Source organism: Embiotoca jacksoni, unplaced genomic scaffold (assembly GCF_022577435.1).
Source record: "Embiotoca jacksoni isolate LCO1_2020_lvr unplaced genomic scaffold, fEmbJac1.0.p SCAF_12, whole genome shotgun sequence".
Lineage (NCBI taxonomy): Eukaryota > Metazoa > Chordata > Actinopteri > Embiotocidae > Embiotoca > Embiotoca jacksoni.
Window position 1 is genome coordinate 13,556,763 of NW_027185252.1, and position 122,570 is coordinate 13,679,332.

General features: G+C 41.0%; 5 protein-coding genes across 7 annotated transcripts; 3 read left to right on the top strand and 2 right to left on the bottom strand.

The window, feature by feature from the left end:
• The first annotated feature begins 3,880 nt into the window (after positions 1-3,880).
• pde10a (phosphodiesterase 10A) lies at positions 3,881-39,821 on the top strand. 2 transcript variants are annotated; one of them, XM_069144960.1, is made up of 22 exons: positions 3,881-4,328; positions 14,421-14,552; positions 24,654-24,682; positions 25,901-26,024; positions 27,035-27,084; positions 27,187-27,327; positions 27,569-27,724; positions 28,811-28,861; positions 29,418-29,476; positions 29,774-29,825; positions 30,455-30,597; positions 30,788-30,880; positions 31,160-31,346; positions 32,313-32,455; positions 32,806-32,889; positions 32,976-33,126; positions 33,239-33,394; positions 33,931-34,103; positions 34,252-34,363; positions 34,595-34,675; positions 35,539-35,627; positions 37,451-39,821. In XM_069144960.1, exons 1-22 carry the CDS (start codon positions 4,265-4,267, stop codon positions 37,548-37,550), a joined length of 2,370 nt encoding a protein of 789 aa, XP_069001061.1. In that variant the 5' UTR covers positions 3,881-4,264; the 3' UTR covers positions 37,551-39,821. The 2 variants fall into 2 exon arrangements, with proteins under 2 accessions (XP_069001061.1, XP_069001062.1); XM_069144961.1 differs by having other exon boundaries at positions 3,882-4,328; positions 25,904-26,024.
• A 2,439-nt stretch (positions 39,822-42,260) lies between these two features.
• Positions 42,261-46,377, top strand: LOC138195057 (uncharacterized protein C6orf118-like). Its single transcript, XM_069144117.1, has 10 exons — positions 42,261-42,324; positions 42,687-43,315; positions 43,498-43,620; positions 44,408-44,467; positions 44,921-45,045; positions 45,142-45,212; positions 45,482-45,681; positions 45,866-45,919; positions 46,034-46,095; positions 46,191-46,377. Exons 2-10 carry the CDS (start codon positions 42,689-42,691, stop codon positions 46,237-46,239), a joined length of 1,371 nt encoding a protein of 456 aa, XP_069000218.1. The 5' UTR covers positions 42,261-42,324; positions 42,687-42,688; the 3' UTR covers positions 46,240-46,377.
• A 1,624-nt stretch (positions 46,378-48,001) lies between these two features.
• pla2g12b (phospholipase A2, group XIIB) lies at positions 48,002-50,196 on the top strand. Its single transcript, XM_069144963.1, has 4 exons — positions 48,002-48,978; positions 49,483-49,559; positions 49,717-49,882; positions 50,007-50,196. Exons 1-4 carry the CDS (start codon positions 48,351-48,353, stop codon positions 50,123-50,125), a joined length of 990 nt encoding a protein of 329 aa, XP_069001064.1. The 5' UTR covers positions 48,002-48,350; the 3' UTR covers positions 50,126-50,196.
• An 82-nt stretch (positions 50,197-50,278) lies between these two features.
• On the bottom strand, positions 50,279-61,102 carry oit3 (oncoprotein induced transcript 3). The gene is made up of 9 exons (XM_069144962.1): positions 61,034-61,102; positions 58,245-58,619; positions 58,022-58,132; positions 56,872-56,994; positions 56,650-56,772; positions 55,237-55,397; positions 54,643-55,055; positions 51,708-51,807; positions 50,279-51,567 (listed from the first exon to the last, which is right to left on the bottom strand). Exons 1-9 carry the CDS (start codon positions 61,089-61,091, stop codon positions 51,415-51,417), a joined length of 1,617 nt encoding a protein of 538 aa, XP_069001063.1. The 5' UTR covers positions 61,092-61,102; the 3' UTR covers positions 50,279-51,414.
• Positions 61,103-63,137: 2,035 nt separating this feature from the next.
• On the bottom strand, positions 63,138-118,672 carry mcu (mitochondrial calcium uniporter). Of its 2 annotated transcripts, XR_011178018.1 has the most exons (10): positions 118,072-118,672; positions 93,858-93,971; positions 72,146-72,209; positions 69,939-70,109; positions 69,459-69,563; positions 69,194-69,354; positions 68,322-68,525; positions 67,481-67,597; positions 66,338-67,312; positions 63,140-65,266 (listed from the first exon to the last, which is right to left on the bottom strand). XR_011178018.1 is itself a non-coding variant. In XM_069144964.1 (9 exons), the coding sequence occupies exons 1-9, from the start codon at positions 118,186-118,188 to the stop codon at positions 67,232-67,234; spliced, it is 1,134 nt and encodes a 377-aa protein (XP_069001065.1). In that variant the 5' UTR covers positions 118,189-118,672; the 3' UTR covers positions 63,138-67,231. The 2 variants fall into 2 exon arrangements, 1 of the variants encoding a protein (XP_069001065.1); XM_069144964.1 differs by having other exon boundaries at positions 63,138-67,312.
• Positions 118,673-122,570: the final 3,898 nt, after the last annotated feature.

The window sequence follows — 122,570 nt, forward strand, 5'->3', positions numbered from 1 at the left end:
ACACAGCACCACAACACAGATTTGAGGTACTTAAGTTATTGTATGTCCAATCGCGTTACTCTTCAATTGATTACATTTTGGTTCCAAATATACACCACACAGGTACACATATTTCACAGCTATAGTTTGGAAATCATGGTGATACATATAAAACACAGCTACCAGAATGAGCTTGTAGTATATGTAATAATATATGTAGCACTGTTATAAACAGAATTTTGAAGAGTATGCTGATTTCTGAACTATAGACTAGACTGATGGGGGAAAACAAGAATTTGAAGATGTCATTTTGTGCTCTCGTTATGAAAATAATTCTCAAACTACTAATGCAGGATTTTTACTGTGTGGTATTTCTACTTTTACTTAAATAAAGGATCTGGCTTCTTCCATTATGCCCAGGATAGTATCTAGTCAAGAGTGCTGGACTACAATGCGTTAACGCCAATGGAGAAGTTGTAACTAAATGTTATATTGCTACAATTTGAAACTAAAAGTAATTCAAAATGTATGGGACAAAATCTTTAAATGTCAGGGTCAAAGTGGAGATTTGGTAAACTAGTCTTATATTTACCCAATAGAGAAGTAATAGCAACCATGTGTTCCCAACAAAATGCAGGTCACTTTAAATAGCACAGGAAACATTTGACAGCTCAATATTTGCCAGGATCACACCGATGCTTTTGTGTCTTTTTCCCACTGTGAATCTCTAAACCCTGTGTCTCATGTACACTGCACATTAATTAACAGAGAGTGTACACTTTTTAATTGTGTGCCAAAACACTTATTTCTGTGCAGATATAATCTTTAGTACAGTTTTCAAATGTTTCTGAGATTGTGTCTTCAGCTGATTTGTTCTGAGACTGTGCTTCAGGTATATATAGTCTAAACACGATTGAAATATCAGTTTGCTTTGACAGGTCAAACTGGTCAGTTACTTCCTGTTATGCAATAATTCATTAAGCATAAAAAAAAATGGTTGTTGTGCCTATTTGGAGAGCTGCGGATCAGAAGGGTTCACTGGTGGGTCACAGACAGAGCTATGGCATCCCTTGTGATCTACTGCATTTCCTTTAAGTTCTTCATCCATAACCGTCTCACATAAACTCCTAAACTTCCAGTCACACACTTTGCAGGGAATGTTTTATAGGCATTTGTTTTTTAACAAAATTTTCATGCATAAGCTACTTGGAAGTGCAGGGAGGATGCACAGGGGTGAGCCCTGAAAGAGCTGAAAGAGCTGTCTGAGCTTCATCAGCTTCTCATTAGATTTTTATTTTTTAATTTCAGATGTATTTAGACAATTGGATTAAGGCATGGAAATAAGTGTTGTATGTGTATTTCACAGAAAAAAAATGATACCCAAATTATTATTATGAATTACTAAATAAGAGGTTAGTGATGTGTCGGTTGTTATTGTTTTATTTAACCTAAATGGATGACATAATAAGTTGTCCTTTCAGCCCTATTTGTATTCAACCTCTGAAATTCTTGGGTATGTGGAAATTATATTAAATTAGTGTTTCAAATGCTTTCCCTCATACTTCATAAATGACAAATTAACTGATGTGTTGCCTCTACGTTTAAGGGCCCCTCTCATCGGGCTAAAATGGAAGAAAAAGCGACAGAGTGTGTCAGAGAGAATCCATTATGTTATACGTGACCTCTGAATGGACCAGCTGCTCGAGAGTGTAGGAATGCCAGTGATTGATAGCGCACATGCTGACGTAACCTGCCACAGCTCCCTCACCTCTCTCCCTCACCTCTCTCCCTCTCTGTGTCTCCCTCTCGATATGATCAGTATGTAATGCTGCGGACGTGAGGGAGTCGGGCACACTTTATGCTGTATCATGTTGCTCTGAGTGCTGATAGCACGAGCACACATCTGCAAAGGTTGTAGAGATAGGAAGCTCACTTCATTTGGAACTTGATGTAGTATCCTCACCTCAACAATTCCCCCCAAAAAAGACAGATTACCTATTTAAATGTTAATAATTTACATGTTTGATGGTAGTTGCTGATATTCTTCTATGAATTTAATCTGAATTAAGATCTTCATGAATGCTTTACATTATGTTTTTATGGCACAAAACTAGTGGTTACCAATGAATTATCTCTGTCCTACATGGATAGTGTTAGTGGAAATATAAACATCAGTGATGGTTCATTCCTTAGCTTTAAGCCAAAAACTGTAGCGTTAACTGGATAAAAATGTGGTCTTAAAGACGTCAGACAAATCCAGAAATTCTTTGAGTGACACGCCATTTTGAAAATATCAAAAAAAAAGAAAAGAAAAGGAGAAGAAAAAAAAAATCTAAAACTGCGCTGGGGTATTCTGTAGTTTAAGATTTTAATTGTGCCATTTTCTAATTTTAACCTTGCACAGCAGAAGCCAAATGATAGTTTATCATTCCTATTGTGCCTTTGTGTATTGAGCTTCCATTGTTTTTTTTTCTACAGATTGTCTTCACCAGTGAGTCGAGAATGCAAAATGTTCATCTGGTTGACCTGAATTTGAGGTTAATTTGATTATTTTTATTACTGTCACTATGGGATTGGTAATTATTATTATAGGATTATATCTCTACTCCAGGATTGTAGTGAGTGTGTCTAAATATTTCAGTGGCACTGCAGATGTGCAGTCTTTGCAAGGATTTGCACAGTTGGGTCTTTGCTAAAGGAACGTAACCACTACATTGATTTATTTTACTGTACCAATTCAAGGCAATATTTACAATTATAATTTATGTAAATGTACAACTGAGTTTGCCTGGTGAAATTAATCAATTGAATGTATTCCCTTCATAAATGCAAGTCTCTGCACATATTTGAAGTCAAGGGCTGAAATATGAGCAGTGATCCACACAAAGACAGAAAAACCTAATCTTATTTACTTCAGACAAAAGAACCGTACATAAAATCTCCAGCTTGATAAGGCATGAATTAGAGCTTGGTACAATCAGTGTTAAGTCTGTCCCTCTGCTGACTCACTTTTCATTCATGCAAACATTATTTTTTGTGTTTTCAGTTTATTCAATGAGCTATTCTTGAGTTATGATGATGAAAGTGTCAGCTGAAATGTTTTACATTTATTTGTATTTTCTGCTTTGCACTGTGTGTGCTACTACTTTGTCTGGTTTAAAGGCTGAACTGAATGAAGCAGCTCTCTGGACACAAGCCATTCATAAAATTTGGTTTGGTAATACCCAAAGTGACTCTACATATCGATCCTTGTTTTCAACTCTCACTGCTGATGGGATCAGAGGTCAAACTCCTCTAGACTTTGAGAGCAAGAAGAAATTCAGTGCCTTGCTAAAGGGCACATTGGTAAAACGGCAAGTTGCATAAATGTGACTTCTTTACACACTGTGCTGCACTTTCTCAGTTTGTGTGTGCTAAAGCACTCTGCTGAACACTCATGCTGTAAATTTGGAGGTAGTCACCATCTCCCCCTTGACCACTGAGTCGTGGATCAGGAAACAGCGTGTCCCTGGAGAGCGCCGGGCATATGGCTCAGCCCCTTTTACGCAGCCAAATTCAGGAACAGGAACAGCAGTTCAGCAGCGTTAAGAGTGAGCTTCCCAGACGCGTCAAATGCGCCCAAGTACCGGAAACAAGGACAACAGACCCTTCAAAATATTGGTTTGTAGAAAGAATAATTGAAAATATTGTTATTATTATTTTTTCAGAATCTTGGACACACTTTTCTCTGCCATTGTGGTTGGTGTGTCTTAATACATTTTTGCAGTAGCCTAACATCTCAAATTCATCTATCTTAAATTTGGGCTTTTATTTTGAAAATTTGAAAGCATTGCTGTGCATGAATTGACAGTGGTGCGCTCCCGTACGGCTCTCCTCGTGTGTGGTGTGTGTGTGTGTGTGTGTGTGTGTGTGTGTGTGTGTGTGTGTGTGTGTGTGTGTGTGTGTGTGTACTCCCATTTCTCTGTGTCTATACGTTGACGTCTGTGCTCCCTCAGTCTGCTGCTGCCGCACATCCACAGCGGAGCCACCACGCCGAGGAGGCGGACCGACTGTAGCTACACCTCGGCCAGCGGTGCTGGGTCATAGCGCTGGTGGAGGAGGGGGTGGTGGCAGCACACTGCTCCCCTTGCCCTTCCAAAATCGTGCACAGCCTCAAGTATTGAGGACACCATCACCTCAACGCGTCCTGGAATAGTTTTGGTTTTTGCCCAGACGCACCAAGTTGCAGCTGCAGAGGCGCACTTTTCTCCGTGGCTCCTCTCTCCTTTTGCGCTCACAATCCGACATGGAAGATGGTCCGTCTTCAACAAGCTGTTTCAGAAGGTTAACGGACTGTTTCCTGGGTGCAAGTAGGTATTTTTGACAAACGCGTAAAAGAAAAATCTTCGCTACAATTTACGCAAAAGTATAAACCGCTTTGACTTCCAGTAACTCTGCAATGGATCGCTAAACACGGGCTTATTGGGGATGAATTATTTGAACTGGTCCTGCAGGCGTACGTTATTTGCCCATTTGTCAACCCAACTTTATGAATGACATTGATAGCTGAACTAGATGGGTGGGTACTCCGTTGGAAATCCCGTCAGTACTGCATTTAGAAAAAATGAACCTCGCGTCTCTCCATATCTTTTGAATAAAATATATAGACCGTGGTTACGAATCCCATCTCAGACTGGAGTTGGTCTGTCACAGAGGGAACAGTCAGCAGTTCTGAAGCAGGACATGGCATCCAAAAGCGAAGCGAAGTCTCCAGCCCGAGCTTGAATAAGGATACAGAGTGAAACTAGCGTCCTGTTTGCTCCTCCAGAAAATTAATCTAAAAAATACTCTTGTTGAAATGTTAGTTCAAGGTTAATATTTCGATCGATATTGCTATGTTATCATAACGATAGTATTTAAAACAAAAAAAGAAGATATTTCTCATAAAGACAATACTCACTTATAATATTCACGTTTCTTATTCCAGAGTTGGAATAAAAATAGTGTCCTACTATAGTGTCCTACTAAAATTAATTAATGTTTTCATGTTAGTTTGTTATTTTTAACTTTTTTGAAAACACAATATGAAATATGAAACGTCAGAGGCAGGTTCCCTCAGTTTACTATTACTGTTATTGAAATAAATAAATACATAAGAGATCGGTGCCAGTATAATAAAAACTGTGGTAAAACCTTAATGCATGCATTTGTAATTTGTCACTACAGAAAACATCCCTTATATTTACTTTTGGTAAAAATAGATTTCCGTAGCATTTCAATACCACTCAGTGCTGAATTTACAGTCGTTATTGCATATTTTTTTTATAGGCATTTTATGTGGGTTTGTGTCTTAGTACTACTGCGGGGATTTCAACTTTAAGAGTTATTGTGATGTCTTTATTGTGATTGTAACTTGCAAGGCCTGTGTGGCACATGAATAATGTCAGTGGTTGCAGTTGTTTCAGTGGCACCTCAAGTGAACTTTAGAGGCAACCCTGTAATAACAAGTTAGGAGTTTGGGGCCTGGGATGCTGAATGATGCCAAAGTACACACATAGCAGTAAACTGCAGTCATGGAATGTATTATTGAGGTACAGTATGTAGGTATCCTAACCTCACGCTGACCAAAAAAGGACAAGAATTTCAGATTTCTCAAAGCTTCCACCCTTTTTGAATTTACAAAACAACAGTAGATGTGGGTGGCTGCGGACGTCAGTGTCCCTTAAAGTAATATACTATAGGATATGCTTATGCTATTTTTTAATAAACAAGGCATTCACTAAAGAAAGTGAGGAAAAAGTTTATCATGGTCTGTCCACTTCCATGTCTGCTGTCGTGGTTTGTGTGAGTATCACGGCTCACATTTATGTTGTTCTTTTCTTTTTTTTAAATGTTGCACAACTGTCAATTAATCTGGGTGGAGGATTAATTTGACCCACAGTTTGCCCTCCCACTGTGTGTTTCCCTTTTGATTGGTTTGTGATTGAGGAATATTTAGACTTCACTTTTTCCAAGGCTCTTGGCGGTGACAAAAACACATGGATATTCACACACAATTTCTGAACTAATAAGAGTCATCATCTGCAGCTCCATTTGTTTTTATAGAACTGTTTACATAGACTGATTTCTACAAATATTAGACATGTGATAGATCACTTTAATCCAACACAGGGAAGTGTAGGACTTTATTGTATAAAGGGATATTTTGTTATCTGGACACCGATGGTATGTTTATCCTATCATTATTTGTCATTTCTGAAATGGTGGTGGTTGCTAGACTGTCTAGCAAATCCAGTCCACCCTGGAGAGACAGACTTTAGTTTGTCAAGACAACATGTTGACTCATTTACTCCCTGGTTTGCTAATTCTGAGCACTGAGTTAGCCCTGGGACATTGTAGCGGTTTATGTAGAAAAATATACATGAAAATGTGTGTGTTGTTTGTAGGTAGCCCTGGTCAGTGTGGGAGGTTAGCCTGGGTCAGCCCTAATGTGATCTCTCAGGCATTTTCAAACCCAATTGGTTGTCGACGGCTTGCTTAACTCAGTGAAGAAGGCTGCATTGTCAGGCAGGAAGTGCTCACGCTGGACATTTCCTGCCCCACCGCATGCCTTCCCTTTCATAGTGAGGACATCTCCCAGCACAGTCGCTAAATATTCAAATACATGTAGTGCTTGATATGATTCAAATATGAAAATTAAAGTCTGTTTGAAATTGCAATAACTGAATGAATAATTCCACACTGGACAAAGCACATAGTTTCTATTTGTGATTTTTTTTTTTTTTCCAGTGTTGATTTAAACTCTTGGGAAATTCAAGCCAAAGAAAACTAGCTTGTAATGCAATGCAGTTTGAAACCTTTTTCATATCACAATCTGTACAGGACTGGCTCAGTGCCAGGGCACAGTGCATAATCTGAGCGGTGAAACAGATGACATTCTCCTCAAGGCGTCCATTGACCCCTCGTCGGCTTGTCATGGGTTGGTGTCGGAGAGGATGGGAAAAGGCCACATGCATGTCGATTTCTTTACAACTTGTCCTTGTGTCAAGGCTTATAAAAGAACACGGCACTGGAGAGGATGCAAATATCTGTGGTTCTCATTATTGGGTCCCCACTGGCCCCCTCTGCAGAGTTCAGAATCAGACCAGATGTGGAGTGGGGAACATGACCCCTGATTACTGATGTGGCTCTTGGGGGGAGACGCTGCTCTACATCAAACTGCCGGTTTAGGCAAGATGCTGACTGCAAGGCATCAACTGTTGAGGCCAATAATCAAAGACGTTCGAGGATGTGTGATCTACCACCTCTGGCTGTCGTTCAGTTCCATTTCACTGAAGGGAATGCACCAGAAATATTTCATTTTATAGCTTGAATTGAAGACGAGGGTTGAACGGCTGTGCGTCCATAACTGCAGTTACAGAGCCTGCATGTGACCACACTATTAGGCTGTGGATCAAGGGACATGCCTTATCTACATCTCAGTTTGCCATTTATAGCCCTTACCCTTTATGTCTAATGACCTGGACTATGGAAGCGGAAATAATGCAAATTACATTTCCATGGAAATCTCCCTCTGTGTCTATGTCTATCTACCCGAAGTGTGAGGTGTGAGCTTGCATGTTTGTGCAGCGCAGTTTGATGTCACCGTGTGGGGGGGCGTGTCTCTGGAAGTGATGGGGCTACCATTCAAGTCGACAGTGAAACAGCATTTTCTTAATTTGACACCTTTTCACTGACTGGTGTATTGATTCAGCTTCACCGGTCACCTCACCCTCGGCTGCTGTGGAATGTGTTTTTTGTGTGTGTAGAGGAGGTGTATGCATGCACGCTCACCTGTACACACGCACATGCCCTGGTTCACAGGCACAGGCTCAACGTTTAAATGAGATGAGCAGTGGGAGAGGAGTCAAAGCGTTTTCATTTTCAGTGTTCGCTCTTTGCCGCTCACTGAATGTCAGTGTTGGACGCTGTGCTCCAGCCCTCCCATAGATAAGATAAGAACCACATGCTCTCCCCACCTCCTGGCAAGGGAGTCCCAGGCGGACCTGCTGACGCACGCACCCAGCAGCCCCCCCTCCTTCCCCTTTCCTGCCTCAGCCTCATGTCAGGAAAGTGAAAAGTAGTACCTTGGCAGCTTGCCCTTGACTCTCTGCCAGTAGGAGTGCGCTTCAAGAGAAGTGGTCTTTTCCCTTTTTCTCTCATGTGCATTTTTCATCTATGTGTTGCAGAGCAGGAACATCTTGCTCACTAAACATCGGCACTGCCGGGGTCGGCATCTGCTGTTGATATTGCTGCTTAACATCGTCTGACAGGAGTGCTGGAGACACACGTGCATTTCTGCTCAGGCACAGACAGCTAACTGCTTCATCATGGAAAAAAGAGATGAGTGATGGAGAAAGGGTGGAGCTGGTTGTTGTTTTTAGCAACTCTGCAAATTATCCTTTATCAACATATCGTGTGTGAATTTATTGTTTCAATTCAAACAATACTGTTGGTTGGCAGTCCCTCCAGACATTTGTAATGTTACTTAAGCAAGATTTATTTTTTTAAATCAACCAATCCTCATATTATTTGATAATGCTTGTAAGATTGTCTAATTCTTGCAGTAAGACAGCAAAACAATATATATAACATTTTAACAAATATTCCACATTTGCATCTAATTAACATGTAAAATGCCGACTGACCCAAACAAGAACCCAGGACAAACAAAGTCTTTTTTTTTTTACTACAGTAAGCAACTTCCTTCCATCAACTTTCTCTCTATGCAGAAGCCTTGTTAAACAGCCATTTTCACTTGTTGTGGAGAGTCTGTTGCATTCAACAGCTTTACCGACCTAACAGTCTCTAACCTTAATCTCTACCTTCACACCACAAACTAACCTCTCTATTTATGGAACCTTTTGGGAAGATGTTTTGCCTGAATTAAAATCTCCCTGCGGCTTGAACTGCTAATATTTGTTTCTGCTCTTAAACCTTTGAAGATAACCTATTATTTGGTATTTCATGTTGTGATTGTCATGGGTTTCTGTGATATGAAGTGTGGCTTTGCTTGAAACCAGTGACAGCGAGAAGCTCTGCATGATTAATTCAGACAAAATGTAAAAGTTAAAATTAAGACAGACTTGCAGATACAGAGAAAGAAATGCAGCCTTGCCTCATGGGAGTGTCTTTTCTTTTCCTATTCAGTGAAGTAGCTTCCTCTTAACTGATATAGTAGCAGAAATACTCTTGGGCTTTCCCTCTTGTATGCCATTGATAAATGCTGACCTGCAGAGTGTTTTATTATGACTTTTGACACATACATGATATCTCACTCTGTCAGATTTCTTTGAGAGTTGTTAAAATAATATAAAGCATGAAACATTTTTTTTATTGAAAGCCCAATATATTATGAGATGGAGTGAATTGCAGTTTATCGGCTCTCTACAAGCCATTAACTTTTCCATATAAAATCAGAGTATGCCAAATTGATTTCCTTAATAGAAATGCTCATAAACTTGAATTGTTACTCCCAAGAATTTACTGTTTAGAAGCTTTTTCAGTGTTTTTTGAAGCCTGAAATTCCACATTAATACCACAAACTGCTGCTGACACCAAATAAAATATTCATCCCATGCTATTTGTAAACGTATTTGCTGTCAAATCTGAGCATGTTGCTAGTGAAACTTGGATGTGAGAGCGCAAAGACCCAGACAGACTTTTGACTGCTTTGGCCTTCCCTTCCCAGTCCCAGGGTGTGGTGTCAAGATAAGTGTTATGCAACAATACCTCACTGCATGAACTCAGGCTTCAGTTTTTACACAGGAAGCCCAAGTCTGAGTCAGTCACCAAAATCTCTGCCAACTGGGTTTCAGCCACTTGCAAACATGCTGCACAACAAACTGATTGCAGCCTATGTGTTCGTCTGAATGAGCCAGTTGACTCAAACTCCCTTAAGCTCAGAGGTGGGAAGTATTTTTACTGACGTACTGTATTTAAGTACCTTTTTAAGCTACTTGTACTTGAGTATTCTGTTTCCTGTCCATCCTGCATTACAACATTTCCGAGGAAGATATAGTACTTTTTACTCCACTACATTCATCTGACATCAAATTAAGATTTTACACAGAAAATAAATGAATAAAGTACCACATCAATGGTTTACAACCTTTTTGGTTTGTAAACCCTGAATAAAATCAGTGTCCAGTGGGGACAATTCAGATACACTTTCTCTGTAAACCCCTCAGAGGGTTTCATGTAAATAACAAGTAGGCATAAATCCAAAATATAAATTCAGATTTTGTAAACAAAACACATTTCTTCTTGGTTTCTTTTTTCGAGCAGTAATCGTAGGACTACTTTACAGATTTGTGATCTTTGGATTGGCCTGACGTCTTGGATGGGAGCCAAAGAGCTAATTGTATATAAAGTAGATAACTAGCCTTTATAAATAACTATAAAATCCTTCTTCATACGTCATTAACAACTGAATGTTTTCCTGTATAGAAATAAATAAGTCACAAGGGAAATTTTTCTGCGGTGCAAATACTTTTAAAAGTACATTTTGTTGATAATAATTTGTAATAATGCACTTTTAGTCAATAAGCCTTCAAATTAAATACTTTGCTTTTTTTAAAGTGTGCTTTTCCATTTAGTCTACTTTTACTTAACTAAAGTATCTAAATACTTCTGTATGCGGGAACCACTGTTCTCGCATAATCATAAACACGTTAAGTTATCCCCCGATGCAACGTTAGCACAGACAACATTATACAGACAATTTAATGTTGTTAACAAGGGCAGACCTATCAGCTCTGGACTGACTCGAAATTTAGAAAAATTTTAAATGACAAAATCTAAAAAGAGCATTGAAGATGATGATGAAGATTATCTTGTTTGTACATTTTGGGTCGTTTATGTTCGACATGTTTTTCTATCATTATGTTTAATTGTATGAAATCCAAAATATTTCGTGCTTATCATGATGACGCCATTGTCTTCAGCAGCGTTGGCCCCAGCGGGAAGGAACATTTTCCTGAGGTTTGACAAAGTAAAAGAAAAATCCCTGGTCAAACCAGTGACCAAGCCATTGCTTCTACCACAGCAGCCTCTCTTTCTTCTGATTGAGCGAGCACATGTGGTTCCCAGTGGGGTTAACCATTCTGGACCACAGCATGTGGGACAGATCTGGCTGCACCTTTGATTAGCCGCTGTAGTCGTAGGCCCAGGACACTGACGCATATCCCACAGCTCTGAGTGTCACTGCGGTCACATTAGCTTGAGCTGTGGCTCTAAAGACTTCAGAAGGAATCAGAGGGAAAGCCTGTAAGGTCGGTAGAAAGTAGCAGGAATGTTCAGAAAAAAAAATGCCATCAATCACCATCAAGCTACAATATAGTGGCTGTCGGGTCAAACCAGTCATTCCTCTGGTTTCTTTTTCCAGAGCGCTTTAATAGATATTGATGATATTTACATTTTTGACTTTTTCCAATAAGCCAGTGACTTTTTCATTCATTTAATGTGTCTAACTGCCACTAGTGGACTTTACCTGAACAATCTGTGATGCTTGGAGCAGATGCAGACACAGCATTGTATCTGTATCTATTTATTTAAACATAAACTGTTTTAAAGTGCCTGCACTCACTGAAATTATCTTTTAATTATTTCATCAAAATGTTGAAAATGTGTAACTTTGATTTGACATTTTCAAACATCTTTCTTACACCTTTTCTAGAGGATGTTGAACATCTCCTGTCCTCTACACTACATTTAGGTTATGTATCGTAATGTTGCATTATGTTGTCATATGTCTTCTCAATTAATCCACAGCTTTAAAGGATAAGTTATGTGAGAGTCTATATTTTTTTTATTGTCAGTATTTACGAAATACTAAAGGTTATTCCTCAGTGCAGAGGAGCGCCATTGTTGCTCCATGTTGTCCACTGAACACGGACACTGTTTGGTTTGAGTCAACACCTGCCATCTTGCTGCCTGAAATACTCTCCAGAGCATCAAATGTGTATTCATCCGCAGTTGAAAATATTCACCAATAAAAGCAGTATTTATCCCTGTTTTTATAATGATTGATACAAGTGCCCAATTATATAAGGAAATATTTAATCTTTTTTTTTTTTTTTTTTTTTTAATGAAAACGTGTATGTTTCTACCTTGTTTTTTAATTAATGTCCTCATTAGGAATAAATGGGCTTGACAGCCACAGACAGGTTATGGAGGTCAAAAAAGTACTGAGAAACAGAACAACGTTTATGTGATTTGTTAACAGTAACAAAAATAAAGACTAACTGTTAGACTACCTTGCAAATATTGGCCCGATACTGATTAGCTGACAGATTTATCGTATTGTGCTTCCCACTCTTTGAGGGCTTTCTTATACTTTTTAAAAGTCCAGCAGGTGAAGGAAAATATTTATGGTTTAGTTAGAGGTCAGGAAAAACAGTGGCAACATGAGAAAGCCATTGTTTGACCTTTCATTGCCAATAAGGCTTCACACACTCCCCTTTTCAGTTTCTCTGCTATTAATATTAAACCCAGGGATGTACCCGGAGCACCATTTTATCCACCATTATAAGCCCATATCAAAACTCTTATCAATGCTGGTTGTTCTTGCCCCATGGAAATAGGACATTTGACTATTTTTGTTCATATGATTGCTAAATAATTTTTTGAGTCCTTCAACACAAAACTTGTATTCATAAATTTATACAACGTCCTTGTTTCTCCTTTTTTGTAGTGTCACTTATTACAGTGCCTTCTTTGTGTTTCAAATAGGACAAAGTCGTAAGGGTCTTTTGCAGAGCTCCCATTTTACTCCTCTTCGTGTGTCTTTCTGTCCCCTGCAGCTCTCTCCAAACCCCACACCACCACCACCACCTCCCCCCACAACTTTTTCTGATTTATTAAGCTGTATTCTGCCGATGTGCGTCAGAGCTGGCCAGGAGTCTCGTGAGGCGTTCCGCCGTGTCTCGTGTCTGGACAGCGTCAGACCGCAGCGTCCTCCACCCCGCTAACTTACCCCCCACCTTTGTTTGCCTTATTTGCCTGCAACCATAAGCCTGCTCGACCTACACACACACACACACACACACACACACACACACACACACACACACACACACACACACACACACACACCCTTTGAGCAGATGATCCATCGTAACTGAAGATCAAATGATTTGTTCTGGAGGAATAGATCAAAGGTTGTAGGTAGCTGCTCAGAGTGTTTATCAGAATCAGGAGCTCTGTGGTTGTAAATTCAAATTGGAAGTTATAGTTAATCTTTTATGGACATGTAACAGGTTACCTGCAGCTGAAGTGGAATTTGGTGCCTCTGTCTCCTGCATGTGGTTTTACTTTGTCATCTAGCACAACAGTCGAGTCTGTGCCATCCTCCATGTTCTGTTGTGTCATCCACAAGTGTCTGAATCCATTCACTGCCCTGATATTCATACAGGATTTCTGACAGGCACCCTGCTTATTTTCATGCTGTGTGTGTGTGTGTGTGTGTGTGTGTGTGTGTGTGTGTGTGTGTGTGTGTGTGTGTATACGTGTGTGTCTGGTGGCAGAACACATGCCTTCCAACTGCATGTCCTCCTGTGATTCATACTTGAAGGAAGTCTACACAGATGCTGCTGATAACCAGACATTTTGTGAGAAGGCAACATAAAAGCGATCAGGGCCGTCTGAATACAACAGCCTTTCTAATATTATCTGATAATACGTATGATTGCTGTGTACCTAACCATAAAATGTAAATTCAGCTCCACCATATGATTACTTTTTCCGGGAATGATTACTTGTTGCATTTGCTCCCAGTGTTTAGTTGACCAAATGACGCCTGGTGTCTGGATGTAGACAGCTCCAAATCTTTGTTTTAGACACACACTCCATTTACGTGAGTGACCTAAACATGATGGTTTCCTAGTGCATCGAGACTGCCTCTCAGATGCCAGCGGGTGTATTAAAAACAACTTTCCCTTCAACGATGGTCTGGCAAATGGCTTTTTTCCCTGACAACAAAGACAGTAAACAGCAGCACTTAGTGAGCTCTCAAGAACCTAATTGCCTATTAAGCACAATCGAGTCCTCCTTTATCCCGCAGCCTCTGTTGGGGGCTCCTGTCCCTGGAGATACAGCTTTACAGTAAACATAAGTGAGCTAGCCCGGCTATCTGAGAGCTTTAGCTGGAACATGGGCGCTGCTGCTGCCACTCTCACCTCACAGTAAAGAGAAGGGAATGACCTTCGGTGGTTTCTAGCCGGTGCATTTGTTTGGTTGGCCTTTGAGATCACTGTGGGCCCAAGTGAGACATTATTTCCATCCTCTTATGTTTCTATCTTCCATACATTCATGATTTTGTGCAACATCTTCTCAGTAGCATTGTTTATTGTGACCATTTGCTTGGTCGTTAATAAAGTTGTGTAATCAAGAACCTGAAGACATTTTGTTTCTGTGTTCTTCAGGCTTGACAGATGAGAAAGTGAAGGCCTACCTCTCGCTGCACCCGCAGATGCTGGACGACTTTGTGTTGGAGAGTGTAAGTGCAGAGACGTTGGACAGATGGCTGAAGAGGAAGACCAGCAGCAGGCCTGCAGGTATAACACCCGCCACACCACACACATGCACAGACAGACAAACCAAACGTGGAGACACTGCTGCAGCTCTCTGGATCACTGTGACATAATGATTGGATCAGCAGATTTCCGAATCAGATTTGTCGCCATGTAAGTTTGCACATACAAGGAATATGTCCTGGTGTGGTGTTGCAAAGAATCAAAAAATAAAAGGTAGAGGAAACTACAAGTAACAATACAAAGTGCGAAAAATACAACAACGACAAAACACAGGTGGTATGTAAATAAAATATTACAATAAAAAATAAGGACAAAAATATAACGAAAAATTGCATTAACGTAACACCGTCTGTTGAGCAATTTCAGTATACTGATGCAGAGTTGTAATTTACTATAAAATTTTGCTTTGGTTAAATGTTTGCACTTTTTAACTCACATCATCCCACATGAGTTCCCGATTAGTCAACCACAAATCCAGGCTGTCCTGCATATCTTCAGCCACGGCAGTCGTTCACTTTTATTGCTCTGAAAAACTGAAACCCTTTTTCTTAAAGACCACGGGATAACCAGAGCCGAGGTGGAGTGTGCCTCTGCAGGTTCTGTTTATTATCCCGGCCATTTGCTATACAAATCACTCATCTTCACATATGTCGCCTTTAATTGTCTGTGTGTGTGACAGACAGAAGAAAGGGAGAGGGAACGGGCCTGTTGGGTCTTTACGGGTCATTAGATGTGTTTGAGCGGACCAAGTTGAGTTTGTGCCGTGCGCTCCACACACAGCGGACTGTTTCTCAGACCAACCGCATCCATCAAGGGCCCACAGGGCTGGCACTAAGCCCAGTCGAGCTGCTGACGTCAGAGGCGACCTCCAGAGACATGCAGCCGGCTGAAGGAGGCCCAGGGGAGGGGTGGGGATGATGGTGGTAGTGGTGGTGGTGGGGGAGTTGTGCTGGCTCAGGGTGTGGGTGTGTTGAAGGAGGAAACTGGCAGAGGGTGGATTTGTCACATTTTGGAGCTGCTTTTACATAAGGTATACAGACAGTAGTGTTTGTTGCTGCCATGAAGAGACGTTAATTTCTCAACTCGGAACCTGTGTTTGAAACAGTTTCCTGTATCCTGTATACTGTATATATACAGTATAGTTATGTGTTTGTGTGTGTTTGGGTTGACAGATATCAAATAGAGGCCGTCATGTTAATAATTCCTTGCTGCCGCCAAGTAAAAATAACTAATTTCACCCTTGTAGTTCAGGTCAGAGCAGATGAAGCCTGTGCAAAGCAGAGCGCCGATTCACAAAAACTTAATCGCAGAGCAGAAAAGCTTTTTTCTGAGATTTCTCTGTTTCAGTACTTATATTTAATCAGTTTTCAGTTATCACATCAGTCATGAAACAAAATTTTCTCAGTGCAAAGGTCAAGTTTTTTTCTGCTATTAATTGACAACTCCAGTTCTCCCATGCTCTTAGTGGACTCAATAATTGAAGGAATTATTATTTTGTTGACTACAAACTGCATGGTACTGAACATGACTGCTGACTGTTTTTCCTTGCCTCAGTGTTTAGGATTTAAAATTTTGGGTTTACACCCCTGCTATTCAGTCATTGGCTATCATTTATTTCAATGCAGTATGAAAATCTATTTGGCAGAACTTGAAACTCGTTTGAATCAAGTATCCCATCACAGCAAACAAAGTTATCGTTGTGCTGAAACAAGAGATGATTGATTTGAAAAGCCTGCATTTGCATTATCACAAAGCTATAATATAAAATTTGACCAAAAAAAACTGACATTATGGTCATGATGATGGGTTATATGTTTCAAGGACGTTTTAAATTTCCAGAAATGCAGGCTAACCATTGACTGTTTAAAGTACTATAACATGCTTTGGAAATTGGTTAACAGTACACAATATTATTGATCCCCTACAGAAACACAGTGGAGTAGCAGAAACAATACACCACAGCAACATCAAGCCTTTATATTAACATGAAATTACAGTTTTAGATCAAGATAATATCTTATTATATTAAAACAAAACATTATATCATCTGTACTTGCCCATTTATTGATCAATGGAGGTTACATATACATGGGCATGCAATATGTTGTTCTGCAAAGTGTCAGACTTTTGTCCTAAAAAAAAAAAATCATTTTCAGTGGATGGCTGATTAAATCCCAACCCATATTCATCCTGATAAGTTAAACAAAGAACTATACAGGTTCTTTTACTTAAAAAAAAAAAAAAAAAATGTCTCCTTTTGTTTATTGATTTATGTATAATTGCATGCATCTATTAGAGGGTAAAATGTACAGAGATGACAGGAAATTAGAAGGAAGAGACCTGTGAAGGCCAGAGTGATTTCTGTTGTTGTTGTCACTTGTTTGTTTGTTTGTTTGTATCATCTAAGATTAGATTAGATTTTGATTAGATCCATCCTTACTGTCATTGTACAAGTACAAAGTAGACAGAGTGAAGTAAGTTTGCCAATGACTTAGCTAATATTTTGCTGGTTTTTATTTTGAAATTGAAGTCCACTTGTTAAAAATGCTAAAAGTAAATGATGTTCTGGTGAAAATTATCATCCCCCTCTCTGTCTTATGTGTTTTAATGCAGTCTTTATTGATATCCTAAAGGAGAACTCCATTAATAGAGTCTGTTTACAGGTCTTGGGCTGTATTACTGCATATATGACAAAAGTTGTATTAAGCCTTTTTGTGCCAGAGATGTAGTTTGACAAATTGTCTCAAGTGACATCACTTTAACCAGCTTACTAAGTTGGTCTTAACCAAGTTGTTCGAATACTTTTGATCGAGTGTTTTTCTTTGATATATTTCTGGTATTGAACAACGTTCAGCCATTATCTCAGTGTAACTCTGGAATCATCAGTAATCAGCCTGACAGCTTCCTAATTATGCCACATGTCTCTCTCTGGGTTGATCTTTACATCACATCAGTAATATCACTCAGTCCACTTCCTCTGTTAGACCACTGTGAGCAGACACTTTGGCACCACTCTGAAGCCTCTCTGTAGCTTCCTCTCATTGGTTATATCCACTCAAATGACCAGCATCTAATTTCTGGTTCATCAAACAGGCTGAATGGTCACTGTTAGAATGATGGCAAGAATCAGTTTATCTGATGTGTGGGTATATTTGACAATTTTACTTTCTTTTGTTAATGAAGCTGAGCCATTCCTGTCTACACCGGTCCTGACTAAAAGTATTGTCATTTATTTTGAAGATGTACTTCTGTGTTCCTTTTTGCAGGGACACTTTCCAGAGATCAGATTGATCTTATATTTTTTATGAGTGCAGCAGCAGCAGGACCTGTCATCATATGACCGTCACTGAGATAACCACTGCTTCCTGGAAGCAGTCCCTGCAGCCAGTCTCGTTCTCACTTATCATGTGGTGGACAACATTGGATAACATAAATCAGTTTGTCTGTACATGTACACGCGAGGGTGTTTGTGTGAGTGCGTTCGTGCAAAAGTTGTGTTACAGCCTGTAATTCGAAAAAAAATCCAACACTTTTGCACACTTTTTATTGAGCTGAATCGGCTGCGTGGCTATATTTCAAATATGTCTTGGTGTAATAACCGAATTATAGTTATATTTTGTTGGTTTTTATGATTGTTTATTATTTTATTGCGTCATACCGTTGTATTCGTGTATCAAGATGAGACTTTCACAGCCGATGTGTAATAACAGTGTGCTACAGAGCAGATCAATCTAACTGCAGCTAGAACACAATTTCCCAGAAACCTGCTAATGTCATTTGACCATCGCACCTCTCTTGACCAGTGTCCCACTGGCAATGTTTACTTCACACCACACTCTGTCACAGGGTAATTAATAAATCCCAAACCCTCTGCTGAGCCCATTCAGAGGCCCCTCGTTACTAATTTGTGCCTATACACAGACACGTGGTGTATATGTGGCGACTGTGTCTGTTGGTCAGACTGTATGAGGCTTTTCAGGTCTGGAATATCTGCTCATTCAAGGAAAGGAGTGTCACAATGCGCACTGCTTCTTTCTGGATTTTTATACTTTGTACATTTGTGACTGCAACAATTATTCTAATTTCTGATTAATTTGTTCATTCAGATTACAAGTTAATTATGTAGGATTTTGGGAGCTTTATTTGCAGAAATGTTTGCTTTCATGTTTTTGTGAGTTTCGCAGCCACTCCAGACTCTTGGAAGAGGAGGATTAGGCAAGGGGTATTCAGGTGGTTGCAATCTGGTTGCCACTAAATCCAACACAATGCCCCTTTAAATCATTTCATCAATAAAATGTTGGAAAATAATGAAAATGAACTACTTTATTGATTATTTGTTTTATCCAAGCAAATCCTTAAAATATCCATTTCATATTGTATTGATAAAAAAAAAAAAAAAAAAAAAAAAAAAAACACTTTCACACATGAAAGGCAATGAGCAGAACATAATTTTAGTTTTTGAATAATCAATAACTTAAATGATTAATCAGGTATCCAGTTTTTTGTCAATAGATCACTTCAACAAAGAAAACTATTCCCAACACGTTGGACTGCCTGCCTGGTTCGTAATAGAGAACTTTGTAAAAGAGTGAGTCTCTTTCTGGTCTGCACTCCAGAGGGCAAGAGTTGGGCCGAGCTGTTAAGCAGCTGATACTGTTTCTCAGATGTGTTTAGAGGCCAGTCGCAAGCAGACAAAGATGTGCTTGTGTAGCAGAACCTCATACCCCACCACTGTGATAAGAGAGCTGTCTCACCTGCAGGGCTTTCCATCAGGGGGGAGCAGGTGGCCTCTTATGCCAGTGGGCACAGCTTCATGAAATTTGCTTGTGTAGTTTAAAAAGACTCTAAAATTACGTGTTAAACGAAACATTTCTGTTGTAAAAAAAAAAAAAAGTGAAAATCCAAGTCTTTGCCCATCCATCTATTAAGCTACTACAAAAAAAGCAAAAGTACAAAAGCAGGTAGAGGACGAGCTTGTATGTAAACAGTTAGCGTGGCACAGAAGAAGAAGACGAAGACTGCTGCTTTTGGCAGCTGCGCATCCTGCATGCAGCAGGTCGATGCAGGACAACCACTAGGTCGACACATATTGACCGCTGAGTCACTGCTAGCTGACCGTCCTGTGGGAGACTGTGTATCTGTGGCGGCAGGTCAATAAAACGGCCATCAAGTATCTCACACATTAGACCCAGCTGACTGACAGATTTTTCCTGTGAAAGGCCTTCGCCTTCAGTCTGCTGTTATCTTCTGGAGGCTTCTTCAAATCATTTAACTCATACCTGAACTTTGATTGTTGATATGTATTTAAAGGTACAGGGTTTATCCGTCTATCCGTCTATCTAGCTAATCGTGACATTTGGGAACATACGTCATAGTATAAATTCAGTTTACAAATTAGTAAGTTTACAATAAAGAAAGTTATTTTTTGTGAGCTGCACAAATGACCCGCACTTACAGTATGTGGAAACATTCATTCACACCCTCAAACTAATGTAATATCCTCAATAAGCCCTCCAACCCGTACGTCCATATATGTTGTTTGTTCCTACCCACAAATACGACCGACAGGAAAGTTTCCTTAATCAGCTCCCCTGCTTAGTTTAAGGTACAAAAACCACACGCTCAGGTAAAGATTATGGTTTGAGTTGAAATGATCCCTTGAACCATGTTGTCTGGTAAACCTACTACTTACCTTAAAGTTATGTAACCTTTGCCGTCATGGCAATAGCAAACGCTGTTCCAAACTCGTTTTTGGAAGCGGGAGCATCCTGCACCTACACTCCTGTCAAACCTTCCACCCAGTCTGCCCCCTTCTGACAAAGAAATACTCCCACTACCTTGACTTTATCTGAACTGCGTCACTTCTCCGGGACACCAGACTGTCGTTATTTATACAACCGCTAGAGGTCGCTTAACTTTAAACCGTAAAGTATCGGTCATAATAAGCTGCGTGCACAGAAGACTGTGTGGTCACTCTGTTGGAGGACAGTCTCAATATTCTTGTGTGGTAGAAAAAGGCTTTCACCATCTTGCTGTTATCGTGGTGTTGGAGCGAGAATAATAGTTTAAGTCAAGACACTGGGTTTCTCCTGTCTGGCTTCTTACTGATCCATCCATTTTAACTTCGCTCTGTTTGTTCCAAACATAGACTGTGAGAGGGTTTTCTCTTTGCAGCCATAATTACCTGCTCCTTTGTTTTAACTGTTGAAGTGGTGCACGATGTATATTCAGACTAGCAATGCATCCCAGCAGCACTTTTTGTGAAACTTAAACTCTAGAAAATGTATAAAATATCTTGCCATGCACAAAACATCAAATTACTACAGTAACAATGGAGCTTTCTCTTTTTGTTCATGTAAAAATTGTTGTTCTACAAAAACGTTTATAGGATTGTGGGCAATAAACTCTTATCAGGACACTCAGTGTTGTACACATTGACCTTTAACAGAATCTTCAGAGAAACATGACCCAATAAGCTTTGGTTTACAAGCCACAGTAAGCTATATATAAGCTATATATAACATAGCGTAAATATACCTGTTAGATTAAAGCTGTACATCCTGTGCAGTTCAGCACAGCGCAGCTAAACCTTTTGACTGAAGTTGTTCAAGTTAAGAAAAAGTTTGAACAGTGTGATAAAGTTACCAGAAGTTTGCTCTGCCTCTGCTGGGTTCAGGAGTTGCTAGACGGTTGTGTTTGGTGTCCACCAGCGAGTGAGCTGGCAGTATATTTTCTATGAACATGTCAGCACTCTCCTCCCGTGTTTACTAAAAGCACAGCAGGAAAATATGGGATGGTATTAACAGACTACTGGTGTCTGTCCCTGCCCTGATGGCTGACCACATCGTATGGTGAGAAAACACACAGACTTGGACGAGCACCTGAAGCATACCTTCCCTCTCAGCCCCAGGGATAGCTGTATCATTAAGCTTAATCCCATGATACATATCTGATGAAACAAAGATGTTATTGTTGCAAAATGGGACAAGCAAATTGTCCGTTTTTTGTATATTTCACATTTATTTATAGAAACAAAACTTACAATAGCGCATATTCAAGCTACTTTCTGGCTTCTAGCAGTGAGCTATGCAGCACCTGCACCTGCGTGTGCATGACCCCGCAAGCATACTTTAAAGAAACTCCTGGAACTGGTCCAACCAGGCAACTGGTTCAGCACAACAGATCAGATTTAAAGGGCACTTGCTTTGTTATCTCGGTAGTTTTCCGACACAGGAAGGTTCTGTAGTACAAGTCCTTTCTGTTACTTTCTGGCTCCTTGGACATTTTTCGGTGTTTGGACACAGAGCTCAGTTTTCTACTGGGACAGCTGCACGTGTGATGCTGGCAGAGTCTTTGTGCCATACTGTAATTTGACCTGCAACACCAAAAACATAGCCCAGTGACTGTTTCCTTCAGGTGGGACAATGACTATCGGGGAAACCTCGAGCGCTGGCGGACAGTAGACATCCTGTTCTCATGTGGAAGAACTTAACCAACCGGTTTTGTTGGATTAAAATCAGTGTTTGTTTATTTTTTAAACAAGACAAGAATGTGTAATCTTTTCATGACCATTGTATTTTACTGATGTGATGTGTTGCCCAGGCCTACTCTTCAGCATTGCTGGACTCATTGGCTCTGTAACACTTAACAATCAGTTGGCTGGAACCAACGACTGCACGATGGCAGCTTGGACTGCACCTCTGTTTTTTAATAAGAAAAAAGGCCCGGGATCAGACTTTTAATGTAATTCATAGTAGGTAACACAAGTCTTATATTTTTACAGTTTCTGCTGTGGGGTCACCTTTCAGGTGTTTATATTTTTGTCTGCTTGCATTCGGTTCTTAAGTGTTGGTCCTTACCTCACCACCACCAACATCCCTGCCACCCTCCAGTGAACCTCCCTCCTGTGGGTGAGGATAGACAAGTGGGACAGTGCTGCCTTTTCCTGTGACAGCCAATTAGGTGGAGGGTGTGGCTGAGAGCTGAGAGTTCAGGTCATGGAGGGAGAAAATTCTTGCTGCTCATAGCTTGAAGTTAACCAGGCATCTTCACATGTTGCTTTTGCTATCAAACACCAAAGACACGGAGGCACTGCACATATATTTCAAGTGAAATAATCTGGTGCAATCCAAATAAGCAGTGGGTCTAACATTTCCTGTTATGTTTCTGCATACTTTTTCATCGTTATAGTTAAATTATGTTTATTTACTCAGCCCTCTTTCTCAAGCATCTTCCAAAGAGCTCACATATCATTTAACATTATGTATATACACTGTATGCATTACAGAATACATCATACTGCACATATATCAAATTGAAACACTATAGATAAACAAATCAAAGCTGTCATGCAGTTAAAGTGAATTAAATACAGCCACCGTGTTTGTATTTGACTGTCATTCATATTAACTCTCCTACTACATACAGTTCCTGGATAGAAATAAGTAAGGCTGTTTTCTATTTCTGTGGAGCGGAATTCAACTCCAATCAATGGATATATTTTGCTGTTTTGTGTTAACAGCTCTAATGAAGTGAACACCCCTTTCTAACCAGTAACACTGTCAGATTTGCCCTTCAAACTGATTTATGTTTGAATTTTCTAGGCTTCAACAAGTCATTATAAAAAAAGATTCTGCCTGAAAAAAGTTGTGTCATTCCTTTTTTCCAAAGGGGTTTGTAGTCCTTTTCAAGTGCAGCTCTCTGTCCTCTGATTGACGTCATGCCCGGCCAGGGGTTCACTCTAAAATAGGTCTCATGGCTAAGTTAGGAAACTCATAGCATACTGGAGGAATGTTTAAAACAACAAACAATGTAGCTGGCTGTAATATCTGTCTTCACATGCTCAAAGAGGTTCGTTTCAAAGGAGCACCAGCTCGAGTCAGCACTAGATGTTTCTTAAATCTGCTCAGCTTTTTGCATGGTTTGATCACATGAAAATTTATCAAAGAGATCTGAGGAGTTACTGTTCTCGTGTGCTGTTGACCCACGTGTAATGAAGAACTGCTTGAGCTGTGTGAATGGTTTTATTTTCATCCCAAGTAGCACTCCCAGACAGAAAGACCAGAGACTGTTGTGATTGGCGGAAGCTCTCATTATTATCACATACTTCAGTGTCTACATCCAAAGACAATAGCCATATGTCTGCTGTCTCTCCAACAGCCTCAAATCACACCAGGAATTTGCACTTGAGGCCACAAAATTTTGCACTTGTCAAATCAAATGAATACTTCTGCTAATTCTGTTTTAATAGCAACATAATTTAAGCAAACGTCTTCCTGCATCAAGTAGATAAAAGACTCATTCATAATTTATATGTAATGTGCACTAATGCTTTAGATGCTGCATGTTTTTTTTTTCCATTTGTTCACTCACTATTTACCACCTGACTACTGCTGTGAGGACAACATGTGGTTTTGCTTATTTGCTGCTTATGGTCTCGGCCCTTCGTAATCCATCAATGTGCGAATCCACTGCCGAGGATCCACCCAGTGTTCAAACAGCCAGCACACATTTCTGCATTGCTCAGCCTGTTGCTTTACAGCTTTTTAATTCAGACAAAAATGACTGCCCTCACTTTCGCGTAGCCACTCAGTATTGACATCTACCACACAAATATTTTGTATTTTAACGTGGCACATTAGCAGAGGGATGTAAGAATGAGTTTACACAGATGACAGTATCGCCTCACTTCCTTCTCAATAATTTCCTACCAGCTTAAAACACAAACAAAATCAAACTCTATTCACTGTAACGTTTGCCATACAACTGCCACTGTTGCCATGAATGATAAGTTATGCCAAAACAACGTGACAGCAACACAGAAAGAATAGTCCTCAAGAGTCCTGCAAACTGACACAGTAATGTCAGTTCGGCTGGTCATAGTCCAAATAAACTAGTGGCAAAACTGAGTGTACTGATACAGCAAGGATACATTTATTGTAGAAGCAAAATGTTTTATTTAAAGTGACTTCATCTATTTGTATTGAGCAGCCTGCAGAACTACTCAACTAAAATGATGATGTGGTCGAGCAAAAAGTTTGAGCTCAAACACAACTAGACCCTACAACAGGATCTAAATTGGATTTCGATTGTTTTCTAACGCTGCGATTTTTCTCTTTACAGATGACACATCAGCTAAAGAAGTTAGCAGGGTAGGTTCTTGCTTAATTTGATTATTTTATACACTATAATGTGACACGGCAAACGAAGCTTCACCTCACAGTTTCATACGTCATAGATATTTTCTTGCTTGATTAGTTTCCCCTCTAATTCCAGAAACTAACCTTAGTGACTAATCAAGTTCATACTCAGGTATGGATACTACGCCTGAACTAATTCATGATCAATACAGAACTCAATACTGCCCTTCAATAACACATGCAAAAATATCCTGGTGTAGTTTAAGATGCAAAGTAACTGCACACTTTGACAACACTTTTTTTTTTGTCGTTATGTTTGTGCAGTCTTTGGTAAAGTGCAGCGGAGTAGAGATGCTGTGACTGTTTCTATAGCTGTCCAACCTCTGTGCTTGGTCAGGATAGTATCTAATAGATAATCAATAGGAGCAATAAGAAACCATATTTGGCTGCATCGTAAACTCCTCACATGACACAGTTGGCAGGAAAGTTAATGGAAAGATTAGATCCCACTTGCTACACCTGGGTTCACACCTTTGTCATTCACACCATTAGGAGGCCGGGTGTCAGCGCCCACAGCAGGGCCCTGAGGCTGAGTAGAAGTGATTTACACACACATACACACAGTAAAAAAAAGAAAACGAGGTCCACTCGACCCCTCAGTGCGTCATCCATACGTCTGTGCAAACAGGATGTGGGAGGATAGAAGGCATCCCGTGGGGGAAGCTTTCTAGTGCGCCACTCTCCCTGCCGTCCTGTCCTCACCCTCTCTGCAGGCGCAGAAATAGACGGCTCTCTGGCCCCGTACAAGGCAGGAGGTCTGCCTCTTACATAACCACACGTTTAAGCTGAGGCTGAGCAGAAGAGCTTGCCAGGGCTCTAATCAGAACTGTGGGCTCCGCTGGCCTCCTCTCGGGACTGCAGGGGGATCCCTGAGCTAGAATGCAGCAGTGACGCGGAGTGTAAGGGTGGGGCGAGGGGTAATGTTATGATGAATGGCTTTGTCTTTGTGAATGGCAAGAGGGTAATCCCCTTTCATTACAAAAAAACAGACAAATCCCGCTATTTGAGTTAGTATCTTTCCACTGCAGGAACATTAGACTGGATACAGGGCAGAATGCAGGTTTTTCTGCAGGTTTTCTTCTTCGTCGTCGCACTTGCTGAATTTTGAAATTCAATCTCAGTGTTTATGCAAGACTGTGGAGTTGCAATTTCTGTGTGTCTTGTGTCCAGCAGTACCAGGACACAAATATGCAGGGTGTGGTGTACGAGCTCAGCAGCTACATGGTGCAGAGGCTGGACACTGGAGGAGACAACAAACTCCTGCTCTATGAGTTGTGCAACATCATCAAAACAGGTAAAAGTGGAATTCATCCAGGTTATTGATCCTCAAAGCTTCCGCTCATATCACACTGGAGCTACAACCCAAAAGCGACACTAACAGCTGAAAAATTACTGTTTGGTTATGAGAAATGTTTGCATAAACATCTCTCAATGAGCTTGTGGTCAGAAGGTTGTTTTTTTTCATTTCAAAGTCAAATTGTATTAACTATTCGGACACCGCTTTTCCCATTATGATAAACCCCAACCGTATTCTTTTCCAATGGAAAAGAAAAGAAAAATTTATATAAACTGCAAGAATTATTTGAAAATTATTTGGTCACAGTTCCTCATTCAGCTTCACAAACCAAAATCAAGTTGGTCATAAAAAGGTAAAAAAAAAATAAATAAATAAATAAATTCAGCTGTGTAAACAGTCAAAAACATATATTTTATTGTTTTTTAATCAAATATTAATGGATTTATTCAATGAATGCTTTAATTCCTGCTCCTTTATAAGTCCATCTTGATAAATGTGTAAATACCATCAACAATATTTTTTTTTATCCCTGGCATAATTTATAATTTTGCATTTTCTAATTGTATAAAAAAAAAAATGTCAGTAAACTGAACTAATCCAAAGGAGAGTCACTTTACCCAAACCACTTTACTCATTAACTTCTTGATCATTTGTGTATTGACTGCTCCGGCAGCCTCTCTGTTGTCACATTGTATGATAACATGACCTACATGAGTGTGAAATGGGACTGGAAAGGAGAACAGGGAATGAGATGAACTGGATGGCAGTCAAAGCCCTTGGTCAGAGTACCCTTCCTGTTATGTAGGACGTAGATTGTTGTCAGATTCTAACTGGACTTTTGTCTCCTTCTCACACTTTTCCTTTCATGCATATCTGCCTTTTTTTTGTTGGATACATCTAAATGAGAGTTATGGAGAAACACTAACGGCTAATGTCAGCTGTTACCGGACTGTATTTATAGCACTTGCACTGCACACATGTGACATGTGTGTCTCTTATGTCTACAGCAACAAAAGCTGATGGATTTGCACTTTACTTCTTGGGAGAATGCAACAATGTGAGTGCAGAGGACATTTAATACACTGATGCATTTGTGTATGCAAGATTTATTTTCTCTGTGTCTGATTCACTTCCTGTTCTTGTCTGTGCTTCTCAACAGAGTTTATGTTTATTCACTCCAACTGGGGCCAAGGATGGCCCTCCAAGCCTCATCCCTTCTGGCCCCATCGCATTTGGGACAACCATTGCCGCTCATGTTGCCAAAACTCGCAAAACACTGCTAGTTGAGGACATCCTGGGGGTATGGCAGTTTTTTTTTTTACAACCAGAACAGACTCTGAGCAGTAGAAGATTTCAAATGTAAAAGCCAGGAATAGTTCTGAAATGTTTCAAATTCAAGAAAATATAAGCAAAGGTGCTCTGTGGTAAAAAAGAAAAAATTCCACTGAATTTGTCATCCTCATCCGTCAATGCTAGTAATGCTCTTTTGTTCTGCTGTGCAGTTTACGTGATAATGACCTTCTCTGTTCTTTGTATTGCAGGACGAGCGATTCCCCGACGGCACAGGGCAGGACTCAGGGATCCATGTTCACTCTGTCCTGTGCCTCCCTATCATCACTGCCATCGGGGATCTCATTGCCATCCTGGAGCTGCATCGGCACTGGGGCAAGGAGCCCTTCAACCTCAGCCAGCAGGAGGTCGGTCTGACCCAGACAAAACACACCAAGAGTGGGAGGCTGGTGCAAGGCTCACAGAACTAGTTAGCCTGGCATTACTCTTAATCTGGGTCTGTTTAAGATCTCTGTCAGCTTTGTGGGTGTCCCTTTATTTTGGAAAATAATTTACATTGTGTAAAATATCAGCACAATGAGCTAGACAGGTTTCTCAAGCAAGAATCAAATTTAAAATCTAAAACTTTTCATAAACAAACCATCTCTTGATTACATTACATGACACCTTCATTTTGTCATTTTTCAAAATAATGTATATATTTTAGTAAGTTATAATATTTTTGTAAGTTTTCTGTAAATTCTGAATATGTTTGACCACTTCAGGGCAGCACAGCAAGCTGTGAATGCAACATCGACACGTTAACTTTGAAGATGATATGGCTAACTTGTTAGCAGCATGAGCATTAATTAGAAATCATGTTTCTGACCACCTAGTGAGTCCAACAGTTCAATAGGAACCCTGTTCTTTCGTCTTGGTTTGGGCTACACAAATTCCTGATGGAAATGTTTGCTTTCACATTGTAAATGCTCCGCCGTGCTCACAGGCTTGCCTATTTTGACTTTGTTTGAAGCTAGTGCACAATGTGTTTATCAAAGCTTTGATTTGACTGAAAATAACCGCAAAACATTCAAACTGCAAGTCAAAAATCAAAACATTGAGCTGAAAAACACTAAAATACTTTGTAGAGCTCAGGGGGCCTGCAGAGGTGTGTGATAATTCTCCATGCGTTTGTCGCTCAGAGTGCCCACCTTCACATTAGGCATTGCCATTGGACCCATTTTTTACATGAAAGCATTTGTTAGTGCAGCTATAATTTTGCATTGCTTAAATGTTCATACACAATACTGACACAGTAGTTTTTGGTGCGAGTTTGTGTCCTCAGAGCGGCTAACAGGCTGCGTGATATGCAGAACAGATAATTATATTGAAATGTATGGTAATGTGGAAATGTGATGACTGCAGATCAACAGGAAAATGTTTGATAATGTATGTTAACTGTGGTTTATTACTTTTGACAGTTCTTTGGAGCTAAGCTTTTCTTTCTTTTTCAGGTTGCAACAGCTAATTTAGCGTGGGCATCAGTTGCCATTCATCAAATACAGGTGAGCAAACTTCCACAGAGGACTGATGTGAATTTAAAATTGCAAATTGGTTATACTGAACTATAATACTTCACCAAAGACTGTGAGGGTGAAGCCTACCCCCGTCCCACCTATTTTGCTCTTGGATGACTGCACTGGTGTTTTTAGTAGGGAAATCCACTGTGTACAGGAACTGGGTTGTCACTGGGCCCAGTCCAATCAACTAAGCCATAGATTCAACAAACAGCTCCCCAAAGACGTCATTACGCCCCAGTGCTGTTTTTATATGAACAAATAGCATAACACCTCACAGAAGCAGTGTCCCACTGCAGCACTGACCACGATGGACTTCTAAACCTTAGTGAGCAGTACAGCGCTGCAGCACACTGCACTCCTGAGTTAGCTGCTCACTGCCAAGACACGCTGTCGTTACTGAAACTCATGAGGGTGGCCCTTGGTCAAGTGTGTAGATGGCAAGTTGTTTGTTTTCAATACATGCATACTGCTAAATGTGTTCTGTTGGAACTTTTTGACACGTCTGTGTGCCTGATCATGATCTATTTTGCTTTGTTGCTAGGTGTGCAGAGGCCTCGCCAAACAGACTGAGCTCAATGACTTCCTACTAGATGTGTCAAAGTAAGGGCTGCTCTTGGGACAGTTTTTATGACACTAAATTAAATCTGATGAAAGCCTATTTAAAGTGCATTTACAACTTGTTCTTAGTTTAGTCCAAGTACTATAAATTAAGATAAAACTTTTATAGTGAGGTACTGTCTTTTTTACGACAGGGAAAAGGTTAAATAAAACTTTGTGCTCATAATGGAAGAAATTACTACATTTTAGGCAACTTAGCTTTCATGTTTTGAATGTGAACGTCATCAGAGCTTCCCATTTGTCAAACATCTCAATGCGCCATTTCTTCTTTTCGTACAGAACATACTTTGATAACATTGTGGCAATAGATTCTCTACTTGAACATATTATGGTGAGTGTGATTCCTGCAAGTACGTGTTCATTCACATTGTCTTCAAGGCTACACATCCTGGGAGTGTGTGTTAAATTATGTGTTAAAAAGAGTAGCAATGCTGCTGTAATACAGATGCACTGCTAATATTTCCTGACAAGGTTTGGCATTCATTGTATAAAATTCTAACAGTAAAACTACTTCTTATAATAATCATTCATTATATATATAATATAGTTGTAGATATACTAAATACATGTACAGACTTGACCCAAAATAGGCAATATTTCTTTAGACTGCACTTTGTAAATCTAAAACAGATGTGACATGAATGAGTGTAAAACATGATTTTCTTGTTTCTTTCACTAAAACCCACCTCTCTGTTTGTATGTTTTTGGTTGTCTTGTGACTGTGATGTCATCTCAAGTCATCTGGTTCAAACACTTCAATGAACTAGGATGGCCTGTAGAAATACTGTGTTTATAATTTTCTACATTTAACTGTTCCTATCCAAAATTAGTGAAACAGCAGTGATAAATCTGATTTAATTAAGTTGTGGTTGCTTCATGTAATCTCCAAAGGGTTTTTTTTCAGTGCTTTTAAGCCCCCAGTGTTGCTGATAGGTTTCTGTCTCTGGTGTTGTTTTACAGATATATGCAAAAAACCTGGTGAATGCAGACAGGTGCGCACTCTTCCAGGTAGATCACAACAACAAAGAACTGTACTCTGACCTGTTCGACATTGGGGAGGAGAAAGAAGGCAAACCTGTCTTTAGAAAAACCAAAGAAATTAGGTGAGTAAGATTTACCCGTTTCTCTTACAGTGTGCTCAATGCTATCCTCATTTTTAATATATATATATCAGACATCTGCTGATTTTGTACTATGTTTACAGTGGAACAAAATCACTTTTGCTTTCTAAGTGAAAATGGGGAATCTACATACTGTTTGGACTGTAAATGTCTCTAATCTCTTTCTTTACAGGTTTTCTATAGACAAGGGAATAGCCGGCCAAGTGGCTCGGACAGGGGAAGTCTTAAATATCCCAGATGCCTATGCAGACCCACGGTTCAACCGGTAAACAGGCTCAGATCTGCATTTTTACTTTCCTTCTTTGTTATGTATTATTATTTAGTTAACTTTCTTGAAGCTGTGATAAGACTACTTACATGCAATTTGCTTATTCAGTTGTGTTTTGGATAAAAAACAGTTTTGGTCATACCAGTACTTACAGAGACACAACAAGTTACGACTAAAACATGCTTCACTCCCACACCATTGTGGTATTTACAACATTAACATGAAGATACAATGATTAATTTGATAACTTACACATGTATATTTCTTCCTTAACAGAGAGGTGGACCTCAAAACTGGCTACACCACACGGAACCTCCTGTGCATGCCCATTGTGAGCAGGGGGACCGTTATAGGTGTGGTGCAGATGGTAAACAAGTTAAGCGGAAGTGCCTTCACTAAAACAGATGAGAACAACTTTAAGATGTTTGCTGTCTTTTGTGCTCTGGCCTTACACTGTGCAAATGTGAGTACACTGAATTAGTCTTAAAATATTTAACAGATTAAGTGATATTCTCTAACAGCAGAAACATAATTCATTCTCTTCATGTGTGCCTGCACAAAGCCTGCTCTGTATTTTTTGCAGTGTAGGTACGTTATGTGAGGATTATATAATAAGTCTACTTCATGGCCATAAGTACTCGATTCTGACTGGCTCATTTTGAGATAACTGCAACTTTGACGTAGTGTCCTCATCACCATCCTAAATTCACACTGATAGCTAGAAGGCTTGTTTTAGCTGTTAATAGGCTGCAGGTTTCCCTGAGTAGTGCTGCAATTTTTCTCCAAGACAAAGATAGTGCAGAGTCTATTTAAAGTGTGCATTGCCCCAAAATATGAATAAACACGGATGATTATCCCTTACATGGAACACAGGCATTTCATGAATCATGCTAACTCTCAAGGCTTGCGTTGTGTGGTCTTTCTGTCAAAGCCTCTCTTCACTGTGGGGCCTGACTCACCGTCGGCTTGTGCGACAAACTTACGCAGGAGCAGCGTCACGAAGTTGGTTTTAAAATTGATGCGGATGTTAATATTTTAAGACAAGCAGTCTGCATCCGTCCAGTGACAGGATGTTTAGCTGTAATTTATGCCTGGTGTCTCTTGGAAACTCACTTTGGCCAGCTCCTGATTTCAAGTGATTTATGCTGGAAGGTGTGAGGCCCGGCGCCTGAACCTGACAGTCTCAACTCTGCTTGTCTGGTGCAAGGGGACAGGGATACAAACCAGATGTGGAGGCACTTTTTAGAGACACACGGATCATAACTTTGTCTGACCCTTTTGGAAATTCCAGCGGTGACACAGAAAGAATTTAACAAAGACATCATATACAATATTTTCTGTGGTATTTATAGCACTGGAGTGTTCAGCTTCTCTCTTGACATTTTAAAGACTAATTCCTGATCCGTGATTTCCTTGTGGGTCTCTGCAGATGTACCACAGGATCCGGCACTCTGAATGCATTTACAGAGTGACGATGGAAAAACTGTCTTATCACAGCATCTGCACATCAGAGGAATGGAAGACCCTTACCCAGCTCAACCTCCCTGCACCCATTTATAAAGAGATCGAAATGTGAGTGCCCTCGCTCCAAGGTTTCGGGTAATCTGCCTGTTGTGTATTTATGTAAGCTTTAGAAGTTTTTTTTCACTACCTCTGCTGATATACAAAACCTGTGAGCTTAAGCTTAGCTAGTCTGCAGCCAAATCTCTGTGAAAAGGGCCGATGACAGACTCCAGACGTAGATTGTGACGCTCTGCAAAAGGGGGCATACACAGTTCAAGATAGGGCGGGGCTTCTGGATGTCAACCTGTCATTTCAGCAGCCTTCAGAAGTCCCTCTCATCTGCATCTCCTCTCCTTCTCCCAGGTGTGCCGCTTGTGTTAATTTAAGACTTTCCTCCCTTCTCTTCCTTCCTTCCCCAGGTTCCACTTTGACATCAATCCCTTTGAGGAGATCTGGCCAGCTGTCTTTATCTACATGGTTCACAACTCCTGTGGAAAGACCAGGTAGAGTCACAGGACCGTGACAATGTCAGTGTCAATTCTTCCCAGACTCAGTTGTTAATCCATTTTTTTTTTCTTTCTGTATGTAGCTTTGAGCTGGAGAAGCTGTGTCGATTCACCATGTCCGTACGGAAGAACTACCGGCGTGTGCCCTACCACAACTGGAAGCACGCAGTGACGGTGGCACACTGTATGTACGCCATCCTACAGAAAACCTCTGGGATCTTCACAGAGCTAGAGGTTTGCTTCTTGTTGGGTCTGCTGGGAGAACAAAAAACTGGAAAGAAGATTAGCATCTGAGGTTATTGTGTGAGTTTAAGTTATCTTTTTATTTACCCGCTGTGTTTTACAGAAGAAGGGTTTGTTGATAGCCTGTCTGTGCCATGATCTGGACCATCGGGGGTACAGCAACGCATACCTGCAGAAGTTTGACCACCCCTTGGCTGCTCTGTACTCCACCTCCACCATGGAGCAGCACCACTTCTCTCAGACCGTCTCCATCCTGCAGGTAGAGCTCCACTATGCAAAGCTCAAAGTCAACATTTTTATTCTTTTAGATCCATTTTTGTTTTTTTATATTTAGTATAAAATTATGTACTTAACATAACTTATTTTGACCCTTATATATGATAATGTTTAAGCAGCATACCGCAAACTTGCTTAAACAACACAGTGGACAAAAGAATGGACATGGTAAATATTAAGGGGAGAATGCCAAAAAGATGCCATATGTGGACAAATTTAATCAGTAAAGCATAAAAGCAAGCACACCCATAAAGAAGTATGTTACAGTGTAAAACTATTCCCTCACATTCGATTGAAAATAGAAAAATAATGCTTACACCTACACACAGTCAACTACAAATACACTAAAAGGTTCAAAGGATTTATCTCTGATTGCCCTCTTCTGTAACATCCAGGATCTGCTGGCTGGGACTGATGGCCTGAGATGAACTTGTGGCTACAACCTGTTGTAGTCTAGCTGAGCTGAACGCCTCATAAGTGGAGCTTTTGCTTTTTTATTGATCTCTTTGTTTCTCATAGCTGGAAGGGCACAATATTTTCTCCAACCTGAATTCCAGCGAGTACGAGCAGGTGCTGGAGATCATCCGAAAGGCCATCATCGCCACAGACCTCGCCCTGTACTTCAACAACCACCAGCAGCTGTCGGAGCTGCTGACTGCGGGCGGGTTGGACTTGAACAACTACTCACACAGGTCAGACCACGACTCACACTGGTGCACAGGTCAGGTCAGGATCATAGCAGGTCCCATCGCATCACACAGAGAAATGTTTGACCTGGCGCACACAAACGGCGCATTGAGTTCCTCTGCATGGATATAACGAGGCTTTGCTCCCCTCCAGGGACCGTGTGATTGGTCTGATGATGACAGCATGTGACCTGTGCTCTGTTACCAAGCAATGGCAAATCACACGACTCACAGCCAACGACATCTATGCTGAGTTCTGGGCTGAGGTACAGTGGGATACTGTTAGAGCTTAAACAGTGTTAGTGTCATGATCATGCCTCCAGTGTAACAGTCAGACCTCTATTTTTCAGACCTCTATTTTTACTTGTAAATGCTACCACAATGTTACATGTCCTACAATCTGTGAGGCACAAAATGGCATCGTCTGGTGGTCTGGAGATTAAACACAGTAAACCAAAATAAAATGAAAGGTGTCTTGTTATTTTGTTCCTCCGCAGGGAGATGAGATGAAGAAGATTGGGATGCAGCCGATCCCTATGATGGACAGAGACAAGAAGGATGAGGTTCCCCAAGGCCAAGTAAGACCAGCAAATTCACTCATGTGTCTTTAACCTCACACGCACACACAAAACTGTTGAAATTTCTTTATTCTGATGGGAAGTTAGTGGTACTTGTTAACTAATATTTGACTTTATGTGGAAATAATTACTTGAAATCAAGGATAGTACAATCCTGTGATGCTACATATTGATATAAAAGTATAATACATTTTAGCAAATTCTTAGTTGACTTTAATTAACATGCAGTGTAAGAAGCCCTTCTGCTGTGGGTATCTGTGGTTTCATAGAATTTGCATAATTAATGTAATTAGCCAGAGTAGTTTAAAAAAGCACTGCGCACGAGCATTTAGGTAGTTTTTTGTAAGCAATAAATAAAATATATAAAATCTAAAATGTGAATTTAACCGTGACTCAAGGCATTTTGCAGCATTGCCATGTCACCAAATAGTTTGCACCCAAATCACAGACACAAACCTCAAATAATACTGTTCTGCTAATAACTGAAGTGACATTGTAAATACATGATCCAAAAAATTTTTGCATACACATGCAAAACTAAATTCAAAACTATGCAAAACTAAATTCTCTTGTGGCTAAATTCTCTTGTGGCAATTTCATAATTTTTTTAAATATTACTTTTATCAGCTTGATCACTTACACCACCATGAGTCATACACTCATAGGCACGCAGGGCTTTTTGGCCTCAAATACCCCCCGCCCCCAAATTAATAAGCAGTTATCAACAGACTGCTCACAAAATGTGTGTTGCATGTTTGATTGTTTCTCAATGTATCACATTAATTTATCAAACTGTTTTTAAGTGTTATACTGTCTAGAAACTTTTCTCTGCTGCCTAATTATTTTGGTTTCTCTTTTTTAAGGTGGGATTCTACAATGCTGTTGCAATTCCATGTTATACGACACTAGCAGAGCTTTTCCCTCCATCCAGTCCTCTTTTAAACTCCTGCAAGTAAGTTATTCAAAGCTGCAGATTTCTCTCAGTGACACAAAATGTAGATATAATATATGTTTAGGATTACAAGAAAATAATATCTGAAAAACGGTTTAATTTATAATTTTTTTCTGGAAAGGGTCCAAAACAAAATAGGCCACAAGTTCCTTCACACAACTTCTCATGCTTATTTCACATCTGATGGGCTCAATAAATGTACTGACAGCAGCTTAAAGTGCAACAAGTGATGTGTGTGCTTGTCTTTGTCTGGCCAGCTGCAATTGGCCAGAAAAATAAGATTAGAGGTGATAAGGAGGATGTGTAAAGGCACACATTCCAAACGTTCCTCTGAAAATACAAACAAAACACACATAAAACTGGAAAAGAAATTTAATTAAACCAACACAGGCTTTAACATCCTGAAAACATATTCATAAAAAAATTAGTATAGAAAACAGAGTACTGACAGACTGAATTGTGCATCAGTGTGTGAGGTGTAACACTGTGTGTCCGGCGCGCCTGCTCTCACATTCGATAAGAGTGTAAAGAATGTATTTACGGTTGTTATTTCTGGTTTTTGAACAGGATCATGCTGCACATTTGCCTGCCCTTGTGCTGCTTCATAAAATGTGTCCTTGATCCACGGGGAATGCAAACAAAGTGAGCAGTGTAATATTTAAGCCCCGGCTTCACGTCAGCACTGGGCTCTGGGTGGGCAGCCGTCCTAGACCCTGTGGAGCCCTGCTGCTTGTTGTGGGATCTGCCAAAGACGTGTAAACTGCATCAGGCCAGTTAACTGAATAGAATGGCAGCAAAGGGCAGCACTTTTTGCACTCAGATGTCAGGCTGGATTATAGTGCGGGAGGGAGAGGTTACCTTCATGTCAACAAGAACTGATGGGGCCACTACTACGGATGAGTAATGAATTACACAGGTGGTGCCAGGCTGCGATGACGTGTGTTTGGTGTTCGTTCTTTTTCGCACCGTTCTTAGGATTTGCTTTTTGATAAAATGAGTGTAAATTAACTACATTTTATTTTACAGTTTTAAGTTTTGCTATTTTTAATTGTTAGTTGCTGTTAATGTGGATCTCATTATAATCATAATCTGAATAGGTTGGTACTCTGATATTTGTGACTGAACACCATTTCATAATATCAGCTGTTTGTTTTTGTCTGTTCTGGCCGGCTGGTTTTATATCCATATCATTCTCAATATGCACACCCTTGTGGCAGCAAAGTGTTATAATGTTTTGTGTAACCACAGCCATAGCATTCAAACAAGAAAACTGAAAATTGAGATGAGTGGATACAACAAGTGTATATCTGATTATGACTTAATCAAATTAAAAGACCATAAATTAAGCAGTAGAAAAAAATTACAGACAATGTGGAAATGTTGAAACAAATATTCAAAAAAGAGAAGTTGTCTTTCTTGTCTTTAATTACACAACACTATCAAGTGGGACCAAAGTGTCAAAGTCAAACAAACTGGACAAAATGGACCCAGAATGAAAAATATACTCGCAATTTATTCTCTCTTCCTCCACCACACCCACGTACTTGTACAAGCAACATCCATCTCTCACCATCTATGAATGTGTCCTTGCGTTTGCAAAGAAGCATCAAATTCTAAAGGGTGGATGCTTTATACACATCGTCTAAGACTCTAAGAAGGCCTTGTTGTTTATTTTCTTGTTGAATTAATTGGCATGAAAGCTTTTGTCCTGTTATTGAAGTTTACAATGTTTTTGATTCCTGTCAACATCCTCTTATTTCAGATTCTAAACCTGTAATAACTTCAATATTTGTGAGTCTCATCCCGGTGCTTTGTGTTTGCAGAGAGAACCTGGGCCAGTGGGAGATGATAGCTCGGGGCGACTTGGAGGACGTTGTGCCCAGCCGGCCTTGTGATCCAGGCCCTGTCAAGGTGGACAACTGACTACCAAAGGGGTTGCTGGCCCACCAAAGGAATACAACCTGAATCCTGCCACGGACCTGGAACTTTGAAGTTGGGAAGAACCCACATCCTGTGTTAGCAGGAGACGGATTAGCTAATGGTGACTTGACTTTGAAAACACACAGTTACCTCATTGGGTGACGGAGGTGTCAACACTGACGGTTTCACCGATCCCAGAGACTGACAGACAATTTTTGGGGAGGGACTTCAACCCATCGCCCTGCATCCACTCAGCTCGGGAATTCAATTGGTAGAATGGACTCGTGCCGTTTTGGTCGTTTTATTTTGGCTGTTTTATGTTATTTTATGATTTTTGCTTGATTTGAGCTGATTCCATTATGGTCTTGTATTTGCAGAGGCCTTACTCTGAACCTTTCACAGGCTAAGATATGTGAAATCTTGTTGTCAGTTCAGGCTTTTTTTTTTTTTTTTAAATGGTACTGTTTGCCTTCTGTGGTAGGTTTTATCGTACGCGCACTACTTCAGCAAGGTATTCCCAGAGACAGAAGGAATGTGTAGAGCAGATGTATGGTGTGATGCTACCTTATTGAGGAGGTGGACATTAAGAATGTTTTTTAATTACTTTTTTGAGCAAAAATCCTTTGCAGTACTTGAATAAAGACATACAGCCTATTCTACGTGGAGATTGCGGAAATCCCCCGCAGCATATTCTATAAACGTGGATGAACTGTGATGAGAGGAGTTCGATAATGTTGACTCTTGTGAATACAGTCACAAGAGAGTCACAATGTTTCTGCCTGAAGTGGACCCCACAACCCCTCACTCCCAAGCATTTAGGAACCTGCTGCATAGTACATCAACATCCTTCTGGTTAACAGGATCTGAACCCCAGGCAGCAGTCATAGTGTTTGAGTTCAGAAAAACTAAAGATAAATCACTCCCAACCATTTAGAGTAAGCCAAGACTGCATACTACTTAATTTACACTCACATTTTATCGCACCACTATAACATCATAAATTATTTTACACAACAAATTAAACAAAGGATGATGGTTGGACGAAGTAGCAGCTTCCATGGTCTAGGATAGTTTCTGTTTTTGAACTAGGCGGCTGTCCTTGCAAGGTTTAAAGACACTGAAGTCAACAACAAACAAACAATAGTCTGCTCCTTATTTTCCCATAATGTCAAACCTGTTAAGCTAAAGTAAACTATGTCTATCTGGGACTGCAAATCAAGAATGTTGTTTGACTTTTTGCCGGACTTTGTGACTGAAGTTTCCCTCACATCCACGACCCGTCAAAGAAAATACATCATCCTCCTTTACGATCTTTCTCCCACATCATGCCAGGAGGTGCATTTGGACTCCTTCAGATGAGCTTCCAAGATCTTCCAAAAGACAAAATTACTTTGTCTGAAACTGTCATTCCAGTGGACAATGTCCCTCCAAGACTGACATTACCACTCCAATAACTTGTCGTACGACTGGTACTGTGGCCACCAGTGTTGTGAATGTACATTTTGATGAATGTTTTGTTGGTTGCAGATTCTCGGTGGTGGCATGTGGGTTAGTGCGCCATCAGTTCCCACGATGTGCTATGTTTTACTTTTCAGAATTGCTTCCAGTAAGCTTCAACCAAGAGCAACAATTAGCATGTACCTAAACTGAAGTTTCTATATAATTTTGCATATACGGTAATAGGTGTATACTTTGTACAATCTAGGAATTAGTTTGTACAGACTGAGATGTATGCTCTGACGGTGCTAAACTGAATGGCAGTCGTGCACTTTCTGACTGGGTGTGTACACTACGTGTGCGTGAGAGAGTGTGTGTGTGTGTGTGTGTGTGTGTGTGTGTGTGTGTGTGTGTGTGTGTGTGTGTGTGTGTGTGTGTGTGTGTGTGTGTGTGTGTATGTATGTGTGAGAGAGAGAAAAAGCTTTGTCTCTTTCCCCACTCCAACCCCACCTGACAACATGGTAAAGTCACTGCACTGTCCCTTCTACTTTTCAGCATCAGTTATATCCCATTGTCTGCACTATGTTTAGCTTATGATCTTTATCATTATTATTATTGCTATTATTACTATTGTTATTTTCTTAATTAGAATTAAATTTAAATTAACTTATATTTTTTATACAAAGAAAAATAATGTTGGCCTTTTTGTTTTGTACAAAGTAAACATTAAGATAAATTAAACGGTCTAGACATGTTACTGTTACCCAGAATAACTGAGGAATGTCTCAACTGTAAATGTAAGAGCAGTAGCCCAAATGACTTTTATTAAATACCTGAAAAATACGCTTTTGTGCAGATCATTCTTTACATAATTTTTTTTTTTTATTATTTATTTTACTTATCCCACTGTAAATGTGTTGGGTGACATTGCATCTCTCCTGAATGGGCAGCATGTTATTGCACTTACATCAATTAGATCTCCAAAGTTGCCTGACACATCTTTTTATTCAAAGTATTGGTTAAAGACTTTCTGAGTGGTAAATTGCTGCCAATAATGAGATTATCCTCCCTTGATTTCTTGTTGGACTTGCAGAGAGGACTGCAGTTTCATGTGTTTACTGTGCACATTGCAACATCAATTTTAATAACATTTAATGAAGAAAAATCCAGAAAACGATTTCACATTATATCTTTAACATTTCATTATTGAAACACTGTTTGCTGTTTGGTATTCATTTTTTTACCTCCACTCCACTCAAGTCTGTATGACATGCAGTAATATTCCCATTGCCTTTTGAGCAACCCAAACAAATATAGTAAAATAAATTTAAAACACCTTCCAATGGCTGCAGATCTCATAGGTTTGTTCATGAAACCTCTTGAGGACCTCGAACACTGTAAATGTTTGAATAATTATCTTTGAATATAAACTAATATAATGAAAGGGTTTGCAGCCCAGAGTTTTTCATCCTATTAAGATGTTATTGCTCAGATTAACAACCAAACCTCATTTCTCCAAGATGGCTGCCCACCACTACAGATCCACCCATGCATTAAAACAGCTGGCAGCTGGTACTGGGGTTAGAAGGCTAATTTAAACTCATCTTGATGGAGTAAACAGGATGAATGTCGACTCGCCACACAATTTCTTTGGATTCCATGTTTTCTTTTCTTTTTCTAATAATGCAACAATGCTCTTGAATACAAACTATTCCCAAATATCTCTTAACTTAATGTTCAATAAGGCCAGAGGAGATTATTTTAGATTTAGATTTTTACTACTAATTTCTTTAAATTATACAGAGGCATTCATTAGTTTACAACCTTTATTTTTGTATGTCATGTATAAATGTGGAAATGGACCTTTGTTGTCATCAACAACACATCCTCAGTCCTCAACATTTTCGTACATCCCTTCACCACTCTTTTTAACATCATTTAACATTACTACAACAAATACTAAGAGACATGACAATAATTTTTCAAATGAATGCAAACTGTTGTACTGAGCTACTTGTTTTCAGTGAAGCATAACATGTTACACTGTCTCTTCATTTTCTGCTTTGCCATCTGGGTGCTTTCCTATTCTGGTCATCCCAGCCCTGAGGCCAAGTTTCACTCTCCTTCTCCTCCTCCCTCTCTTTTGCACTTCAGGCTACTCTCAAGACTGTGTTTACTTGCACACAATGACCTAATTATTGCAAAGAAAAAGATTAAGATACTAGTTTGATTAAAGCATTTACAAGAGTTTTGCAGTAACCAGATTCACCCAGTAACCAAAGTTTACACAATTTGTCTGGTAATTGCCTGGAGAGGATTTATGACAGTCAGGGAGAAAACACGTGGGTGTCACAAAGTTAGAAAACATAGAAAAAGGGGAAATTTGTTGGATTGTTTCCATGTTACAGAAGTTATATAACACAAATTGTCTATTTGTAGTGTTAATAGTGCTTCTGGCTCATGCCAAAATTCTAAACTCAATGCCTACTTAAGTCCAATGACTTCAACTTACTTAATAGTCAGAGCGTGGATTGATCATACATTAATATATATATATATTTTTTTTTTTTAAAAAGGATTAGCTCCAGTGAGTTGAGATTTGGGAATCACAGAAGCCCTTGTCTTTACTCATGCCACCCCAGTGTGGAAGTTTAAAGCATTTGCAATGACTCAAGTACTGATATTCACTTTTCACATGTTTAGCAACTCCATATTTGCTATCACTTTATTTTCTCTGCCCTAATCAAAATAAAACAAATTCTGATGTTTGTTTCTTTATTTTATATTTTTGGCAGGAAAATTCAAACTGAATGACTTTTATCAGTTGATGATGGGCTAACTTGTTTATCTCAAACTAGATTTCGCAATTAACTCCACCCTTCGCATTTGTTGAATTTTGTCCTCTTTGCAATCAATTACAAGGGCTGTTATCTTGATTTCAAATAGCCTAATTTAACGATAAAAAGTTATTTTCAATGTGTAAATTATTTCACAAATAGCCACCAGTGTTATAACTGCAAGATTTGCAAGCTACCTCTTGACTTCCTTTTCATTTTAAAGCTTGGATTTCTACAAACACGAACTTACCCACTGCACATATGTCATCTGTAAACGTTTTCATGTCGGAGTACTGTCCAGCAACTTCACTTGTTTGCCTCAGTAGGTACAAGAGGTCCAGCACCTGGAAGCTCTCGGGTACGATTATTATCAAGACAGTGAATGCAACGCAAGCATGCAGCGCTTCAGTCTCCATGGCAACCGAGTAAAGCACAGAACTTGGTGGCCATCAGGAAAGTTTGTTTGTTGTCGTGATTCCGAGAAAATAACAATTAGTTCATAGGTGAGGTTTTTATTTATGGTTTCTGTATGTCTGTTTTATTCGTATGGTTCAACATGATTTTTAGAAATATGTCACATTAATGTAAAAAAATATAAATACTGAGCACCGGCTGTTTGTGGATACCCTCTTTGACTTGTTTGTGCAATATCTGGGTTTACTGTTATAGTGCACTAATTGACTCTACTTTGTTTAATGTAAAATTATATTCAGATAAACAACATTGTGAAGTTCATTGCTCCCTGTTTAATATTGTTTAATTGTGCAGTGCTTTGTTTTAATTCTAGGCGTGTGGTCCTTAAGGTAAGGTCAGTGCATCAGACTCTTGTTAAATCAACTGTACAGTAACATGTTTGCCTTCACAGCCATGTCTAGCAGCTGGAAGCCGAAGCCAAAGCCGACGCCTGGGAGCTTTAGGAGCGACATCCGCAGGCTGCTGCTGGCTGCTGAAGCTGGTCAGAAGGCTGATATCCTGACCTACTCCTCGGGCCACTTGGGGCCCCGCAGCCTGAACCAGAGTCGGTCTCACAGGGAGTCCCAGCAGGTCTTCTGGAGGATGTCTCAGAACCAAGAAGACACTCCAAACTTCCAGATACTCCAGAAGAGACAGACAAAGGAAGCAGCCGATGTAGAGAAGACAGAAACGAAAGAGTCTCCCTCTGAGTTAACTTCTGGCTCTGCTTTAGAAGAGTTTGGGGTCTTGGGGTTAAGACAAGGTCAGACTACTGATCATGCATTACACGCAGACATAAGAGAATATATATGTCTTCCTAGAATAAAGCCTTTGCTTGTCCAGCCAAAAGCCTGTTCTCAGAAAAAGTCAAACTCTTCATCTGATCCAGAGGGGAAACATCCATTTTTCTCCAGCCAGTCTGACCAGGAAGGTCTGAATAATGAAGGGAAGAAACAACGGTTTGGCAGGCACGTCATAGTCAAACATCACCTCTGTGCTGGGATAAATGTCGCAGAAATTCATGAAAGGAAACTACAAAAGGTGAGAATAGTCACACAGACCATGACATCAAGAGACGAGTTTTGTAACTGCAGTTTTTTCAGATTTCTATATTTCAGGAGGTGGTTATCCTGGAATGCCCTCTCAACACTGCAGTGTGTGCATGAATAAAGTACACGCATTTTAAGTTGCTATTGTTGTGTGTGTGTTCCCGTCATACACAGGAGCTGAATAAGTTGTCAGCGCAGAGCTGGCCCAGCAGAGACCGCCTTGCGGTGTTCAGTGACGTCTTTGATGATGTATGTGAAGGCTCGCCAGTATTTGGACGCATCCTGAGGGAAATTAAGGTTTTTCCATTTCCTCTGTACCCACTAGCACATTTTTAGCATGTGCTGTCAGATGTATTAGAGCCAAGAGAGTGAGTCCCTGGTGTGGCAAGCGCAAGTAGAGCAACCACCGGAACCTGGTCGTGATGCGTCAGGGAGCAGGGCATCGGAGGTGTCTCAGGGTCATGCAGGTTTCATTTTGTGACATAATAACTTTGCTGACTCTGTCAGTAAAACTGCTTCGCATGTTTACAAATTTGCCTTGCATAATTTGTGTTAAGCAAAACTGTCAATGAATGAATGAGTATTGCTTACATTCATTGGTTGTAATGAGAGGGTGACATAATAATGCAGCCAAAATCTTTTTTACTATTTCAAAACATAAAACAACAGGAATAAGATGATTTTTGTCTTTATGAGGACAAAAACATTACAAAACAAAACAAATTGCATACTTGGGCTGAGCAATGTATTAATATTCAGCCATATATCATGTATATATGATATATCTAGTCTCATATGACTATATATATAATTATATGAGACTACATATCATCTTAGATTGAGGATATTCATTGTAATATCTTGATATGGTACAAGTGCTGTCTCTTCCTGGTTTTAAAAGCTGCATTACAGTAGTTGTAGTGAGGTCATTTTCTGAACCTTGCCTTCACCCACAGTTGCTAAATTCTTACAATAACTTAAGAAAATGTTATTTCCTGCAAACAAAGCATGATATTTTGTACACTAATCTACAAAGAAATTATTTAAAAAAATGTATCGCTTCTCCTTTCTCTTTTTCTTCCAGACAGATTATGATTTGTACATCAACCACTTGATGGCCTCCCAGTCATTATTAGAAAACATGGTAAGGCCCGGTAACGATAATGTATTCAGTATAAATAGTACCTCAGACATGGATGTGACATTTTAGGCTTCTTGTCAAACACTTTGATTCCTTTCTGTTCTGCGTGTGTCAGATGATTAACAGCAAGCATGAAATACTGACTTCATATTTACTGTGATGGATTATTAAACTCGCGTACTTTCAAAATCTGCGGGAATATGTTTTATACTGTGAAAGTCAGCAATTAGCACCCTCTAAAAGGTTAAAAAAAAAAATACTTTGATATGTCTAGATCTTTCAATACAGAAATCGCTGTTCTGTAAGAAAACTGCACCTACAGTTCAAAAGGTCAAAGGTCACACCTGCCATTCTTTTTATGGTCATATTAGGCTACATGTCTGTCAATAATTGAACTCACGGCCATTGATTCACCGTGTTTCTTTTTGTTTTTGTTTGTTTGTTGTTATTGTATAGTTTCTCAATGTGTTGCCCACAGATCTCGACAATGGCAAAGTAAGGAAAATGGGGTTGAATGATGCTGAAAAAGAAGTTTGCAGGCTAGAGCAGGAGGCCAGACAAGCTCTTGAGGAGAATAAACGGTACTGCACGGATCTGTCTACCAAAAAACAAAGTGTGTGCAGTATGCTTGTATATTGTTCATTACTTTAGGCATGTTTCTTCCTTTTTAACTTCAGAGTCCAAAATGAATTACAGAACATCCCCGCTAGTTTACGCCCAGAGGACATTGACATGAAGAGTAAGTCTCAAGACTACACTTGTATATCTAATCATTACTAAACCACATCTTAGAATTCAGTGTATATCAACCTGCAAGACAAGTGCACACGCTGATGATTATATATCATACATCTCTGGAGTGGACAGACAGAACAAATAATCACTTTGTCATGCCAGCACACATAAAGAGAGTTTTGTAGCATCAGTGAGTCAGCTGGGACTTTGTAAAAGCCTGCAGGAGTGTGTGTGTACGAGTACAGATCTGCAATTATCACTCCATTGCATTCATGCTTCTCTTCTGTGTTTGGACAGATATATCTCCATCAGGGCTGCAGGACAGCGGGACCGCCATCGGCTGCGCTGACAGCATCCAATTCAAGAGGATTCAAGTGTTGAGCGCGTGGAAGGAGATCCAAGAGTTGGAGGAGGAGATCAAAGAGAAGCTGGTGTCCACTGTGACAACCACTGCCACTGAAAGACGCATCAAAGACCGAAAGGTGCTGGGGGATTAAGTGCTTATTTTAGCATGTTTTAGCCATTTAGCTCACCTCAACTTTTATATTACATCAAGCATCAATTTGACCTTTGTTCTCTTTCAGAAATGGAATTAAAGCAGGAAGTGTGCCTGGTGATTGCTTTAGTATTTTAATTCATTTAGGATTATTTTCTGTTTGCTTCCAGACTGAGATAATGAAACTGATAGCTTCAAATGAACGTCTAAGGATCATTAACAAGGCAAGGGAGTTTCACCTTTTTCCTAACCATATCATATAATATATATTACAGGCATTTTCAATGCCTGTCTTGCTGGGTGAAAGAGTGTTTTGTAATTTCTACTTTTCTTTCAAGGATCTGGAAAACAACATTAATGTAGTGCTGAACAGAGAGAAGGCAGGCAAGGCCATAAGAAGGTACTTACGAGGTGTATTGCAACACTGTATATGTGACATCTGACACGTTTGTAATTCTTTCTTACTTACATTCGGTTTCCTGTGTTTTACCACAGGATGTTATGGGACCAAATCAATTGTGATGTTCTCACAAAGAGTGAATAGCTTCACAAGAAAGTGAAACCAGAGAATCATTTCTTGAGATGGACGTTACAAAGTCAGATATTATGCATTAGATAAATGCAATTTTCAATAAAATGAAGGCACACATTTAATAGATTCAGATCTTTGACAACCAGCAAGCAACGTATAAATATGTAAGTACCTTATCCTTTTTTTTATAGCCCTTCAGTTTAGGACATGCAGGGCAGAAAAAAATATTTACCTGCTGGGATCAAGTTTTCTGCATTATTTGGTAATAAAATGGGATCTGATATTCATCCCAGTCTCAAATATAAACAAAAATAATGTGCTTAAGCTAAGAATGCACAACCACTTTCTTATTTTTCATGTATCATTGAACACATGTAACCAATCACAGTGCTGTTGGAAAAGTAAGAGAACCCTTGGATTTGATAACTAACCTCACTTGCCAGCAATAACTTAAACCTTGAGGTCACTCCGTTGTGTCTCTGTTGGTTTAAGGCCTGGGCTCTGACTGGACCACTTCAAAATGCAGATTTTCTTTGCAGATTTACTTTGATAAACTTGGGAATTCAATTTCCCCTCAATGATCACAAGCTGTCCAGGCCTGAAGGCAGCAAAGCAGCAAAGCAGCCCCAAATCAAGATGCTGCCTCCACCGTATTTCACCATTTACATGTTTGTATACAGTGCTGCTTTTACACTGTGCATAGTGCTGCATGCTCTTCCAAAGCTTTCTGCCATGAAAATCATGCACCGTGTTCTTTGTACGCCAGATTCATTAGGGCTGTTTAGCAACTTTAATGATGCCTTTAAACGTTTAGCTTTTAGTCTGAGATTCTGCGTTGTGCTATTGGAGTCATCTTATCTCGTATCAACTTCCACAGAGAATGTCCACAGTACTAAATAATCTTCAATCATAGATTTGTGGACATTGTGGGGTGATTAACATCTAAATTCTGAGATTACTTTTTAACCCCTTCTCATCCTGTGAAAATCAATCAAGTCTTGATTATCAGTTTCGTGAGATCTCTGTTTTTTGCGAATCACAGTTCACGTCAGCAGGTGCCTCCTGTCAATATTAAACTCAAATCTTCTTTCACTGATTGGCCTTTAAGGGTTCACATACTTTTTACAGCCTACACTGTAAATATTTTAATAATGTATTCATTATAGACAGAGAGACAGAGAAAATGGCCATTTATTCAGTTTGGGACTGTGCATGACCAGGAGAATATTTATTTGTACAGAATGAATAAGGAATAGCAAGAAAAAAAAAACTGAAAGTCCATAACATAATTGACATCCAGCGTTAGCAAAACAGACTTGTGTCGTAGGAAGGGACACTAAAAAGAACGAAAACCAAGAATTGGGAGCACATTACTCTTCAAACACAAGAGGGCAGCAGAGACATATGAGAAAAGTGTTGTAAATAGAGAAACCTGCACGAGCAAGATTCCCTTGCTGGATTTACTGTTTAATTTAGATATGTGTGTTTAGCATTCTTTACCTGTTGTTGTTTTCATTTACCTGCAGCACTTTCTTTCCCTTGAAAGTGCACTTGAAAAGATGTATCCCAAAGGTTTTATGCTGTCACACTTCCCCTCCACCACCTCATGCCGAATGAATAAGATAATGCTCTTGTTTGTCTCGGTTCTTAGTCACTGCTGAAGTGTCAGTCTGTGAAGATAGTTAGAGGTTTGTTATGTCTTTAAAAAGCTCATGGGGCAGGGGAAGGCGGAGGAGGGGGGGGGGGGGGTTGGGCAGCACTTGATGTGCTGAGTGTTAAAGGGAATACAGAGGTTTTCCTCTGGGCTCAAGTTCCATGTGACTTCTGTCATAAAAATCCAATTATAGTTTTGTGCAAAAAAACTGTGATGAAAGCACTCATTTGATGCATTCAAGAATCACATGGCGGATTAGATGAATTACAGAAGGTTTTCTTTGGATTGATACGGCGGTGACCTTTGCCCCTAACATGAGAGAGTGGCTTGCTGTCTGCTAGAATCTAATCAGAGGTCAAAGTCCCGGCTGACAGAGTCAGTAGGAGCAGAGTACGTTTGTCCCTCACTGTCTAAGCTCTTCCCTCCCAGTTAACAACACCTCACTTTGTGAAGATCTACCTCTGCCACCATGCTACTTCGGCCTGTGATCCTGCTCCTCCTCTGTGTGTCTTCGGGGATGAGTGCCACTTTAGGCAGCTACCAGACTCAAGCAAAGGAGGAAGAGGAAGCCCCTGCTGTGGACTCAGCTGCCGCTGCTGCTGTTGTTGTCGCTGCTGCCTCTGTAGAGGCTCAGGAAGTTAAAGCTGCTGCAGATGCCCAAGCAGGTGATTCACCTGCAACTGAGGCACCTGCAGCTAGTTCTGTTTTTGGTGACACGCTACCGGCTAAAGTGTTTGCAGTGGATAACCGGTCAGGTGACAGACCTGATGTAGGTGACCGAGTGGCAGATGGAGCAACAGCCAAAGATCCAGGGGTTGACAGTAACGGGCCTGATGGAGACACTGCTGCTGTGGAAGCCCTTACTAAAGAAGCTGTCACTCAGGAGCAGCCTTCCTCTGAGGAGGAGGAAGAGGAGAATGAGATCAGACCAGTGCAGACAAACGAGCCCCTGGACAGATCCTTGGCACATGAAGATAAAAGCAGTTGGGGCCTCAACTCCGTTAGAGGTAGTTTTCAGTCAATGCACGGATACTTTGACTACTTGGTGGAGCTGGTCGGCGGACGTGATGGTGTATGTCAGTACCGCTGCAGACATGGTAGGAATGAATTTTGTCATGTTTTACACAAAATGTGTGTTCAGAATCATAACTCCTTTTGTGTCCTGAGCGGAGATGTCATAGATTATTGAGCTGTTTTCATTGAACCAAAAATTTCCAACAGGTCAACAGTAGGTTTTGAAATTATGTCCACATCCAATATTCTTCTGTTAGTATGTATTTGTTTTTCATAACACACTTTAACTTTCAAATTTAATCAATTCCACTGCTGTCAGTTTAACAGATACTTATTTCAATACTTATAATTATACTTATCCAAGATAACATGCCTGGTCCTCAGGCTGCTGATATCGAGGCTCTGTTCATCATCTGGGAGGGAGATGTCCCTACAGTTACACAATCAATATGTTCTCAAACAGAAGTTACATGTTATCTGTGCGATGACACACCTGAGAACAGAGATACACTGCAGAACCTTGACAGGTTGTATGTAACGGCATTACTTTGGTTCAAGAATTAAATAGACATTTTCCATTTTCTCAGGAGAAATTCCTCAACCTCGTCCAGGCTACCATCTCCCAGAGCCCAATGGTTGCAGCTCCTCTCTGGTGGGATTCCAGGTGAATGCTGCTGTAGGTGGCCTGGTCAGCGCACCACCAGCCCAAAACAATTATATTAAGCTCAAATAATGGAGCTCATCACAACCGCAGCGGCTGGACATGTTCGATTTTGTATTCGTAAACTGTTTTGACAACTTGTAGTTCTCTCTTTTGACAGCTCGACCTCGGGATCCCTGCTATGACAAAGTGCTGTGACCAGCTTGACGTGTGCTATGATACTTGTGGCACCGAAAAGCACGACTGTGACTCCAAGTTTCGCACGTGTTTGTATGGCATCTGCTCCGACCTTAAGAAGAGCCTGGGCTTTGTGTCGAAGGTGCAAGGTGAGAGATTTGCAGATGTTTTACTTCTCCCCTTTTTTTTTTTTTGGCTGTGTACTTTGACCACCAGTAACATCTTGCATACTGAAGTTATGTCTCCCTCCTCTCTTTTGTTTCTCTTTGTTAGCCTGTGAATCAATGGCCGACGCTCTCTACAACACAGTGGGGACTCTTGGTTGTAGGCCTTACATGAACAGCCAGAGGGCAGCGTGTGTCTGCGAGGGAGAGGACAGGGATGAACTGTGACAATCTGGACAACTCCTGTATGCTTTCACAGACAAATAACCGAGTCATGAATATTTCAACATATAACACAGAGCATTTAAAGGCTTTCGGTCAAAGAAGACGATGAGACCTCTCAAGATTTAGAGCCCAGAGATGAATAAAACAAATAGGGAATTCAAGTGAACACTTTCTTAGGATTTATTCATAGGCAGCACTTACAAATATTAGTGTCTGAATATGACTTTCTGAATCTTAATCAATTTCTCATGCATATTAAGCTCTCCATACCCTTTTTACATTTTAAGCCAATTTTGGGCCTTTATGACTCCATTAGCACAAATTAGTTGATGACTCCAAACAAAATGCCTTGATGGGAAGGATATTGTCATTGGATTAATTTCCTCTAGATAGAACACAAGATAATTACTATGGTGCACATGGCTTGCTGTCTGTTATCTTAAATTTGTCAAGCTAGTCTGCCCAAACCTTAAGTTAAAGTCATGTAAATTTAATGCTTATTATAGCTACTGTGTTAATGTTTGTTGTAAGTTATTTGCTAATTATTTGTTATTTTTATGACTAAATGCATGACTAATTGCAGTTTAACTGACATGATTAACTCGATGTTAATTGTCAGAGTGATGAACTGTATGAATAATTTCCAGGCGCAGCAAACAGATCTCTTCTCCACCACGCTGTAATGTGTGACATGGTCCCCAGCCATCGATTACAAAGAGCCAGTGAATCAGACGGCACCTCTGGGTGTTCTGCATGTATTTTTCAAGTTAGTGATGGTGTGAAAATATAAACCACTTTTATAAATCCACTAAATCTCTAAGCTGTAATCAGGACTGAGAAAGTGCGACCTAGAAAAACATCCCTCAGGCTGTGGTTGTTACGAATGAACTGTGGCCCCTCCGAATGGAATCTAATAGAAACGTCATTCACTCTAATGTCAGGAAATTATGTTGCAAGGCAAAGTGGCAAAGACACACAAATTTGGATGTGTTAAGTTATCTCCAGGATTATTATTAACAGTGGAACTATGGGGAGAAAAAGAGGAGTGTGTATCCTGTACATCTGCATGTATACGTGTATGTGTGGGACATTAAAGGGATGGTGCAATGGACTGTTCTGTGTGTATATGCATACATTTATTTGGTGCTTAAAATACCAAATAAACTGAAATAATCAGTTCATCTTCCATCTAAATGCAAATGTTATTCCAGCGACCCGTGCTTGTACTGAAGTCATGTTCTCACGGGGATTTTCTGAATGTTTGTGTTAATGGCTTTACGATAGTATCATGACTACGGCAGGATGAAGATGGGGCCTGCGCTCATCGTGTGCTGCTCCTGAGGCTCACCCTTCCCAACCTCCCGGCGGACTCGGCCTCGACAGCGCTGAACGCAGCGGGAGTCTCCTGCCCCGCACACTAACACCTGGCAGTGGAGGAACACTTGCTGTAGATGAAGGAGACAGATTTAGACATACTTGCATAGTTTATATGATACATGTGAATACAGCCCTACAGTATAGTGCTCCACAGACATAAGCCCACACACATTCGCCAGCTGGCCGCCAGCACGCTGCTTTTACTCACTCGGTTGTCCTTGCCGATGAACTTGAAGACAGGGACCTGGTAGTGCTTAGACAGCTGGTCTTTAGCTGAGTACTGAGTCACTGTTTCATCTGAGATACATCTGCGTAGGAAGACAAAGAGAAGTCATACATACAGTTAATATCTTCACATAGCACTCAGTGAGTCATATATATTTCTAACAAGCCACTTCATCAAGGTTATCTGCCCTGAGGTCCAGACACACCGTATTTTTAATGAGGAATCGTGAAAATAGATTATGGTGCTGCTCTGGTGGTGTCTATAGAGCAGCAAAAGGAAATCTCACTCTGGATAGGTGAAGAAATGGTCAGCACAAAGTGAGTCCTCCATGAATAATAGGGCTGTTTTCTCTACCTCTAAGCATTACTGTTCTTTATCTTTTCCGCGTCAAGGTACGAGGCCAGTGGCATTTTTCATTTGACATTTCTTTGAAGGTGTGGACATTTCCTGTCCTATAACTGTCAAGCAGCTGATGCTAAGCCTGTTGTGAAAGACAGCAGCTGGGTCTGATGCCCGTGACATTTATTAAGTGAGGTTGCAGGACCAAATGCATTTCCAGTGTTAACTAGACAATATTGAAAAGACAGAAGTCTGAAGATTTGAATGTTTGCGTGAGCACCACATTTGAAACTGTCAGTTCATCCAAATGGGAAAAAAAAGCTTCTATTTATGCGTACACAAGTAGTTTTGAGTTTGTCAGCGAGTACAACAAATAGAATTACAATTATCATCAGTGTAATAGAGTGATAATATTAGTACCAGAGACAGGTATCAAGCCAAACCTATTTGCATGGCTTGATATACTTGCATAATATTTTGACTGAGAATCAGTGTTTTGATGAATCTTTAATGACATCATATAATAAATATTTTTTTTGCATCAGTCATCAGTACTTTTTTAACTAATTTATCTATAGAAACAAGAGTTTCTATAAACTAGTGTTTCTATGAATACCATTTTTGTCCTTTTTGTTCTGCCACATAGGGTGAAATTCTACACTTACTATAACCCTGTTGTGTAAGGTAGTGCAAAACACATATTTCTCTGTGTAGTTTTCTTGAAAGACCTTCTTGACATCTGCAAACATACAGTGCATCTGGAAAGTATTCACAGCGCTTCACTTTTTCCACATTTTGTTATGTTGCAAACTTATTCCAAAATGGATTAAATTCATTTTTTTTCCTTAAAATTCTACACACAATATCCCATCATGTCAAAGTGAAAAAAGTTTGTTTAAAATTTTTGCAAATCTATTAAAAACAAAGAACGAAAATATAACACGTACATAAGTATTCACAGCCTTTGTTCAATACTTTGTTGAAGCACCTTTGGCAGCAATTACAGCCCCGAGTCTTTTTGAGTATGATGCTACAAGCTTGGCACCTATTTTTGGGCAGTTTCGCCCATTCTTCTTTGCAGAACCTCTCAAGCTCCATCAGGTTGGATGGGGGGCGTCGGTGCACAGCCATTTTCAGATCTTTCCGGAGATGTTCAATCGGGTTCAAGTCTGGGCTCTGCCTGGGCCTCTCAAAGACATTCACAGAATTGTCCCGAAGCCATTTCTTTGTTATCTTGGCTGTGTGTTTCAGGTTGTTGTCCTGTTGGAAGATTAACCTTCTTCCCAGTCTGAGGTCCAGAGCGCTCTGGAGAAGGTTTTCATCAAGGATGTCTCTGTACATTGCTGCATTCATCTTTCCCTCGATCCTGACTAGTCTCCCAGTTCCTGCCACTGAAAAACATCCCCACAGCATGATGCTGCTACCACCATGCTTCACCGTAGAGATGGTATTGGCCAGGTGATGAGCGGTGCCTGGTTTCCTCCAAACATGAGGCTTGGCATTCAGGCCAAAGAGTTCAATCTTTGTTTCATCAGACCAGAGAATTTTGTTTCTCATGGTCTGAGAGTCCTTCAGGTGCCTTTTGGTAAACTCCAGGTGGGCTGTCATGAGCCTTTTACTGAGGAGTGGCTTCCGTCTGGCCACTCTCCCATAAAGGCCTGCTTGGTGGAGTGCTGCAGAGATGGTTGTCCTTCTGGAAGGTTCTCCTCTCTTCATAGAGCAACGCTGGAGCTCTGTCAGAGTGACCATCGGGTTCTTGGTCACCTCCCTGACTAAGGCCATTCTCCCCCGATCGCTCAGTTTGGCCAGGCGGCCGACTCTAGGAAGAGTCCTGGTGGTTCCAAACTTCTTCCATTTACGGATGATGGAGGCCACTGTGCTCATTGGGACCTTCAATGCTGCAGAAATGTTTCTGTACCCTTCCACAGATCTGTGCCTTGATACAATCCTGTCTCAGAAGTCTACAAACAATGCCTTGGACTTCATGGTTTGGTTTGTGCTCTGACATGCACTATGTCAACTGTGGGACCTTACATAGAGGGTGTGTGCCTTTCCAAATCATGTCCAATCAACTGAATTTACCACAGGTGGACACCAATCAAGTTGTAGAAACATCTCAAGGATGATCAGTGGAAACAGGATGCACCTGAGCTCAATTTTGAGTGTCATGGCAAAGGCTGTGGATACTTATGTATGTGATTTTTTAGTTTTTTATTTGTAATAGATTTGCTAAAATGTCCCAAAAACTTTTTTCACATTATCATTATGGGGTATTGTGTGTAGAATTTTGAGGAAAAAAATGAATTTAATCAATTTTGGAATAAGGCTGTAACATAACAAAATGTGGAAAAAGTGAAGCTCTGTGAATACTTTCCGGATGCACTGTAAAGGTAATCATCAACTGCTTGTAGCTTATTGCATTGTATATCTGGCCAATAGAAACTTACTTGTTAAAAAAAAAAATTAATGAATACTGTATTTCATAGGTGCCATGTTTTGGTTCAGCTGACACCTTTGCAATAAGCGCAGTGCGTCATGTAAAACAAAATGTGATATTAAAAATGTCAAAACTATTCACCCATCTTTGATGAGGTAATACTTGAGGGCCTGGTCAGCTTTGGGCCCTGGCGTAGCGAAGCAGCTCTCCACCAGGGCGGAGAGGCCCTCCACTCTCTCCTTTGGCTCCACCCCGAAGAACAGGGAGTCATGCAGACGGAGCTGCGGCGGGGTGCGATAAGGTTCTGAGAACTCGGCGCTCTTGAAGAGCTCCAGGGAGAACCTGAAGACTCCCTCGCTGTGGCCTGCCAGCTCCAGGGCTGAGCTGCGCAGGCTTGCCTGGTATCCGTCTGACACGTGGTACTCCCTGGGGAACTCGCAGGTGACTGGGAGCACTAACTTGCTGGTGCGGACTATCAGGTCTCTGCTGCTGCCTGGGCTGCTGCGGGGAAGGCCTGTCACCAGGTTGGTCCCCACAATCTTGTTATCTGTCACCTGGGAGCAAACATTTACCTTACTTTAATGGCTTTTTTTTTTTAGTAGGTGACAACCTCGATATCCCACATTTTAAGTACACAGTTCTTATAATATATCACTAACATTTTCCCAAGCCCTAACCTCACACACTAAACACTGTGCTCATTCAGTCACAAAATGTCACCCCAGTGCCTCTGACCTCCACCACTGTGCCACAGGTCTTGAGGCTGAAGCTCAGGTTGATGTGTGTGCCATTGGAGACGCCACGACAAGACGAGTTGGACAGAAAGAGCTCCAGTCCTCCCACAAGGTCCTTTGGCACTGACACCGTAATACAGCTGGAATCACACTGGACAGGCACTGAAGGGAAAACAGTCAACCATATGACATCTTATGGTTCTACAAAACAAATCATGAAACCCATGCATGGATACAAGAACACAGAGCTGCTGAAAATCATAGTTTGATAAAACATGTCACTTGGTGTTGAACTACATAGAAAATCCTAAAATCGGGATATTGTGACAGCAGAGAAAGATCTGGATTGAAGTTTTGCTCCATCTTTTTTCGACATAAATGAGTTGTCCTGTATGGATTAATCAACAACTGATCAATCAATAATTTCAGTAATTTATTTGAACAAAAATGCCAACATTCACCGACTCACAATGCTTCAAAAATAGATTTGCTGCAAAGAAGCAACAAACTCTAAAACTTGGATGCTTCACACACATCTTGAACCTGACAGCACAGGAGATCTATAGAGTCACTATAAAGGTGGAGACCCAAAATGGGTGTTACTATTTCAGTATCTTGACAAATGCTTGGACATTTTGCTGTCAAAGTGAAGTTAAAATTTTGACCTTTTCAATATGAAATGTAATAATATGAATTTTCCTATTAGACATTTGTATGAACCGTTGTCACATTTAGTGAAATATTTCTTTGCGTTATCACCACAAATGTGTTCTGTCACACTGTTTGGTCACAGTGATCTTTGACCACCAAAATATAACCAATTCATCCCTAAGTCCAAGTGAGTGTCCACCCCAAATTTGAAGAAATTCCCTCAAGGCGTTCCTAAGATATTGTGTTCATGAGAATGGTACAGGATCGATATATCAGATCAGACGTGAGGTCATTGTGACCCTTGACCTTTGAATCACAAAAAGTGATCAGTCCATCCTTGAGACTATGTAAACATTTGTATCTAAACTGAAGAAATCCCCTGAAGGCGTTCCTGAGACATTTTATTGAAAAGCATGGGATGTACAGACAGATGGAAAACTCAAAAACATAATGCCTCCAGCAACTGCTGTCAGCAGTGCTGAAGTGTAATTGTCATTCATTCTCTCAAAAAAATACATTGTGTAAAATGGGCTGAAATGTTTTCACTATAATTTGAGTCCATTCTCAAACAATATAAAAATATTGGCCCATCATATTTTTCACAGCTATGATTATGGAGCCTCCCTGACAAAATATTAAGCCCAAACTGATTTGTTAAAACATATCAGTTATGGCCTCAGCATGGCTCTCTGTGACAGCTTCCCTTTTTGCCCGATTGATTATTCAACAACAACGTCTGCCTCTTCCTCACACATATACACACCCTGACATGTGCGTTTATCCTCGCCCAGCTCCAGCCCTCTGGGACAGTGACACTGATAGGACTCCAGCAGCGAGGAGCAGCCATGGCTGCAGCCTCCATTGTGAACATGACAGCCTGCTATCTCTGCATGAGGCAACACAGAGGAAAGGAAATGTATTCAGCAAACTATGCGAGTTTAATTATCTCTGTACAACACAGACTGATGTCATATGATGGATGTACCTCTACAGTTGCATCCATCCTCGTCCAGCACACGGCCCCGCCCACACTCACAACGCCTGGAGCCTTTGGTGTTCACACACACCTCTGCACAGCCACCATTGGCCTTATCACATTCATTCATATCTTAACATGGGACACACACACACACACACACACACACACACACACACACACACACACACACACACACACACCACACAGGGTCAGATATTAATAACAGAGTCGTCTTGTTTTAATCGACTGAGTACCAAATGGCTGGAGTGTCTCACCTCCAGGCAATTCACTTAGTGTTTCAAAGAGAATGATAAATCTACGTTAAAGGACTTTAAAACTGAGTTTATAATACTGAGAGGACTGATAAAGGAAGAGTGATGGATGACATAAAAGGGGAGGAGGGGGGAGATCAACTTGAGAGTGCAGGAGAGTGAGGAAAGAGAGTGAGTGGGGATGGAGAAATGAAGAAGGCATCTCTGAGACAGGGAAAGGCAGATTTGGCTGATGGGCGAATAATGAGATAATGGCCGTTTTCAGGCTGGCTAGTTTCCCCCGGCATGCTTGTCACCCGTCATTAGGTGCCAGTTTAGCACACATACACACACACCTTCACCTTGAGTGGAGTCAGCAAAAAATAAACCGCAATCTTTCAGTCTCTGTTGCTGCTTCCTTCATCAAGCTTTGCACTCATCCATATTTTATGATCTGTCTCATCATTTATAATGACACTAACACCAACTCTTTTAGTTTCAAATTGTAATACATAAATAAATCCCGTTCACAGTAACTAGGATAATATACAAACAAGCTAGATAAAGATAGATGGGACAGCATGACAACAGAATTGCACTATTTATTATGCCAGTTCTGCCCCATATTCTGAATAACCTATCAAGGCAAGTAAACATGGATATTTGAATAATAGTAACAGCTCATTCACAAACATGAATATGTTTGTCAGAGCATTTGGGGGAACATACTGCAAATCCAGTCTGATTGATTTTTCTTGTTATTGTTTTTCAGAAACCATGTCCAGTTTATCCGTCTTCCACGTTCCCTTGCTTATCTTTGCCGCTTGCACAACTTATCTGTCCCCTCCTCCTCTCTCTCTCTCTCTCTCTCTCTCTCTCTCTCTTTGTCTCTGTCTCTGTCTCACCCAAGCATGTTTGTCTGTCTGGTCCCAGGACAGTTCCAGGCGCACAGCGACATTCAGACTCGGGACATCTGGCACCTGTGCAATCCACCTCATCGCAGATATCATAGAAATCTGCGCAACACACACAAATACAAACACAGGCAAATTAAACGTAACATAAATCTAAAATGTATCTGTCATAAAAAAAAAATTAAAAAAAAAAAAATCTGTCATCCTCACTCACGGCCACAGTAAACATGGAAGCAGACCGAGGGCCTGGGCAGGCGGTAAACGAAGTATCCTCCGGGACAGGCCTTCACTTCTACGCTGGCGTTCCACTGGCAGCAGTTGTCATTGAAGCTCGCACACGCAGGCAGGCTGACGATGCCCTCGTGGAGCAGTGGGTGGCTCCCGTTGAGCCAAATGGGAGCGTGTGTGCCACAGTGATTCTCGGAGATGCAGAAGGTGGGCATGGCGTCCCCGGCCATGCCAGTGAAGCGGTACCATTCACCAGACACGTGGCTGTCGCATCGGGGCACGCCGGAGGACTGGTTGACGTGGTAGTCTGTGTTCCTCCACGGTTCATTCAGGCTGATGTAGGCAGAGCACGGGTCCAGGGCTGGGGGAAGAGAGGGGGAAGGGGGGGGGAGATAATTAGTTGTTCATGATTGAAAAAGTATATCAACAGGATAAATATATGTTTGATGGTTGGGGGGATGAATCAAAGAGGAAGGAATTTGCAGCACTGAGTGTGTCAAGACAGAATCTACTTAAATAGGCCTGCAGCACAATTTTGATGATCTCATACCTGAGTATTTCAATTTATGCTACTTTACTTGTATAATACACTTCATTTTAGAGCTAAAAATTTTACTTTTTACTTCCCTATATTCATTTTACAGCTATAGTCATGCTTATTTTTTACATTAAGACTTTACAAATAAAACAGTTTACAAAATATGATCCCTTGCAGATAAAACACATGAATTTAACATGTGCAAAAACTCGTGATCAAATGTGACAATATACTGTACACGTGTGATTGTGCACATGTGAAACATGTATTTTGCCCATGGGAAATGTGGTTTTGGAACATTTTTATGGTGTAATGTATGAAGCCCATGTACATGTACATGTTGTCTGTTGTTATCCTGGGTTTTTGAGTCCAGTCAAGGACTTTGTTGGAAGTCCTTCTCTCTCTTTCACATTTCATTTCCATCCAAGAAAGGCAGAAAATGCACCTCAGAAATTCAAAACAGGGTCCTGACACCTTTCTTCTCAATAATCCACAGACCTCACCACCAACACTTTTCATTCTTGGGCAGATCTTTTGACCTGTAACAGCTTTTTAAAGGCAATTTTCCAATGCTGTGAGAACCACGAAAGAAATTCAATTCACCTGCATTATATTGGGATGAGAGAAATCTCAGACCGAAACCCTGGCCAGATAGAGACATGAGTGTGGTTTTGTAATTTTGGACCCTTCAGTTTTTATGTTAATTCAAGTTAAACATGTTCTACATCCTTTACCCCTTCCTGTGTACTGTACATCTGTACTGGTCACTTGACCAAACTTGTTACCATGAAGCAAACCGTTGGATTGTTAAGATAAACAGCAACAAAGAGTCAAGTCTAATTAAACTGAAAGCCAACAAGCTATCCACAAAGGCTTCCTTATCCAACAAGCTCTGTCAGTTGTAACTCTTTTCACTACAGCCGGTAGTGCAGAATTAGGAGAACAGTAGTGTAAACAAAGTGCATCAAAACAATCAATAGTCTTTCCCCTCTTTATGCCCTCTCAACGGTGTAATTAAGAGGCAGACCTAAAACAAAAGGAGACAACATGAAGGAGTGGGCAGTGTGGGCAAGAATGGGAGGAAGTGTTAATAACTGAGTATCAGCAGGGATGAAGAAACAGCAGGAGGCTGATCAGCTCAGCAGTATAGCATCTTCAGTGACAGGCCAAAGCCGGGAAACATGGCCGCTGACGACAGGCATATAACACTTGACTACAAGTTACTGCTGTAACCATGTGCTCTAGCCTTTTCATTTAGTTGAATTGCACTACAATAAAATATCCATGTTTATGTTTTCCCGTACCTCGAGCAGAAAGTGCTTCCAGTTTGACATCTAACAGAGGCCAAGGTTGACCAGAGATTTACGGTAACAATAACTATTTCCTTTTTTCTCAAATCTGCTGTCAGAAGTAAACACAAACACAATCTCCAAATGATGTTAAGAAAAACTCACTGGATGTGATATAGTTCCTAGAATTTACATATGTGTGCAATTTAACAAATTTTATGACAGCAAACCACAAACACACACATCATTTTCCTCCTGCCATCCACTAATGGACAGTCCATCTTGTCACCATGGTGCTCCAATAAAAGCAGGGGGATTAATCTGACTAATTAATCCTGACAGTACTAACGGACATTTTTGGAGACATATGACAGACCCACTGTGTGCCAGCTCCAGCGGCACAGAAGGGGCAAAGGACATAGCTGACTCATGTGGATGTATGCTAATGGGAGCATTAAATCTTCCAGATGGGGCTTGAATAACTTAATATGGCTGTTAAGGCAATGTGCAGCAACGCCTGACCTGAGTCAGACTCCTGCATCTTATCTGTGTAGATGGAGATGAAGAACCACCGTGAAAAAACTTATTGTTTCTCATAATCAATACTTTTTGTCAAAGAATAAACCTGCTGATTTTTTTTTTATATTTTCTTATCCTCAACAAATCCCATGAAAAAAAACAAATGAACTGATCCTGCAAACAAATGTATCTATTCAACCCCAGTAAAATACAGTAAAAATAAATAGGCTTGAGGCTGAGTGCAACTTTAGAAAAGTGTTATGTATCTGGAGATGGACTAACGCAACGTGGATGTTTTTATAGAATTTGTCGGCAGCCTCATCAGTAAATTTACAGTAGTGAGAAAAATAGCTAACTGGTCAGACAAAGTCATTCATGTACATAATGTGAATATCTCAAGGTAGAGTATGGGAGAAAGAAGACACTCACCTACACCTACAGCTGCAAGTACCTCCTGCAGTAGACTGGTAATCACCCAAAAAATCATGATGTATGTTATGTAATGGATAATCCAAGCTCAGGCCTGAGAGTGTATGTGTGTAGCTCTTCTGGTTCATCATTAGGAAAAGTCTGTCTTTAATATGCGTCTCTTATCTGTGTCATATTGTCACGTCCCTTTCTCACCTTGAACCCCTGACCTGCTGCTCCCCAAATCCAGTGACAGGACCATCCTCCCATTGTCTCAGACAGGGAGGTTTTCTCCCTCCATCTCCAAACAGATGCCCTTCAAATACCCCAAACATCTTTTTTTTTTTTTTTCAGTTATGCTGAGTGAAAGCGTACCTTATGATACTTTAATATATCTTTTCTTTCTCATCCCTCCTGGTTTAAAGCGTGTGGAAATACGAGCAATGATCTAATCTCTAGAAGCATTAAAGCGATGTGATTAATCTGCTTGGCGTCGTGCTGGAGCATCGTTCATTCCAAGATGATGGCAGGGTTTGCACACTCAGGATTTACTGTGGAGGATGAGACCCTTGGTGAGGACACACCGTGCAAGCAGAGTGAATGTGTTCTCTTCTATCTTATTATTTGTACAGACCACTACAGACCACTGCAGGCCACGAAATACCTATAGCTTGGCCCTTTTCTTTTAGAGGTTGTAGGAACTAACCTGGACCTTGCAGCTTTTGTTTCTAATGTGTAATTAAATCAATGCAGACATTCATCCAAGAGGTAATCAGAAGAAACGAGTCAGAACAGTTGTGATTACTTCTCACCAGTGACATGACAGTCTAGCCTTCACAGCTTCAAGTCATTACGGCACAGGCAGACTGAATCAGCACTTTATTTTACTACTGCATAACCAGATAGGATATATTTTCTTGTTCTTGTTTGTTATGGCCCTGTGCAATTTGTGTCATTGAATCTTCCTCTTTTCCTCCCTTTTGGTTTCAGTTTTCAAAGTGTGGATCCGTTTATGTTTTCAAGGTATAAGTTGATTGTAGGTAGATAATTTTGTTCTGATTTAGTGACTTCACAGCTGAGCTGTGTAAAGTTAAAAGATACTTGTAGGCACATTAGTGTTATGGCATACAGATGCCAATGTTGATCAGTCATTTTAACCACTTTGGTTAAGTCTGAAATATCCCAACAGCTGGTTGGATAATGTACAGACCTTCTTGGTCCCGACACTGAAGACTAATCACAGCTTTAATCCCTTGGCTGAGGTCGACCTTTCAGGCTTTAATGAAACGTCTCAGCTATTATTGAATGGAGGTGTCATGAAATTCAGAACACACGTTCATGTTTTTGTGAGGATTAACTTTAATAACCCTAGTGGATCCCTTAACTTCCCATTTTTCATCAGGTAAAATTTTTAATTAGTCCAGCACTTTGCAAAACTAAAACGTCCCATTCAACCTCTGCTGTGCGTTGTGTCACTGCTTGTTTTTAAATCATGTCTATGTTCATGTTTAAATGTTTTCTTCTTGATGTTTAACTCTGTATTAGAGTAGCTTTTTTTTTAGTCATGGGTTTCTTGCTTTGGTCATTTAACTAGTCCTGGAGTTTTTATTGTGTTGTCTTATGAATTATTGTATTCATATATATTGCACTTTTGCAATGTCCCTCTCAATAAATTTGACTTGACTTGTTAATCAGTAAGGTTAGATATTGGTAAGATTATGCCTGCTAAAGATACACATGTTAACATTATCACTGTAAGCATACTAACATTAGTATTTTAGTGCAAAGCACTGCTGTGCCCAAGTGTAACCATAGAGCTATTAATGTGACTGTTGGCTGGAGAAAAAAAATTTCACTCCCTGCTCCAATGAACCAAACAAGAATTTAAAATGTGTCATTTTATTTAACAGATATGTTTGAGCCTTTTATCTTTTTTAACAGACCATTGTAACCATGGTGTGTTGATTCACAGGTCTATCTCATAGGATGTCCTGTACAGGAAGAGCTGTAGGCCAAGGAGAGTTGGAGGAGGTCATCAGGACCTTGAAACGCTTCTCCTTATAAACATCTGTGATGTGATACATTAATCACTTCGCTTTCACCGCCACAGCAAACAACAAAATCTTCAACCCGACCACCGGCTCCAAAAACTGGATAAGGTTTTTATTGATAATTGAATTACATTTCTCTTTTATACATATTTCATAAATGATACAGGATTTTACATTTTCTTTTTTGCCAACATTACAGCATCATATGTCAACAGAAGAAGAAAAAAAAAAAAAAAAAAAAAAAAAAAAAAAAGAGGTCAGAATGAAGTACGAGATCATTTCAATCCTATATTCTGCTTCACTCTTTAGGCATTTTAAACATGTCTTGTTGTAAGTGCACACAAATAAGATATTCAAAACTTAACACACATCCAAAACATAGAATAATAATGAGGCTTTGGAGAAAAAAAAAGGTTGAGGGTTGATGAGAAAGAGGGACAAGAATTGGAGGTGTTCCCCGATAAGCTAAAAGAGCGCTCCCGACACTTTTCCTTTGGACTCGAATCCAGAAGAGGTCACGAAGCCTCCTTTACACTGTAGGTGCACCGAAGATGGAGGGAATTTTTTCAATTTATTGAAGAGTATGAATGCACGCTAAGGAAGGAGGCTATGGGAGTAAATAAGGTGAAGATGGGGCTGGGCTTTGAGCAGTTGGTTGGCTGGGATTTAAATCAGATTTGGCAGAGCAGATTCTAAACACGCAGCCCTGTCCACTGCCCTTTATAACTAGGAATCTCTACAAACAACGTTCTTAAATTATCTTTGCAGTTATTTTGATAAATCATCTTTTTTTTTTAATCTATTTTTTTTTTTACATAATTTCCCATGTAAACATACATTCATGCAACACCCTCTTTAGAATAAAGTTTCTCTATATTTGATATATTTTGTTTTTAAAAAAAACAAGAAAAACAAAGGCAGTTAACGGTGGATGGCATAATAAAAAGGAGGAGGCGATGATGGAGAGAAGTGTTGTGTAGAAGCAGCCGAAGGGAGGACTGGACTGCAGACAGAGGCCTGAACTCTCTCACCTTCCACAATACATCTCCAAGGAAACACCGGTTTTATCTTGTGTGTGTGTGTATGCGTGTGTCACGGTGTGAAAGTTGGCAAATTCAGGAAAATTGTCTTTAAAGCTGAAGACGGCTGTGAAGTGGAATGAGGGCAGAATTGACTTTTATTGTTATTGACGAGCAGCGGTTAGGAGCGAAGGTTACATGAAGACGGTAATCTGCATTTTGCTCCCAGCGCACTCTCGTGTGGATTCAACAAACATTCATGTTCAGGGACACACAGCAACATTGATTTCCACTTCCAAACATTCAAATTTTATAGCCCCGTATCACGCCAAAGCACCAGTCCGCTAGAGGCCACCCTGTCTATCTCACGCTATGTATGACACACGACAAGGAGGTCAGAGGTGGTTGGATGGAACAAACAAAGGCCTTTCACCCAGGAGACGTGTTTGAGTCTGTGAGATAGCAAAAGTCAACGTGGATGTCAACATCTTTTCAGTAAGCTACGTACATAACGTAATTTAATTTCCGTAATGTACGTTAAGGAATTTATGTGACAATTTTTAACCATATACGGGATTTTTTTTTTCCTTAACCTAACCACATGAACTTAAGCTACCTTACATTTCACACCTTGGCGTGGCAAAATCGTGGACTGACGGGTGTATTGCACGCTGTGGCGTGATACGGGGTTGGTTTTCATGATGGTTTCATTCCAAGTCAGAAATGAACTTTCTCAGTGATCTTATCATTGCTGTTTACCAAATTGCTACAGTTGAAATCATGAATTATCCAAAAGGCACCATTTCCCTCGGAGATAACACACACACACACACACCCGAACGAACACACACAGTAACAGATTTGACAAAATCCTGTCTCGAGATCTGCATGGCTAACTTTTGATTAGACCTAAAATCATGCATTTTAATATAAAATCTGCAGTTAAACACAGCAGGATTCAGTCAACTGTTCACACACAAGTACAAGATGATGTTGAACTCTGATCTGTGCGCAGGGACGTCATGTCATTGGGCTTCCCCTCTGTGAAGGTGATCTACAGCCGTTCAGAGACAAGATCTTACTTTTTTGTTTTTATATAAATGGGGCCGGAGAGAGAAGGCCATCAATCCTCACCCTGAACAGAAAACTATGTAAAGCTGACAACGGTGTATTTGGTGACCATCCTTAAAAAAAGAAAAGAAAAGAAACAACATAAATATATGGCTTCTATAACCTTTGATTTAACAAAGAGGGGTGAGCTAGATGTGGATGAGACTTCAGCTAGATGTGGCAAAGAAAAGGGTCCAATTAAGTACAAAATTGCAATAATGCTCCTACACATTCACAAATTTCTACTGAGGGCGTACCACAGCATGCAGTCTACCCTGCCTTGCCATCGAAGGGAGCAGGGGGGGAGGGGCATTACAGCAGCAGTGGGAGGAGAAAACTCTGGCTTTATTTCAGGATGAAAAACACCTCTATGACCTCAATGCCATGACATGTTTTTGGATGTTAACTTAATTTTATCCATTGATTAATAATGTCATTGTGACTCTCAAATGGAAAGGGAACAAACAAATGATATTAGGAAAAGGATTCTAAGCTGCAGGCAGTTTAATATAACCTTTGTTTTTAAGTCATTCAGTTCATCAGATATATTTCATTATAACATGACTGTGGGTTTGTCTGAGGCAATGGTCACATTTGAACCCTCTCAGCAGGCTAAGAATTTCTGCAGCAATCCTTGCATTTGTGAGATGATTACAGAGGTCAAGCATGGCATCATCCATATTGATATTGTGCGATGCTCGAAAGCAATCGATTCCAATCAAAGCCATTTTCACCCTGATTTGGCCTCAGCATTGGTTCCCCTCCTTTGGTGGCCATGCACAGGAGCATTACATCCAACCTGAAATACACTGTGTGCGTTTGTCATGAAAACATATGAAACAGTTAGTTCAAGGTAGTAAAATACATACAGTGTAATGCTCTATGTGACAAAGCAGGAGTCTTTCATGGCAAGAGATCCTCAGAGGATGTAAATGGGTTTTCTCATGAAATGATGTTTGTAAGAGAACTCCTCCCCCCACTGAAAAAAACTAGCCTCTGGTCATCTGTTTATTTGATTGTATACATATATATTTATATTTTTCATAACAAATATACTATGGCTTTCAAAATAAAAAGTGCCAAAATATTTTTTTTTTGGAATAAAAGAACACACAGTGATGTTGTTGTCGGTAGTACTCTCATACTTGCGCAGGCCGGGCCGCTACAGGACATCAACAGGAAGAGGAAATGAGGCGTCGTTATTCCTGCATCCTGCGAGTGGAGACAGGCTCTGGAGAAAGGTCACACTGGGAGGGACAGCTGTCCGTTACGTGGCGGAGGCGTGGCTCAGAGAGGGAGAGGCAGCAGAATTCAGCCACGGGAAAACGAAGGTCTCCCTGATGTTGTGACTGTGTCAGAACTTCCATGTAAACGTGTCCTTGGAGCCTGCCCCGACCAAGATGAGGTGTGTGTCTGTGTGTGCGTTGACAGTTTGACTGCTAGAGTAGAGGAAGGGCTACACTGCTGTCGACCTGCAGAGTGGCCACGGTCGGTGTCCCGATGTAGCCTGAAAGTCCCCCTCCCCACAACACACACACACACACTCAACAATGGCTGCCCCTCTGTGTATTCCCTGTCCTGGAGCGTCTTCAGGTGTGATCATTCCTGTTTCACCCCTGACGTTACCTGCAGGCTGTCCCTCTGGAGACTTGAGGCATATCCATAGTGCCCAATTCAATCCTAGCATCATAATCATCTTCCTTTTTTTATCATCCTCACCATCCTTCAGCTGTGAGAGGTTTTCAGTTCGCGGTATTCTCACCATCCTTTTTGTCGCCTTTTAGCGGTTTTCACTTGCAATTCCAACTGGAGATTTCAGCCAGAAAAGGAAAAAGAAAAAGAAAAAATTAAAAAAAAGAGGAGAAAAAAATAACTCCCACAGTCAAGAAAGGGATGGGATTATTGGTTGTGGGAGCGACAGGGGGAGGAAGAAGGAAATAGCTGGGGGTAAAAAGGAGAGGGAGAAGGGTGTTGGACGGCAGAAGGGAAGAGGGAAAGGGGTTTGCAGGAGCTGAGAGAGGAGGGAGTCACTTTTCCCATCAATCTTTACTGGCGGTGAGCTGCTGAACTGGAAGCTGGAGCTGGAGCGGGTCCCGTAGACGCTTCAGATCCAACTCCACCTGGAGAGGGTGGGCCAGGAGAGAGAGGGAGGGTGGAGGGAAAATATGAGAAGTGTGGGGACGGGGACGGGGACGGTATGAATCCATGAAAAAATGTGTGAATCCACAGTGTGACTGCGGTGCGCATTTTACATCACAAAACATCCTGCTTTCACCGAGCAACTGTACCTCGGCGATATCATCCTTCAGCTGGTTGTACTTCTCAACGTCGAAGCGTGTCCTCTTCAACCCCTTGTGGAAGAACAGCAGATACTGTCTGTCTCTAGCGTCGGGGTAAATATACTCCTGCAGGTTATAGAGAGACACAGACAGAGCGCTTTGTAAGATGAACCAGTTTATCAGATAACCTCCACATTCTTTTTTCTAGTCCTTGGGCCGAATCACACCACTGAGCAACCCGACATCAAACAGACTACTTGTCCTTGGAGTTAAAAATGAGTGGTAATTTATGAATGCTGAATTCATTTCTGAAGGGCAACAAAGTCACCAGATCAGCCTTTAAAAAGCTAAAAAATACCATGAGATTTCATAAAAGTAAAGCTTTGTTTTCTGGTTGTTAAGAGAGTTCTTGCATAATGTAAAAAAAGGACAATTTCCAACATTATTTGACACATTAAATGTACCAAACACACAACCAGTGTGGTCACTCGAGGGAAGGCTTTTAAAGTACGATAACCTTTAGGATTAATGCAATAATAATTTAGTGATATTAGTCACAAATTCATTGATACCTAGTTAATATATATTTACTTATTTCCTCCAGCCAACACTTTACAAGTGTGAATTTGCAACAACACAAAACAGCAGGTTATAGTAGTATTTCCATATCTAACTGGCTTCAATCAAAATTAGGCATTTTTTTTCTTTAATAAATGAATTCAAGTGATCATCAGAATAATTGCTGACCTTTAGGTGTGACCCGAACCACAGCAGCAGATGTGTCTCACGCTCAAACTCTACTACACACACTCATGTTCTTATATGCATGTTATATATCTGCATGTCTTACCTGACGTGTAAGAACAAAGTAGGCGTACATGGCCATCGCAGTGCCATAAGTGATGAAGTAGGTGACCGGCTCCATGATATCCCAGGAGTACTCCCACCAGGTCAGCCTGGCTAGGATGCCAAACTGGGTGGCCATGTATGCCATGCCGCCCCACAGCACCCAGGTGGTGCGCCGCTCGGCCTTCTTACTCAAATCGTCCCTCACCTGCATAGACGGCATGAGGAAAGCAGTCACACATAGCTTCACACCTACTTTTAATGTGACTAATGTGGTGTGATTTATACTTTTATTGTGTTGTTTTGATCATTTTAGCATGTAAAGCGTCTTGAAAAGCACTAGATAAATAAAATATATTGTCATTATTACTAAGTGGAAGATCAGAAGTATATTTTTTACTGGGAATCTAATGAAAAAAAACAACAACAATAATTCCTCCAAAATCACATTATGGATTTTTAGCATTAAAACATTTTGCAGCTGCTCTTTCCCCAGATTAAGACTTAATTATCATGAGATTAACTGCTTTGTTGTGGTCATGCAAATAATTATCTCATTACAGCAATAACAAAGGCTTGATAGCCTCTTAGTCCACCCCGTGACGGCTCAGCTGCGCAGTTATTTTAAATGGCTGTACAGAAACAATACCAGATATCTTACACTAATTGGCACAATAAAATAAGAGAAATATAAACAACTGAGTAACAACTTGTCTTCCATAAAACAAATATACAAAAGCATTTAAATAATTCAATGGCATATTATATTTGTTAAGTATTTGTCTAAAATTTGGTTTGCTAGGTAAATAACATGGCAGTGATTTTGTTATTTGGAGAAGTGCAACAGTGCTGTCAAATTGGTTAAAGGAGTGAGACCTTCTGCAGGGGGCGGAGCTGAGAGTTGAGGTCCTCCAGTCGTCCAATTAGCTCACGTTCTTTGCCGAGTTGGTGCTCCTCGATGCGCAGTGTGGTGTAGAGCTGCTGTACCAGAAATTTGACATCATTCAACCTTTCTGCCTCCTCGTGGGGCAGCAACTCTAAAGGGCACACAAATAAACAAGCTTTATGACTATCCACATGTTGGTGATAACTGTGAACGAGCAAACAGCCCAGGCTCAGACTCGTCTTTGCCAGTCTTCACCTCTCCTTGGCGGCCGCACGAGGTGTGTGGTGTCATTGATGACGAGCTTGAAATCATCCAGCAGCAGGATGTCTATACCTGTGGAGGAGGCGACCCTCGCTCCATCTGGAGAGGAAGACAAACGGGAAGGAAGGCAGTGAGAAGGATCGAACGTTGACGAGAATCCACTTCAAACGCTGTTCACGCCTCTTGATAATCAGGCTCGTTGATGTCTGATTATCTTGAGTGGTAAAAGAGGATGCACTTACATACTAAGAGTTTTGAGTGGCAGTTATTCCTGTTTAATGAACCCTGAACAGAACAAGGCTAAAAAAAATCATTACATGATGCATGCAGTGGTATTAAATTCTGACACAAATCCACAGCTGCAACACTTGACAGCCTCAAAATACAAGAACACTTGAAAACACAAGAGGACGTGTATTCATATCTCTGTGGGGTAAATGGCTGGAGTGTGTATTCTTGTGTTTTTGTGCATACCCAATGAGTAGATGGCTACCCGGTCGATGCCTCTGTCCTCCGCCTGGAGCTGTTGCAGGAAAACTCCCACACAGTCACTGAGAGGCTTGAGGGTGAACTGACAGCGCTCTCGCCTGGACGGCAAACTGACCGAGATCACCGGCAGCCCGTTCTGATACACCACCGTCACCTCTGAAGGGGTCAAAAGCGAGAAAACGGGTGAGAGAAATGTGACGAAAGCAGACATGCTGAGGTCTTAACTGAGACACAGACAGAAGCATCCCTCTGCGCCTCTTAATGAAGAAACTGGAACTGAAAGTAAAGATGCATTAGGAGCAGTTAACTGTTTGTTTTGCTCAGTATTAATTAGTCTTGGCCTTTTATGGCTTTTTCAACACACAGAATTGTGAATTACTTCCGTGTTGAAATATTATCTGGCTGTTTAGATCTTAAATGCACATGTCTTCTGGATGCCACAAATTAACCCAGAAAACACAGCAGGGTCTGATCGCCTGATGGCTTTAATGATATCAACTTTAAGCTAACTTTTCTCAAAAAAGAGAAGCATTATTTGGACTGACCACAAGTGGAGTGTGGTCAGAGGAGTTTAAAACCCAACTAAGAACATCATTGGCCAGGAACAATAGGCAGACCCTTCATAATAGCATTAGTCTCCATTATTTTCCCATCAAACACTACAAGCAATACTTAACCTGATAACTAATTCAAGTTTAAACTTTAAACTCAACTTTAAATTAACGACAGTGTAAAGTTAAGTAAGAAGCCATAAGTAGTAGTTAGTAATTGACTGACAGTATTTGATGGAAACTCACAACTGTAAACACTATATAAAGTATCTACAATGGGGCAGATTAAAACAACAAATTAGATGAGAAAACAATCCCAGGCGTGTACTGTAGACAAATCATCCACAGCTGTTTATCAGTTCATGATCAATAACGTATGAATATTGCTAGTTGACTCTTTGTTACTGACTATTGATAATATTTACTCTCACAATGAGGCTTAAAAAGACTATTTGATTGACGTTTGTGTGGTGAGAGTGACAATCAAAAAGACATCGAGGCTCACGTTGCAATATATTTGTTACCTGCAGGATTATCGCTTTTCATAACGGCAACAAAAAAAAATGATGGGATGAATCAGTGCACCTGTGACTCACTGCTCCAAACACTACTTTCAAGTTCATGTTTTTTTTTAAATATATATATATACTTTGTGTGTCGTCTGTACATGCTGTTTTTTTAAGTGTCATTACAACAGTCATGTTTGTCCCAAACATCTGAGCCCGATGGTCTGCTCAGTGGTACTTCCTAAAACACTAATAGCAGTCTGCAATACGGCTCTATTGGTCCATAACCAAACAATGGTTTTAATGAGCTGGCACAGCTTATACCATTATCATAATGTGTGGCCTCTAATGAGAGAGCCATGAATCAACACACAGGGCTGTGAGTCCATACAAAAGATGTTCCAGGCTGCCTTGTTGCTGCTGCACCCAGAAACCTCCGCCTCCCCGCTCAGGGCCACTGCAGTGAATCAGCAGATCTCTGCTCAGCCGCACACAAAGCAGTGAAGGATCATCAGCTGGCACAGGGATGTTTTCTGGTGTGTCTTGAATACGTTCGAAGATGCGACGGTTCAAACATTTTACTTCACAACCATTTCTTTATCACAGTGACGCATTGAAACTTTTCCACGATTATCTGAGTCGTTGTTCTCCTGCACCTGCTCCCTTTGTCCTCCGCTATCCTGTCATCACAGGCACATTGCTAAAAGTCTAAGGATTGCGTGCCTATCTCTGCCACAATCCCACAGTCATTAAAGCTCAATTTAAAATCAAATCAGCCTGGCCTGCAATGCTGCTGCCTCCTCAGCTCCTCTAACTTTCTCTTCCTCCCTCTGTTCACGCTCTATATCTCTCCCGCCGCTCACACAGATGAACAGATGCTTCCCCGAGTCAGATTCCATATTAATGACTTCTGGCTGTTAACTCCAAATGAGCCTCCGCCGTCTGATCAAGGCACAATTTCTCTGTGGCGCGGCTCTCATTTGTCTCGGACAGGAAGCACAGGCTGGTTTTGGGGGTTTTCTTTATAAAGGGGGAAACCCGAATCACATTGCCAAAAATAAACAGCTACAGCAGCAGTGCCTGGATTTGCTGGGTGAATGAACGGTGAATGAAGCCAGAGGAGGTGAAGACTTACCCTCTGGAGCAGAAGAGGAACACAACAGTCTCTGGCCGTGCCATGAGGGGGCGCCCCTCCAAACCTGCAGACAGGAAGAAAGGGTGCAACAAACTGGTTATTCTGCTTCCTCAAAACTTGTTCTTATCACATTCGGTTGGTTAAAGTTACCAGAGGTGCTTTGGGCCGGTTTATGGCCCTCAGCAACATGACACTACCTTAATCTAAGCCATTTACTTCTCTAATTGTTTATTTTTCCCCAGACTGACTGAGTATTATGTTACAAGATGGCTTCCTCTGTTCCAGTTTCTCGAGACTGGAGCCACACCCAAAACATCTAACTGCAGTTTCCTAGTCACGGGGATACTCTACAGAGGGATCACACATAAGAGAACACACACACACACACACACACACACACACACACACACACACACACACACACACACACACACACACACACACACAGCTTCTAACATCTGATTTAAATACACAAGTGTTCAGACACAGTTGGAGGAAAACACCACAGTGGGAGACACGGGCAGAAGTCAGCCAAATGCAGCCTGAATAACAACAATGCAGTTGAGTTTTAATTCTCCACTTGACTGGAGGGAGGGAGAGGAAGTCGAGCACAGGAGCACAGACTGTGGGGGGAAACCCTCCTCTGTTTTTGTTGCTGCTGCTGTTTACACACAGCTAAGTAAAAGTGTCCGTATGCATCGCACATGTTTCAAATTACAGAAGTCGTCGTATTTTCTGGTGAGCCGAGACCGAGCCCGAGGACAGGCTGTCAGATCTTCTTACTCTTGAAGAGCGCGAATGAGGGTGAAGATGAGCATCGGAAATCAAGCAAGCAAAAGTGCCAGGAAAGGAAAACACAACTTTTTCTGATTAAACTTTTAGCTGTGCACCGGCACAAACAAATTGGACCTCCACCACCAAAAAAAAAAAAAGGCTGTTTTTCTGCCGACTGGTCCTCAGATTTAATAACCGACGCCAGGGTCTGCGCAATTTGTGACACTGCAGTGCTGCATATGAATATATGCACTGTGTATGCATATGAATTATGTCACCGCTGAACCACGCACACATTCATTAACTGTTTAATTTCTGGAGTCACGGGAAATCTTTCTCACTGTCAGGGCTGCCTGGCACTCAGCTCCCAGCAGGCTGCAGTTGAATGCACTCGCTCTGACTACAAATGTTGAAATATCAGATTTACGATATGCCCACACTCTCTGACCCGCACTGAGGCGGACCACAACAGCAATGATTCTCACAGCTTCTCATTTATGGCTCTGCACTGGCAGTTATTGAGGAAACACACACCTCAGAGGAGAGAGGTGTATTTATGTGCGTGCATTTATGTGTATACGTTGCCACTGCAAACAGATGCTTTCTAACACAAGCTCTGTGGGTTCCCGTCAACCAATCACAACAATTCTATGCTAGACATCCAGCAAATGGTTAGACTTGAGAGAAGTTCTACGAAAGCTACCACTGCTGCCAATTAGTCTGAATGCTCAGAGGTTATTTTACAATCCTGGCTAACTCTGGAAAGCAAGCTCAGATTTTTCTAGTACTTTCAAAGCATTATGTTGTTTGTTTCAGGTTTGAAACATCCTGTTTGTGTAGAAAGTTTCCTGTGACTGACACTTAGATATACAAATATTATTTGTCAGCAGTCATAGAGACCAGACAACAAGCCTACTTGGAATCCCAGCATCAAACCAGACACAAATAGGCTCCATCCGAGCTGACAATCAACTGCTGCTGATTATAAATGCCGTGCTGTCAATCAGGGAATGAGACTGCCAATCAATCTCTTCTTTTTTTTTTTCGCTTTCAGTCAGACAGTGCAAACAAGCCAGACCACCACCACGCAGGTACGAGGGATGACACTACTGAGGGGAAAACTGTTAACGAACAGTGACAGAAGATACCATACCATTCCTCTTGGCTATAAACATAGCAGTGAATGTTTCAACAGCAAAGCACGACTGACACTGATCAGTGATTAGGTGCTAATCGGGACCTCAACTTCAACTTCCTCTGCAGGCATCTCCAATACAACACAACACTATGCACAGCTTTCAGAGGCACAGTGAGGGTCCACGGATGGAGTCCCCACTGAGGCCCACTTCTCTGGTTTTCCTCTTATTGGATCCCCAGGAGGAAATAAAAACGTTTTGAGAACTCAACTTTAGAGAAGAAAGTTGTAGCATTGGCAAATGTGCAAAATAATGAAGAACAACAATGAAGAGAACAACTTTGAAAATATTTCAGAAAGTAAATGCCATCGCTGCACCCGTGATACAGGGCTTCTACTGCGTGTGTGTGTGTGTGTGTGTGTGTGTGTGTGTGTGTGTGTGTGTGTGTGTGCCATAAATGAGAGTACCAATTGCTGTCCCGTGGTATCAACTACAGCCCAAACAGTGATCAGGCTGCTGATCAGATGACATGCTGAGAAAGGGCTTGTGGCCGGTCTGGAATAACTGCACAGTCTGCAGAGAGCAGTCCAGCACTGCTTTTCTCATTCATTAACTTGAACCGTTTGAAGCCAGGAAGATTTCATCGAGATACCCACAGCATCACCGTCACCAGCCCACGCAACCTGACACGGGGCGGCATCAAAAACATAAGCAAATGTGGCACTGGCATGTGTGCACGTCCATCTGTGGAGAGACATGTATGTGTGAATGTACCTCTGTGTGTTTGCAGGTGGTATGTGTGTAATGTCTGTGTGTGCGTCCACCCGTCTGCTTACCAGCCTGTTTGTCAGCGGTGGTTGCAGAGCAACTAAGCAAAGCCCACACTCCTCCCCTCCCTCGGCACACAGCCACTGAAATGTTGCCTGAAATATTTAACAGCGTAGCAGCAGTCAATAGCATAGCAACCTTGGAATCAATGTCACACGGCTCAGAGGGAGAGAGACAAAGAAACGGACATGGAGGACGGCGGGGAAGATGGACGGATGAGCAGGAGAGGGAGAGGAGGAGGTGTGGAGGCACGGAGAAATAGAAAGAATGGGAGGATAAATGGAGGAAGAGCGGGGGAGCGATAGAGATAAATGACGGCTGGAGTAAAACGGTGTGAGTCACGAGTGCGCTTGCATTTCTAACCATGTGCTGCATATACTGTACCCTGCAGCAGACAATCCCTCCCCACTGAAATGTGACTGTGGTGTGTGCGTGTGTGTGTGTGTGTGTGTGTGTGTGTGTGTGTGTGTGTGTGTGTGCGTGTGCGTGTGTGTGGTGTGTGTGTGTGTGCGTGCAGCAGAGATGGTGGCGAGGAAGAGAGTGAGGAGGCAGGGATGAAGGGAAACTGAGGCAGGAAGAGAGAAGAGAGAGGGAGGGAGATAAAAAAAAAGAGTGTGAATGAGAGGGAAAGCAGGGGGGGGGGAGGGAGGGACTGCTGATCACTGCAGTAAAGGAATCCCTCGTCTAGAAAGGGGGGTTGCCCCTCTAATACACCCTTCCTCCCTCCCTCCCTCCCTCCCTCCCTCTAACTCACACTGAATCCTGATGATGCTGGATTTGATCTTCTTTCAATTCTCATCTGCACTGCGCTTTAACTTCCGCTGCATTTCATCAGATTTCCATGTGTGCATTTTTCGTGAATTAGAAAACCCTCCTTAATTTAAAATCTCTATCGCCCAGCATGAAGAGACCCAGTAGATTATGGTATATATACAGTGAAAGATGAGGAAAAAAAAAAAAAAAATAGACGGAGAAAAATGTAAATCCAGGCTGTGTGTTACTCACAGTGTCCTTCCCTGCCCTCACATTACGTATTAACACATTCAAGCGGCTTGATATTGATGTGCAGTGTAAATTAATCATCCTCATAAAGTATGACTGTAACGAGCTCATACAGACACGGCAGTTATCAGAGAAAAAAACCCATCATAAATTCATCCTGTGTACAAAACCTTTAAAGAGTTAAACTACTGCCTCTTATCAATATCACCCATATATACAGTATGTGCAACCATTTCCATTTGTGTTAAATTCTAGCAACATAATGATATTCTTCTCATTTAATTCCAGATTATAGTGGTGGAGACATTTGTAAAATGTATTAGCCTCCTCCCCCTCCTCCGGCACAGTCACACAGACTCATAAACTGTTAGCAGAGCTGCGTTGAAGCTGGATTCAAAAGACTGCTGGTGTCATTCAGCCACACAGAAAGTAAAACAACTAGGTTCTTTTAGGAGTTCCGAAAATGCGTGAGGTCTCGTTATGTGTTCTATCTGACTCCACAAACATCTAGTTTGCATGCTGTTTATCAGCGCTACACAACAGTTTTTGTCAAGACATAAGCCCGCTGCCTGGTTAAGATGAACTCACTTCAACCCTTCTCTTGCTACTTCAATCATTTATTCTTTCCTTTTAGCGAAGAGTTTAAACCTCTCTGTGTACTTGGTGACTACGTTTCACTAATTGTTACAGCAAACACAGGTGACTAAATATGTGGATATGTATTCTTTGATCACTATCTCTTCATTTATTAGCTGAGCTACTCTACAATGTTTCCTCATACACCATAGCAACTCCAGTAGCACCCACTTGGATACAAGGACATTCTCCTTTGTTGGCAATCACAGCCTCATGGCCGCCTCGTTTGGCTTTGTTGTTATGGCCAAATCAAAAACCAAAGTGACACAGCAGTTTAAAAACCCTCCCCTTCCTCAGTCAGAACACATCCTTTTAACTCCAGACACACCGCAGGGGAAATTATGGGTGCCAAAGCATGGCTTATAGTGTGACTGTGTGCGAGCGTGGTTCAGACACCAGTCATTGAAGAATAATGCCGCTGACATAATTCCCATTTCACGGTGCCCTTCTGGGGGAGTGGAAACCTCTGTCATTTATCTACAAAATGACAGCATCCATCTATGTGGTAATGTGCTGTCCTTACTCGAGGCTATGACCAGAAAACATGGCTGGTCACACACAGTCATTCATGAAGTCATTCATGGATACACGGACGCATCTACACCTGCATATACTCATGCACTCTAGCATCAAAATTCTTTTAATAAGAGGCTTTACTTATGTCTACTTCTTTTTCCTGGCAGGATAACGTAGGGACAGATTTACTATCAAAGGGACGGGGGATACATTTTTGATAGGCGAGGCGAGGGTCAAGGAGGAGGGGATGTGCTCCATCATGCTACGGTGACAGACAAAGCTGAGAGAGAAGTGCATGTTTAAGATGGGGTGAGTGTGAGGTCAGCGTGTATAAAAGGAGAATACACTATGGGAGGACTGGAGAGACGGGGGCCGCCGGGCAGTGACCGCATCCTGCCTTTATCAGGAGGTGTACCAAAAAGAACTGTCCATGTCGCTGAGACATGACAGAAAGCCGAATATGCTTCAACTTCCTGTACCCACGATCCACCTGCTCTTTCAGTCAACGAGCCGATGTAAACTAGTAACTGAGGGTATAAATTTGCAGTACATCACCCACAATCAGCTGTGGCACCCTGCTGACTCATCTTTTAGGACCATTTCTGTGCGGTTTGTTAGAGAAGGTGAATGAGGTTTATGAGCTATTAAATTGAAAATGCACCACGTCTGCTATCTTATCACCTGCTGGAGGGAATGTGTGTAGAGAGCGATCTCATTCATTAACTCAGTGAGATGTCGCAGAGTTTTTGCATCCTTGTGTTTCTGGTTTTCTTTTTCTTTTGTGACACAATAAGGGACGAAGAAACTTTCTGCCTCATGTCTTATAGATTATACAGCTGGTAAGTAAAGGTCATTTTGTGGGTGCAGTGTTGCTGATGCGTTGACTTTCTAGCTCTCTGCTGCCCCGTATGTCACCTCCTCTCCTCTCTACTCTGCTCCGTGGGCGACGTCCTGTCCACTCAGCTCCTTGCAGCCCCCATTTCCCCACAGTGGAGGTAACAAGTTGAAAAGCACAGCTGCGCCCATTCCATAGCACTCACAGCACCCTGCATACCCACACCCACATTCCCCGTCCCCTGAGACAAACAGACAAAAAGAAACACACCTAGATGAGGCACTCAGCTGCTGTTACAAAGGAAAATGGATTTTAGAACAGTGTGACAGTAATCACAGGCATTTTTTTTTTCAGACTCAGCCCCGGCGAGCTTATGTAACCAAAGAAAATGCTGCCTTTTCCGCTCGCCTGCGTTCTCCGCCTGGTAAAAGCCATCAACGGATATGAAATCTGCAGTTACATTCTTGAATACCACAGTATTAAGTCATCTCCACTCACACACTGAGAGGGAAACTGTGACCCACGAAAGCCTACACCAATCTGATCACTCCACTGCAATGCAGAGCTGATAGTGAAAACAACCGTCCCCTGATTGGGCTATTTTAAACATCAAAACCTCAAACCAGTTAGAGCAAGATATAAATAATTCTGGCTTAATTTCTCATTCCATTTCAATAAATTGGCTTTCCGGACCTGGACACTTTGATCAATTAATTCAAGCTCATGGCCTGCTTAATCCGTGGGATAACATCGCAGAGCTGTGAATGAATCGTTTCTTGACATGTGGGCCAGTTTGACCACCACCCTGCCCCTGCTCCCCTCCCTGGGATCAACAACACTGGAAACTGATGCATTATTAAACAGCAGTGCAGGCTTTCACGCATATACCTAGAAGACAGGCAGCGCTCAACCATTGTGCTTTGCCGGGCTGCTCCTCGAAGGATTCAAGTCGGCTGAGGAGCAGCATTTGTATTCTGTGGGTCACTTTAGAGATCAGAGAAGCACAGAAATTGAATATATATTCAGAAACTTACAATAAATAAAAAATGTTTTTAAAGCAGACATATACACACCCCTATACACTATACACTCACAGTCACTGTATGTACAGTATATATACACAAGGTGTGCATATATGTGTGTGTGTTTATATAGTCAGTCTGCAGATACAGTAAGACCCCTTTCTGACACACACACACACACACACACACACACACACACACACACACACTGTATATACATAGTAGGTGTACGTGTGTGTGTGTGTGTGTGTGTGTGTGTGTGTGTGTGTGTGTGTGTGTGCAGTCAGTCTGCAGGCACAGTAAGACCCCTCTTTGATTGTTCATGCACCAGATGGCACTATCTGCTTGTGTCAGTGTTAATTTCAGTCACGCGATCCTTGACCCCTCACACACAGACTTAACGATGAAACTTCTCCTTGCTCTCTTTTTTTGTTGTTCCTTCTTTCTTCCCTCACTTCTCTTGGAAGTAATTGAGACCCCACTGAGACTCATAGACATGCTTCTAAGAAATGTATGCATATCTGGCCTTCCCATGCGCAACACTATACACCCTGGCCCAGATCTTAGTGGTGAGTGTTACAGCGTCGATTAAGCTTCAAGAAAAGGTGGAGGTTTGTAACTACTTCACATCACACGTACCACACACCAATAATGCTGCTGAATAAGCATAAACAGTTCAGTTCTTATTATCCTCCCTTTTTTTCCTCTTCTCATCACAACCAGTGCACTGAGGGTCCTTGCTATCCATCCATAGTTCCCACCATTATAGTTATCCTCTTTGCGAGGACACCTCTGAGAGCAGAGCTACATTTTGCACCAGCATTAGCCATTGCTTCTAGATGCATTAATTATAGCAGAGGATGAAACACTTGTTTTGAATTGAGAAGTAAAGTAGCTGTTTTCTCTCTCTAAGACAGCACAGTACTCCTCTGTGTCCACTGCTCTGCTTATTCCATCTGAAACTGCTTTGGGCAATGGAGAAACAGCAATAATCCACCGACGTTTGTACAAAAGTCTGGCAAAAGGATAATCTGTCATAACGGCATGATTTTGACATGTGAGATACAGTCCAAGTACATCCAAAGGAAATTATTGACTTTTTCAACATATTTAAAAGGTTGCCTAATAAAGGTTAGTATAGGTGATGTACTCAGAAAATTACACAAAATTTACATTCAAATTGATTTTTTTTTCTTTTTTTTTAAACAGATCAGTCACATGGAAAAATTAAGTACACCCCTACACGAATTACACTTTCACATCCAAAAAACTAGAATTATGGGATCCAGACGAGGTGCCAATGATTAGAAGCTCCATAGGTACCGTCTTATTTAAACCTCTGATATTTGCTCTTGAAGTGTGGTATCATCTTGCCAAACTCTAAAGAGCTCCTTAAAACCTTTTTAAAAAGGTTGCGGATGACTATGAGTCTGGCAAGGAATTAGAAAAGATCTCAAGACTATCTAAAATAAATCCTTCCAGTTAAAGGAAAATCATCCACAAGTGGAGATTTCATACGACTGCCAATTGGCCCAGGGCGGGCTACCTCAACAAATTCAGTCTGAAAAAGAAGTCTCCAAAAAAATCCAACATTTCATCACAGGATCTTCTGGTAAGTCTTATAACTGTTGGTGTCAAAGTGCAGGCGTCAACAATCAGAAAGAGATTGCACACATTTGACAGGCATGGAAAAAGCCTTTAACCAAAAGACCAGGCCTTTTGAAATAATGTGCTCTGGACAAACAAATCAAAGATAGAGTTGTTGGGCCTCAGTAACAGTTTGGTGCAGACCAAAGTCAGCTTTTCAGCAGAAGAACCTCATACCAACTGCAAAGCATGGTGGGGGAAGTGTTATGGTTAAAGATAATGTAAGGCCAGCTGTCCAAAAGTTGAAGTTGAACCAGAAGGAGACCTTTCAACACAATAATGGTCCTAAGCACACAAGAACATCCACCAAGGTACAGCTCATACAGGAGAAATGGAGGGTTATGGGATGGCCTAGAAAAAAAGCCCAGTTTGAGTCCCATTGAAATGTTTTAGAGTAATATCAAAAAGCATGGAAGAAAACCCTCAAACCTTGTGCAACTGAATTAATTTGCATAGAAGAGTGGTCAAAAATGTCAGCAAGCCAATCTCAGAGACTGGCCGACATTTGTGCAAAACACCTACATGAAGCTATTTCTGCTAAAAGGGTCAATACTTGCGTCTAATGTCAAGGGTGCACATGCTTTTTCCACAGATTAATATTACATCTTTTGATATTTTTGATCAGAGATTCTGATTGCCTGTGGGGTTGTTCAAGTACACAACTTTCATCTGTTGGCACTGTTTCAAAGAGGATCAAATGGTTGCTTGTCCAAATGTCAAAAAACCCAAGTATTTCCATGGGATGTACTTACTTTTTCACATAAATGTAACTGGTCCGTTAAATAGACACAAAACACAATTGTTTGTGGCAAAAACATTGCCTCCAGGATCCAAGGTTCATGAACCCTTTTATCAAAACCCACACTGAATAAAATATCGTACGCAAAGCATGCATTAGTACTAGGTCACCACCAATTTATCTCTCGTCAGTGATGCTCAGGGGCACAAGATGCTCCACTTTTCCCTCTGCTGCTTCATCTCTTGCCTTGCTTTCATAATCTGACCCCCAAGTTATGTTTGGGCAAAAAGCCAGATATAAAAACATTATACCTTGTAACTCCTCCAATAATAGGAAACTGACATCTTTATTCAGTTTGCAAAACGGGTTTCAACATCTTGGTCACAATTAAGATACACTGTGATGTATATTCCATGTTAATGTGTTTTCATAAGTATTTCTCAACACTCTGCGCACAGTAATTTCTGTAATGAGTTACGCTGTGGGCATCAATTTGAGATTGTCTTTGGCCGACATCATCATCATCATCAATGTAGAGACAGCTATTATCAGTGGATTACTTTGACACTGAAGAAACCTTAAAAACTTGACAATTCTTAGGCATATTCTAAAGTTATGAGGAGTCTCTTCTTAGTATGATTTTGAAGCAGATTTAAAAATGTTTATTCACACTGGACACATCTGACATATATATCCTTGGAGTAATTCTGTCACATAAATCTAAAAAAAGTATTACTTTTTTTCTTTTCTCTGTGTTGAAAATTGACTGAAAATGACTCCAAGAAAAAGGTCAAATTTTGACACATTGTACAACAATACTTTATTATCTTCCAAGTACTGTGTGACACAGCCACTACTGCAGCATTAACGGTTAACCATTGTGATAGACAGAATAAATTCAATGACTGACTATATTTCAGAATATCAGCATGCACATTTCACGCTCATAATGTGAAAACCCAGAAAGTCCAAAGGTATTCAACAATGAAGACAATTAGTAGTAACAGCCTGCAATCAAAGTTTGCAGTACTACAACCTTTCCACAATCCTTTATAAAAGCAGTTACACGAATGCCAATAAATAATGTTCACCCTAAACTCCAAAGTTGAGTATTTGAAAGGGAACAAGAGGCACAGGGCTTTAACAGAGCGTGTTCAGTTGAGGGACTAATTAAATGTCAGCTGAGACAAAACATGCAGTAAAACTTAACAATGAATGTGTCAAATTGAAATTTCAAAGCAGTCAGGTGGCTATTACTCGTGACCGGTGATGCTATTTTTTGTGTGGCCCTTCTTCTGACGGGAAATTTGAAAAATGGTTTGACTAATAGGACAGACCAGGGTGTTCATTTGCAGGCACAGAAACTAGTCACCTTGTCATATGACAGGATGGATGGAAGAGAAGGGTGAAATGCAAAATTCTATAATTTGCCTCCTTTCATGTGACAAGACTAGGTCTAAACCTAGTTTATGGCTGGAACATGTATGAAACACTACAAGGATTTTACAAGGGCTTTTACTTTGAAATGAATCCAGGAAGTCCAGGCATTTGGCTTATGAATCTACCGACCTAACTGTTATCAGACTATCGAATAAGCATTTATCATCATATATCTGTACAAAATTTGGTAGGGGCCTCCTGAACCTGCTGGGCAAACTGCACTACTAGACTAGAAGGTACAGTAATTACAACCTCTAGTGGCTGTAGTAAGTATCAGAGGAAAAAAGAAAGCAATCAGGTGACATTGTACATCATAAAGACTGACAAATTCTTCACATGGAGGTAGGTTGGGGGTGGTTGGATGGATCAGACATATGACCTTAATCAAGGAGATCACTGTTCGTGCCCTGTTCATATACCGTGTGAAAACAAATGTCAAAACTGATTTTTTTTTTAAGTTACATTTTAATGTGTTACGGAGTGTTTTCAAGTAATGTAACATTCGTAACTTTACTTATGTCATGTACTTTACATAACTTAATGTAACAGTTATTTTATCCCAAATCATTATCTTTCCCTTCACATAATCAATACGTTTGGGTGCATAAACCTTACCAAAACACGACAGTTTCACAATATTACACGCGTGTTCATTATTATAATCCTGATGATGAAATTCCTGTATGCCTATTGCCGGTACTGTCAAACAGTCATACTGTATATACAGTTGATAATGGCCTCCCGAACCTACCGGTTTAATAGGCCTCTACTAGTCCATATATTTGGGACCCTTGCATGACGATAACTGCCTGGTAACAGTCAAATCAGGTGCACCAATGGCGCCACTTAATCAGTCAGTCACTCGGTGACAGACATTTGTGTTTACAGGGCTGGCCCCATTGTGTCGTCAATACAGTCTCAGCCTGTCTGTTAAATTGACAGCTGCTACCATAAATGGCAAAAAAACAAAAACAATAGCAGAGTGGATGTGTCACTATATTCCCCTGATGCAGAGCTGACTGTGGATACTAGTGCCTCTGCTCTCAGAACATGTGAGGTGACATCAGGGCAGTGTACAGTATTTAACAACCTGCTACGAATTCCTCCTAAAGCAGCATCTGTTATTTATGGAGCGCTCTCCCTCTGTGAGTGTCTTTCCTTTGGCCCTTCATGCCTTGAACATGACTTGGACTGTGACAGAACAAAGCCCTTGAAAAAAAGCTGCTCAGAATATCAATGCTCGGTCCCAGTCAGCTTAGTGTTTAACGATCAATATGTAGCATTAGCTGTCAAGCCTCATCAGTGGACAGTCCATGGAGAGCAATAGAAAGTCTGGAAAACCGAATTGACAAAATTGTGCAGTCTTGGCTGTGTCAGCGAGTCTGTCTAAGTTTTACTTTGCTGTGGCCCACATGGGCTTATGGCATGCACACATGCTAGAGAATTGGGCTAATGAATGCCAGTCTCAGACACAGACTGGACCAGACACTGCTCACAGAGTTGACAGGAAGCTGCAGCACAACTGACTCGTACACAGCAAAGTAGCGCACACCTCACCTCATATGGACATTTACGGCTACAAGTGGTTCGACTTATTGTTTTATAAGTAGGATGAGGTTTTTCAGGTAGAGCTCCAAGAATAATCAAAATGGATTATTTTCTTTGAAGCTGCATGCATGACTAGTTTTCTGGCAAGTGCATTTGTTGCCAGTCTTCAACTTTGTGCAACAGCCACTTTCACAACCCAACCCTTTGCTAGACCTAGAGAGGGTGTATACCGCCATATGCCTCCTCTACATAGTCACCAGCTGCTCACTAGATCGTGCACGCGAGAGGAGTTTCAGTGCACGAGCGCAGAGCACACAGAGGCCAACACTCTGCCTGGTTGGCTCAGCTGGAGGCACCACTGCTAATCGCATAACCCTGATTTCTGAGGTGACACAGAGACCTCCATCTCCACCACAATGCCACTTTTTCAATGTGGATGAATGAAGAGGGGAAAAAAAAACATTTACCCTCAAAGAGAAATATAATAAATATAGCTGAACCAATGACCATTAATTTGAAAGAAATGGAGGAATGTTGAAGTCAAGAGTGCAGCAGTATAAATGTTCTTCCACAGCAACAATAAATCAGTTTTTACAGATTTGTAGTTAAAAAAAATACTTATGGTACTCAGTGTAACTTGAGTTAAGACTTTGACTTTAAAAACTCGTAAAAAGTCATCCATAACGATGTATCGCAGTAAAGATGTCACTCTTCACCTATTTTAATCAAATTGAATTTATTTATTTCAATTTAATCCTTAGTAAGTAAAGGTTCTCAGTCATCGTTACTGTGAAATCATATCAGTATTAAAATTAAATAGTGCAATTTGTGAATGACTGTCCACAGGTTGGGTTCAAGAGAAATACTGTATTCTTAGAAAGATAGTAAGTCGTCCTGTTGGGTCCTATTAGTCAGATAGTTAATAACAACCACAGCTTCCCTCCAGGCCATTCACAACAAGCATCTAATATTCACAGGCCCTGTGCCGGGCGGCCTTGTAAGGAGCAGTTTGCTCTCATACAGACTTTGGACAGTTTGCAAAAAGTGGGCCAGTGTTTGTGAACCGTCTGTTACTCTGGCCACCTGTGGGGCCGAGGGAATGGAAGTCACAGCAGTCAAATGAGCAGACAGCCCAGCTTTCAGATCTCAGAGGGCTGTGGGGGCAGCATCTCATCCCCTCCTGTCTTACATGTGATGTGACGGCTCCCCGCTCCACGAGCTCCGGGAGCAAGAGCCACCACCTCACACACACTCGCGGACCGCATAAGTCTGACAATACTGAACAGTGCCTAACAAAGACAGCTGAAATTAATGGTGGATCAGACGTGCTCATGACTACTTTGTTAAAGATTGTCCCCTTTCTCACATCTTGCCTCCAGCTTCTCCTCTCATCTCTGCCCTTTCATCCTCCCAAATGACATCATGACCTAAAATTTAAGTGAGCTAGACAACCTCACTAATGCTCTGACAAAAACAGTGTCCGTGTCTCTGCCCTCATGCTACCATTCACAATCTAAATCCTCATCATTAGTATGCTGCTCTTTGTGCCACCTTTCCTCCTCAATTCCTTTCCACTTCAATGTGATTTGATTCTCGATCTTTCTCAAGGGCCTCCTCCGCTGCATGACCCCCCACTGCAATTGTTCCTGCCTATTTTCCCTCTCTCCCTCACTGCAGGGTTCAGTCCCAGTTGGATGTTGGTGAATGAGCTCAGGCAAGGGCACCCAAGTCTCCCCATCATGTTGCATCCCACAGGGACACTAACTGTTGCAGCTCTGCTTGGATGATTCTGAGATAATTCATGTCACTCAGGAAACATCTTCCCGATTGGAACAGATGTTAATAATGTGTATGTTAAATTAATCCCCAACAGCTACAATTACCACAAATTAGAGGTTTAACAGCTTCGGTGTGATCACTGAAGAGTGCCTTTCGGTGTCACCCCCGGCGAGCTGCCAGCCACGGTATGGTCCCAGCTTTAGCACTGTGGTTGACTGGAATGAAAAACGTCCTGTAATGCCAGCATGAGCTCCCTTTTTTAAACAGATTTTTACTGATATACAACTCATGTTTAAAAAAGGGAGATTGGTACTTCGGGTATCTTTTTTATTATTTTTACATAACCTTTGCATGGATTATACTCTACGATGTCACACTATACTGTCACAGTAACTACAGAGAGTCTATTTTTATACACATTTAGATAATCTAGTCATAATGCGAATATGGCGGTAATATGTATAAAGTAAAGCCCCTGTAAATACTTCATTTTGTCTATGTGAAATAAAACCTTTTTTAACTGACATCAAAAGATACCAAAGGGAAGTTATTCATATTCAGATTTATGCTTCATAGGTGTTAACATCAGTGTCTGGGTGTCACATTTACACTCCAGGAATCATCTGCGTGCAGTTACAATAAGATTATTGGGAATTATCTTATTACAATGAAACAAAGCCGTTAATCCCAGACAATACGGGCAAAGAAAGAAGATTGGTCAAATTTGATTCGATCAGAAGCTGATTAATAAAGCAGAAGTTTGTGAATTTGAATATGTTGTTTATTCAAATGTAAAGCATACAGAAAAACAAAAGTAAAAGGAAGAAAAATGTAAAAATCAAACTAAGTATTCTTAAATTAAAAACCCGTAGTTAAGATCCAAATATATTAATAACATATTTAATAGGAGACTATAATGTTTTAAGACTATTCTTAATATATTATACTGAAATGAATTACCAACTTGGGCAATTTACAAAATGTAAAATAAATTTAAAAAAAGAGAGGGAGGAAACACTGGGAAACTACAGTGAGTGAGTGAGTGAGTGAATAACCATCTCGTTTGTAATTTAAATCAAGCTTTTGATATTCTCCAGTCTTCATCACAATTAAGGGCATAAAATTCTGACAGTCAGACAAATATTGTTTCATACAACAGTAATAACATGGTCAATGTTGCATTAAAATAAGATTTCATAATGGATTTAACAGGAATTCATTAGATGTTATTTCTGCATAGCCGTGTATTTCTGAATATCATGAACAGTATTTACAGGCTTGTTTGCAGCATCAGTTTTTGGCATCGATTCCACATGGTGTCGACCAAGATTTAAGCACATCCCAGTTGTATTACTTTAATAAATGACTCCATTATGACAATATTTGCAAACATCATTTTTCATCGAGTTTCTTTTCAATACATATGTAGGGAAAGTGTCATAGATTCAACCTGGACTGCAGTGCTAGAAAATCAATCCTCATCGCTGTGTTGCTGTCATCATCATTGTCAATCCCTAAAGTGTAAAAATCCCATAATGAAATGAATTGATTTTTCATATCCCCACCGAGCACCACAGATTGACAGTATTTAAGTGTCAGCGTATGGAGGAAGGATGTAAGCCACCAGGTAGCAGTTCATCAACTTCCTTTTTTAAGACAAGCATTCATTTGTATTTTTACACAGTAATGTCAGCTTGTCGAGTTAAGGGCAGGTTACAATCAATAGGTTTATTCAAAAATGTATTGAAACTGAGGTTTTGGCTGAAAATGTCAATTAGTTCCCTGAAAGGAAATCAACTTTTTTCTCGGAGTTCTTCACAGTGATTTATTGAATCAGTGTTTCCATGACCATCAGGAAACAACAGTGAGAACTGCATGCGGTGACACTGATTGGTTTAACATCGAGCAAGGGGTACGACAAGGATGCATACTGTCTCCGTATCTGTTCAATGCCTACGCAGAATACATCATGCGACTGGCCCTTGAAAACTATGATGGTGGAATTAACAACTTGCGATATGCTGATGAAACTACTCTATTAACAGGCAGTGCAAATGAACTGGAGAATCTGATTGAAAGAGTAAGAGTAGAGAGTGAAAAGTTTGGCCTCTTTCTAAATGTAAGCAAGATGAAGGTGATGATTGTCAGCCAATGTGAAGAGAACCCATCCATTCATGGAGGAAACGACGCAATTGAAGTAATCGACCATTTCAATTACCTTGGGTCAATGATATCGAACCAAGGTGGTTGTTCCACTGAGATAAAATGCAGATTTGCAATGGCAAAATCATCAATCTCTGCTATGAACAAGATATGGAAGGACAGAAGCATCAGCAAAAGAACAAAGATCAGACTGGTCTCCACCCTGATTTTCCCGATTGCAACATATGCATGTGAAACTTGGGCTATCAATGCTGCAGATGAGAGAAAAATTGAAGCATTTGAGATGTGGTGTTGGAGAAAGCTTCTGTGCATTCCTTGGACAGCCAAAAGGACCAATGAGAACGTCCTGCTGGAAATTGGAGAAAAAAAAGAATCTCTTCAAAGTGGTTGCAAAACAAAAACTGCAATATTTTGGTCACATTGCCAGGCGTGAAGGAGACAATCTGGAAAAGCTGATTATGTTTGGTAAAGTGGAAGGGAAAAGAAGCAGATGAAGACAGAAAGTCCTGGACAGATGGAATTACAACTCTCACAAAGAAATCAATTTATAGCTGCTACATCAAAGCTCAAAACCGCTATGAATGGAGAAACTTCATCAAAAAGGTCACGAATACTCAGATATGAGTAGAACGACGACGACGACGACGACGACGACAGTTGTTCTGGATTTCATTTGGGACCCACAAACACACCTCTTCAGACTAAATTATATCCTCACAGTAGTGCCTTGTGTGCCAATAATTAGCATTATTCAAGCTGCCATTATTTGTCTTCAGCCTGCAGATTGACTGTTTGAAAATGTAAACATTAACAAGAGTCTCTGTATAAACCGTCTTTTACTGCAGTTGTACATCATAATTCACAGACACAAATAGATCAATAATGTTATTAAACACAGCGATGGTATCTGAGACCTACAGGTAGTTTTAAGCCTCGCTAAGATGATCAGTATCTGCATGTCATGACAGAATAATCTGCAACAAACCAAGAATTTCTCCATGTAATTCCTTCACTCAGCACCACTTCGCTGACGTGGAGCAGTTGAGAAATATGAAACTGAAGTGGGCTTTTTGTTTTTCTCCTATCAGACAGATGACACTTGAAATCTGATAACAGCTTTGATGCCTCTTCTCACTTAGTGCTGCCACTCAAAACAATTACACAAGAATGGACTTACCACCATCCTAATTAAGTGCTGAGTTAATTAAAGCTGAACAAGTCTGCTGCCAGCGCTTTCTAGATGTTCAGCGGGAATGAAGGATTTGTTGTCCATCAATTTTAGAAAGGAAGAGATGCAAAAAAACAGTGTCCAATCATAGAAGTGGGACAACTGCCTGTTGTTTCATTTATTTCTCCTCCTCTTTTCATTTTCCCTTTTAAACATGAAGTATAAAGAAGCTTAGAGACTACAGATTCACCTCACTCTTCTCCCTGACCTGCTGGTAGTCAGGACTGCAACAACAATCAGGAGAGACCTTTAGCACAAGCAAGTCCCATCAATCTTCTCAGTTTATTAGCTCTGATTATCAGCTCCTGCTTCAACTTGTGAGGTAAACTGCACACACCCCTGCACACAGGCCCTCCATCTTCATTGTGCATAACACCGTCAGTGAGGTCAGAGAGGAGTGTCAGCTAGTTATTTTAAAACCTCTGGTTTATTATGAATAAAAAGAGGAAAACAACAGAATGATTGCTAATTATTAAAGTTAATGATCCAAACTTTTTAGCAACAGCACAAAAACAAAAAGTTGTAGGTTTTGACAGAGTTTTAACACTTTGCAACAACATGCAAACAAAATCCATTTGACCCCGACGAGCTACAAGTTTGGACTAATCCCCCACAGATTTTGCGGACGTGAGTGGATGGTGTTGCACAAACTCTTGCTGATTTTAAGCCATAAAAGGAGAGGAAACATGCAAACAGAGAGATGCACTCGTAAAGCAGTTAAAGAGAACTTGTTCTCCAGAGGGAAACAGTGTGCCTGAGGGGGAGAGGGCATTTGCCACTTCTGCTGGGGCACTTCAATGTATCATTTAAATAGAGCGATAAACTGTTCTGATGGCTCTCTTCACAAAGCACCTGCCTCTTGGAGAAAACAGAAAGCATTGCTTTCAGTTAGTGGCAATTTCCCCCCAACTCCTTACCACCCCGATGCAAGCCCGAACTTTCTGTGTAAAACGGCTTATTATGCTCTTGAACTACGCCCACCTGCTAGCGACTGGACAATGTGTGAATGTCCAAGTCGGTGTAGATTACTGGCAACATCCCTCTACTGAGAGATAGGAAAGAGCAAGTCCTTAAACTGACCAGACAATATTTTTTATACTGATCCTTGTCTCCTCTGCCTTCATGGGGAATGTTACAGGTCAGGGCAGATACTTTTTCAGGAAAAAGGGAATCATTTTGACACAGACAGGTTTGACATGAGTCACTAATAGATTCAATGTGCCGGACACACAACTTGCTTAAGAACTTAGCACTGCAAACTGCAGACGCGGTGCTACCTCCACTGCTCCATCTTCACGAGTAGCCACTCTGCTCCTTATTTTACTGGACATTTTCCTCTTCTATCTTATCTTCACTCCATCCACTAGTGTACTGCAATTTAAACTGATGTGGAGCAACATGAACGGCACTGGCTCAGTACCAGGGAGGAACTGACAACTTGTTTAATCCTCATTTAGACTTGACTCTCCTCATGTGTCGCTTTGACATTTGACAACTTTGCCAAACTGTCATGGGTTCCTTCTGTAGGGAGCAGATGGGTCGAGAGGTCCATGCATGAATAGTGCTGCTGAGAATGTCTGTGTGTGTGCGTGAGCGCGTGTATGCATAGCTGTGACCCACAGGCCTCGTGGGGAGCCGCAGCTAAACTGAAGGATGCCAAAGCACGACAGAGGGAGCAGAGGGGGGGTTGCTGGCTTACTCAAGAAGGAGACAAGTGCTTGTACTGTAGCAAAAGGAGAGAGGGGACAATGAAAAAAAACAAGTGTTGACTGATCTGATAACAGGGTTGTGCAGATGATGCACGGGACACGTTAAAGACCGGTGTTTGCAAGGCAACCTGGTTTTCATCCTAAAAAGCTTTTGTACAGCGTCAGTGTTTTGCTGATGTTTCCTTCTTTCACTGCAGTTATGACAATATCACTGTCAGCCCTACCAAGTAGAGACGACAAGCCCTGGCAAGTCAAACACTCCCTGCTGAGCTTCCTGTGTCTCCTCCCTCCCCTGCCCTCTGAACAAACAGCTTTCTCTGGAGGATACATGGGAGGAAGAGGGACACTCGGGACTATTGACTCGCTCCCTATCAGCTCTGTTGTTTCATCCCGTTGTGAACAAGGCCAACCCATGGCTAATGTTTTTACTTTCCAGCAGCGTAAGTCATGTATATATTTCTTCTGTTTTCATTCACCAACCTGCCCCCAATGACCTCCCGAGAGGCCTGCTGCAGTAAATGTAAACACAGTCCGAGGAAAGCCTCTGCTCATTTTTCACTGCACAACCACTCCCACCCTGTGCAAACCCATACCTGCCTTCTCCATTTCATATATTCCAATGACACATAAATACGCACGCACAACACAAACAAAGCCCACACAAAGTACACTTGATCCCATCCGAGTACAGTAACTGCACAAACACACACACATAGAAAGAGGAGGAGATGAGCTAATGCACTGCTATCCACAGCACCATGATTGCAAGCACTCAAGGAACAAATATCCTGTTCTCATCATAAAATTTTCATCCCATGCAAGCCTGTTGGTGGGCCAAGCGCATTTGCTGGTGAAAAATATACACACACCTAACCTTGACCTGATCTTTTTAACATAATGCGTCTGCTTTATTGGATTTCGAGCGAGCCTGAAGTCATAGGAATACCAAATGCAAAGAGTTGTGGTCTGACCAAGCCAAGTTGGAGACGAGACAAGGACAAAGTGGCAACGCTGAGAAGTCCTTCTGCCGGATCTGATGACTGTCTGTCATGTTCTATTGGAAGGACACCAATACCAAACCTTGGGCTGAGAACAATGCGACAGTCTTGCGCTAATCCTCAGGTGGAGCCGACTTAATTCACACAAGACATGCAGACACTGACACGCATGTCTACATATGCATATTCATTTTAAATGTACTAAGGAATTACAGCATTAATGGTAAACAAATTAATTATCACATGGTAATCTTCAGATTGGGAATGTAGAAATTCCACTTATGAGACAACAAATCCTTAAAGATCTTTTCAATTTTAAGATCTACATCTCCACGACAACTGGGCAAACTTCATCTGCTGATGAGGTCACAAACACCTAAACAGCTCCTAAATCTATTATACTGGTAAATGGTCACTTTGAGAAGTAAAAGAGATTCCTCTTAATGCAACACAACACTGCAGAAATGAGACAAATGAAACGTTTGCCAGATAGCACCAACAATTTGCTCTGAAAAGAGATGGCAAACTTTCTATCAAATTTATAACTGAGGAAGAAGTTAATGTGGTATTGATGTCACGCAACTGGGCCCAGGAACAGACACAAAAACACAGACTCATCTATTATTTTGTCAGATAACGAATTTCAATCTGAAAGCCCCATGAGTACCACAGTTTGGAAGGTGTATCAGACATCTGCAAGTCAGTTAAGTATATGATGATAATGGTCGGGATTCTGATTAGACTGAGCGGATATTAAAAAAGAAAAAGAAAAACTCCACTTTGGAATGCATCACTAACTAACAAATATTATTTGAAAAGCTTTTTTGATTAATTTTAACATCAAAGTCAAATATCAGTGTAACACTGTTACAAGGCACATCACATTTTCAAATCGTGCTGGTGTTTCTAAGCTGAAATGGACACTTGTCAAAGTGATGATTTATAGGGAGTAACAAGGTTTGATGGGAAACTAGCAGCACACACTGCTGCTTCATGTCAACAATCCTGAATCAAACAATGACACCTCAGTGGGGAGGTTGCTTTGAACAGTGGGATTTTTGAATACATTTAAATGGATTTTTACACGTAATGGTTTTAGAAAAAGGCAGCCATCCAGTGACCTCATCAACCTTCAAAGGCTTCTCCACTAAACGGCCTTCATTTATAATCACCTGTAAACTGAAATTAATAGTTCTAGAAATAACAACAGATAACCACTAGTCAAAACAGCGGTGATGATTTTTGAGACCTGGATGACAGAAGTTTTTGTATTTTATGTTTAATGTGGTTTTCAGCACAGCTTTATGCATTTGAAAGATGACTAGGGAATAAACTAATCACCACTGCTAAACTCCTCAGGATACTTGGCAGCTTCTCAAAGCAGAGTGACGCAGGTAAAAATGAGCCGATATCGATCTAATATCTTCTGAAATCTTGGCTTCATAATGATGCAACAATTTCCTGATTGACCTTTTCAAATGACTTTACCTACTGCAATGGGTAATGATGGTGTCAGAAACTGCTGACAATGCTGCTGCCAATTGCAGGACACATTCCTGAGCCAGACACATAAACAGATCTAACCAGATATGGATGAAATATGGATTTGCTCTTAAGGCCGTATGGCACAGAAATCAATCATGTGCAAAAGGAAACAATCTATTACTTTATTTAGCTTTACAAGACACATCCATTCATGCGGACACACTAACCTGTGGAGACAGGGCAGTGGTAGGCTGGGTGAAGAGTGTGGAGTGGGCTGCTGACCGTAGGCCATGTGCTCTCCTGACAGTCTGACGGGTGAAAGGAGCAGACAGTACCTCCTGCTGAAGACACAAACACATAACTGTCAAGCGGCAAAACATCTTCATTAGCTCAGAGTGGAAAAAAAGGGATTCAAATGCAGTGTAAATGGGAAATAACAAAGCTCGTTCTTTTTTCGAAACAGCCTCCATCAGGATCTACAGTACGCAAAAGAAGCTTAAAATAATGAGGCGTGAAAGTGATAGTTCTGTTGTATTTTCTATTCTCGTCACAGGCCAGTGCACTATTCTTTCTGAAGCAACTCAAACACAAAGTGTGGTCGGAGTTGTTTGTGCAAGACAGCAGAAATATCATGTGAAACTTCCTGCGTTACGCTGTGGAGAGCGTGAGGCAATCTTTGCATACACCCACAGATGAAAGAGCTGAACGACTGGCAGCTGCTCCACAATTGAACCAGGATTAGCAGAGAGTTATTTTTTTCTCTACTATCTCTTAGGTTGCTTAACAAGCCAACTGTTATCATATTTGAGGAAAAGCAAAAAATATGCCAGCTTTGATGTGTACAGAAGATGTAAGCTGTGCGTGCTTGCTTGGGGAGAAAAAAAACAACTTTGTGTGTTTGTGTGTACTTCGAGTATGTGACATATCTTTGTGAGGCCCAATGAAGGTCAAGACTTGGTTTTAGGGTTTGGGTTCAGGTACATGGTATTCAAACAGAGTCTTCACATAGACAGAAGTAGAAATGAGCGTGTACATGTGTGTGTGTGTGTGTGGGGGGGGGGGGGGGGGGGGGGGACAAGTGTATGACAGAAAGTCACGGTAGAAAGGAATGACTAAAATACTTTCACCTTCACAGTATGCACTCAGATGTTCCCTGCCTCCCAGCACTGAGGAAAGATTAGATGGAGATAAATAGGTATAAAAACACTCGGAGCACCTTGACAGTGCACACAACAAGAGCACCCTATTTACTCCTCGTTTTAGACCCATGTCTGTGGACCTGTTTAGTCTCTTGGGGCCAATACAAGCTGCTAAGCACTTAAACACCTCACCAACGTGCTCTTGGCATTCTATGCTAAGCAGTAACAATACGAAAGGTCAGGCGTGAAGATTATATTTTTAAAACTATCCACCTTCACATTTGTGAGGCAAAGCTGTTAAAAATGAAACAGGCCCTGATTTTCTCAGATCTTAAATGAGAGGTGTTAAACTGTGTGTGGAAGACAGCAGGTGCACACATTAAAACACGCACAACTTTGTTTTGCACCTGCGTTATAATAAAAAAAAAAAAAAATTCAAGGAGTGTTTTTAACATACTAACTTTTCTAACCATATTGAGCTAAAATCACACACAAGTGAGAAGTTTTTCTATTTCTACCGTTCTTGTCTTTTCATGATTGAAAATACAGATATCCTTGCACCTGTGTGAGCTTAATTTTACATGTTTAATTATGTTTTAATTAAACAATAGGATTTAATGTTTATATAAAGGAATAGATGAACAGTTTGGGACATACACTTATTGGCTTTCATGCTGAAAAATAATTGAGAAGATTGTACTGAGAGTGGTATCAATCTTTAACACTGCAAAAAAATCAAACGAGCATGTTTCCCAAAACTATTGCTTTAAATGAGGCAAGTGAAGTTAAAAAAAAGTTTTTGCAGTCCATGCCAGTTTTGAAACACAATCCTTTATTCAGCTGCTTCTCTAAACGGTCTCTCCTGTTTAGGGTCACACAAGGCTGGAGCCCTTCCCAGCATGCAATGGCCTTGATGTGCTGTATACGTAGGACAGGTGACACCAGGGTTAAAACAGTGCTATCACAACCCCTAACACATTCATACAAAACTCCATTTATCATTACATTTCACCTAACCTGCAGCTTTTTGGACAGTCAAAGGTAACACTCAGGAGAAGAAAATGCTAACTGCACACACAGAGGTCCCATATAACTAGTGGATTCCAGTTATGAGGTGATATAGCTAACCACTCCAGCCATCCTACTGCTAATAAAGGCAAGCTGTAACATGAATAAATCAACAGTAATCTACTACGCTATCATAAGCACGAGAAGCCTTGGTGTAGCAGTAATTCTCTAATGACATATCTGCTGTGTCCTTTCCACTATCAGAGCTCTAATCTACGAGTGGATGTCTACTTAATACCCTCTCTATCTGTACGTTACTACACACGCAATTACCTTTCCTTTAATGACTTGCAACCTTGGTAAATTACATTTGACAAGCAAAGTCAGGGTTTGGATTATTCCCATTTGAGTTTTTGCCAGGGGTGGCAATATATCTTTACACTGGGAACACTTTAGGAAATTAAGCTGGTGTTTTTTCTAAGATAAATATATTGCATAGAAGAGGGCTGATTTTAATTGGTGGGAAACCTTTACATCTCAGCATGCAGACGTGCAAAAGTTCAGGACCAGTCAAGCTCAAACATGAGCTCCCCCGGAGAGGTGCGGTGATAACCAGCACTGATGACATTTCTTTTCCTCCAGCTCTCACTTTTTGAAAAACAAGCAGAATTAATTCTTGAAAAGCTTGTTGAGGAAAGTTAATTTGCACTCATTCATAACTGTGTTTGGCATCGTCTTTTCAACCCAAATTGGGGCTGACTATTAGCCCCCAAAGGAGGCCAATATAAACAACTGGCCACACTTATCGTGCCACGGTGGAACCGGCACTAGAAATTTTATTAGAGCAATATCACAGTGAGACTTTCAAACACAGTGTCCTAAACATTAAGATAGGCAATGGACCTTGGTACCAAGATACCATGTTGCAGCAGGATTATTGCCTCCTCCTTATCTATGACAAGTCAGGCATAAAGCATCAACTTATACTAGGAGGAGCCTATATTCAAGACTCCAGTGACTATAAAAAGTGTCCGTGAGCTGCCAACAGAGTCTCCTCTGGTCCATTACTGTGGAGGAGGGACAGCATTTGTTGAATTGCTGGCACTGTAATGTGGGATATTCACTGACGCTCTCTCTGCCAAGCAACCGAACTGAGTCATTTTCATTCTGGCAGTGAATTTGTGCTGCAGCAATACAGTTACAGAATAATATGCCTATATTGGTCATCAAGCTCCTGTTTAAAAAAAAACACTACAAGGTTTACACTCATTGTAGAGTCACTGAGCCTCAAGCAGACAACATAAACAGCAAAACATCTTGAATCTAAACCTCCTGTTTGTAGAATTACATCATTGAAGGTGCAATATTTTACACTTTTCCGCTGTTTTATTTGCGGTTTGAATATCCATAAGAAGTACCAAAAGACTTCTCAAAAGATAGCAATGACCCTCTCTTCAGATGGCTGACACTTTTCTGAGTGACGTACATTCAAACCAGCCACAGGTTTTCTTCTGTCTTATAGCTTACTAGTACAGCGACAGAATGACTGCTCATTGGTCTTCCCCAGAAAAGGTTCGCCAGTAGGCTGTGCTTACAGTGGACATATAACATGTGAGAGTTTGTGACATCACAAACGGCACAGTTGCTCCTGTGCTTTTCTCCATGAACTGAGTGTTTTTGACACTTTCATAGTACATACGTATAAAATACCTATATCTGCTTTATGATCAAAAAAGAAATAGAAATCGGAACCTTTTTCAATACGGGGCCTTTAATATTTAAATAAAATTCATTAATAAGTGTCAGGTGTTTTTCCAGAGATTTGATGGTAATTTAATATGACTAATAGATCACTAACTAAAGAAACAAGAAATCTAAAGAGACTGTTCTGAACAATTAAGTATCTTGTTTGTATGGGACCAGGTGGGACCAGTCTACTCCCATCAACCCTTCCAATTACTTACACAGATCAACATGCAGGAGGACTGGAGTGTAAAAAAAAAAAAAAAAAAGTTACATAATCCAATGTCTGTATAGTGCCAAAACTGGAATTTGAAATGGTGTTTTACAAGCAAGTAATCAATTCCCCAAAATATGACTGCAAATTCAAATGTAACTAATTGTTCTTCACCATATATACTGTACCATCTGCACCAGCCTATATGAGGTGCTTCTGAAGGCAGTTGCGAGGTGGGTTGGGGCTCGGTCTATTTCTGCTGATTAGATTGCCACAGAGGACAACAGCTGCTCTCTCTAGATACTACCAGCAGCAAGCCGAGTGGGATCATACAGAATGTATACACACTCAAAACACATCGCTTTGTCCTCCTGATACTAAAGGCCCCCAACCGGTAAAGTCCCCACTGACAACACTTTTACTCCTGGAGAAAATACAATAAGCAACAAACAAGTGGCGAGAAAGACTTACACGACTTTCTGCTTACGAATCAGAAAGTCCACTGCAACAAAAAGGAAAGTATGCCATATTGTTACTCAGCCAGCAGAAAAGTACATTTTCAAGCAAACTAGGGCAAAGCACATGAATGTAGATCCGCATAATATATGTTGAACAGCACTATATTTTGTCTAAATTATAAAGATATAAATATTAATTAAAAGATAACAATGTTTCAATGGGAAAATGATGTCTTCTTCAATTCAGAAGAACAAGACAAGAGCATATTTTATGTTAAATATTTTTGTTTTTGTAATATTCTATGATGTAAAAATCAGGAGCTCAACTGATATTTAAAACATTGCTGTAAAGTCAAGCTCATGGATTTACTTTAAAACCTTCTCTGGAAAATGGGTTAGAATATCTTTCTAACTGTAATAAAAAAAAATTATTAAAAAAAACCCCCGCTTTGTAAAATTTGTTATTCTCAGCCCTATTTTTCAGCACTAGCTCAGGAGTAGAGCCTGTTGAAGACATTACTTGGAAAAAGTTATTCAGAGACAAGTCAAAACACAAACTTCAAAACATAGATTGAGTGGCATTTTTTTTTTTTTTTTAGGGATTTTTAAGAACAACATTAACACCACATTGTGTGTGACATGAAGAGTAACAAGAGACAAAAGCATGCTTCATGTTTGGGGTAGGCGATATATTTCTGAGATAAACATATTCAGAACAATGTGACAAAGTATTGTTGCAACAAAGCTGTTGTAAGTTTTATATGTCAGCGTAAATGTAACAGTTTGCCTTCAAATATTCAGTAAAAATATGATGTCTGTGGTACATCTGATCTTTTGTAATGTTGCCGCTGTGCATAAGTCACACAGGTAAGATACGTCATATCGTTATGCTGCGTATCACATCATTATGTTAACAAGTCAGAATATTTCCATAGTCATAATAATTTTTTTTTACTGATATTATCGTGAATGATATGACATAGTCCAGCCCAACTTCATACTCCTTGTCACAGTGGGAAAAAAATATTGTCCAGTGGCTGCATGTATTGATTTCCTGATTGACTTATGTCACAGTGTGCTACGAACTCAGGGATCGTTCTCCACTGATCACGGATGTGTCAAAGCTGAAACCTGCACAGTGCTCAGCTTGCTGTTTCTGCAGGTAACTCCAGTCACACTGTGATTAGTTATATTCTCCACATGGATTCAGTCTGCAGCGATTGATACCTGAGCGCTGCCTGATCTGCAGCTGGAATGTTTACATGAACTCTACGCCAGGGACGGACTCCGTCAATCTGTCACCTCTGCGCATTCCCCATGTGTGACTCGATGTGATCCTCAGCAGCTTTCATTACTGGAATTGACTCTTCAGCAAGCATCGAGAAGACTCCGATGTCTCACAGTTCAGACATCCTAATGGTTAATCTTAGATGTCACGGATGCTAAGTTAAGGGGGCCTCCGTGTAAGATTGTGCAGTCGAACAGCCCTGTGGGTCTGCACGGCAAAGGCTGCATCAGACTGTGAGTTTTCAGCACCATCTAAGAACCGATTAGCCTCAACACGAACATTCTCAAAATAATTACCGACATGGAAAAAGTTTGTACCATTGACAGATCCACTGATCAAGGCTGAAATTCCAACAAAACCTCAGACCCAAGTTTTAATATACAAAAAGAGGAAAGGGAGAGTAAATATAAATAATATGATACTGGAAATCTGTATTTACAAATGACCAAATCATTTAAAAGTCTACAAATGACACTAAATGTATTTAAAGTCATTGTTCAAATCAGTTGAAAATGTTCCTCATTTCCTTTTATAAAACCTGACAAACAAGCCATGACTCGTCATTATATGTTTTTTTAAGAGGAAATAGTAAACAGTGGTTCCTCAGCACGAGGAATCTTTTAACAAGCTGGTCAGGTATAATAGTAATAACATAACACAGGGGTCAGGCAAGTGTCAAAACATGGTGTGTGTTTTCACACAGCAGATTATATCAGCCCAGAGGACGAGGACGCTGGTGAAAGACAACTGCAGACAAATTAATGGGAATTCTATTTGTTCTCAGTTAAGTGAATTAAGCTCTACAGCAGACGGTAAATAGAAGGCATCCCACAGAGAAGAGCCACTACAGATGCATGACGGCCATTTTTACCTACATCATATCCTCTTGCCCTCACACATGCACACAGTTACTAAATATTGCATGTTGGGTACATATAGAAAATGTTATCCCTGCACTGCATGTTTAATCCTGTTGTCAGCATGCACTGCAAAATTTCTCAATGACTCTGCCCCAAAGTGACCAATGTTTATTGTACAATCGAAGTGATTCACATTCTGATCTGTCCCTCTCTGCTCATTCCCCTATCTTCCCCTCTCAGTTCTGCTTCCTGCCTGGTTCATTCACCCTCTCTGCATCTCCAGCACTGGTAGGAGAAAGGCAGTCAGCCCTAGGGAGAAGTGGGGAGTAGATAGTGGTGGTGGTGGTGGTGGTGGTGAGAGTGGGGGGATGGGGAGGGCAATAACTGGCCACTGAAAGGGAAGATGAAGAAAATAAGATAAGAGGAGGGTTAAATGAAATTTCCAACACATTAAACACACCATGTTACCTAGTGCCTGCACATGCAGGGTAAAGAGGGTGGGGGTTGCTGAGTGACCGCTGGCCAATGAAGGTTTTTTATAGCTAAGGAGAATTGATCTACTTACAGGGGTTCCCCGGATGTTCCCTGATGATAGGCAGACACAAATCGACAGAGGCTCAAGGATAGACAGAAAATAAGCGGTTCAGGTAAGCGGAGGGATTCCCAGTGATCCGGACTGTAAGCCTCTCCTCTCAAGGACATGTGTAGCCATTTGTGTACGTGGTTGTGGAAGCTTTGCAGCAAGGCTGGACAAAGAAAAAACCAGGGCCTTCACTATTTATCACCTGATAAGGGTGGACACTCACTTGCAAACACACGCTACCCCTCTGCTATTTATACACAGCTCATGTGGGATATACACATATACGCAGAGGGTCATGAAGCCGGGGTGTGCAGAGTGGGGTTGACCGCTTAGCGTCTCCTGTTGCAGAGGAGATGAATGGGTGGGCTGAAAAACTGCCTTCATTCATAATGGAATACGGCAACAAAGCAGCTTCATCCGCAGGTGTTTCGGAGACTATAGGAGCAGACAAAGAAATGTGCGAGTGTAGGTAGAATATCTAACACAAAAATAATTGTTCTGATTTATTGCCCCAGGTGTTCCCCAAATAAAGTTTAGAAAGGGCAGAGAGACCAACACACTGACGCTGTTGGTATTATGGGAGAGCTGAAATGGCCTGGAAATGTCAGAAAGAACACTGCTGAGTTTATCGCACTTTTAAAGCCCTTGCTGTTCCATCCTAGCTTTTAAAAGTGAGGACTTAAAAGTCCTATAAAGAGAAGTGAATTGAAGATGAAGAACAAAAATGGTTTAGAGACTGACTGCAGCGAGCGGATAGAGAGGGGGGAGCACCGAAAATGTTGCCTGGAACGCGCCGTTTGTTTTATGTCGTACACAAGACGCATCCTTCTGGCCATGGAGACGAAGCCGATGATCAACAGTCAAGAGTAGAAGCGTGGGCGTGAGGGGGAGGAAGCACAAACACAAGTGTGAGAGAGCGCGAGAGAGAGAGAGGTGTGGCAAACAAGCATCAGAGAGGAGAATAAGGATTGTGCAGGAGAGAAGTCTGAGTGTGTGTTTCATGTGTGTGTGTTTCATGTGTGTGTGTGTGTGTGTGTGTGTGTGTGTGTGTGTGTGTGTGTGTGTGTGTGTGTGTGTGGAATCATTACAAAGCATCAGTGAAATCCACAAATAGCAAGGACCACCTACTGGCACCCTGCTGTGAATGAATAGCTGTGCTCAATTTTAATATTGGCGCAGAAAAAGGCATGTTTTAATATTTTCAATGTAGCAGTCAATATCAACATTCACGATGTACACAAATAAAGTCAAGTAATACAGTTAATCATTGTGTATATTCAGTCAAATATGGCTTACACTCAGTATTTGTGCATTCCCAAACTAAATGGTCCTAATTCTACACACCCATTAGAAAAAGCTGAGTTTTTTTGGATATGTTTAAACAGTGTAAGTCTCAGAATAGAAAGAGTTGTTGGGTGAGAACAGTAAACACACACTGTGTCTCTGCAGGTGCAGTCTCACCCAGGCTATACCATCTTTCACAAAACCACTCGTGACACTACTTGTTTTGACCAACTAAAGAGAGGAGCCTGGTGAGTGACATCTCAACACCGCAGCTCAGCTTTAACTACAAGTTGAGTCTGTGCTGTAACTAGTCACCCACATCAATCACGTTTATGGGCCTGTCATTCGTCTATGGTGGAAGTGAGGCTCACATACGGGAGAGAGGTTCAGCTGGTTCCCCACAGGATAAGTTCACGTCCAAGGAATTTCTGTATTACTGGTTTACAAGAGGGCCGTTCATCAGCTGCAAACAGCAGAAAAACAACCAGTCACTTTTGAATACGACTGTGTTTAACAGACTTTACTGTCTGTTTAACGTACCTGGACTCCCCATGTACAACTGCATTAAATGCAAGGAACATAAAAGCCCGGACTCAGTGGAAGTTTGCTTATTTGCTATATAATTCAAACTTCTACGTTCAAGGCCCCATGGATGACATCTCTGCTAATGTTCTGGTGTGCTAACATTAACCTTTTTAAATCAGGCATTAGAATGATAATCGGCTAAATTGAGGAAATCATTCACATTTTAAAGATGTAACCCACACCAGCTGACTGAAAGGCTTGTCCTCTCACCTCCAGTGTGTCCTCTGACTCGTTGAACTGTGGCGGTATAGAATGAGCTTGTATATCATTTCCACTGCACCTTTACATCTTGATATATTACTGGTGCACTGCAATATTGTGGCCTTGCTAAAGAGCTACTCTATGTTACATATTATGAATGCAAACTCAACACTTTGCGCTGCTCCTTCACATCAAACATGTTCCATTAGCAAACCACTGTAAAGCTTTTATTGCAAAGCAGCTATTGGAAGGCATCCTTTTTCTGATGGTATTTCATCAAACTGGTCTAGATTGAGTTTGAAATATTCCAATGGAGAAAAGGTAACAGAAGATTCAGCCAGAATCACCTGAGTGTGATAGAAATAAAAAGTTAACCTTCCTGTTGTCCTCGTTGTCTTTCGTAACCCAAAATGAATTTGAAAAGGGATTTAAAGCAATAGGTTCTTATAGTAGTTTGGGTGAGCCCAAGCGTCAACCAACAGTCATTTCACTCATTGGTGTGTGAACTGCCGTTATGAATCCTCGAGTGTGACTTTTTGTCTGTTGCCATCCTGCCAGCTTGGAGTGGTTTTGAGCCAGAAGTGACCATATTTGAACAAGCTGGGGAGGAGCGAGCAGTGGATGTGACTCAATTTGATTGGAAACCAGAGAACACTAAGCCCCGCCCACTGATTGGGGAAACCTGACTGCACCGTGGGCCTGTCAATCAGACAGACACGTCCCCAAAAACACAGATTTTGAGGCCTGATATCTATTTAATGATGGGATTATTTTAAGACAGACCACCAGAAAATTAATAAGAAGGAAGGACATTAGCTAACCACACCATAATACCTTGTGGGGAAACTTTATTGACATTTTATTCCATGAGAGAAGTTGGATGGAAGACTATGGAGCCAGAGGCTTTTCGAGAGCCTCGGTGGTATTGCAGTTTAAGGCACTTCTGCATTGACCTCCTTTTTAAGACATGGAAGCTATGTCCATTTTTATATATAGTCCATGGGTGAGCCTAAAACTTCAATGACATCTACTGTATTGTGCGTTTCTGTTACACTTAATGCTGCCAACAATCTGACATCACAAGTCCTGACCACACTGTGACAGTGACACAGAAGAGGTGTCAAAATCGCATCAAAATTTAAACACATCCAAGTCCATCTTCTTCTATTTTTCAGCAGTAGCCTCATGGGTTTTAACTCCACCAGAATCTGCCAGACACTGCAGCCATTTTTTCAAATCAATGAATGTGTATGCCCGAGGGAACAGACTGCTGAACCTGACCTATTCTGACACTCCCATGGGCTTATACTCGAAAAATGTATTTTGGTGTGTAGTAAAATGTTAGATGAACACAATGTTAGGGCAGAGTTATGACCCAATTGGCAATACAGAAAGAGGCTGCCAAATTAGACTTCATTTATTTTTCCGTGGGTTTTTTGTGACAAATGTAAACTGAGCCACAGCAAGAACATATATATGATTTATATTCAATTTTGCATCAAAAGTTTACAGTTCAAGAAAAACCTCATTTGAAATTCAGTAATTCAAGCCTGAAATGAATCATAGAGTTTCATATATTTCAAGGCGCCCAATGAATGAAAGGGAGTAGAGAGTGCAGTGCAGTAGCCAAGTAAACAAGCTGAGGGCTTTGTCTGCCAGAGCAATGTTGTACTGTGTCTTGCTAAATGAATGATATGAAGAATGGAGATGACATTTTTAATACGTAACAGAGAACAGAACTATGAGGTGGATAACCTTCGAGTCTCAGTTGGAAAAAGGACATTTCCATGGTGCTTAGTGTTACCCAGGCAACAGCAGCACCAGGACTTTTGAATAGCTCTAGGAACATGTATATTTACTTCTCTTCTCACCTCCAAATCAGCCTCTATTAGCCACACATGCACGTGAACTTTGTGGGCTTGATTTTTGACAAGATGAATTTCTCCTGTACTCCTAATGGCCGTGTAAAATATCTGGATTTAGAAGAAAGCTCGATACATTGCAACTTTAGAAACCCTGCCTAAGGCTGAAAGTATAGAATCACTGAAACTGTGCCTGTATTACATATCGAAAAAGTCTCCCCCTTACTTCGCCATCTCCCCTCTTTCTTCTCCCTCCATCCCTTTTTCCTTCAACCCAGTTCATGCCCAGGCTGGGATTTCCCCCGGGTTCCTCTAAGGTTGGTAAAGGCTCTGACAGAGCGAGTTGAAAGCTCAGCTGGAGGTACATCACTGATCCACCCTGATGCTAAGCTCAGCTCTTCTGCCTCCTCACCATTTAACTATTTTCCCTGGAAAAAACAACAGTGAGGCTGACACCTGGTAACAGTCTAGCTGAATCACAAGCATTTGATCTCTATGCGGTGGCTGCGTGGAGGAATAACTGGGAAACCTTTTCTCTGACAGGCAGATAATTGTCTCCTCCCTGCGTATAACAGGGACGTTTCAGGGCTCTGTTGCAGATGAGCAACACAGCAGCCAAAACACAACACAAGGCACACAAATACCAGGGTCAGAGAGAAGTGTGTGAATTTTTTCATACAGACCAGAGAGCCCCACCCACACTCAGATCAATGCCGTGGAGACAACAGTTACACTCTTTTACCCACAATAACAAAACAAGGAAATAGCTAAGGCTAAAATGTTCAAATAATTTAATAGAGCTGTCACACGCTCGACATGCTGCCACTTCTAAATACCTCACGAGCAACGTAACGGAGCACAATTACAGTGAGGCAGACACATCCACGTGCCTTGTACAGGCTGACTGTCGTTCAAGATGAAAATGAGATCTGTGCTTGTGTGTCTGTCCACACAAGATATTTTGCATGCATGAGGGAAAGGAGCAGGGCTGTATTTATGCGTGTGTGTGTGTGTGTGTGTGTGTGTGTGTGTGTGTGTGTGTGTGTGTGTGTGTGTGTGTGTGTGTGTGTGGGTGGCATTAAGCGTGGCAGAGTGATTCAAACTTTACAAACACAATGGTCCATGTGCTGATCACATGTTTCTAAAGCAAAACGGATATAGTTGCTACGACATCTGCAACCAGCAGAGCGGTACAAGCTTGTCTTTATTTACCAGACTGCTGTGACAACTTTGTCCTGACAACTACATATGGATAAACATACTTTTACCTAAACTAAGTCACAATCTTCTCCTCCACAATGGCTCTCTCATCACAAAACCAAAGCCCAATGAAGACTGTCTCCATGGAAATGCATTTTCCAACAAAGTCTCCTCTCCACCATCTCCTCAGTCCTATTTATAGAGTGGCAGACCTCTAGCTAGCTGGCAAAGGATGAGTAACAGTATAGTGAGAATGGAAATGTCTAGTATCTCCACTTCTTCATGCTGCCTGCTTTTTTTTTTTACTCACAGCTTAATTTCAAATCAAAGCCTTTGAACAAGTGTTCACACAAACAGCTGACTAACAATCCACAGTCTCACAAGAAAAAAGGAAGGTTTTGTGTGTGTGAATTTGAGAGAAGCTTGTTTGTTTCGAGCTGACGCCAGGCCGGCTGATTATGCATGTACACTCATGCCATACAGCAGCGTGCAGGTGACAGGTTCATCGCTAACCTTCTCTGACAGAAGGTCATGGGACTCGCAGACTGTGGCTTTTTGACCTCCGTGTGCAGAATGAAGATGAGAAAACCACAAGTGTTTTCAAGGTCAGCTGCTTCTTCCTCAATCTCCATCAAGAAAAGTGGCAAAGCTTTGTGTGTGTGTGTGTGTGTTTGGGCGCACAAGCACATAACCAAAACATTTCTGTTTTTCCTCACAGGTCTGTCATACAACAAAATGCGAGATGAGTATAGCTATGGCACACCCGCTGTACTGCACAGCCTGAGCTTATTAAGGAGCAACAGACAGATTTCTACCTTAGTGCCTTAAACAGTCACAGCCTGAATACACTGTCAGAGCTCATAGGAAAAGTATTCCCCAATCACGCTGATTGTGCTAATTAGCATTAGCCCACACAAATGTTATGCTTATTAATACCACAATGCAGCTGCACCATAAAGATGAGCTTCTACCAACGGTGCGCGTTAACTCAATGGCCAGCAACAACAATTATGGCTGTCGGCTTTCATTAACAAACACAATGACCGCTAACGACACCAAGGGTTTACATTGTTTTAATCAAACACTGCCATATCTGTAGTGCTGCTGATTGTACTATTGAATGTTCCCAATAAAATATATTGCATCATACCGTTGTAAGTCAAGAGTTAACTGCTCTGTTCATCCAAAGAACAAAAGAATTTCAAAATCAGGCCGTCACGTCAGAGACCTCATCAACAATGGATTATAGCAGCAGAGCTATTTACATAAGCAATTTACTTACTGCTCTGCTTTCCGGAGGTGCCTTTGAGCAGAGACAAGATTGTATCTCACACACACCGTCCCCTCTAAGTCCTTCCTGACTTCTGCGCACAGGAAGACAGTGCAGCACTGTATGAAGAAGGGCACAGTGGTTTAGAATAGACGAAGATGGACTGGCCCATAAGAATATATGTAATGGCAAAAACATACATCTGTGAGACAACGTTCATTTGCCAACTGTACGAAATCTTTAGTTGTATTAAGTAAAACCAATGGGCGGGACTGATGGATGTCAATCTTACATTTACAGGGTTTTTGCTACAGTGTAAAGTGCATCATCAATGCCCTGCTTCCTACATAATCAGAACTGATATAATAATTTGGACATATGTTCAAGGCCTTGCAACACTTGCACAATCCCCCACTAATAGGATTATCAGGTCAGAACCTCCCACGAACAAAGAAATATGAAATATCATTAAAATGACTGGTTGGTTTGAATAAGACTCCAAAGTTGCTAAGGCAGCAAAAGACAGCCTGAAACCCTCAACACCAGCCTCCCCCCTCATATTTAACCCCTCCCCACCTCTTCTCATGCCCATACAACCAGGCATGCTTACTCCATATGAGTGTCTCTCCAGGCGTCATTGATCCACTTTTGCTGGTATAGTGTGGGAGTTAATTAAAAGAGGCAACACTGAGTGCTCAGACCACTGATTCATTTAAAACTACAGATCAAGTAGTCATGGGAGACGGGCTTCCAATCAACAGGAACATTATTAGGAATCCAGAGTTGCAGAGCGGCAAAATACTATATATGCGCACCAAAAATTACACTCTTAAAAAATATATGAGGTTAGATTACACCTGCTGTGACCCATGCAAGACGTGTTTGTCTTGTCTCTCTGGTCCAGATAATCCTTACAAATAAAACAGTTGGACATAAAGAGTTAGAGTCCATTGTTTAACAGAGGTGTGCACCCCTGTTTGCTTTCTCCATGGTGAATACCCTGTGCGTGCTTGTGTCGACCGTGGCACCACTACAATCAGGGTAATTACAGTGCAAACAAACTGGGCTCCCGGCCGAAACAGAAAGACTGGCTTTCTGGGGCTCATTGACTCCTTGGATGTTCCTGGAGTCTGATAAATCTCAGTTAAGGCTCACTTATCAGTTGAGGCTCACTTCTTGACTTCTGGTTGTGTAATGAGGCTGTCACAAGCGTCATTCACAAAACACAGACAGTTCATTTCAGGCCCTAGGCAGGCTGGTTTTGTAAAAGCAAAGAGGGAAAAAACTGAAATAAAGACGTTTTGTGAGTCAGCATAAATGGCCCTTGAAGTTCTCGGAGGAAAAAATAAAACAAGGGAAGGATTTTCTCATACATCATTTACTGGCCCAAAACAAATCAACTCAGTTGTCTTTGATGTAAATTTATGTAAGAAAAGTAGATCCAAGTATGTGCACAATACAAATTTAAAAAAGCGCCCAGTGATTAAAAACATTGCTCCTGATAACCATAAGTATAGCCTGGCTCTGCAGTGATTATAGTCTGGAAACACGGCTGGCATTAACGGCTGGCTCAGACACTCTGTAGGGTGGACCAATCACAGAGCAGTATACGTGGATAAGTACGATGACATTGAAGTCGTACGTTTTTTTCTAAATGTAGTCACATGAGTTGATTGATTGGATTGAAGTTAAATCTGCTCTAATCGTTTAATCCAAAGTAAGATGCAATGACAGCAAGCGATTCCTCTATGGAGCGTACCCAGACCCGTATAGTCACGCAGTGATTTTGGGGGCCAAAAGGAAACGAAAAGTAGACAAAAAGTTTGAATATTAGAATCCAAAACATCGGTCCGGCTGTACTTTAAAATTGCTTTTGTATTCATGGAGACAAAAATACACGCTTCTGTTTTTTTAGATCACAAAAACTTGTGATGTTCGGTTTCTTTGCTAAGATGCCCTTCACGGAGATACATGTCAAATCAGCACTCTTCTTTAATTGGTTCTTGGCACAAAGCATGAAGTACCAGTAAAAGTATGCTTCTTTAAAAAATCTCTGATCTGATTGCTGTAGCTAATGTGTGCTGACCACCCAGGGTAAAAGAAGCACAAGTGAGCCGTTGCTAAAAAAGAAACAACAAACAGTCGCCTGCTTGGCACCATGCCTCACTAAGCCACCGTGAAGAGATAATTCCTCTCAAGTCGACACTTACTCCCACTAGCCACAATGACCTCGACACAAGGATGATGTCACAGCTCTCCATACATCCTGTTTAACCATGACCAGCAGAGCCCTCAGTTTGCTAGAAACCCAAGTATCTTTCATGCAGGTTTCCTTCCAGTGAGAGCTGTCTACATCTTTCCACTGCACCTAAGGGATCAACTGGGTTTATCAGAGGAGACATTGGCGCATACGCTGAAATCACCGGGACAAAAAAAGTGTAACGAACTTGAGAATGTCAAGCCCTCTTGCCATTAACCTAGTGCATCGATCCAGCAGGAACAAAAGGACTACTTACGAGCTTGTGTGTGTGTGAGAGTGTTTCTGCATCTGTGTCCAAACGATTAGAGTGCTATTAGCCTTGTTTAAGTTTGCAGGAATCCCCCTTTGATAGAGAACTATTTAGTAATTTGTACGCTTTAGTTGCCTTTCAAGGGACGACCTCCAAAATCTACCATACGTGTTGTATTCTATTTTGGTTAAACTGTAACCTAATGGAGCAGAATTGCATCGTGAATGCCAAGTAATGTATTACCCATGCCTCCACGAGACTTTCAAAGAGACCTGGATGCATATATAAATAATTTACAGAGTATTTACACTCAAATCGGTTGTCAAGAGTCTGAAATGTGCTGCTTCTCCGTCAAACATGACAGATGCCACTTAGATGTATACGCCTAAAAACTGATTAAACTTTGGAGGATACTGATAGTCACAGCAATTCAAGTTTGCAGCAGCAGTGCCACCAAGTAAAAACATCACTTTAAGGCGTGATTGAGCATTTTTCCCTGCGTAGTTTTTGCTGGAAAGGGGATAATGGTCTTCTGAGTAAAATTCTAATTTTGAAGGAATAAAAAAAGCGCTCTGTTCTGTAGTAGTTAGACAGAGACAATAATCCTTTTAGTTCTGCTGGCAGTGAGATGGGAAAGCTGTAATGCCAGTTTCTCTTCAGTGAAAGAGGTGAGCCTGGGGCCAAGGGAATCCTCACATCACAGATTCCCAACATTCGTCTGAATAAATTTCCAGCCATTACTCCATCAGTAAAACAGGACTCATTCATACATTACGTTTCCGATTCCAATTAAGAGCTGCCTCACCATCCACAGAAAAGCCAGGTTCTCCTCTCCTGCTGCCCTGCCTCAATATGACTGTTTTCTGCTTTTCACTGAACAATAGAAATTGATGTACGTGTCAATATGCCATAGTTTTCAATTCAATAAAGCAATAAAGCTGTGTAGATAAGTGGGAGCACGCAGGGATACTGGGCAGAACGGGTTCAGACAATACGTCTCTTTCATGGGACTGATATGAGACGCTCCGCACACAATATCTATCAGGACACTATCTAATCTTGACTCAGTGTGCCTGCTTTCCCCAAATCTGCTGCTCAGAGATGTTTAAATTGCTGGGCTACATGCAAATAACCACTGAGAGGGAGAGGCTTATCCCTGAGGAATGGAGCAGACAAACCTGAATTCGAGGCAAAATTTATTTACTGACTAATAAATTCCAGGCACTCACAAGTTTGAAAGTTATATAACTACCCACTGTCAGTGTCTCTGGGCTCAGCTAACATCTATCCAGCTCTGCCGCTTGTAGTATTTCACCATTAACTTTGTATAAACAAGGGTAGAAAGAATCGATACTTCCTGAAGGAGAGGTCAGCCCCGCCTTTCTCACTAATTAGCTACATATGGGAGAGTCTTAATATTTCACAGGGTGATCTTCAACTGAACTCTGAGGGAAGCAAACTGGGATTAATTCATGACAGGATGCAAATGCATAGGATATTACCATACTCATATGACCGTGTGCAATTAAAGCGATCCTAACTTTAAGGTCATGTGGCCTGCAAGTAACCCCTCACCTTAAATCCTCCCCAATGCACTCTTGCTGCTCATGTTGAATTTGCCAAGGTTTTGTGTAAACTGAAGTGTCCTTTTGCAAAACTCAAGCAGTGTGTAGATCAACAAAATGACAGCACAACTCCTCAATCTGGAAATGCTGCAGCATAACTGTCACATATTTTTGACAGATTTGGGCCCAGCTGACCTTCGTACAAGTCAAATCTGCCCAGTCTAATTTATACTGCTCATTTGGACCTGGCATTCGCAGAGATTTGTCACAATAATGAGCTTGATTCCGTATCTAATGGCATAAAAGGCCGGGCCGCCAATGACCTTCAGATTCGAGTAGTTGCCCCACCTGCCCTCCTGGCAGAGGATGCCACCAGTCTCAGGTCGAGAGGGGGTAACCAAGCGTCGCCTCCATCCATCATCGCATTACACGCGTTGCCATAGTTTTATGTCCTTTTCCGACATGACTGGAGACACGCTGGGCCACACAGAAACATGGGAAGCAGCTAATTAGTCAATGCCAACAGCAGAGCTTCACCAGTCATTTACCACTTCAAGGGTGAAATCCCTTCCAGAGTACTAATGAGGACTTCGTCCACCACAATAGTCTCATCTATTACAATACTGCAGCGTCTCCACAATGAGCAGGTAACAGAAGCGTGCCGTACTATACCGTATACAAACAAGGGGACAGCAACACTTGCTTAATGCAGAACACTTTTTTCAGTGTCTCAAACGTTTCACCATCCAGGGTAATTCTATGTGACCACGGGGCAAACAGCTGGTGAGCGTGAGAAAGGTTACAGTGCTGAGCAGGTGCATGCGATGTGATGGACTCGGGAGAGCGCAGGGAAATTAGAAGAAGAAAGCACAACGGGAAACAGGACACGCACTAGCATATGTTTGGAGACCCAGCAGAGCCTAAGAGGAAGAAAGAAGGCAAGTTTTTCCTCTCTGTGACAATGACTTGGCAAAATAAATACCTTGTTTACAAAAAATATGCAGTAATTTAGTTATAAAAAATTATGTACTAGTTAGAAAATTGCATGTTGTCTGAGCATGACTTGCTGCAGTTGAAGTCTGGAGCAATTAAATTTTAAAAACCTAATGGGCGATGAGATGTTGTAACTATCACTGTGCACACAAAATGCAGTATAACGACTAAATTAAATCAACGAGGGTTAAAGAAAAACCCTGAAAGAATGTAACCTCTTCAGTTTCTACAGCCGTGTATTTGTAGTACTTGATATGATTGACTGTCCTGAGACTGAACTCTGACAAAGCCCATCTCAGGCCTTAGCTCAACCATTTCACAAACCTGTCAGCCTAATTGCAATGGATACAGTGAGAATCTCCGTAGAAAAGTGTCAAAAAAAAAAAGGGTGCAGCAGAACAAATGCACCGCTCTCAGTTTCAGTGCAGCACGCCTGCCCGGTCAGCCATAGAGCTCCCAAACCACAGCAGACACTGGAAATCGCTCTGGCTACCTCTCTACGGGGTGATCGCCACCTGAGCTGACAGGAGCTCTGTCAGGAGCACAGCCACTAAAGCCATCAGCATTTCATCACTGCACTCACATGACAACACACACTTATTATTCTGTTAGATTGTGACACAATCCATGGCATTATCACTACACTGACATGAGATACCAGCAAAGACACTACAACATGAGTCTTACAGGTAAAAATGAGACATAGCAGGCCTGTTCTCCCTCAAAAGTCCCATATTTTACATTTTTACTGTTCTATTTGCAGTCTTATCCATAACAAGATATTTTTATGGTTTTAAGTGTTAAAGCCATCTGATTTGCATCTCTTCCCTTAAGCTTCTCTCTGGAGCTCTGCCAAAAACAGGCTGTTTTGTGTCTATGTCTTAAAGGCACACTGATATCAATGACCCTCTCTTCTGATTGGTTGACTCGTTTCTCAGTGACATTAAATATTTGAATGTGTCTTCAGGTATTTAGTGGGATTGAGAAATGAATAAAGATCATTCGTAGTCACTGAGCATGGTATATACTCAGAGGCCACTTTATTAGGTACCCGTGGCAATTAAATGGATTTATGATGTATATAATTTCAGAAGGTTCGGGGTTTTAATTTTTTACAGTCAGAGGTGTTTATTAAATTAAATTAAATGATACGATGTACTATGCAAGTCATAGTAAGTGATGGTGTTGTACTGCACAGCATTACATTTAGTGGTGCACCCCTCATATATATATATATATATATAAACATTATAATGCCATCCAGTACAACACCTTCTTTAATATTAGGCTACAAATGGACATAAAATTGAGTTTACACATTCCTGACAATATCAGTAAAGATAAAACTGACAGTTATAAAAAACTGTAGAAGCAAGATTCAATAGAAACAAATTGCACAAGTGTAACTCATAAATTGTCCACTTAAAGATTCTAAATGTTTATATTAGTATTGAGAATAATCTCTTTTCTGTTGAACCTGTTTAGTCAATGCTGCATATTTTTACAAAACTACCTCAGCCCTGTGTTTTTTGTTTATCAAGAAAGGCAGGAATGTTGGATTGCACAAAAACAGACTGCTATGGTATTATTCAATGCAGTAGGCACGACATCTTTCGATGTCCTATCTTTCAATATATTGTTGCTCATTTGATAATCAAATAATTAATATCTGTATCTATGCATTAAGTCCACTTCACCTCACCTTTTACACCGATACTGTATATGGCCATTTCCGGGGAACATTACCTGATGCAAATAACACAAACATGCGGAGGTCACAGCTCGTGACAAACTCTAAATCTTACTGGGTACTGAGGTCCTCCAGAAGGACAGCGGCAGTCATTCTGTCTCTCGACACGTTGGTCTAACTAAGATAAATTGCCGCAGAAGCAGAGTGTACCAACACACCTGCCTGGCAACACAAGATTGGTCGTCTCACCTCTATTTCCTGTTCATTGCTCTGCAGCTCACCATCTAAAACCAATTCAAACAGTTAAGAGTGGGCAGTCAGGCGGTGGACCAAACTACTCCGCTTTTCAACTGCTTAGTGGGAACAGATGAGTCTTGCTAAATGTTGAGTTACACTGCCATCTTTTTAAATGGAATGGATTTAGTCAAACCAGTGAGCAAATTACTGATGCTTTCATTCACCCTTTTAATGGATATTCCATATGCTATATGATGCTATATTGTATCTTACTTTGTTAGCAACACAAAGACATTAAAGAGGGTCTTCTAATGTGTAATGCTCCACTACTTTTGGAGTTTCCTTGTCAACACAGCTCGACATGATTTCACTGAATTAGTTCTGTGTCCGCTACTGTAAAACTAAAATAAATTCTTTAAAGCAATGTATTCATATAGCATATTCACCGAAACTAGTTGATACTATATGCTAATGTGGTAACGGAAACCATCAAATGATCAGTGGCAAGAAGACCGCATGGTACATTGACTGAGTGGAAGATCCATTTAACAAATCAATCATTTTGTAACTACAACTAAACTCGGACTGAAACTCGACCTCATCACTTTGCCTCATGCAGCCTACCAAGAGTATGAGACCCTGCAAGAGAACTCAGATCAGTTTTCTCACCCACCAAAGAGAACCCTCTAAATTGCTCTCCATACCCATAACAACTGCCCCTGTGTACAGACAGTAATTCAATATCAGCGGTGATGACCAAAGATTATAAAGAATCCTCTTCTAGCAGAGGTACCAGACATGATGTGATCAGATCTGAGAACTGACATGAGAGTCATCATCATAAACCCCCTAATGTCCTACACTGCCACCAATTGTTTTCCACAAGAGCTTGTCTTAAATCTGTCAAACATCAGACTCCATAATGAATAATAAAATTATGAATTAGCTCAGATAAATGACAGCTAATGGGACATTCAATCATCATTTTTACAATATTTATATCTTCCATACAATGCTGCTCTCGGTCATACATGTAAACGTGGGATTAGAAGTGGAGTCAGAAACCACTTTGTCCGTGAATGGTGGGATTACATTAATGGAACTGACTGAGTGGACAAGTCTAGCAATCATTCAGCTATCTTATCGCCTTTAGCATAGCCACAAGTTGAAGTCACTCTCTTATCACACTAATCCGGATAACTTCATCACTTGAGTCCGTCAACACAGCAGGGATAAATTAGTTTACTCCTACACTAATTGGATTAAAAGGCAGGAGTGGGCCTCGACCCCCTGGCCCCAGCTGCAACAGCCACCAGCTACTCAGCTTTAATCATCACATCGTCTTAAATGGAAATATATAACTAAATAAAACTTGATTTGTTCTCTTTTACGCTCACATTTTCTGATAAATCCTATATGTTAAATGCAATATATGGAAATATTGACTCAATTAGCTCATACTACAGAAAACCCCGATGTGATTTATAGTCCTTTTACGAGGATTGTTGATTCGCAATGACTCCACCCCCCTGCCACACATCAGGACAGCAGCGTTTTATATGATAGCTGACTCAATAGTAATCAACTGCACATTAAATGTGAGCCTCTGGAGCCCACTGTCTGCTTTGCATCTCTGAGGAGTCAAATCGTCATGACTGCACCACATTACAGGGGCAGCAGTCATAGCCTTCACTCTGTTCATCAATTACAACTGGGCTCTAGATAACAAATTTGGGTCTTTTGGGACACACGTCCCACTAACAGAGACTACATGCTTCATGGCAACTGTGTCTCCCACTGCAGCTTTATAAACACAGGTCCACGGACAGAGTTTCCACACTGCAGCAAGAGACTCACAAATGAATAAAGAGACTCTGCTGTCACAAAGTGACAGGGCCGCGTTAGGAGCTGCTGCAGCAACGCTTCAGTGGACGAAGACACAAAATGACAGACAAACAAAACCACAACCTGACGAGACTCAAATAAAATGTAAAATTATTAGGGCCAACACAGCCGAGAGATGAAGAGAGCTGCAACTCACCCTGTTAGATCACGGAAGGTTTAAATAGACCTACTTATTTTAGAAGAGGGCAGAATATTACCTAAATTAAATTTCTTCACCGTAATAGTTCACAGTGGGCGACAGCAGCGGGGTCTGGTGTGGAGATATGGACCGTGTGTGTGTGTGTGTCTCTGTTCTGACAGCTACTTAACCTCTAGGCTTGGCCGGTTTCAGAGAGGAAGAGAAGCCTCATTTAATTTCACAAGGCCTGTGGCAAGCGTCCAAATGTTTGCGTAAAGGAGCAGTAAGGAAGGAAAAACATGAGAGAAAACACACAAAGGTAACACAAAAAGTAAGAAAAGAAGGAGCAAAGATAAAAGACTCAAAATATTACAGCAGTAGGTAGTTGTTAAGGGGCCCTTCCATCCTGGGTTGCAATGACTTCCTCATTCTTTCTTATTCACATCTATTCTGTGCCTCGGTTCCCCCCTCATGCAGCTGCTGTAAAAGCTCATCATCTCAGCGGAGGGAGAGGGTAACACAGAGGCGGAAACAAGCTGTGCAACTATTGCACTGTAATGACAGTTTTGTAAACACTATTGTATTCAGGTTATGGTGAGCAGGTTTGAGGCTGCATCTATTGCTACAGTGGCCATGGAAAAGGACTTGAGTCAGCTTTCCGGAAAACCCAGGATCTCCCAGCTGAATGGGGAAACACCCGCAGGGAGGGGAGATACAGCTGGCTGGCTGGAGAGTCTGACATCATTCAAGTGTGGGCTTCCATGTTCCTGTGAAGTCTTATACTGTATGTGTGCATGAATAAACAGTGAGTGTAACTCTGTCACACACACACACACACTCTCTCTCTCTAACTCTGTCACACACACACACACACACTCTCTCTCTCTCTCTCTCTGTGTGTGTCAAGGCTCGGGCGAGTGCACACACACACACACACACACACACTCACTCACAAGCACAACTGTAGTTTTCCCCTCTAGCTCTGTACAGATATTCATTATTCTGAGTTTCTGCTGCTGCACCACCACGCAGACGCTGCAGTTCAAACACCCATGTAGGAGTAGAGAGATGTGGGGGGACCATCAGTCATGGACTGTCAATCAAACCTCCCCAAATCTGCAGCCAAAAGCAGCTCGCACCGAACATCCTTATTGCAATAGCACAAAAATGAGCTCCCCCACCCCTCCTCCCCGGCCGTCCGAACCAATCCCACCACGTACTGCAGATACTCTGAAATAATCCAAAAACCTTAAACGGAACCTCATTCAAATTCAAATTCACATTCAGCGATCAGAATGGCATTGGGGGAAAAAAAAAAAAAATATATGCCTGCAAAGTTGAAAGACGCGGGGGGATGATGAGATATGAGGCATGATGTGAAAGCCGAGTGTCTGAAGGCTAATTACAGTAAACGGCGGGGCAGCGCCAGTGGGGTGTCGATGGGCTTCATCAAGTGTTCCAGAAAAACTGCATTGCCTCTGTCAAAGCTCCACGTCCCACCGTGGATTAAAATACCCACACGACACCGGGACACGTATCGTGACTCATCTTGTACCTCACCTTTCCGTGAAGCGCAACATCAAGAAAAAACATGAACAGAAAAGCTTGAGGCTAGTTAGCTTTACTTCCTTAGCCAGCCCAGCCGCCACAGCTGCCTCGTCTCCGGTTCAGCCTCTGCCTGCCCGGTCCGACACATCTCCCTGTGCGCTCAGACGTCCTGGGACTTACCGGTCTTATGTGCTGATGGTGTCGCTGCGAGGATACAACAACTGCAGGCAGACTGCCGGCCACCGCTCCGCTGCTCCGGGACAACAGGAGTACTGATCTGCACACTTTCGCAGCCATCTCTGTAGTGAAACCTCGCCGGGAAGGAGACTGCTGCGGGCGGACCTAGACGCACCGAAGGGAAGTGGGGAGGGTGGTGGGCGGGTTGCGGGGCTGGACTACGGCTTCATACACATGCCCAGTGTTGCACCAGTATGCAAAGAGACAACACTTTTCTGCGGACTAATGAAAAACAAACATATGCACAGACTGCAGTTCACGTGTCTTCCTCACCTACAAAACACCCCTGTTACTATATTGATTTTCAAGTGTGAATATCATATGATGAATAAACAAACCTGTACAATGCACTACCTTACACTGTTTACACTAATACACCAACACTCACAATCTCTATTAACATTGTATAAGGCTGGACATATTGCAAAATAAAGCATGTGTATGTGTCTAATGCACTACACTGTACAGATATGTGTTACTGTATATAAAATCTCAGTGTTGGACTATATGCACAGCTGTAAATCCAAAAAGATATATAGTGAATAAAATACCACTATAAACATAGTACTGAGTTGCATGCACACTTGTCCATAGAACAGCAGTCAAAAGCTTATATTTCTCTTTTTATTGGCTATTTCTTTCTTTTCTTATGGCATAATTAAACCATCATGAGATGGGAAAATGGCTTCCATATCTTTCTATAGCTGTACACAAAAACTTGCTTAACCATCACTATAGCAATTTTGGACACTTATTGTAGAGCTGACTATCCCCTCAAAGATCTCCAGCTCCCTTGAAAGAGACAGACACAATCTAACTTGTCTGAATGACTTGCTGTCTATGGCCGCACCACCTATTCCTCTGTAACCCTGTCTAATATTAGCTTGTCCTTCAGTCACACTTGTGACTATGTCCCAAAAGAGAAACCTACAGGATCAAATCTAACTGAGCTGCTCTTCAATGACTTTTAAACAGCATGGGAGCTTCTTCCTAATGTACAGCCATTTCAGTGCGTTTCAATGCTTCTGTCCACAAATGACAGAGCATAAGGGCAAGCAGTCGAGAACAAAGTGTATTGTTATTTTCTTCAGAATCACTCAACCACTGCAAATTCAGGGTAATGGGAGTGGTAATGGGTTCGTTTGGTTAATGTATGCCAAGCAGACTCCCCTCAGTGGAATGTAACCTATCTCCTTAATCTTTGACTGAGCCCGTCATGTGATATCTGCCAAACCTGTATTGGTCAATTGAAAAACCAGATAAGATACAGTAACCCTTGAACTGTTAATATACTGTACAAAAGCAAAAACACATTTTGTAACTTTCAGTGCAGTGATTATTATGACAACACGGCTTCATATCTTGACAGTAAAATAATACTACAATAAAAAGAGAAAAGCACATCGAGATTTGGTTGTTTTGTGGTTGATCGTGCTTTTCTTCTGTTTGTGAAATACAGTAATATGTCATTGCCCCTAAAGTTATCCCAATTCCCTCTGTACTTCTTCAGGTGCAGGGCATCATGCTGTGTGGGTGATGCAATTTAAATGCAAATTCTCAGCCATGGACAAGGACCTGCTCAAAGCCTCAAGGCTGCATTGATTCACAAAGCGAATCTTTGTGCGGTGCCCAATACTACCAGCCATTGGCTCACAGAACCCTTCCCACTCCCACTCTGACTGTACAGTGACAGTGTGCATTTACACATGGTGTGTCAGCATTGTAAACAAAAGAACCTGCAGTAAAGTGAAAATACCTGCAGGTTCTAGAGTTCATTGGGTCTTTTAAGCCATGTGCGATTGTGCACAATTCTGTTTGCTCTTTGAATTTTGTTTACAATGTTGAATCAGTGTAGTCAACTCTTAAACAAAGGATCAACAAGGGGTAAATACAATATAGCCTATATGTCAGACCCCAGTTTTTTCCCAACATAAAGATAGGTAGTCACAGTGAAAAAGTAAGACAACAAGATAGCATACAATTGACAGCACTTCTCTTAAATGTTGAGTCCTTCAAAATATCTCAGGCCACTTTGAACAGTAAAAACAGGAGAAATTTGGGATCATAGTCCAGAGTTTATTCCAGTCAGATTGAAACTGATTTAAATTTCAAATTATGCCTCAAAAATTCAAATTTCAAACACATTACTGGTCTGAATTGGACATGGCAACGCAAATCTCGATTTATGCAATTCAAAAATGTAATCTCTGCTGACACTAATCTTTTTTTCACGGTTGTCCTCCATGTGGGAAAAAAAGTCTTCAAGGGAGACAGGACTGTTGTTAACACGCTTTGCGTACATATCTCAAGGTCGTGAAGATATAGTTGGAGGATGAGTACAAATTGAGGTGTGTATACATGTCTGTGCATGATTGAAATGACTCCTTGCAGCATGAAAGAGCTGTATCCCTGCTTCTATGAAAAAAAGGTGACGCCAAAAGAAGGAATGCATGGGTGTGTAACTTCTATTTCATTACACCACCAATCAGGTGCCTCATAATGTAAATGCATCTTATAATTCGGGCACAGTATATGCTGCCTTTCTCATGCTTACATGATGGCTCACAGACACCACACCGAAATATGATGGCTGTAACTAGAGCCAGCTTTTGTCCGCAGGTCCTTACCTGAGCCATCTTTTACCATTACGCAGAGGCACAGCTTGTGGATCAAGTTTCACCACAGTTTTCATTTCACAAAATAGCTCATCTGGGAGTTGTCATGGGTGCACAAAAACTGCTGTTGTTGTAGTAAGCCAACACTTCCCTATGGATTTACAAGTGTGTTCTTCATGTAGCACTCAAAGGTGATACACGCTCCTAAAACAAGCACAAGTTACAGAGGTAGCAACACTGTCTTTATCAAAAACACTTCACGCTTAAAACAGCTGAGCTTCTGCAGGCCTATCTTATCTCCTGCTCCCCCTTGGCACTGCCACAACAATAGAATGGCTCTATTCAGTATGCATTAATATTGTATAGATTGCTGTGGCACTACAACATAAAGGCTGTAAAGTAACCCCCCCTGCCTTACCTGATATGTTTAACCTTCAACCCCATACTAAGTCATACTAATGGGAAGGACGACTCAGTTTATTCTACGTTTATGTCGAATGAGCCAGGACATTGAACCCTAAACATAACCAGATGTCTCAGACATGGTGACATGATTTGTGTGCCTTTCAACTACTTTAGACTGGATATTTGTATTTCTAGGCTGGCTTGTTTTGTGTGTTGTAAGAACAGGTTTTATGTGTCTTGCAATAATTTGAACTCCAACTCGATTCTATAAAGTGTACCTTTTGGGAAAAAAAAACAACAACAAAAAAACGTAAAACTTGCATTGTGTTCTGCATGGTTATGTGATAAATAAACAACTGACATCGTGTCTGTAAATGAGACGAATGGCTCTGAATTAGAGAACTATGCACCGCCATTGTGGACTCTTCGGCCATGCTAAGATTATTGTTGTTGTGAAGCTATTCACATTCATTATGAAATTTCAAGTTTACAATTATAAATTGTGGGGTTCTTGTGATAAATTGCCTGCATTAATGAACCCCGCACTGGAGAACCGCAGACACAGTTAAGAAGCCTCCCTTATTAAACAGGGAGGAAGAGAGAGGTGAGAGTGGAAAGAGGCATTGTGAATTGCTTTAAGAAGGGATGGTGGGGAAAATCAAAAATATAGATAATAACTTCTAATAGAGATGGTAAGCGATGATATCAGTTGCAGTGTAAACGCTTGATATTATAGTTCTTTTATATTAAGACAATGATTACCATCGTCTCTCTAAGCCAGGAACTAAGGGGTAGATATTATCAGGTATCAAGTCTGTCTAATAAGAATACAAACTTCACAGTGGCAACAGTGTTTACGGCACGTATGTTTAGCAATATAACTATGTGTTAGAAATATAAATCTTCAAATTGATTACATTGCATTGATGTCTATAGGGGTAGAGGACAGCTATAGTGACATTCATGGAATTCATAAAGGCCCAAACTAGTGTTTGAACTGAGCTGTGCAGCTTTGTACTCTATCTCCAGTTTATTCATAGCACCATTAGTGTTGATATATGGGTCACATCAAGCAGAAATGTAGTCAGCATTTTCAGTGGACATGACAAGTCCCTGCAACCTGCAGTCATCTACATTTGACATCCCCATGCAGCTCAGCAGCTCCCTAGCTTTTCCTTTCACATGAAGTACATATATTTATATATGTATTCAAGGCAACAATTATAACTGCTGTACTGTGAAAGGCCAGTCATGTAGATGTACTAACATTTTTAAGCTGTCAAGGCATCCATGACTGACAGCAGAGACACCATATCTCCCACTTCAATTCAGCTATGTCATTGAATTTCGTTATATTTTTTAACCGCAAATACAAATGTCAAATTCAAGGTGAATATATTTACAAACCCATATGCCTACATA

Bases quoted from the DNA above. Each gene is read 5' to 3' on its own strand.
- pla2g12b (XM_069144963.1), top strand. From the start codon at position 48,351: ATGCTACTTCGGCCTGTGATCCTGCTCCTCCTCTGTGTGTCTTCGGGG. The intron at 48,979-49,482 runs GTAGGAATGAAT...CCATTTTCTCAG, and splicing joins TCAGTACCGCTGCAGACATG to GAGAAATTCCTCAACCTCGT. The intron at 49,560-49,716 runs GTGAATGCTGCT...CTCTTTTGACAG, and splicing joins CCTCTCTGGTGGGATTCCAG to CTCGACCTCGGGATCCCTGC.
- mcu (XM_069144964.1), bottom strand. From the start codon at position 118,188: ATGGCTGCGAAAGTGTGCAGATCAGTACTCCTGTTGTCCCGGAGCAGC. The intron at 72,210-93,857 runs GTTAGTGTGTCC...TCCTGTCTGCAG, and splicing joins CCACTGCCCTGTCTCCACAG to GTTTGGAGGGGCGCCCCCTC. The intron at 67,598-68,321 runs GTAAGACATGCA...TATAACCTGCAG, and splicing joins ACTTTGTTCTTACACGTCAG to GAGTATATTTACCCCGACGC.
- oit3 (XM_069144962.1), bottom strand. From the start codon at position 61,091: ATGATTTTTTGGGTGATTACCAGTCTACTGCAGGAGGTACTTGCAGCT. The intron at 56,773-56,871 runs GTACATCCATCA...TGCCTCATGCAG, and splicing joins GGATGGATGCAACTGTAGAG to AGATAGCAGGCTGTCATGTT. The intron at 51,568-51,707 runs GTGAGTAAAAGC...CTTCATCTACAG, and splicing joins TCATCGGCAAGGACAACCGA to CAAGTGTTCCTCCACTGCCA.
- LOC138195057 (XM_069144117.1), top strand. From the start codon at position 42,689: ATGTCTAGCAGCTGGAAGCCGAAGCCAAAGCCGACGCCTGGGAGCTTT. The intron at 45,920-46,033 runs GCAAGGGAGTTT...TTTTCTTTCAAG, and splicing joins GTCTAAGGATCATTAACAAG to GATCTGGAAAACAACATTAA. The intron at 46,096-46,190 runs GTACTTACGAGG...GTTTTACCACAG, and splicing joins GCAGGCAAGGCCATAAGAAG to GATGTTATGGGACCAAATCA.
- pde10a (XM_069144960.1), top strand. From the start codon at position 4,265: ATGGAAGATGGTCCGTCTTCAACAAGCTGTTTCAGAAGGTTAACGGAC. The intron at 30,881-31,159 runs GTAAACAGGCTC...CTTCCTTAACAG, and splicing joins GCAGACCCACGGTTCAACCG to AGAGGTGGACCTCAAAACTG. The intron at 32,456-32,805 runs GTGAGTGCCCTC...TTCCTTCCCCAG, and splicing joins ATTTATAAAGAGATCGAAAT to GTTCCACTTTGACATCAATC.